The sequence below is a fragment of the Chanodichthys erythropterus genome, chromosome 24 (assembly GCF_024489055.1).
Source record: "Chanodichthys erythropterus isolate Z2021 chromosome 24, ASM2448905v1, whole genome shotgun sequence".
NCBI lineage: Eukaryota > Metazoa > Chordata > Actinopteri > Cypriniformes > Xenocyprididae > Chanodichthys > Chanodichthys erythropterus.
The window spans coordinates 12928727-13072905 of NC_090244.1; the positions used below are offsets into that span (position 1 = coordinate 12928727).

General features: G+C 36.7%; 8 protein-coding genes across 15 annotated transcripts in view; 3 read left to right on the forward strand and 5 right to left on the reverse strand.

Moving 5' to 3' along the window:
- The window catches only part of cecr2 (CECR2 histone acetyl-lysine reader), a 34851-nt gene extending 17191 nt beyond the window's left edge, over positions 1–17660 (forward strand). For 2 of the 3 annotated variants that reach the window (XM_067380685.1, XM_067380686.1), the window contains exons 2-18: positions 3032–3126; positions 6538–6721; positions 6848–6975; positions 7054–7134; positions 7247–7314; positions 7738–7898; positions 9319–9402; positions 9493–9637; positions 10224–10353; positions 10501–10538; positions 10647–10738; positions 10820–10946; positions 11361–11719; positions 11854–12003; positions 12101–12830; positions 12953–14735; positions 14887–17660. In XM_067380685.1, the coding sequence (XP_067236786.1) occupies positions 3032–3126; positions 6538–6721; positions 6848–6975; positions 7054–7134; positions 7247–7314; positions 7738–7898; positions 9319–9402; positions 9493–9637; positions 10224–10353; positions 10501–10538; positions 10647–10738; positions 10820–10946; positions 11361–11719; positions 11854–12003; positions 12101–12830; positions 12953–14735; positions 14887–14944 (4413 nt within the window). In that variant the 3' untranslated portion in view covers positions 14945–17660. The remainder of the gene's footprint in view (positions 1–3031; positions 3127–6537; positions 6722–6847; positions 6976–7053; positions 7135–7246; positions 7315–7737; positions 7899–9318; positions 9403–9492; positions 9638–10223; positions 10354–10500; positions 10539–10646; positions 10739–10819; positions 10947–11360; positions 11720–11853; positions 12004–12100; positions 12831–12952; positions 14736–14886) is intronic. The other variant, XM_067380687.1, reaches the window with a different exon arrangement.
- Positions 17661–19028: 1368 nt separating this feature from the next.
- On the forward strand, positions 19029–30234 carry ada2a (adenosine deaminase 2a). The gene is made up of 10 exons (XM_067379559.1): positions 19029–19338; positions 23880–24213; positions 24411–24630; positions 24710–24920; positions 26382–26509; positions 26596–26686; positions 26769–26877; positions 27014–27171; positions 29335–29537; positions 29644–30234. The coding sequence occupies exons 2-10, from the start codon at positions 23913–23915 to the stop codon at positions 29732–29734; spliced, it is 1512 nt and encodes a 503-aa protein (XP_067235660.1). The 5' UTR covers positions 19029–19338; positions 23880–23912; the 3' UTR covers positions 29735–30234.
- Positions 30235–30255: 21 nt separating this feature from the next.
- ribc2 (RIB43A domain with coiled-coils 2) lies at positions 30256–37141 on the reverse strand. The gene is made up of 7 exons (XM_067379560.1): positions 36976–37141; positions 36812–36893; positions 35314–35625; positions 33928–34046; positions 33261–33488; positions 32991–33157; positions 30256–30468 (listed from the first exon to the last, which is right to left on the reverse strand). The coding sequence occupies exons 1-7, from the start codon at positions 37090–37092 to the stop codon at positions 30390–30392; spliced, it is 1104 nt and encodes a 367-aa protein (XP_067235661.1). The 5' UTR covers positions 37093–37141; the 3' UTR covers positions 30256–30389.
- Positions 37142–39027: 1886 nt separating this feature from the next.
- LOC137015036 (probable polypeptide N-acetylgalactosaminyltransferase 8) lies at positions 39028–48903 on the reverse strand. Its single transcript, XM_067379684.1, has 11 exons — positions 48735–48903; positions 48410–48650; positions 45126–45292; positions 44750–44933; positions 44471–44668; positions 41019–41133; positions 40737–40922; positions 40475–40612; positions 40256–40351; positions 40011–40178; positions 39028–39162 (listed from the first exon to the last, which is right to left on the reverse strand). The coding sequence occupies exons 1-11, from the start codon at positions 48901–48903 to the stop codon at positions 39028–39030; spliced, it is 1797 nt and encodes a 598-aa protein (XP_067235785.1).
- Positions 48904–62007: 13104 nt separating this feature from the next.
- On the reverse strand, positions 62008–72036 carry LOC137014773 (probable polypeptide N-acetylgalactosaminyltransferase 8). The gene is made up of 11 exons (XM_067379293.1): positions 71815–72036; positions 71490–71730; positions 66632–66798; positions 66254–66437; positions 65975–66172; positions 64902–65016; positions 64616–64801; positions 64352–64489; positions 64131–64223; positions 63886–64053; positions 62008–62833 (listed from the first exon to the last, which is right to left on the reverse strand). Exons 1-11 carry the CDS (start codon positions 71987–71989, stop codon positions 62699–62701), a joined length of 1800 nt encoding a protein of 599 aa, XP_067235394.1. The 5' UTR covers positions 71990–72036; the 3' UTR covers positions 62008–62698.
- Positions 72037–75998: 3962 nt separating this feature from the next.
- ndufa9a (NADH:ubiquinone oxidoreductase subunit A9a) lies at positions 75999–85720 on the reverse strand. The gene is made up of 11 exons (XM_067379405.1): positions 85629–85720; positions 83552–83722; positions 83348–83445; positions 83162–83253; positions 81208–81349; positions 77863–77965; positions 77376–77446; positions 76798–76874; positions 76593–76688; positions 76368–76434; positions 75999–76286 (listed from the first exon to the last, which is right to left on the reverse strand). The coding sequence occupies exons 1-11, from the start codon at positions 85681–85683 to the stop codon at positions 76116–76118; spliced, it is 1143 nt and encodes a 380-aa protein (XP_067235506.1). The 5' UTR covers positions 85684–85720; the 3' UTR covers positions 75999–76115.
- Positions 85721–86329: 609 nt separating this feature from the next.
- dyrk4 (dual-specificity tyrosine-(Y)-phosphorylation regulated kinase 4) lies at positions 86330–114870 on the reverse strand. 3 transcript variants are annotated; one of them, XM_067379651.1, is made up of 14 exons: positions 103180–103633; positions 99951–100034; positions 98123–98266; positions 97002–97143; positions 96670–96833; positions 95590–95726; positions 94452–94592; positions 93140–93278; positions 91089–91170; positions 90588–90760; positions 90201–90261; positions 89701–89830; positions 89449–89609; positions 86330–87938 (listed from the first exon to the last, which is right to left on the reverse strand). In XM_067379651.1, exons 1-14 carry the CDS (start codon positions 103249–103251, stop codon positions 87670–87672), a joined length of 1899 nt encoding a protein of 632 aa, XP_067235752.1. In that variant the 5' UTR covers positions 103252–103633; the 3' UTR covers positions 86330–87669. The 3 variants fall into 3 exon arrangements, with proteins under 3 accessions (XP_067235752.1, XP_067235754.1, XP_067235753.1); XM_067379653.1 differs by lacking the exons at positions 99951–100034; positions 103180–103633 and adding an exon at positions 114680–114870; XM_067379652.1 differs by lacking the exon at positions 99951–100034.
- A 14748-nt stretch (positions 114871–129618) lies between these two features.
- The window catches only part of ferry3 (FERRY endosomal RAB5 effector complex subunit 3), a 44238-nt gene continuing 29677 nt past the window's right edge, over positions 129619–144179 (forward strand). For 2 of the 4 annotated variants that reach the window (XR_010893913.1, XM_067379538.1), the window contains exons 1-11: positions 129619–129755; positions 130676–130859; positions 130951–131096; positions 134614–134795; positions 135770–135869; positions 135968–136089; positions 137949–138055; positions 139261–139458; positions 139567–139695; positions 142067–142138; positions 142209–142411. Coding sequence is in view for 3 of the 4 variants with exons in the window: in XM_067379538.1 (XP_067235639.1) it covers positions 129750–129755; positions 130676–130859; positions 130951–131096; positions 134614–134795; positions 135770–135869; positions 135968–136089; positions 137949–138055; positions 139261–139458; positions 139567–139695; positions 142067–142138; positions 142209–142411 (1449 nt within the window). In the remaining variant the exon portion in view is untranslated. Of the gene's footprint in view, positions 129756–130203; positions 130228–130254; positions 130356–130675; positions 130860–130950; positions 131097–134613; positions 134796–135769; positions 135870–135967; positions 136090–137948; positions 138056–139260; positions 139459–139566; positions 139696–142066; positions 142139–142208; positions 142412–144179 lie in introns of those variants that run through there. The other 2 variants (XM_067379539.1, XM_067379540.1) reach the window with 2 other exon arrangements.

The following is a 144179-nucleotide window of genomic DNA, read 5'->3' on the forward strand; positions in this document are numbered from 1 at the left end:
GGCCAGAGTGGCCCATCACTTGAAGATGATCCTGGATGTTCCTGGCAGCCCCAAACACTCAAGAGTGTGAGTGAGTTGTGAAGACATGGATATAAATAGATGAAGACATGAAGAGTTACGAAATTATTATTACAGGCTATAATGCTTTTTGTTACGGTGGATCCATTTCATCTCTGGACTTCCTGCCCAAACAGACTGTCTCCTTCAATAAGGAGTCTCACAGACACTTTAGACTCTTTATTGAGTACCTGGAGGGGATAATCAATAGCTTTTAAATTGCTTCAACAATCAACCCAAAAACACCTAATGGATTCAGCATGTTAAGCAACACCACCTCAATTTTTTTTTTTTCCAAGAGAACAATCTAAGGACAGTGCATCCCCCCCCCCACCCCCCCGCACACACACACCTTAAGCACAAGCGTGTCTCATCCTGTTTTTCAAGCTCTCATTCTGTTTTTCCTCCTGCTGACACTGGGCTCCTGGTTTCCTCTCCACAGCCAGGAGGTGTGTGAGCTGACCCTCCATGACCCCGTTCTCTCCACCATTTCTCTAGAGAGAAACGGCAATCTGCAGCTTGAGTGAATCTCACAATGAATGGATGGGCTGCCTCTCTTGCCCTTGAGTTAATTTTGTAGTGTCACTCCGCTCTGAAAGGGTAAAGGGGGAGGATGTTTTATATGGGAGCTGAAAAGTGCTCCCTGTTGCCTGAGGGACTGAGTGGCTCGCTGTGTCCTCGTGAAAGAAAGCAACTGCAGTCGCTAAGCTCCTTGAGATGGACCGGTGATGGAGCATTGGCCATTTACATTTTTCAAGCTCCCCTTCCCTCTTTCTTAGAGTGACATTGGGCATCCTAAGGAGAGAGCAGTGCATGCTGGGTTGGGTTGTGCTGGGTCAACCTTGCCCTAGCCCTAGCTGTGGCTGTGGGCTCATGCTGTCGCTTAGCTTCTCTTCTGTTCCTTTCAGTAGGCTGGAGTTTGCAGTCCCACTTACTGCCGCTTCATAAACTCTCAATAGCTGCAACACAATGGAAAAAGACAGGGGTCAAGGTTAAACCTCAGTTCCATCTTGTTCATAGAAGCTTTATCGAGAAACTGGAGAATGTTTGGCACATTTTCAGTGCAGTCTAAGGATTTTACCGTATATCCAACTTCTCTGGTTTTTAAAGTCAGGTGGTTTCCTACCATGTTTTGTAGTACTTCTCAACTGTTAATTCATCTTGACAGTGACTTATTGCTTCCCGTATTGGTTTTACCTAATGTTTTCATAGCCTGTTCAGATGTCTAATTTGCTTTGAATTGTCAGTAAGCTGACACTTTCATCCAGATCAACTTGCACCTATAGGGAAAATGCTTCCAGAGCAACACACGGTGAAGTGTCTTGCCCAGGTCATGATGTTAATAGCTCATGGATCGCCCCTTGAAGGGATTAAGTCTACAATGGTGTCCAGATCTTTCATGACTAGGCTACTCCTTCAGGTGTTATGATGTAATGCATCAGTTTGCTTCAAAAATGTTGACAAAGCAATTCAAATAGGCTTTAGGGGCAGTTGTGGCCTAATGGTTAGCGAGTCAAACTTACCCGAAGGTCTTGGGTTTGATTCTCAATACCAGCAGGAAATGACTGAAGTGCCCTTGAGCAAGGCACTTAACCTCCAATCGGCAGTTTGCCTCAATGGCTGCCCACTGCTCCTAATGTGTGTGCACTAACTTGGATGGGTTAAATGCAGAGTCCAAATTCTGAGAATGAGTTTCCAAACTTGGCTTTTATATCACTTCACTTCAAATTGTGACATTCTTAGTACTCAACCTTCAGCATGCAAACCTCTCTGCATTATTGCGAGTCACATCATGAAGTACATTTTCTTGGACTTAAAAAGTTTGACTTCTTGGATTTAAAAAGTTTGTCTTAAAACTTAAAACGTGACTACTGCAATGTCATTTAACTTGTGTAATTTGAATAGGGAAGGCGTAGGACGTAGCGTAAGTATTTTGAACTGCAAGAGGTTTACACTTTCTTCACTTTCTTACTGTCTGGTGAATATTTTACTTTACAACTTGTTAAATATATTATGTTTATGATGGATGGAGGCGCTTTCTTCAGCTTCATACTTGTTGGTCCCATTCACTGCCATTATAAAGCTTGGATGAGTCAGGATAATTATTAATATAACTCTGATTGTGTTCATCAGAAAGAAGAAAGTCATATACACCTCGGATGGCTTGAGGTTGAATAATATATATATTTTATATATATAATATATATTAAAACCTTCTATAGCTTGATTTATGCACATGGAAATGTACTTAAACATACTTACTGTGACATGCCACTAATCTACATGTTGATTAACCAATCACAATTAACTTTAGGCTAAATGTCATTAACATACAGGTGAGAAAGAAAAGAGATATAAGGGTATGAAGATTTTATACAGGATTGGGAATGTTTATCCAAGTCAAAATGTGTTGGTGCTTTGTAGCTGTAGAATCTTAAAGTGTAAAAGATCAAATTAATGAGACAACACATTCACCCGACATTCAGTACACATTGGGTGTTTTTAAAATGTGGCTCTTGCAAACAGAGGAAGTTTGTCAGGTTGGTTCCTGAACTGGCTATGGTTGAGTGACATTGCTCTACAGGCAGTTCCTTATAACAACAATTTGTCTTACTCTGGTTTCAGTCGTAATGCCTAATGACAACCTTAGGTAGTCAAACATGATCTGTTATTGCATCCCCTTACTTTTAACTTTAGTACCCCTAAAGAGTTTTGTTACAGGAGGTTACACTGTTTTGCTGAAAATATCAAACTAACATATAAAATTCATAAATCTATGTTACTACTGTGAGCACCCCACGTTATGTGGCGTTAGTTAACCACACCATTTTCTCATCAGTGAAAGAATGGTATAAAAATGTCAAGCTAGGCAGTTTAGGCCAATATCATTTAATAAGTTCATAAAAGTAGCCGCTAGTTAAACCCAACCCTGCTGTAATGGCTAACCTCCCCTCCCCGCTGTTCTTTTTGATAGGAACTTGAGCAAGCACTACTGAAACAAGACCAAGACTTCCTCTTAGACCTCCTTTGCTCCCTGCTGAAAGGATGTTATCAACGCAGCGACATCACGTAAGTGCATCACCATCAGCATTTCCTGTTCCTGTACCTTCAAGTCATGATGTAACTGAAGTAGTGACAGATGGTTTCTTCCATATTGTGACGTACATCAGAGTAAGCGGGTTAACAAAAAAGAAGAAAATGTAGTATAGAATTATTTTTTAATTGAAAATTGAGGTAAAATTTTTTTTTAAATTAAATGCCCTGCCTGAATTAGTTGTTCAAAGTGAGATTAATAACATACATTTAGAAAATAGATGGCATGAAAAAGGGAATTTAAAAGAATATGCTGGATTTGGCACAAGTTAAAGGGTTAGTTCACCCAAAAATGAAAATTTTGTCATTTATTACTTGCCCTCATGCCGTTCCACACCTGTAAGACCTTCGTTAATCTTCAGAACACAAATTGAGATATTTTAGTTGAAATCCGATGGCTCAGTGAGGCCTTCATAGGGAGCAATGACATTTCCTCTCTCAAGATCCATAAAGGTACTTAAAACATATTTAAATCAGTTCATGTGAGTACAGTGACAATATTAATATTATAAAGCGACGAGAATATTTTTGGTGCACCAAAAAAAACAAAATAACAAATTATTTAGTAATGGCCGATTTCAAAACACTGCTTCAGGAAGCATCGGAGCACAAATGAATCAGTGTATCGAATCATGATTCAGATCACGTGTCAAACTGCCAACGGCTGAAATCACGTGACTTTGGTGCTCCGAACAGCAGATTTGATACACTGATTCATTGTGCTCTGAAGCTTCCTGAAGCAGTGTTTTGAAATCAGCCATCACTATATAAATACGTTATTTTGTTTTTTTTGGTGCACCAAAAATATTCTCGTCGCTTTATAATATTATTATTGTCACTGTACTCACATGAACTGATTTAAATATGATTTTTGTACCTTTATGGATCTTGACAGAGGAAGTGTCATTGCTCCCTATGAAGGCCTCACTGAGCCATCGGATTTCAACTAAAATATCTTAATTTGTGTTCTGAAGATTAACGAAGGTCTTACAGGTGTGGAACGGCATGACGGTAAGTAATAAATGACAAAATTTTCATTTTTGGGTGAACTAACCCTTTAAGCTCAATCAAAAATACTTGTGGTATAATGTTGATTACCATAAAATTAACTTCCACTTGCCCATCTTTTTCTTTAAAGAAAAAAGTAAACATCTGGGTACAGTGATACTGGCACTTACAGTGAAATGAATGGGGCCAATCTGTAAATGTTAATAATACTCACTGTTTCAGTAGTATAGCCATATGTAAACAATGAGTGTTAACATGGTATTAATATGATAAAATTACTTACTATCCTTTTCCGTAAAGAATGTTCAATTTTTCAACTTTGTTGCCCTGACAACATAATAAAGAAAATGAAGGATGAGTCTATTTTTTTAGTAATCAACATTATGCAACAAATTTTGTTGATTGAGCTCAACATGTATTGAACCCGGAAATACTCTTTTGATTTTACTCTAATGTTTTTGGTGTTTTGCAACCCTCCTCTGTGCTCTTGAAGGATCTTAAGCATGGTATTGCCCAACCCACATCCTGTGTCTGACTCAGACTCCCATCTCCAGTCTGCATGCGACCAGTTGACTGTAGTAGCGCTGTATTCATGGAGCTAGGTTACCTGCAGCAGTAGTAGGTCAAGGGGCCGTGGGCCCCATCCCAGTAAAGAGTGTGAGTTATTGTGTGAGTCAGTGCTGTGATGAATGACTAGCCCCTAAAGGGAGCTCCCTTCCATAGCGGTGCCTCATCAGCAGCAAAAAGGAGTCCGGTCGATGACTGGGCAGGCAAGAATGATCCCTTTCGCATACTCAGGCAGGCCGTTAACAGGACGCGGGGTTTTATTGGATTCGACAGCAACTGGCATCCAGGGGGAGGCTGCGGGGCACTGGCCTTTCACAGAAGTGCCCTTTTCTTTCTACATGTGCTAAACGCTCCAGCAGAATGGGGGAGGGAGTGTTACGGATGAGAGAGAGAGAGAGAGGCGGAGAAAGATGGAATGGCAGGGGGCCTGCAGCTGTGAGAAAGATCATTCTGCTTTCTCAAGATAAGCCTATTCTTTCTATGCTTTTTTTGCTCTCTACCTTCTCTCTTGTTGTCCTAAGGCTCACCCTTGCCCTACGCATTAGTACCAGGAGCTGGGTTTTGGGTTGATCGAATTGACTTCACTTGGAACTATATTTATAGCCTGTATCATCATAAAGATATAGTAGTAGAACTTGAATAATATAAATATTTTATAAAGTGAATTATCCTAACTTAAAATCAAGGTGGAAGACCCTACCTGCCGCAAACAAGATTGTTTGTGTTTTCTTTGCTTTTATTTGAGTTGCTTAATGGTACTTGACCCCTTAGTGGACAAGTGTAAGATTTTGTGCATTAGTTTTCCTGTCTTCACAGATCAGTTGATTTATAAGTGAATATCCATCTGTATTTATTTGTGCAAATTTCGTGATGTGAAATGCTAGATGGAAATGCCAAGATGTGAATAAAATGTTTAAAAAACGTGATGATCCAGGTGGAAGTAATGTACGTAAATCACGATGGAAAAACATTTTTTGAATAAGTACCTAGTTGTGCATCAAAAGTCATGTGACTTTGCCTCAAGTGCCTCAATTGACCCCTTTAGTTACTTTTGCTATGTCCGACAAGCCAAGCCATTCTCTCACTGCACATCATGTTCTCACGCAGTGAAAAAGGTACATGCAGAGCAAGGAGGACACTGACAATGTGTTGACAGACAAGACAGATAAGGTTACTTTCGATATGACACAAATTTTTAAAGAAATCTAAACAATTAATACCGTTTTGTGGCTCTTTAATGTGTTGTGACAGATTGCTGTAGCTCCTCAGTTCAAGCGGCTTGTGAACAGATCATCTCTTCCTACTAATTTATAGCATCAAATAAACATCAGAAAGAATGTTGTTTCAACTACGGAAAGACATTAATACATAACATTTCCAGGTTCAAGTCCACGGATGTTATCTACTAACTCCCCTGACTGCTTTGTCGGACATAATGGTGGATTTGGCGTTAAGATTGGTCGCCTGTCAATCAAACTCCCTGCGAAGATTCAATTCAGATGATTGACTACGAATACTTTCCAGAAATATCTTGACACACTGTCTCTTCCAGACATCAGGCTGGCAGACGTCTTGTCTATTGTTAACAAACTTAAAAGCATTTTGCCTGCACACTTGTAAACCCCAAGAAGTTCTCTTTTGGAACTGATGATTTTGTTCTCATAAGCACATGCTTTACTTGCAAATTGTTGTGAAATTCAGATTTTTTTGCACACAATTCACAACTTGGTTGGGAACATTTTATGTTTGTGTTGATTCTAGAAATAAAGATGCATTTTAACCACAAATATATATATATATATATATTTTTAGGATTCAGTCCTTTAGCAGTTATCTGGAAGACATTATCAGTTACCGCTGGGAACTAGAAGAAGGGAAGCCCAATCCACTGAAGGAGCACCCGTTTGAGGAGCTACCACCCCGCACACAGGTGGAGCTTTTGCACAGACTCTGTGACTATCGTCTTGATGCTGCTGATGTCTTCGACAGGCTCAAGGTAGCAACCTTGTTTACATGTGTCATAGCACACTTTTTGCTCCCTTAAAAAAACAGATACAGGTTTTTGCATTAGTTTAACACTCACCATAAAAGAAGCGTCTAAAAGAGATCCTGGGTTTTGCAGGGCCTGGATGCAGACAGTTTGCGTGTTGAGCCTTTGGGCCAGGATGGGAACGGGGCCCTCTATTGGTACTTTTACGGTACAAGGCTGTACAAAGAGGAGCCAGTTGAAGCGATGTCTCCACAGTACAGGTATGATGATTTTGCATTACATACATGAATCATAATATGCTAAAAGTTGTGAAAAACGTATACGTACCATTTTCACAGTGACTCTTATGACAAAATGTCTGAGAAAAAGAGAAGAGGGAGGCCACCAAAGAAGAAGTCTGAGGATATTGATGTATCAATGTAAGGACTTCTTTAAACATCTGTTAAATGCATTGTATGACAGACATACTAGTCTTACTAGTCATAGTTTGAATTATTTAGAAAGATAAGGGTATAATCTTGTTTGTTTCAGGGACGAGGAAGGGGAGGACTCTGTGAAGGAAGAGGATGAAAGTGTCGAGGAGTCTAAACCCGGAATAGGTGAGAAACTGGTTTAGCTGGTTTTAGGTCAAAGATGTAGAGTTACTGCAGAACCATTTCTCCTTCATTTTTATTCTGCAATGTAAGTAGGTTACAGTGCCCATGGCAGCTGTAATGCATGTCTGCTGCAATGTGCATGAAATGTTCTTTCAGCAAATCATGAAATGTGGAGCTTTCATGACACAAGTTGAAATGAAATGCTAGCAACCTTGCCAGCAGTTGTAGCTTGCCTTCACAGAGATTTCTAAGAGATCAAAGCTCAAATTACTGGTTGGTAGCTAGATAGATTTGACAAAATATTGTGATGCATTGATTTATTATAAAACAAGTTTTTAACTGATCTCCCAACATGAATTGTCCTTGATTATTGTTTCTTTTTTCTATATCTGTTAATGAGGTGCTGTTTGTGTAATGTGTTGTCAGAGCGCGAGCGTGGGGTCTGGTCTCTGGTGTGTGACACCGAGGAGCAGTGGGTCAATCTGGCCGAAAGTATTAAGGACAGAATCTCTCCTCAGGACCGTCACCTGCACCGCATCATCACTCAGAACTTCCTGCCCGAGATCAGTAACATGATTGAACACAAGGTGAGACTTTCACTCTGTCTTACTGCACCTCATGTGATGTGATGTAATGATGAGTCTTGTTATGAGTCAAACTGGGATATAGGTTATTATTTCAGTAGAGACTGCCATCTCTAGAAAAAAACAATGGTGACATATTTTAGTTAAGCAATATCAGTAGGATGTTTAAATGACTCGAGTTGTTTGAGAATGAGAATTCCCTCCTACAATGTAGAAAACATTCTTACAAATAAAATTCTTCTCAACTAATATTCTCTTAATTTCTAAGTTAATATGGTTAGTTTAAAAGACATCTTAGTGTTATTTTTTGTAATGATTATTCGAGTTAGGTGAGTTTACACTGGTTGTACAGGCAGCCTCAAGAGTAGGCAAGTATATAATCAGAATAAGATAAAAAAAATTCAAGATTTTCACACAAATTTAGAAGGTATTTATTATTATAATAATGATAATAAAAATAATAATAATAATAATAAAGGGCTGCCCTTGACTAAAGATTTTTCTAGTCAACTAGTAGTTCATCATTTAAGGCATTAGTCGACTAATCGCGTTTTACTGTTATTATGAGTTTACAGAAATAAAAGTAGACCCTTTTACAGTTTGCATAACTCTTAACTGTATGACCAAAATGACGGGGTACTTTAAGTGAAATTCAAGAGGAACTAGATACTAATCTCTTTCTTACCAGTGAGAAAACTGCCTATATCAGATGCATGTTGGTATGCATATTTTGCAGTGGTGTTGACATGTAATTTCCGTGGCTAATCAAGACCTATTAGAGTGTCTCGTTGCCATAGCTACCCCACTTCCAGCAATCACCATTACATACCCTCACTGTGAAATGTACATCTTGCTTCAGTGCTTCCAACGTTATACAGCTTCATATTTCTTACACCTGTACGTGATTCTGCAAAGAACTGGATACTTTCTTTTGCAAACTTGATGCAACGGGTTTTAACTTGGACAACTGCCTCTTCAAATCAAACCCCTACACCCACTCTCTCTCTCACACAAGCACAGTCTCACAGCCCTGTCAGAGCCAATCCATCTAGCCGTCGCCATGTGGCAGGCTCTCACCTTGAGGTGAGCTGGAGCATGGTGATTGACGGCATGCAGCGCTGCAGGATTTTTGACCTCTTAAGTGGTGATACCACAGACACTCCATCTTCTAGCATGGGATTAAGTGTTGTAGGGTAATACACAAAGCGGAAGATCCTGAATATACTGAGATACGGGGGAAGGGGGCTGATTTTGACGGGCTTTTGTCGCCATAGGCTGTTTGGTTCTGCAATAACACTCTTTAGCCTCCTGCTTTGGTTAAACAAAGGGCATATTTGGGAGGGGCCAATATCCCCCCCAAGTGACCTACCTGACACCCACATATGTGTGTAACCACAACTGACAAGTTTTTTTTCTTCCCCAGGAGAAAGAGATGAAGCAGAAGCTACTGAATCCGCCTGAGGAACACAACAGCCACACTGAACAACATGGCACTAAAGAGAATGGGGTGGGATTTTTTTTAAATCGGTGTCAGTACTTTATTGTTTGTATATGTGATGTAAGTTGTAGTTTTAATTCATGCATTTGTGTGAAGCAGACACGAGCCACAATTGAGGTGGAGAAACAGAGGGAAGAAGACCTGGAAAGGCAAGTCCTACTCGCTGAGCAACGGAAAGAAGAAGAGAGACTGCTTCAGGAAGAACGGGACAGAGAAGAACAGGAGCGAGTCAAAGCTGTCGAGGGTGAGTCATACTTTAGGTAACCAACAACCAAAGTTTCCCCAGAAGCATGATCAAACACACACTGACGCTAGAGCACATTCTGTGGTCTTGTCTCAACATGGCGGTTTTGAAATCCGCATGCTTTTAACCCAAGGCTGCTTTAATCGTACAAAGAGCTGAGCTAGGGGAAATGATCAACCTCACTCTTCATGAGAATCAACCAGCTCTGATATCCTCTGTCAGCGGGTTAATTAACTCTTGATTGTTCTGCTGCTGATGGGCCTATCCACATTAATGTATTATGGATGAAGAACGAGTCTGCAGTTCTCTCCAGTGGCTTCTTCCTCAAGCTCTTTTAATCCTCCCAGCAGGGTGTGTCAGTCAGGGCCTTTAATGTCAGCACATAAAGCACTTCTCCCCTTTATATTGCCTGTGCCCTTTGATCAAATGTGCCTACTAAAGCTGCCTGATGATTTGCTCTTATTGCTACTTGATTTTTGTTTGCCAACTTTTCATCACCTTGGCCTAGGCACAAGTGGGCAGGTAATAAGTGTAAAACTTGGCTTTATTATTCTGTCATTCACTGATATGTTTTTGTGTTGTTCAGAGCGTGCACGTAGAAGGAAGCAGCGAGAGGAGAAGGCCTGGTTGCTTTCCCAAGGGAAAGAACTTCCCCCTGAGTTGCTAAATCTGGAGACCCACTCACCTATTCGTCGAGCACGTCGCACCAAAGAGTTGTAAGAACTCTCAAACTTGCTAATAGTCTCCAAACACACATTTGATGTTAATTATTGCTAATTAATATGTATAAGCTTTTATGTGTAATTTTTTTTTATGGTGGTGGTTGTTGCTATTCGTTACTCACTTCTGTTTCTGTATTGTAGTTATGACATGGATGACGATTACACTGCTCTCTACAAAGGTACGTTTGGACAATGGTGATTGTGATGTGGTCAAACCACAGTGTTCGTTTCCTCATTCAATACTTGCAGCAGTTCCACTGAATTAATGTAAAACTTTTTCTCTTCAGTGTTGGAGGCCCTCAAAGCTCACAAAGACGCCTGGCCCTTCATGGAGCCTGTTGATGAGTCATATGCCCCCAACTATCATGAAATAATACAGGTGGGCATACAAGCCGTTATAAAGAAATTTATTTGGCCTTGTTAAGTATAAATCAATAAGATGTTATAAATGTTTCATCAGACTCCAATGGACCTGTCCACCATTGAGAGAAAGCTGAATGATGGGGAGTACGTTGCCAAGGATGAGTTTGTGGCTGATGTAAAGCTTATGTTTGAGAACTGTCTGGAATACAACGGAGAAGAGAGTGGTAAATATGATCAAGATAAACCGTTTTGTTTGCCAGATTTGTGGCATCTAAGCAGAAGTGAAATTGTTTAACAGTTATCTACTCAACAAAATGTAGGGATGTGTAGCACTGTTAAAAAATTAATAAGCAAAGCAAGTCATGCTAGTAGTGGAAGTATGTAGAGAGGCTCTGACATTGATTAATAGAGAGTGATTGAGCTGTCCTCTAGTGCGCCAGGTCCTGCAGTGCCACAGAGACATTCCAGCCCCACAGCTCCCCTTCCTGGAGCCATCCATCCATCAGAATGCATTCCCCTGGGGGTGGTGGGGTCAGAGGTCAACTGTGGTTCTGTGACCTAGATGGTGTGCTTGCTCTGCATGGGGAGATGAGATCAAATGTGTGTGTGCTAATGCTTACCTGTCTGTATTTCCTCAGAATACACAATAATGGCCGAGTCCTTGGAACGCTGCTTTAGCCGAGCCCTACTGAAGCACTTCCCCTCTGAGGATGGTGACACAGACGAGGAGTTTCACGTGAGCAGTGAGGACCGTGACCGCAAGGATAAGAAAAAGGGCAAAAGTCACAAACAGTCAGGTCCTGAGAGCTTGATCAGAGCCACTGAGCAGGTTCAAAAACGCAAAACGTCCAATAGTGGCAAGGGAAACAATCAGCAACAAGACAAACTCAAATGCGCTTTACAACCCCCTCCTCCACACTACAGCAATGGTCCCCCATATCCTCATAACTTCTACCCAGGACAGCAACAGGCTGGCATGTTACATCCTGCTCAACAGGTTAGACCACACTCTCGGTTTCTAAATTGGTTTGTTTACAGCTGAAACAACAGCTTTGACTATTATACTGAAGTTCTCCCTGTACACTTGTTATTGTCAGTACTTCATAAGAGATATGCTCTTTTTGCATACAGTTTCAACGACCTGCAGATCCTTCAGGACCAGGGATGTATGCTCAACGTATGATGATTGATCCCCAATATCCATATCCTGGACAGAGACCCCTCATGTCCAGGCCACCAGGGGACCATGGAACTCAGCATATACCTCACTACAACATGCAGGCATGTTTTATTCAATCAGCAGTATTAGTTTTGATCATTTAAAATTTGTAAACTCAACTCTTGACGGTTTTTTATAATGTTTATCTTTTTTAAACAGGGTTCCCACATAAATGGTCCACATCTTGGTCCCAGATACCCAGTTGGACCTGATGGCCGGCCGCTTCAAGGTCCACATCAGCAACATTCCTATCCTGGTCCCACTCATGGTCCTTCTCTTGGCCCAAGGCCAATGGCCCTTCAGCCTGGAGCCCTCTGTGCCCCTCCACCTGAAGGCAAGATGTACCCTTCACGCCAACATCCAGAAGGGCAGTCCATGCAGCCTGTGGGGAACCGGTACTCTAGCCCAGGTGTGCCAATGCATAGTTCCTACCCTCCTTATGGCCCCCATGGCATAAACATGCCCAGGATGTGGCCACCAATGAACCATCAGGGGCAGCCGACACCTGGTGGACCCATGATGCAAGAACAGAGTGCGACTAGCCAACATCCCTACAATCACAACATGGTCCGTCCTCCACACAATACCGGTTATGCAATGACAAATGGTCAATATAGAATGCCCTCTGTTAACTCCCAAGGTCCTACTGGCCAAAGACCTCCAGGGGCCCCTCAGGTCTCAAGGCCACATTTGGCATCCATGCTTGATAGTCCCGAGATGATCGCCCTCCAGCAGCTCTCGACCTCATCAACTCATCATGTTGGGAACTTTCAGTCCACCCCACAAAGTGGTGGTAATGCTTTAGTTTCTGCTACACTGTCTTCTCCTGAAAACCATCTCCTCAGGCCTTCTAGAGATTGTGTTGCAGACACTCCAGTATCCCCCAAAGGTAAGAGTGGTATTCCTGGCCATATTTTTGGCATTACACTATTGCATTTGATGAAAATTATTTTAGTTTAATGGCACCTCCATGATTTAACCACATTTTAACACCATTGTATATTCTGACAGGTTCAAGTCCAAAATCTGGTGAAAAAGAGTCAACCAAGACTGCTCTGACTGCTGACAGCCATTCTCTTCCCAATCCAACAGAAACATCTGAGCATCCTTCACTAGAAACAGCTTCAGCATCTGTGTCCACTCAAAGTGCGGAAGGTCCCAATCATAATGAAGAAAGACGTAGATTGTCAAATCCAGAGGAAATCCACAAAGGTGACCACCCAAATTCTCAAACCCAACCAGGTTCCCTAAAGCAAAAATTTGTGGAAGATTCTTCATTTCCCCAAAATGGTCCTCAGCCAATGCCCCATAAAACCCCAGATGAAACTCCCCAGCACCCCTCTCTACAAATCCATAAACGTGTTCCATCACAGTTTCTTCAGAATGGTTCTCAACGTCAGTCTCAGAATGTTCCACCACATATTCTACAGAATCTTCCTCAACAGATGCCACAAAATGCATCTAATCAGTACTTTCAGAACGGTTCACAGCAAATACCACACACTGGATCTGTCAGAGGCCCACAGGCAGGACCTCTTCATGGAATGCCACAGATTCCACCTCAGGGGGGTCAGCCAGGTGTTCATCAGCCTGCAACTCTCAGCTCTCTACCTCCTAGCCACCCTGTATCCCATCCACTTGCTCAGCCCTCTCCGGCTGATCAGGGAGACCAAAGGCCTTGTGAGCCTACCAGCAGGAAAGTATCAGGTGAGAATACAGCTCCCCAAGACAGCAGCAATGCTAACACGAGGACTGATGTTACCAGTGGGCTTTATAAACCCTTCAGTCCAAAGTCACAAACCCAGCTGGGAAGGCAGGAGCCAGCACCCCTTCACAATCAGGCTCCTCCAGCACACTCTCAGGGTCCAGACAGCAACAATGTGGCCCAATATGGTGTAAGTGAGCCAGCACACCAACACTTTGGCCCACAGATGGGTAGACCATTACAACTGTCAAATCACCAGCCTTACCCAAACCAGGGACCTCCATCACAGGGTAATAACCCTCATCAAAATCCTACACACTATCCTGGTTATCACCAGCAAGGTGTTCCATACCAGTATCGCATGGCTACACAACATCCTCAGGGCCACCCCAGCATGCATCCTCAGTTCCAGCAGCATCAGCAGTTCTATCAGCACCACCGACATGGCAGACCTGGATTTTCACCTGAGGAGTGGCCTAGACCTCCATACCAGCCTCAACACCCAATGATGCCCAATTCTTTCCCATCACCATCCATTGGAAGTTTTAATGGACGACACAAGGACACCAGCATGTCTCCACATGGCTCAGATGGATCTGGTGGGAGCTTAATGTCACCCAGTCCTTTACCTGATGGGTCTCATAGCAGTGCATTGGAGAATAGAGAGGATGGCAGCCCTGCCAAGCAAGCAAGAACTGAAGAGCCTTCTGAACGCTCAGAGAGCCCAAAAGAGATCTTGGACCTGGACAGCCACAATGCTACAGCTCGACATCGTACTTCAGCTCAGCTGCACCCCAGTTTCCCATATGGGCCTCGTGGCATGCATCCCAGCATGCAGCAAAGTGGTGCTCATCCACCCCATATGATGGCAAGTGGGCCGTATTCTGGCCAGCAGTTTCCCAGTGCACATTTTGCTCCACAGCATCCTCATCCACATTTGATGGAAGCTTTACAGAGGCCCCAGCACCTGCCTTTCTCTCCAGGTCAAACTCGAATGACTATGTACAGGCATCCAAATGTTGCAGGGCACTTCCAGGGAATGATGGTTCCTCAAAGAGCAGTGGTTGCAGAACAGTTACTTCGCACTGGGTAAGAAATCTCATTTACTTTTGAAATCTTATGACATAATTTATCTGGATCCAGAAGAATGATCTACTTACACATTCATCAACATTTGTCTATATAATGCTTTCACATCAAATTTCCCTTAACTGTAGTAACACTTTTTCTTGTCTGATAGGCACCAAATGTTGGGTACGCCATCTCCCAATGGCCCAGGCAATAAACAAGGAGTATAAGGGGAAAAAGGAAAAAAAATAGATTTCTTTGGCAACCCGAGGAAAATGAACACCTTCTACAACACTGCTATGTCCTGGAATATACAAGGAAATGGAGACCACAAGACAAATTAGGGAGATTGATTGTGAATATTTGCTGGAAAAAGGCAAGTTATTGTACCAATCGGAGCCCTGGTCCTACCCACTTAGGAAAGAGGTTTGCTCAATGACCATTGACCAGTGAAGAGCAGTGAATCTTCAGTCCTGTTAATACTGTTTATACTCCAATATACCGGTCTCTTCTCAGCCTGGAATGTCTTTGGACTCATTCTCTACAAAGGAACAACATCTCCAAGCTCCTTTACATGGGCTGTTTCTTAGGAAGTAAAGAAACTGAATTTCCTGCCAATGAGAAGAGCAAGATGCCATTTACCAGTTGGTGTCCCATTCAAATTAAACTCAGGTGTAGTAAAGAACGTACCGAGACTACTTTAGCTTTTTCCAAGCTCTATGGACAAACTATGTTGACTTGTTGAATGTTCTGTGAATGATTTTAGATGTAGTAATTCAACTCAAGGAATAAAAGATGGATCTTCTGCTCCACTGGGAAACACCACACCTGGAGTGTATTAACGATGTGGTGTTCATCTCAACTAAAGCATTGTATCCACTTTATTTCTGGTGATGTGCATTCTTTTTAATGCCACTTCAGTTTGAAGATTGTCTTTGATTTTCTTAGACTGGCAGAGAATTTGGCTGCTCTATTTGTTATGCACTAGGAATAGTCTTTCATACTGGAATGAGTGGCCTTGGACTTAAATTAGATGTGTGCTTCTTAGTATGGGACTAAATTCTAACTTTTCACTTAAGTTGTCTCTATCTCTGATGTGTTGTCTTGTTCCTTTATGGATGTGTCCTGCTAGATTATGTGTGCACAGAATGAATCAGATTTCAGATACAGACACAGCTTTTGGGATTCCTTGAAGGCTGCTTTATTGTTTGTCACCTGATACCATTCATCGTTGATCATCAATCTTATTGTTTTTCACATATTGGAATGTAAGTTGAATTTGTCACAAGAAATAACCAGTCACAATACTAACAATGCATTTGGATGAGAGAGTATATATCAGCCTTTACACTGACTTGTAAAAGTAACCTTGTAGCTCCTTTTATCAAATTGGAGAAATGTCGATGTGCTCATATTTACATGAATGCTTCCTCTTTTAATTCAATTTACTGAATATGTCCTCAGGGTGTAGTGGTTTTAATACGGGTATTGTCAAATTAATATTCAGTGAAAAAAATTACAATGAAATGTCACTGGAACTGTGATTAACTTCAATTCATCTGTGATCTTTGGTACAGACACAGGAACCAAACAGGCAGTACTTGTGGTTAATGTCATTTGTCACACTGTTCTTTGGATTAGTCTAATATTTGTTTTAAATGCTTTTTTTTTTTTTTTTTTTAAATGGGGGAGGAAGGGCTGAATGGAAAACAGAGTAGAATAGTTTTATTTTCATTGCTCCTATTGTCCTGCACTAACTGAATTACTCTGAATATCTGCTTGTTTTTTTTATGTGTCCTTGTGATCTGTCTGAATTACTATTTTATTCAGCTCATCAACAAAACATCAAATAGTAATGGCAATTTGGGAGAATATGGCAGCAAGAATATCTACCTCATAATGCCAGAATGTGGCACATTCTCTATTCCCGTCATAAATGCATGTAAAGATCTTTTTTTGTCACTTGTTTGTACTCTGAAATACACTTTTTCATGATTGACGGCTTGATCCTTAAATCAACACTATAGCCTTAATATATCCACTCGCAAAACCGAATGGTCATTATTAATTTATCAGTGCCAAGTTTGAACATGATTAAAACATCTGCATTCCACTTTTTGAATGTTGGTGTTTACAACCATAAGTGAAATGAAGGCACGGTTCAAATTTTTGCCCTCATTTTATTTTATGGAATCCACACTTTAAAGTGGATAAGTGGTTGTGCACCTTGTACGAGGGATTTGACAGTGATTTTTGTGGTACACTGAGATCTTCTGTCCCAGAAACCTGTGATGGTGCATAATGTAGGGCGAGTATTTTTGTGGACATGTGAACTGTTTATCCCTAGTTCATAAAATACATATATATATATATATTACTAGCAGCTGTGAGTTGACATGGACGTTGTCCATTATTTTGTACCTGTCTTAGCTCATAAGTGAAGTTGTATCACTTTAGCAGTCTGTCAGAGGACTGTCCTCCTCCACTGTTAATATGTAAAGGGATGATTTAGTTGTAATGAACTACAAGAATGTGTGAATTTTGCTGTGTACATATGTTTTTTTGTTTTGTTTTTTTTTTCCATTCACTTATTGGTGGGTATTGGGTAACAGATCTGTATCTCTTGAAATCCACCCTTCAACATCTCTGCTGCCATCTATTCTGTCTGTACTAGTTAAGTAACTAGCTGGTTAAATGTGAATCATATTTATTTGCTCTTATGTTTTGTAAAATTTTGTCTTTTTAATATAAGTGTTTTCTTTTCATGTTTGTTTTGAAACGGTTCACTTTACCTCATTAGCGAAGATGGAATCCAAAACGACACCTGTAACTTTCATTATGTGAAGTTTACAAGTTCTTACCTGAATAACAAATTATTTTGGAAATGGACCGAAGTATTTTCTATACTGTACATTTCTTAGAATAAATTACGTTTCATTAGATTTTGCTCTTGTTTTCAAGTTGTCAATTTTCTGCATTTCCCCTTATGAAAACGTGCATGGCACTAAAAGTATGTGGCATTATCTGAACCATGGTACAGTGACATTTTACTTCATGAAAGAATACCATGGTATTGTAAATGTCAGAAAAACCATGGTACCTTTTTTGATAGTGGTAACTTAACATGCATGGTTTCACAGACCAGGCTTAAACCTAGTCCCATACTAAAATGCATGTTTGAGCTGTCTTAACTGAAAGCAACTTGCACTGACAGTAATGGGTTTAAGGCATGTTTATAAAAGCTACTTAAATATCCAACTATGGCCTACTCCTAGTTTAATCTAAGCCTTGTCTATGACACCTGGCCATAATGTAATAATGACTTGGTTATAAGCTTGATTACAATTTTTAATTACTTGTTAAAGGGTTAGTTCACCCAAAAATGAAAATAATGCCATTAATTACCCTCATGTCGTTCTACACCCCCAAGACCTTTGTTCATCTTCGGAACACAAAGTAAGATATATTTGATGAAATCCAATGGCTCAGCAAGGCCTGCATAGACAGCAATGGTACTTCCTCTCTCAAGATCCATAAAGGTACTAAAAACATATTTAAATCAGTTCGTGTGAGTACAGTGACTTTTTAACAATATCTAGTGATGGCCGATTACATAACACTGCTTCTTGAAGCTTCTGAGCTTTATGAATCAAATCAGTGGATTGGAGCGCCAAAGTCACATGATTTCAGCAGTTTGGTGTTTGATACGCGATTCGAATCACTGATTCGACTCAAAAGATAACGCTCTGAAGCAGTGTTTTGAAATCGGCCATTACTAGATATTGTTAAAAAGTCGTTTTTTATTTATTTTTTATTTTTTTGGCGCACAAAAAATATTCTCATCGTTTTATAATATTAAGGTAGAACCACTGAACTGACATGAACTGATTCAAATATGTTTTTAGTATATTTATGGATCTTGAAAGAGGAAGTACCATTGCTGTTTATGCAGGCCTTGCTGAGGCATCGGATTTCATCAAAAATATCTTAATTTATGTTCCGAAGATGAACGAAGGTCTTAGGGGTGTAGAACGACATGAGGGTGAGTAATAAATGTCATTATTTTCATTTTTGGGTGAACTAACCCTTTAACTGATAATGTTATCAAGATAGTGTTTTAGCCTACCTTGTATGTGTGTATACATAGGCATATATATATATATATATATATATATATATATATATATATTATACACACACACACACACACACACACAAGGAATATTATATATATATGGACAGACATTATTCGTGTGCTAGTGAACTCACAGGAAGTCTCAAATATTTCAGTCAGGGTTCAAAACGTCTGAGAAAACTCACTGGAGATGATAATAGTGAAAGATATCACGTTCATATTCATCACCCTTCTCTTTATGGACTTTAAACTTTGGAAAACAAGACCGAAATTCAGTTAAATATATTAGCCATATTTTGAATACGCTGACAAATCTTTGTCCTCTCGGGTCTTTCCTCCACGCGCAGTGGCACACGGCAGAGCCAATGATCTTCAAGCAAAAACACCACGTCACTTTCTGTTGTGGAAGCCTGCTGAAGTCGACCAAGATCGGTTTAAAACAATAACTTGCCGGCGTCCTTTTAGAGATACATTATATTCAATCGCCAGGTAAGACATTTTTTAATGCGCTGTGATTCGGAACGCATTTATTTTTCTGTAAGTTTATTTGGGAATAACCGTTACTGGTGCAGTTTTAGTGTTTTGGTGAAAACCTCTTTACATGATAATTAACGTTAAAAGCTGAAATTCCACAGACGTTTATAAACTAGCTATATCAGCATTGAATTATGAAGAAAACGGCTATACAACTTAATCATGACTGATAATAGGTAAAGTGCTGCTCCACAGACTGTTGTGTGTCATGTGGGTTGTTTGGGTCTGTAACAGATGGTCACGTTGTTTTAGAAGGATTGATAGATTTAATTTATATCATATGTCATTATATTTTGCTTATAGAAGTAAACTGTTGCAAACAGCTGACAGCTGATTTTCCACCGGTTTAAGGGAACAGCTGTGGTTGATGGTGGAAACTGGTCTCAAAATAACAGAAAAAAAGAAGTGAAGCTGTGGGCATCTGGCTAGTCACATGACTAGCCAGATACTAATCACTTCATTTTTATCATAAATTAATACATTTTACTCTTATAAAATATTAATCATGGGTGAGACAAATGCATGTTTCTACTCACTTTTTTTTTTCATTATAATTTAATAAAAATGTAATGTCAATTGCGTCATACCCGCGTTAACCCTCGGTTTCCGGTTTTATTATGTAGAAACCATGGAAACACCAAAGACGCTTTAATATTTACATGTTTTAATAGACAAGGGAACAACTGTTTTGATATATTTATAGACAGAAAACTAATTGTTGTTATATAGCTCAACATGTTTATTCTTATTGTTTAAATCTAATTTTCTTGATTTTTTTTTTTTGGCGAGTACCATGCTTTACCATGTATGGAAGTAAATTAATGCCAAATGTTTTTGAAATAAAAAGCTTGTTGAATTGCTCTAAATGAAAAAAAAAAATGCATTACATTAGCTGTACTTGCATTTAGATGCACTGTATTTTTAAGGCTTGCATTTTTATGGGATGAAATTCAACACAGTCGTATATTTAAGCTGTGAATATTTCAATTAAAAATATTTCACACACATTTTCATTATTAAAAATTAAATAATTCATATTCACATTTCAAATTTCACTTCCAAGATATTTATTCTGTTTAAAAATACAACCTATAAAATTCGACTAGAAATTTTCAGTCCATTTTATTTCACTTTACAAATTCGCTTCCACAAATTCAGTGGCTCAAATTCGGCAGAAAATTCAACATTTCACATCCGGGAACTGCAGGAAGAGCAGTAGAGTGCCGATGCATCATCTCTATCTGCTGTTAGTCTTCTTCACCAGCAGGTGTCGCTAGCGGCTGTTTAGGAAGACCAAAGCAACGCTAGTAAGTCATCATTCATTCATAAAAACGGATTTACAGAAATGGAGCAAGTGGTAAGTGAATGTGTGATGATTATCAGGGCCAGTATAAATGCAGAAAAGCTGATAAAGACACAAAAGCTGCATTTATGTTTAATTCAGTGTATTTACGCTTACTTTCCCTGTGTAGCTACAGCTTTCTCTCCAGTGAACAAGATAACGTTATTGCCCGATGCTGGTGTACAGATCAAACGTTAAATCTGAGATATACATATATTTCTCTCTGTTGATAAGTTTCCTTAACTTTATATCGCAGCGCGGTGTTGTAATACTAGGGCTTCCCTCATCCGTCATAGGATTCCCCTGCCATCAGGACATATAAAACTCTTAACACAGCTTAATGGACTCGTACAGTGATATAAAAGACCAAACTCGCACCTCATTTGTGATGTAGGTTAGACTTTATAGGCTCCAAGAAAGCAGATACTGGCATTAAGTTGATTTGACGCTGAACGTTTGATTATGATATTCGCAAATTTAGGGACCGTCTCTAAAGTTACGACATTCTGTATTCACGTTTCTACCTTCTACCAAAATCTTGTAGACACACATGCACATATACATATTCAAACACACCTCACTCAAAGCACATGCATATATACTATTTCTTTTTTTTTTTTTTTTTTTTTTTTACATGTTCATCACACAATTTTTTTTACTTTGTTCATTTTTTATTTTACCTGATCATAGATTATCCTGCTTATACAAATTTTAAATAAAATTTAGAAATAAAATTAACTAAGTAGAACTAATTGTGTGATGAATGTGTAAAAAAAAGAAAAAGTATATGTGCATGTACTTTGAGTTGAGTGTGTTTGAATGTGTGTGTGTGTGTGTGTATGTGTGTGTGTGTGTGTGTGAGAGAGAGAGAGAGAGAGAGAGAAGGGTGCATCACTCTTCGACCTGGCACCTATAGATGAACACTTCACAGGTAGTTTTGGTGATTGTAAATCATTCTCATCAAATGTTATTGAGCTTCTAATTATCCAATACAGTAGTGAAATACATAGCAATCTTTACATATTACTTGACAGTTTATTTGGAAACACTTTACAGTAAGGTTCATAATGTATTAACTAATGTGAACTATCCATGAGCAACACATTTGTTGTTGTATTTGTTCATCTTTGTTAACGTTAATAAAAATACAGCAGTTCATTGTTCATGTTACTTCACTATGCATTAACTAAAGTTGACAAATACAACTCTTGATTTTAATAATGTATTAGTAAATGCTGGAATTAACATTAACAAAGATTAGTAAGTGCTGTAGAAGTGCAGTTCATTGTTCGTTCATATCAACTATTTAATATAAAGTGTTACCTTTTATTTTAATAAACATCAATAATCTAAAAGGTTTGCATTATACCTGACACCTAGATAAACACTTTAGAGTTGGTTTTGTGACTAAGTCATTCTCTTTAAATGCTATTGAAGGTAGAAACGTGAATACAGAATGTCGTAACTTTAGAGACGGTCCCTAAATTTGCGAATATTATAATCAAACGTTCAGCGTCAAATCAACTTAATGCCAGTATCTGCTTTCTTGGAGCCTATATAGTCTAACCTACATCACAAATGAGGTGCGAGTTTGGTCTTTTATATCACTGTACGAGTCCATTAAGCTGTGTTAAGAGTTTTATATGTCCTGATGGCAGGGGAATCCTATGACGGATGAGGGAAACCCTATTATTACAACACCGCGCTGCGATATAAAGTTAAGGAAACTTATCAACAGAGAGAAATATATGTATATCTCAGATTTAACGTTTGATCTGTACACCAGCATCGGGCAATAACGTTATCTTGTTCACTGGAGAGAAAGCTGTAGCTACACAGGGAAAGTAAGCGTAAATACACTGAATTAAACATAAATGCAGCTTTTGTGTCTTTATCAGCTTTTCTGCATTTATACTGGCCCTGATAATCATCACACATTCACTTACCACTTGCTCCATTTCTGTAAATCCGTTTTTATGAATGAATGATGACTTACTAGCGTTGCTTTGGTCTTCCTAAACAGCCGCTAGCGACACCTGCTGGTGAAGAAGACTAACAGCAGATAGAGATGATGCATCGGCACTCGACTGCTCTTCCTGCAGTTCCCGGATGTGAAATGTTGAATTTTCTGCCGAATTTGAGCCACTGAATTTGTGGAAGCGAATTTGTAAAGCGAAATAAAATGGACTGAAAATTGCTAGTCGAATTTTATAGGTTGTATTTTTAAACAGAATGAATATTTTGGAAGTGAAATCTAAAAGGTGAATATGAATTATTGAATTTTTAATAATGAAAATGTGTGTGAAATATTTTTAATTGAAATATTCACAGCCTAAATATTCGACCATGTTGAATTTCAGCCCATAAAAATGCAAGCCTTAAAAATACAGTGCATCTAAATGCAAGTACAGCTAATGTAATGCATATTTTTTTTCAAATAGTGCAATTCAACAAGCTTTTTATTTCAAAAACATTTGGCATTATTTTACTTCCATAACCATGCCTCAGAGAAAAACACTATTTTGTGAAGTAGCTAACATAGCATAATCAGATGCAGTTTTATTTTTAGTAACAGTAATACAACATTGTCTCCATCATACAATTCGTTTTAAAATTAATTGCCATTTATCAACACAAGTCATCCAGCATTTAATGATATTCTAATATCGATCTATCTTACTGCGGTGTGCAACAGTATCTCACAGCAGCCGCCGAGCGAACGCACAGAATAGCGTTATAACATCATTTTCAACACACTTAAATGTATCTAATATGATAAACAGAGCTGCGTTACCTCATACTCATGACCGGAAAAGCAGAAGCTGCGCCGGCGACTGTGTCATAATAAAAGTTCCTCTGCTCGTGAGGCATGTGTTGCTCAATCGCTCCACGTTCAGCTCCAAAAACACTCGGTCCTGCTCTGCTTCATACTACAGTAACGCTAATAATCGCATCCATGAACATGATTTCTTCCTGCGTCCTATCCCTATTCTTTTGCACCGTCCGTTGAGGTGAAGACCACATGTTTCAAGATTCCGCGCTCAAACCTGGCGTCATCAAGCTACGCCTTTGTTTTGAATAGGCCTCTAGCAGACAGAATTCTTACATACTGCACCTTTAAGTAATTAACAATCCACTTCCTTTTCACCATTAGCACAGAGATCAGTGGTTGAATAACATCACAGCCATGCACACACTGACACTGAGGGACCTGATGTGGATATGGATGCTGTGTCTGTGGTGTGCATCATGTAACTGTGGACCAGATCCCAGGAAGCGGGAGGCTCTGATAAGGCTGGAGGCATCTAGACGGACTGGAGGCAACATAACATTGGACGAGAGAGAGAAACTGCTTGACTCAAAACTTCAGAAAATGAAGCAGCATGATATGGAAACAGGACCGTTCCCACCGTCTATGCATTTCTTCAAGGCGAAACGCTTCATCGATCAAAGTCCTGTTTTTAATTTGATTCAAAGGATGCCCAAAGGTGCAGTAATCTAATGATGCATATTGTGTAGTTTGTGATTTGAATGTATAATAATCTGATAAACAAATTGCAGCCTTTTGGCTTCTTTTAAAAACATTAAGAACTTTTGAATGGTAGTAAATGTATATAATGGTATATAAATATAGGCTCCACATAGACTTAAGTATGTTGATTTATCCAATTTATCATTTGTCCAGGTGCAGCCCTTCATGTTCATGACTTTGCTATGGTAGATGTGGATTGGCTAGTGAAGAACGTGACCTACAGGGAGAACTGCTACGTGTGCTTCACAGATGTGCAAACCGTGCAGTTTATCTTCTCGTCTGGAAAGCCTGCATCTCGTCCACACTGCTCCTCATGGACCCTGCTCAGATCCCTCAGGGAGAAGATTAAAAACAGCACCGATTTGGACAACAGGTAGAGCCTGAGAAAACTGCAGTAAATCTGAGGCAGTAGCTGAGGGATGTTTGTCTCAAATTTTCATTTGTCTCCACAGTTTCATTCGAAATCTCACACTCTTCACTGAGGACCCAGACCGAGACTATCCTAGCCAAGATATCGTGTGGAAGAGATTTGAGCAGGCGTTCTTGGTGGCCTACGGTCTGGTCACCTATGCACCTGTGTTCAAAGACTACCTCTATGAAGGTCTCAGACAGTTTTATGAGGACAACATCATGTTTGTGGAAATCAGGGCACTACTGCCAGCGGTATGAATAAATTTACCCTTAAAAACAATACAAAATCCATTTAAAATGATGGAAGCTTGTTTCCGCCACAGAATAAAACAAACATAATTGTGACATTTTATCTCACAATTTTGAATTTTTCTTTCAATTGCAAGATTATATCTCAAAAATGTGATTTTTTTCCTCAAAATTGCATGTTTATATCTCACAATTGCAACCTCCTAAATGCGAGTTTACATCTCGCACTTCTAACTTTTTTATGGAAGCTTGTTTCCACCAGCGAATTAAAAAGGATTATTGCAACTTTTTTTCTCACAGTTGTTTATATGTCACAATTCTGACTTTTTTCTCAGAATTGCATAATATAAAGTCGCATTTGCAAGTTATAGTCAGAATGGTGAGATATAAAGTCGCAATTGTGTGATTTAAAGTCTGAAAAGAAAAAATACTTTTTTTCTCAGAATTGCAGGTTTATATCTCGCAATTCTGACTTTATAACGTAATTTTGACTTCATAACACGCAATTCTGACTTTATATCTCGCAATTCTGACTTTATAACGTAATTTTGACTTCATAACACGCAATTCTGACTTTATATTTCGCAATTCTGACTTTATATCTCGCAATTCTGACTTTATATCACGCAATTCTGACTTTATAACTCGCAATTCTGACTTTATAACTCGCAATTGCATGTTATAAAGTCAGAATTGCCATATAACCCACAATTCTGAGAAAAAAGTCAGAATTGTGAGTTATAAACTTGCAATTGCTGGAAAAAAAGTCACAATTGTGAGATAAAATGTCGCAATTACCTTTTTTATTCAGTGGCAGAAACAAGCCGCCATACTTTTTTACTCAGAATTGCGAGTTTATATCTCACAGTTATGACTTTTTTTCTCAAATTGTGAGATATAAACTCAAACTTTAAAGCAGAACTAAGTAACTTTTTACCTTCATAAATAGTTCTTAAAAAAGACTTTTTCATAAAAAGTCCTTACGATGGTTAATTGACTTGTAGTGGTGTGTTTGAGGTGAGCACTAACCCCCTCTGGCACGTCTACACCAGAAAACAGCACTTGCAAATTGAGCTGCGCCGACCCGACACAATCTCGCCTCATGTTCACGTTCACACGAGAGTGACAAAACGCTTTACGGTAATTCAAAAACAATGTATATATTATGACTTTATAAGACAATTTCGAAAATTATCCACCTCCATCGAGAATTCTTGTACTGTATTTGCAAAACTACTGTGCTGGTGAACGTTGTAGTCGTTGTAGTCCAGAGCTGCGCTTGGAGTATTTACGACAGTGTGATTCACTGAAGGAAACTGTAGGGGGAGATTCGCAAATCTTACTGAGTTCCGCTTTAAACTTTTTTTCTTTTTTTATTCCATGGTGGAAATAAGCTTCCATATTAAATAGAATGTACAATAAATAAAAATTAATATGTGCTCATGTTTATTTGAAAATATCAAGACATATGAACTTGATGGCAGACTGAATGATAAGGACTGGAGTATGCGGGCCTGCCAGGAAGTTGTGAGAAGATTTACAGCACACTATCCAGACTTCTTAGGGGCTCGGGTTGTTTTTACCGTCCACAGGTAAGATAAACATTGAACTAGTTCAAATATTTGTCTTATTCAAGAAGGTTTGAATTGAACAGAAATCATTTCCCTGTTGCTCTTAGGGGAATAAATGCAACTGAGGCAGTGAAGGCAGTAGAGGAAGCAATGACACTACAAAGGAACTTTCCAGATATCATGGCAGGTTTTGACTTTGTGAGTATTTGATGGTTCGGTGATGAGCATGTTGCTGAAATACACAATACGTGAATAAACTTTAGAATTTTTATAACTCCAGGTAGGACAAGAAGACCTTGGAAGACCTTTGTGGTACTTCAAGGACGCTTTGAGTCTACCTGAAGACAGGGGTGTTAACCTGCCCTACTTTTTCCACGCAGGAGAGACAGGTTTCCTTTGACATCTTTGTTCTTTCATCTGGTACAAAGCAGTGTAACTCAAAGTCGTCCTTTAGGCTCAAAAAGATTGAGTGCTTGTTCTTTTTTCTTGGTTGCTATAGTAACTTTATTCGCTTTTCCCACACAGATTCACAGGGAACAGATGTTGATCAGAACCTCATGGATGCTCTTCTATTCAACACCACACGTATCGGTCATGGCTTTGCCTTGGCACGTCACCCTGTAGTTAAAGAGCTGTCTAAAAAGATGGGCGTACCAATTGAAATCTGCCCCATCTCAAATCAGGTACATCATCATCACTCATTATGCCTTTAAAGTCAAAACTGATCCAATGTACTTCCCTAATGCATGTTCCTGGTTTTATTGTTTAAGTGTTAATCAGTAGCCAAAGAGCTATTTAGGTAGCTACAGTCAAACCAAAAATTTTTCAGACATTTTTGATATATTTTTACTAGTGGGTGCAGGACACTATAGTTCATTTATGTAAGTGAGGATAGCAAAATAAAATAAACTGGCATATTATACTCAAAAATTATTCATATAGTGGACTAGCAGTAAAATTGTCTGAATAATTTTTGGTTCCAAATTTTTATCAATTTTACTGCTAGTCCACTATATGAATAATTTTTGAGTATAATATGCCAGTTTATTTTATTTTATTTTATTATTACCATGTTTTCTTAAGTGTTACCTTACATAATTAAGATAAATATTTCTGACACAGTTTAACTCTGAGATCTTGTCATATTTCATTACCATTGTTTTAAACTATAGTGAATAAACTGTAATAATGAATTAAATGTTCAAGGTGTCTGAATAAATTTTGGTTTGACTGTATATTCCTATTTAGGTAAAATCACAATTCTGATGAATATCCATGTCTGTTTGTGATAATTATAAACATGCTACAATCACAACATGTTAAACAGTTAATAAATGAGAGAAATGGTGAAGAAAATATCAATATAATAAATGTCATAATAATAATAATATAGAAAATATTATAAATGTATGTATTATGTAATATTAACATATAAATTCTACTAATTTATTTTTCAAGGTTATGTTTTTATGAAATGTACTATTTGAAATTGATATACACTATTGTTCAAAAGTTTCAAGTCAGAAAGATTTTTAAAATATTTTTGAAATAAGTCTCTTACGTTCACCAAGGCTTCATTTATTTGATAAAAGTACAGTAAAAACAGTAATATTGTGAAATATTACAATTTAAAAAAAAATGTATTACTGTTGTGATCCCTTAGAAATCATTCTGATAGGCCGATCTGATGCTCAAGTAACATTTCTTATTATTATATCAATGTTGAAAACAGTTGTGCTGCTTATTATTTTTGTGGAAACTGATGCATTTTTCCCCAGGACGCTTGATGAATAGAAAGTTCAAAAGAACAGCATTTATTTGAAATGGAAAACTTTTATAACATCATAAATGTCTTTACCGTCACTCTTCATCGATTTAAAGGGATAGTTCACCCAAAAATGAAAATTTGATGTTTATCTGCTTACCCCCAGTACATCCAAGATGTAGGTGAATTTTTTTCTTCAGTCGAACGCAAATGATGATTTTTAACTGCAACCGCTGCCGTCTGTCAGTCAAATAATAGCAGTAGATGGGAACTTCAATTATAACAGTAAATAAAACTTGCTTAGACAAATCAAAATTAAAACCTGCGGCTCGTGACGACACATTAATGTCCTAAGAGACGAAACGATCGGTTTGTGCGAGAAACCGAACATTATTTATATAATTTTTACCTCTAATACACCACTATGTCCAACTTCATTCAGCTTCCTGCTAGTGAGGTCAAAAAACGCGTTCTGAAGACAGAAGTGATGTTCTTCCCATATACTTCAATGAGCGCGAGACATCACTTCCGTTGTCAGAGCGCGATCCGACCTCACTAGCCGGAAGCTGAACGAATTTGGACATAGTGGTGTATTAGAGGTAAAAAAATATATAAATACTGTTCGGTTTCTCGCACAAACCGATCGTTTCGTGTCTTAGGACATCAATGTGTCGTCACGAGCCGCAGGTTTTAATTTTGATTTGTCTATGGAAGTTTTTCGACTCTTATTGTTCAAGTTCCCAATCACTGCTATTATTTGACTGACAGACGGCAGCGGTTGCAGTTAAAAATCATAATTTGCGTTCGACTGAAGAAAAAAAATAATCTACATCTTGGATGCCCTGGGGGTAAGCAGATAAACATCAAATTTTCATTTGATTTAATGTGTCCTGCTGAGAAAATGTATTCATTTCTTTCAAAAACAAAAATAAAAAAAATCTTACTGTTTCCAATCTGTAGGTTATCTTGCTGTTTTGGTACATATTTTCATCTTTCAGTCTTTGCTATATTTATGTTTCATTGCAGCTGTCTGAACAGCCACTTATTTGAAAATACTAATAATGCTGTGACTCTTTGTCAGGTGTTGAAACTGGTCTCAGACTTGCGGGACCACCCGGCGACAGTGCTAATGGCTGAGGGTCATCCTGTAGTGATCAGCTCAGATGATCCAGCTCTTTTTGGTGCTACTGGCCTTTCACACGATTTCTATGAAGCCTTCATGGGCTTTGGAGGAATGAGCTTTAATTTAGGCACATTGAAAGAGCTGGTCATAAACTCCCTCAGGTAACACGTAACTACAAGTGCCATATTTTAGGATTTTTAGGATGAGTTTTTGAGTTTATATGCCATTTATTTGTAACTAATTTGACCTCTCGCTCTTCATTTCTAGGTACAGCTCTTTGCCAAGTCAAAGAAAGAAAAAGGCTATTGAGGTTTTGCTGGTAAAATGGGACAAGTTTGTCTTGGAAAGTTTACTTTGACAGGTGGTCTCTAAACCAGGACAATTGTAAAGGCATTGTTTACAGGATGTTTTCCCCTTTTGTTTATCATATTGGTGAACTTACACTGTTACTTCATGTGAAGAACTTAATGTAACATCTTGAACTGACCTGTGCTGCCATCTGGTGCAGAACCTGTGTACTGATCGTCTGTACTTCCACTGAAACAAAATGGAGGACTCTTTTGTAAATACTAATTGTGATTTAAACTTTACATGACAGCAGCATATAGGTGTTTACAGTGTAGAACACTTCAGGACACCTGATAAACCATCAAACTTGTGATTTATAATGTCAGTTCTTTTTAATGGAAAAAAAAGGTAAATATTAAAGTTTTGAAGAGTATATTTTTACTTTTAATGACCTCGGTAGGTTGTTTTAAGTTACCTTATTTCAGTTGTTTAAGAATATGTAACTTGTTTTGTTTATAACATGAATGTTTAAATAAAAAAACTACTGTGACAACTCCATATAATCTTTGCCTCCATATACTTTGTGACCTATTAAAAATTGTGCAGCTTCCACTGGAGTCCCCCGTCTATTTAAAGCCAAGGTGTTGACCGTAAAATGATACGGTGTATTGTCCTCGATCGCTGAGCCCTGATGGTGTTCATCTTTCAGGTTCCCGCTGTAACGTTTATCTACTGCTGGTGTTGAACTGGGAAAAGTAGCGCTCGTCTGGAATGTTGGTGGACAGATCCTCAAATTGTTTCTTCCTGTGAATGGAAACAGTGCTTGCATTTGTTACAAAATAAACCACTCAAGTAACAGAATAATTTTTTTATACTAATATAGTATTTGTTAATATTCTTAGAATTCATTAATTTTATTTTCAGTTTTCATTTTAATTCAAGCTTTAGTAATTTTACTGTTTTTGTCATTTGTATTAGTTTTTTTATATTTCTATTTAGCTTTATTTTTATTTCAGATTTAGTCTTTTAGTCATTTTAGTACTTTAATTTAGTTACCAATGACACATTTCTAATTTTCCTTTAAAGATGCCCTAGAATTAAAAATTGAATTTACCTTGGCATAGTTGAATAACAAGAGTTCAGTACATAGAAATGACACAGTGAGTCTGTTTCCTCCTTATATAAATTTCATTTGTTTAAAAGACCCCAGACGAACAGGTGAATCTCAACATAACACCGACTGTTACGTTAATATGTACGCCCCCAATATTTGCATATGCCAGCTCATGTTCAAGGCATTAGACAAGCCAGTATTAACGTCTGGATCTGTGCACAGCTGAATCATCAGACTAGGTAAGCAAGCAAGAACAATAGTGAAAAATGGCAGATTGAGCAATAATAACTAACATGATCCATGATATCATGATATTTTTAGTGATATTTGTAAATTGTCTTTCTAAATGTTTCGTTAGCATGTTGCTAATGTACTGTTAAATGTGGTTAAAGTCACCATCGTTTCTTACTGTATTCACAGAGACAAGAGAGTCGTCGCTATTTTCATTTTTAAACACTTGCAGTCTGTATAATTCATAAACACAACTTCATTCTTTATAAATCTCTCCAACAGTGTAGCATTAGCCGTTAGCCACAGAGCATAGCCTCAAACTCATTCAGAATCAAATGTAAACATCCAAATAAACACTGTACTTACGTGATTAGACATGCTGCATGACGAACACTTTGTAAAGATTCATTTTGAGGGTTATATTAGCTGTGTGAACTTTGTTTATGCTGGTTAAAGGCAAGTGCGAGCTCCGTGGGCGGGGAGCGTGAGGAATTAAAGGGGCCGCAGCCTAAATCGGCTCATATTTAATGATGCCCCAAAATAGGCAGTTAAAAAATTAATTAAAAAAAATCTATGGGGTATTTTGAGCTGAAACTTCACAGACACATTCAGGGGACACCTTAGACTTATATTACATCTTTTAAAAAGATGTTCTACAGCACCTTTAAGTTTTTAATGTAAAATAGTTTACTGGCTAACTTTAAATGGTAAAATAATAAAAATTAAATATCAGAGTGGAGTTTGTTAAAGTATGTGATACCTGGAAATGGCAAAAATTGCAGAGAAAATTAAAAATGGCTGACTTCCTGTTGGGTTTAGGCTATGGCTCTAAGAGAGGTATAAGCTTTATGTCGAACGTCACATGAAAAAACAGGAAAACAGGTCTCATCGCATCCTCTTGTGTTAAGTGTTAGCAGTATGAACTGACGGTGATATCAATCAGCTAGTTATTTTTACTGTTGCCATTTTATTCAATTTTAATTCCCAAATGTTAGTTAGAAAAAAAATACTTTTAGCTATCAATCTCCATATGCGATGGACATTGGTTATGCTCATATTTGGTAGCTCCTTTGAAGGCATCTTGAGTACAACAGCTCTATATTTAATGAAGCACATACAAAAGGAAGCAATGCAACCTGTTTTACAGAATACAGAAGTTTGTTGGCATGTTAGCAGAACCTGATTTCAAAAAGTGCAACATGTTCATGGATCAACAGTCCAATCAACCAATCAGATTTGAGGGACAAGTTTACAGTTTATGTCAAATTAAAGGGATAGTTCACCCAAAAATGAAATTTTTGTCATCATTTACTCCCCCTCAAGTTGTTCCAAACCTGTATAAATTTCTTTGTTCTGCTGTACACAAAGGAAGATATTTGGAAGAAAAATAAATAAATAAATAAAATATATATATATATATATATCATGGTAGTCACTAGGGGGCGAGATCTGCTTGGTTAAAAACATATCTTCCTTTGTGTTCAGCAGAACAAGAAATGTATACAGGTTTGGAATAACTTGAGGGGGAGTAAACAGTGACAGAATTTTAATTTTTGGGTGAACTAACCCTTTAAGGCTTACAATCAGGGTTATGTGCTTCTACATCAGTGTAATTCACATATCATTTCCCTCTGAAATGATAGGGTTAGGGATAGGGTTGGCCTACATTTTCGGATAGGAATATTGTTCCAGGATCAACAAAACTTGGCAAAATCAGATTTTGCCTCACTGACTTCAGAAACCCTTATCAGATACCCTTACCACTTCTGATGTGTGTGCAAAGTCTCATGAGTTTTTGAACATGTTTACGACCTTGAATTGATTAATTTCAGAGAAGACGACAAAGAAGAAGAATAATAAATGGAGGAATTCCAATAGGGTCCTTGCACCATCAGTGCTCGGGCCCTAAAATTATTGTAAAATTATTAATTCAGTCGTGTGTGCTAATCAAATATAGTCAATCAAACCCATTGTAACTCACTGAGCATCATGGGCCTGGGCCAGCTGTGCATTGGTGTTGTCCAAAGCCCTGCGCAGCTCCTTATTAAAGCGCGCTTGCTGTCTTTCTAGCAGCAGTGCAGCACGGGCTGATGCCATGTGCTCGTGATGCTCCTGAAGCTCCTTCTCCCGTTGCTTCATGACAGCACTCTGCACATATTTGTTCAGTTTTTAACAAATACTTCTATTTTGATCTTTTGCAACATTTCATTATGTTACCTATAGATAAATAAAAGTCATTTTTGGGCTTTACCTTCCTATCTTCTGCTTGCTGCAGCTGGTACTGTGTGTACTGCTGGAGCTCTTTAGGACTCATTCCCTTGTAATAGTCCCTGCGCATACGAGACAGACCCAGCACACTAACATTCTGTTCAGGGTTTTCCATCAGCAGGTCCCCATTTAGCTGGTTCAGGATGTCCGTCTGGTTGTTCTCCTCTTCCTCATGATGCTCTTGTAGACGTCGATGTGTGATTTCTGCAGCCTGTGGTCAAGCAGTAGCAAGGAACAATGGGAAAATTATAGTTCTTTGTGAATTTTAAACCTTATTTTCTTCTTTTTGTCTCTACTTTGTGGACTTTAAAGGGATAGTTCACCGTAAAATGAAAATTTTTTCATCATTTGCTCAACCTCATGTTGTTCCAAACCTGTTTGAGTTTATTTCTTCTGCTGAACACAAAAGAAGAATTTTAAAGAATGTTGGTAACCAAACAGTTGATGGACCCCATTGACTTCCATAGTATTTTTTTCCTACTATGGAAGTCAATGGGGTCCATCAACTGTCTGGTTACCAACATTCTTCAAAAATATCTTCTATTTTGTTCAAAAGAAGAAATACGATTTGAAATCACTTGAGGATGAGTAAGTAATGACAAAGTTTTCATTTTTGGGTGAACTATCCCTTTAAGTCATCAGTGACTCACCAGTGCCAGGTTAAAGTTTTTGGTGGCGATGGCTGTAGCTCTTTTGCATTGTTCCTCCATTTTCTGCAATTCAAGAGCTCGGTTGTCCAGAAACAGTCTGCTCTGATCATACTGATGCACTATACAGTTTGTAAAAAGAGAAAACATTGATACTAGGGCTGGGAAAACATAATTTATGGTAGTAGGCAAACTAGGTAGTAAGCACACTAGGTAGTAAGCACACTAGTAAGCACACTAGGTAGTACGCACACTAGTAAGCACACTAGGTAGTAGGCAAACTAGGTAGTAAGCACACTAGGTGTAAGCAAACTAGGTAGTAAGCACACTAGGTAGTACGCACACTAGTAAGCACACTAGGTAGTACGCACACTAGTACGCAAACTAGGTAGTAAGCACACTAGGTAGTACGCACACTAGTAAGCACACTAGGTAGTAAGCAAACAAGGTAGTAAGCACACTTGCACACTAGGTAGTAAGCAAACTAGGTAGTAAGCACACTAGGTAGTAAGCACAGTAGGTGTAAGCAAACTAGGTAGTAAGCACACTTGCACACTAGGTAGTAAGCACACTAGTAAGCACACTAGGTGTAAGCACACTAGGTAGTAAGCACACTAGGTAGTAAGCACACTAGGTGTAAGCAAACTAGGTAGTAAGCACACTAGGTAGTAAGCACACTAGGTGTAAGCAAACTAGGTAGTAAGCACACTAGGTAGTAAGCACACTTGTAAGCATACTAGGTAGTAAGCACACTAGTTGTAAGCAAACTAGGTAGTAAGCACACTAGCACACTAGGTAGTAAGCACACTTGTAAGCACACTAGGTAGTAAGCACACTAGTAATCACACCAGGTAGTAAGAACACTAGTAATCACACTAGGTGTAAGCAAACTAGGTAGTAAGCATACTAGGTAGTAAGCACACTAGTAATCACACCAGGTAGTAAGAACACTAGTAATCACACTAGGTGTAAGCAAACTAGGTAGTACGCATACTAGGTAGTAAGCACACTAGTAATCACACTAGGTAGTAAGAACACTAGTAATCACACTAGGTAGTAAGCAAACTAGGTAGTAAGCACACTTGCACACTAGGTAGTAAGCACACTGGTAAGTAGGCAAACTAGGTAGTAAGCACACTAGGTAGTAAGCACACTAGTAAGCACACTAGGTGTAAGCAAACTAGGTAGGCAAACTAGGTAGTAAGCACACTTGCACACTAGGTAGTAGGTAAACTAGGTAGTAAGCACACTAGGTAGTAAGCATACTAGGTAGTAAGCAAACTAGGTAGTAAGCACACTTGCACACTAGGTAGTAGGCACACTAGGTAGTAAGCACACTAGGTAGTAAGCACACTTGTAAGCACTAGTAGTTTACTAGGTAGTTACTACCTTTTTCTTGTAGCTGTTGTTTTGCTCGCTCCAGTTCTTCTTGCTGTTGTAGGCTCCATGCTCTGAGCTGCTCCTGCTGCTTCCTCAGCCGGTCCTTCTGGGCCAGATCTTCTCCAGTCAGTCCCGGAAGTATCCGCACCCCCTCCTGCTTCTTCAGCAGCTCTGGATCGTTCAGATCAAACTCGCGTCTACTGGTAGTTTGTTGAAATTGTTGCCTAAATTGCCCGATGGCTTCATTCAGCAGACGCTCATCTTTCTTCTGCCGCTGCTCCAGGACACAGGCTACACGATCACTGCACAGCAGGTCATCAGCTGAAAACACAAAAGAGAAGAAGGTCAGCCTCAATGTAGATTTTATGACTTATGCTATTCAAGTTAGGGATGAACATTATATCAGCCACCATATCGGTATCGGTCGATATATGTCCTTTTTTAATGTTATCGGTCTGATAAGAAAATTTGGCCGTTTTTTATTGTTTGAAATATGATTGGAATCACTTTGAAAAGGAAACTGTTCAAGGGATAGTTCATCCAAAAATGAAAATGATCCCATGATTTACTCACCCATAAGCCATCCTATGTGTATATGACTATCTTTCAGATCGGAGATACATTTAAAAATATCCTGGCTTTTCCAAGATTTATAGTGGCAGTGAATGGGGTTCTGTTTTGAAGCCAAAAATAAATACATCCATCCATCATAAAAATAATCCATTAAAAATATCAATTTTTAAAACTTTCTAAATTAAAATAACTAGCTTCCGCCAGACGACCGTACGCATACTGTGCAAGTCGACTACAAGAGTAACACCTGATGCGACGTATGGCGCAGGATGTAGGAGTATCATAAGCTTAGACGCCTCTCGCAGTTCAAACAAATAGGGCTGTGCAACAAACTCTTCTCTTATATCAAAATCCTTCGATATTTCTCTTTAAAATTTGTCATTTTAGACTTCTAATTCATGACCTTTGCACATCCTCATTTGTCATTGCGTTATGCGTCAGGTCAGAGTTCACTCTTCCGCCGCAAAACGAGCATACGTCCGGAAGCTAGTTGTTTTACTTTATAAAATTTTAAATATGGATATTTTTCTTACAAAATCCCATCGCTTCATTTTAGAAGGCCTTTATTAACCCCTGTAGCTGTATGGATTATTTTTATGATGGATGGATGCATTGATTTTGGGCTTCAAAACAGGCCCCCCATTCACTGCCATTATAAATCTTTGGAGAGCCAGGATATTTTTAAACATATCTCTGATTGTGTTCACCTGAAAGAAGATAGTAGAATGACTTGAGGGTGAGTAAATTTTTGGGTGAACTAACGTTATCCCTTTAAGTGCAACATGTGCAGCGCAAATCTAACACAAAATGCACAAAAACCTTGTAACTGTTACTTGTCAATGTATGAATAAATAAATATTTTGTGATAATAGATACAGAATAAACAAAAATACTTTAAAAATCAGTATTACATTTACACTGGTCACACACTCACCATAGACTTTCAGTTCATTTGCTTCGCGTTGGTCTTTCTCTCTTCGTTCTTTAACTTGATGGTCGAGAGCGTCCTTGTCAAGCTGTCCAAGACAGAAATCAACAAAACGAATTTGTAAATGCTGTTTACAACTGTATAAAGATGTCTCCAGCAAACAGACTTACTCCAATCGTGCGGACTTTGTCATTAAAGATCCTCTCTCGTCGTTGCAGCTCCCTGTTTCTCTTTCTGTCAAGTTGTACAGCTGTTATTCGGTCTGACAGAAGCTCAACTTGATCCATTGTATGTCAACACTATAAATCGATATAGCGAGCAATACAATAATGAATGTTTCAATCGACCAACTGGATGTCACGAAACGAGAAACCCACAAACAAACACGTTGCTAAGAGACTGAATATACATGTTTGAAAATGGCGCCCTCTCTCTGTTATTTGTCATGATGCAGCTGCCGGTTGCATAAAATTACGCTTAAAGCTGCAATATGTAACATTTTTGCAGTAAAATATCCAAACCCACTAGACTAGTGTTATATATTTTGTTCACTTGAGTACTTACAATATCCCAAATGTTTCCAACTATTTGTAAATTGTGAGAAAATTGCAATTTTAACCAAGGCTCCGGGACGTGTGAGGAGTCGCCTGTCAATGGCGTCATACCCGCGTTACCCTCGGTTTCCGGTTTTATTATGTAGAAACCATGGAAACACCAAAGATGCTTTAATATTTACATGTTTTAATAGGCAAGGCAACAACTGTTTTGATATATTTATATACAGAAAACTAATTGTTGTTATATATCTCAACACGTCTAGTCTTATTGTTTAAATCAATTTTCTTGATTTTTTGCGAGTACCATGCTTTACCATGAGAAAAACACTATTTTGTTAAGTAGCTAACATAGCATAATAGAGATGCAGCTTTATTTTTAGTAACAGTAATACAGAATTTTATCCATCATACAATATGTTTTAAAATTAATTACATGTCATTTATCAACACAAGCCATCCAATATTTAATATGATATTCTAATACTGATCTATCTTACTGCAGTTGGTAACAGTGTCTCACAGCAGCCGCCGAGCGAACGCTCAGAGTAACGTTATAACATAATTTTCAACGCACTCAAATGTATCTAATATGATAAACAGAGCTGTGTTACCTCAAACTCATGACCGGAAAAGCGGAAGCGGCGCCGGCAACTGTGTCATAATAAAACTTCAGCTGCTCGTGAGGCATGTGTTGCTCAATCGCTCCATCAGCCTCGTTCGACTCCCACAACACTCGGTCCTGCTCTGCTTCATACTACAGTAACGCTAATAATCACATCCATGAACATGATTTCTTCCCGACTCCTATCCCGATTGTTTGCACCAGCTGTGATATGGAGACCACGTCCTAAGATTCTGCACTCAAACCTGGCGTCATCAAGCTACGCCTTTGTTTTGAATAGGCCTCTAGCGGACAGAAATCTTACATACTGCACCTTTAAAAGTTAGTCATCTAATTTTTTTTTCTTCAAGGCTGGTCCTAATATTTTTAATTAGACCAATCATTGGTCTAATTAGAACTGAAAATCTTTGAACTGACAAATTGATCACCCACCCCTTAGTTTACTGCTAACTGGTCAAACTAGTGGTCAAACTAGTTCACATAGTGGCTAGGTTTATTTTTAGATTAGTGGCTAGGTTACTGCAACTGTTGTTAAACGGAATAGCTAAAATTATTTACACCGTACACACACAAATACATTTTTATTATAGATTTGAACAGTAGATACACATTTCAAAACCTCTGCTTTGACCCTTTTACCTTCTTTTTTATTACTGCAAGTCCATGAACCTTTGCTCACTGTAAATTCCACTGATAAGGGAATCCAGTGTGCTTTTTTTGATGCTGCAACCTTCAAACATTGGCTTTTTGTGCTTTTTTTTTTTTTGACATACTGTAATCTTATTTTATTGTAAGTCTTTTAATGAAATTTTTTTTTATTGATGACAAAATATAAAAAATATATCATTTATTGTTAAAAAAAGACCTTGCAATAACAGTATAACATTCAACATTAGGTTTTAATGTTTCAAAGTAATAAAACCTGTCACATATCAGGTTAAACTGGCAGTTGATGTAAACTTGTAACACACACACACTTTTGTTTTGAAGATTATTCTACATTTATTTCTTTTGTAATGTTTTCACTTCTGTTAAAGTTCCTTTTAAAAGTCTTTGATGACATGTTGTATTGTCCATTTTTGTCCTGTGCATGTCTGCAAAATGAGATGATAGTAGGAATCCTGTCCTTGGCCGATCTCAAGACATCGGTTTGTTTTCCTATTTCTTATTTCATTTCCCTAAATTTAAAATGAAAACCATGAAATTACGTTTTAATGATTATATCAATTATATATATACATACAGAACAAAGAATAACCACACACTTAACAATGTTACTTTTTTTTTTTTTTAACAATCGCTACATTTCTTAGTACTTGGGTCACTTTTTCAAAACTCTCCACACACTCATATATCATTGCTTTTGCACAAAATTCATTCAATGTCGGCATCTTTCAATTTACAAGAATTCTTTTTTCACATACACACAAACACCTACCAAAAATGTATGCTATACAGGCCAATTGCATATTTATATACTCTTTTCAAAACTGTTAAACTTAAATTCACAGCCAAGTACAATACGAAAATGAATAAGACAAAAATTTGCACCATTTCTAAAGTAACACCATATTAAGATATATTCTGAATCTAAAAAATCAAATACTATCAAAGGAATTAGATGTAACACCTACAGAAGTGTTAGTCTTTCAATTTTATTAACATCCATTCAAAAGAGGAAAACTTGGGAAAAATGTTGTATTGTAATGCAAACATAAACTGCAGTGAATTATAAGCAGTATAAGTGTTTTTTTGTAAAGAAATTTTACAAAAGTAAACATTGTATAATGCTTCCTGATGTTAGTGTTTTATGATTTACAAAGTGTGTTTGTTGGGTAAAAACCTTTGCTAGTGTTATGGAAGAAAAACTTGAAGTATTTTGGTAATTTTAGTGCATTTTGAATGAGAAATTAACTGCTGTGCCAAGTTTAAAGATGGTTAGGAGAACTGTTTGAAGAGTTTTGAAGAAGAAAAAAAAAATATATATATATATATATATATATAAAAATGCACATCAGGACCATACCTGAGTGAAGTCCCAGTATATACTCAATCCTTTCTCCTTGGCTTTTTTACAGTCATGTAACCCTGCTGTGCTTCCACTACCGGGATCCGTTAGACAACGGTTGGAGTTATACGTGTGAGATTTGAGTCCTCCAATGTAGATGTCTCCATTACGATTGTAGTAACAATGCTGTGAGAGATGTTGAAATGAAGAGTGTGTTTTGGATGTAGATATTCACAGCAAAGGTTTGCACTTACATACAGTACCTGAGAGTCATAGTAATGACACTCATAGAGAATAGGTACACTTCCAGGAACAGGTCCTTGATCAATACAGTATCTTTCTTGAAGATCATTCTTCAACTGTCATGAGAAACAAACCGCAGAGGTTTGGGGATTACTTGTTTAGATGGACCAACAATAAACTTTATTTATTTATTTCTTGGGAGGGAAATTGTGTATATCAGAAGACTCTGAGCAACTTACCGCACCATAACCCATTATATCTTCCCAGCTGTCCAGCCGGGGATAAACATTTTCCAGATACCATTTGAAGGGCTTACATTTGAGTTTCTCTCGTAACTGTTTTCTTTCAGTCACATCACCAATATCAATCCCATGATCCTAGAGGAAGAACAGTAATTTTATTAACCTGGTTCAGGCTGATGATATGAAGATCATTGAAATAGTTATAAACAAGACTGTTAATGTTCAACTGACCTTGAAACAATGTTTACTATTACTATACCTTCAGAGGAAGATTCCAGGCAATATTTACATTAGATTTATATTCATCCAGCCAGATTTCAGCCACTCTCAGAGCATTTCGAATCATGACTTTGCTGAGATCTGGTGAATAAGGCTTATGTGCTCTTTCAATGTGAGCGATCTTTGAACATGGCACCACTTCAATACTCCCACCACAGAGCCAGACCTGATTTAATATTAAACATCAGATATTGATCAAATTCAAGCACTTTTTACATGTTATATGCATTTTTTGGTGCCACAACATGCAGTAATAACTTACACGTATTGCTAGTTCAACATTTTCACCCCCATAAATTGTCATTCCTTCATCCAAAACACCAATTTCTCCCAGGAATTGACGATCAGCGACAAGGATACCCATGACTGAGGGACTCCTAACAATGCAGAAAAAGAAACTGAATATAGTCAACTCCAGAATTATTGACACTCTTGCCCAACTGTTTCCGTTTAGTTCCCTCATTTACTCTGTGTATATATTCTCACTGTTCAGTTCAGTCCCTTGTTGGTTATTGTTTGTTTTATGTCGCATGCTGTCTCACAAGTTGGATATCTATTGTCATTACGCATGTATGTGTGTCAAATGTATGGGTTTTGCAGAGCAGGGTGTGTGAGTGTCACGTGACAGGTGGAAGAGTCCTTTTGGGAAGAGAACAGAGTTTTCAGCCTTGAAGGCCGAGGTATAAGAGAGTGTGAGAGACTGTAATCTTGGTCTCGCACTCTGCAGTGCTTTTGTGCTTCTGTATGACTGTCTGACCTTTCTTGCAAGAAATAAAACCTTTGAAAAACAATTGGATGAGTTTGTCTCTTATGCAAAAAAGTCCTGTTGATTTTTGCCACAACATTACTAATAAACCCTGTGTCATCTTAAAGGTGCCCTCGAATGAAAAATTGAATTTATCTTGGCATAGTTAAATAACAAGAGTTCAGTACATGGAAATGACATACAGTGAGTCTCAAACTCCATTGTTTCCTCCTCCTTATATAAATCTCATTTGTTTAAAAGACTTCCGAAGAACAGGCGAATCTCAACACAACACCGACTGTTACGTAACAGTCGGGGTGTACGCCCCCAATATTTGCATATGCCAGCCCATTTTCCCAACATTATGAAAGGCATTAGACAAGGGCAGAACGTCTGGATGTGCACAGCTGAATCATCAGACTAGGTAAGCAAGCAAGAACAACAGCGAAAAATGGCAGATGGAGCAATAATAACTGACATGATCCATGATATCATGATATTTTTAGTGGTGTTTGTAAACTGTCTTTCTAAAAGTTTCGTTAGCATGTTGCTAATGTACTGTTAAATGTGGTTAAAGTTACCATCGTTTCTTACTGTATTCACGGAGACAAGAGCCGTCGCTATTTTCATTTTTAAACACTTGCAGTCTGTATAATTCATAAACACAACTTCATTCTTTATAAATCTCTCCAACAGTGTAGCATTAGCCGTTAGCCACGGAGCACAGCCTCAAACCCATTCAGAATCAATGTAAACAATATAACAGTATACAATACTCACACTTTGTAAAGATCCATTTGAGGGTTATATTAGCTGTGTAAACTTTGTTTATGCACTGTTTAAGGCAAGCGCGAGCTCCGTGGGCGGAGAGCACGAGAATTAAAGGGGCAGCGCTGCATAAATCGGCTCATATTTAAAGGTGCTCTAGATTGTTTTTTTACAAGATGTAATATAAGTGTAAGGTGTCCCCTGAATGTGTCTGTTAAGTTTCAGCTCAAAATACCCCATAGATTTTTCTAATAAATTTTTTTAACTGCCTATTTTGGGGCATCATTAACTATGCACTGATTTTTTCAGCACGGCCCTTTTAAGAGATGCGCCCCCTCTGCCCCACGAGCTCTCGACTATATATACAGTGCATAAACAAAGTTCACACAGCTAATATAACCCTCAAATGGATCTTTACAAGATGTTCGTCATGCATGCTGCATGCATGCTTCGAATTATGTGAGTAAAGTATTTATTTTGATGTTTACGTTTGATTCTGTGTGAGTTTGAGGCTATGCTGCGTGGCTAAAGCTAACATTACACACTGTTGGAGAGATTTATAAAGAATGAAGTTGTGTTTATGAATTAAACAGACTGCAAGTGTTTAAAAATGAAAATAGCGATGGCTCTTGTCTCCGTGAATACAGTAAGAAACGATGGTACCTTTAACCACATTTAACAGTACATTAGCAACATGCTAACGAAACATTTAGAAATACAATTTACAAATATCACAAAAAATATCATGATATCATGGATCATGTCAGTTATTATTGCTCCATCTGCCATTTTTCGCTGTTGTTCTTGCTTGCTTACCTTGTCTGTGCACAGATCCAGACGTTAATACTGCTTTTCCTTGTCTAATGCGTCGAATGGGCTGGCATTATGCAAATATTGGGGTCATACATATTAATGATCTCGACTGTTACGTAACTGTCGGTGTTATGTTGAGATCCGAGTGTTTTTCGGAAGTCTTTTAAACAAATGAGATTTACATAAGAAGGAGGAAACAATGGGGTTTGAAACTCACTGTATTTTCAACTATGCCGAGGTAAATTGAGGTAAATTCAAATTCTGATTCTAGGGCACATTTAATGATGCCCCAAAATAGGCAGTTAAAAAAATTAATTAAAAAATATATATGGGGTATTTTGAGCTGAAACTTCACAGACACATTCAGAGGACACCTTAGATTTATATTACATCTTGTAAAAAAATGTTCAAGGGCACCTTTAATCTTCGTCTTCCTTGAACCTTGAACATTACAGTGAGTTTCCTTCCCCTTTCAATTGTTTTACTTCAATGAAAGGTTACAATTTAGTGAATTTTTTAAATAAAAAAGATCAGAATGATAAATTATGCAATTTATTTTCACAGCCACCTTATTTACCAAGGGTGCCAATAATTCTGAAGTTGATTGTATATGTTCTACTTTAATCAATCATAAACTGCGAACTGTAGCCTGTTTATCAAATCAATTATGTCCTGTCTTATATGGCCTCCAGCTGTGCGCCCTGCCCTATTTGTTTGGAATGTGTTTCCACCCCACCTTGTACTGAGTCTTCTGTTAATAAATATCACTCCCCTGCTCATTCTGCATCTAGGTCCCACCTCTTTGAATTCAGTTGGACATTTGTCTAACATTTCTTAAATGTTACTAATTGTTGTTCAGATAGCCCTGAAAAGTAACATTAATGTTTGAAGAATTATAAAATAGAATGTTCCCCTAACATTTGCATAACCAAGAAAAACTTTTTTAAACATTTAAAAAAAAAAAAACACTGGACGTTTTGAGCATTCAGAAACCCGGTTTTCATAACTTAATGAGAACGTTAGCAAAACATTCTTAGAATATATTTTTGTTAGTTGGGATATAAACAGCCATCTATATAAATGTTTCATTGTTCACCCAACCGATCTGATAAAAACACAGATTAGTTTACAAAGGAAATAAGCATGAATGTTGCATCATTCACTTAACCGATTCATTCAAAATGACTGAATCATTTATCAATGCCATTGTGTTGCCTGGAGATGCGTTAGGTTGATTATGTTTTGATTTGTTTGGAATTATTATTTTTTTGTCTGAGCAAAAAACGCAGTTTACTTTTAAAAATGTATCTGTCACATTGCAGGGCCGTTTAAAATGGACTATAGAAAGTCAAATTGTTTAAAATGGTAAAAAAAATTCCATCACTTACTTCCCTGGTTCTGATGGGTCGTTAAGTTTGTACCATTCTGGCCGGAAAGACTCGTACATGCACCAAAGGTTCCAGTCAAACGCATGAGCAGAGGGACCATACTTAACAACCTCCAGCGTGTCAAAACACACTTTGTCAAACACTGGCGACACCACTATTGTTCTGTCTGTTTTGATTCTTGCAAGCAGTGGCTCTGCCCTGGAACAATAAGACAGTCAAAATGTTTAGTTGGCAAAGATAGTAAGTCCCTCATGTTATCGTATTCAGACTAGTATTTACCATTCCTTGTGAACCTCAATGTGGGCATCCAGAATGGCCACCACCTGACCTGTGGCCGCTTCCCAGCCTGATATTCTTGCCTTGGCAAGGCCCATCTGCCTTTTGTGTCTCACTTTCTTGATTAAGCCAGGTTTGTCTTTATTAATTAGACCAATATATTCATCTAGAGGCAACTGCAGATCCTCTGTTAAGAAATTTTAAATATATATTAGCATAAATTGTTATATTTAATTATTAATATTATCATACTAAATATTAGAATATTTGATAAAATAATTTATAAATTAATTCACTCACACTTTTTTTTACTAACCTCACATTCATGCTTAACATGAAAAAACTGTTCAGATTTAATATCAAATAAACAAAAACGAACCATTCAAGCTGTAGTCGTCCACCAGGATGATTTCTGTTAGCAGATGAGCAGGTGTTTTGTCAATGATGCTGCGGATTGCCCTTTTAATGATTGACAGAGCCTCGTTTAAATAAATCAGAATCACACTAATAGACGGCAGGTCCTTAGGGTAGATCTTCACAGCACATCTGCACGCACACAAACACACACACGCATTTGATTCACTGTTAGTGAGGACATTGTATAGACTGTTATTGATTTTATATCAGGTTAATGATATTTTCTACACTGAAAAAAAGTTTTATGTAATTGAATTACATTCATATTTTCCATCCATTTGAATTTCATAGTTTTTACATAAACAAACTATTAAACTTAATGCGATCCATATTTGTAAGTCATATGCAAATGAAATACAGTAGTCAACATTTGAAGTGGATCAAAACCTTTCATCAAAGCTGTCCTAAAACCTTCTTCTTACACTCTAAAAAATGTTTGGTTAAAAACAACCCAAGTTGGGTTGAAAATGGACAAACCCAGCAATTGGGTTGTTTTAACCCAGCGGTAGGGTTAAATGTTTGCCCAACCTGCTGGGTAGTTTTATTTAACTCAACTATTGTTTAAAAATTACTGTATTGCATAATTAAAATTAACCCAATGTTGGAAATGAACATTTATTAATGTTCAATAAATAATTATTAAACAATAAATTGCTTATTAATAAATTTATATTAATAAACTATTAAACTTTTAAATTTATATTAATAAAATATTAAAGCTTATTAATAAACATTCACTTTTGTCTATTATTGTTGTCTCTAATTGCATCTGGTTTTTAATTCCCCAACTATTTTGGGTTCATTTTAAGCCATATAGCAATTTTTAAATAATAGTCGGTTTAAATAAAACTACCCAGCAGGTTGGGCAAACATTTAACCCAACCGCTGGGTTAAAACATCCCAATTGCTGGGTTTGTCCATTTTCAACCCAACTTGGGTTGTTTTTAACCCAGCATTTTTTAGAGTGTTGGACAAATTAGTTCTTAGGACAAATTTTATTAACCTTTTTGATCCACTTCAAATGTTGACTACTATAGGTAAGATTTATGTAATAGTATGCAGAAAGGTTATATAACACTGCTTAGTGTTCACTATTGAGTTAAAGTACCATTCACTCTAAAAACTGCTGGGTTAAATATGGACAAAACCAGGGATTGGGTTGTTTTCATCCAGCCATTTTTTTCAACCAATTTTGGATGTATTTTTTTAGCCAACAATATAATAATACAGTAAAAGGCATGTTTTTGCTCACCCCCAAATAGAGGCAAATTTGTGGGGTATTTTAAGCTGAAACTTGACCAGACCAGAGACTTATATTACATCTTGTGAAAGAAGGCATAATAGGTGCCTTTTAACCCAACCTGCTGGGTTTGTCAATGAGAATTAAGTGATGATTGAACATTAATGATGAACACCTGCTGTTAACAAGAAGAATCACTTAAGAAAAGAGAAACAACTGATTTCAGTCACAGCCTTCAATGAAATCAACTGAAGATAAAAGACGTTTTATCTCTCAGGATCTGATTAAACAACTCTACAAACTCTACAACACATTACCAGCTTCACTCATTACTAACTAGAGTGACTTTATTTCTGTCATACGTCTAAGTTCTTATGAGTATTAACAGAGGTTTAGATGTTGATGATTTATTGAGATTCATGCATGCTGGGAGCCATGCATGAAGTTTGTACTAAGTTGGTACCCAGCATGCATTGCAGCATGAAGCGTTTTTTTTTTTAACTGTTACTGTTGCTGTGATTCATACATTGATTCTTGATGTCTGTATGAGTTGGAATAATGCAGTAGACCAAAACTTTTTTGTGCACAAACTGGTTTTAAAATTCTTCATATTATCTGCTTGTCACAACACTGAAATTAATAATACAACACCAATTTCATTAGAGACCAAACTCTGAATAAGATCAATAAATCGGATCACTAAATGACAACTTTCACAATCAGCACCTGATCACATGTTCTCTTGACATTTATGCCATAATAAATGTGTTTAATAAACACCCAGTTACAGCAGCTTAAGAGCAACTGATGCAATAAAATCAAGAGCCCAATTAAAGTCAACACTGACCTCAAAGATGGTAACTTCAAATGAATCTCAAAAAATCATCAACATCTAAACCTTTGTTAATTCTCATAAGAACTTATGTAGACGTATGACAGAAATAAAGTCAGTCTAGTTAATAATGAGTGAAGCTGGTAATATTTGTAGAGATTATGTATATTGTTTAATCAGATTGTGAAAGATTTAATGTCTTTTATCTTCATTTGGTTTCATTGAAGGTTGTGAATGAAGTCAGCTGTTTCTCTTCCTTCAGCGATTCTGTTAACTCTGTTAATTCTGTTCTGATTCTTGTTAACAGCAGGTGTTCATCATTAATGTTCAATCATCACTTAATTATCTCATTAACTCTGACACTGCTTCAATCAGTGTTGGAGTTAATGAGATAATTAGGTGATAATGAGCAGAATCACTGTAGGACAGAGGAACAACATGAAGTACAACTTCAACCACAGCCTGTGAAATAATCTGAAATCAACTGAAGATAAAATCTCTCAAGATCTGATTAAACAACTCCACAAACAGCATTACCAGCTTCACTTATTACTAACCAGATTGACTTAATTTCTGACATACATCCACAAAAGTTGTTATTGAGAATTACCAGAGATTTAGATGTTGATGATTTATTGAAAATAATAGTTTGGTTTTGTCACAATCACCATTACCGAGGTCAGTGTTTGCTTTAGTTAGGCAGTTTTACTCTTGACTTTTTTAGTGTTGGCTTTTCTCTTGTTGCTGTAGCTATTTGTTATGGCATTAAAGACAAGAGAAAATATGATCAGCTGCCGACAGCCGCTTGATGATAAGAAAATAATCATCATGTAATGGCTTAATTCACTGATCTAATGACTGAGTTTTATATGAACCAAATGTTGTTAACTTTGTGTTGGATCCCTTCAAGAAATACAACAATAAAACTGTTTTAATCAGAAAAGCTGAATATAAATCACATTGTACACATTAAAACTTCGGCAAAACTTCCTCACACAAATACACAACTATAAGAATTATTTCTGAAGGATCATGTGACACGGAAGACTGAAAAATCCAGCTTTGCCATTACATTAATAAATTATACCATTTTATATTATACTATTTATTACTTTTATACTAATTATACTATTTTAAATTAAACTAAACTAGAAAACTGTTATAAAGCTGTTACCTGTGGTCTCGAGTATCAGGGATTGTTCTGTTCACTGGTAATCTGTTACTGAGGAACACATTGTATCCGTAGTCCTGAAACTGTCTCTCTGCTTCCATCTGTTCCTCTTCTGTGAGTTCAGCTCCCCATGAACGGAATAGAGGCGACTTTGGATACAACTTCTTAACCTCAATTTTCTTTGTCATTTTCTGCTCCACAACAGGCTCTTTGACTTGCTGATTTTTGACATCTATGAATTTAGCTGAAAATGAACGTATATAACAGTTGGCATATTTTAATCACTGATAATGTTAAATTAAAATGTATATAATGAGAACAAATTCACCTATTTTATGAACTTGATCTTCTATTCTCTTCAGTCTTTTAAGAACCTCCAGATCTTCTGGCCTTTGTAACCTTTTGTCATTAACTTTTTCTTGTCTAAGTGACATGTAGACTAGACTGTAAACTATAACACCAATAACTAACACACCAACTCTTGTAGCAGTCCTCATTTTCATGATGTCCTTGTGGCCGTGAAAAATGCTTCGGGAGTTTATGAATGCCTGTGCATACATAACTTTTCACTTTGATTAATGCAAAACATGTCTAATATGAAAAATGGGAGTGGTTAAAATAATAGCTGGTTTTGTCAGTAGCATAAAGTCAATAGAAATAATTTGCAACAATGTCTGTCACCTTTGATCAATTTAATGTGTTCTTGTTTCTTCAAAAATCTGACTGAAATAAACTATTATTTTTATATATATTATTAAGAATTGTCAGGATGTATAGCAAAAACAAGAATAATAAAAAAAAAAATAAAAACGTATGTCTCATGTATGTATATGTGTGTATTTTGTTTGTTTTACTCCTCTATGTACAATATGTTTTGATACTTCATGTCCGTCCGTTATGTGGAACTATAAATGAGGGTTTAGATTATTTGTTAAGTTCTTGATAATAAACTAAATAAACTATGTTGTAATCCCTGCTAGAAATTTTACGTTCTCAGAACGTCCCCACTGATAAGGACGTTGCCTATAACATTCCCAGAATGTTCAGAGACTGTCACGATTTGGAGTTTTTTTAAGGGTTGGGGGACTTCTGGGACGTTTCAGGACGTTCTGGGAATGTTTAGGGAACTACTATAGGACGTTCTGATAACTTTCCAAATGTCCTCTTTATAACGTTCTCGCGAGACCATAAAATAACCAAAATAGAACGTCCCCCTAAAGTTATACCAGGAAAGTTATAAAATGACAAAGAGAGGACCATGTGGGAGTGTTCATATTTAAAAAAAACTTATTTATTTTATGTTTTCTCAACTAATTTATGTATGTGAAATGAACATGATTTTTATTTTATTATTTATTTATGCTTTTTGTCACATGACTTCATGTAAATTTAACATGACTTTTGTCTATATGAAAACAATGCTGGGAGCCATGATTGAAGCTTGTACTAAGTTAGTACCCAGCATGCATTGCAGCATTAAGCCTTAAAATAAAGGAACTGTCACCATTGTTGTGATTCATACATTGATTCTTTATGTCTGTATGAGTCAGCATGATGCAGACCAATTCATATTACCTGACTATAATAACACTACTGGATCTCATGTTGTTCTCACAGTTCTGCTATAACAAACAGCACAAAGCATCAATCTCTTTATCAGATGTTAAACTCTGAATAAGGTCAATGAATCAAGTCTTTTAAAGGATGTCTAACAGCACTCAATGATACATTCTCTTGACTTTTGTGTCATGACAAATGTTTCATAAACAGTCATGAATAAAGTCAAGAGCCCAATTAAAGCCAACACTGACCTCAAAGACGGTAACCTCAAATGAATCTCATTAAATCATCAACATCTAAACCTCTGTTAATTCTCATAAGAACTTCTGTAGATGACTTATGACAGAAATAAAGTCAGTCTGGTTAGTAAAGAGTGAGGCTGGTAATGTGTTGTAGAGTTTGTGGAGTTGTTTAATCAGATCCTGAGAGATTAAATGTCTTTCATCGAAGGCTGTAGGCTTGTTCCAGATGATCCCGTCTACAGCGACAGACAAAATGGCGATTTGTGGCAGTTGGGCTTTCCCTCGCAAAGCACGTATTCCAAGGGGGCGGAGTTTCCAGAGAAAACATAACTACTTTATTTATCTTCAACATGACTAATTTTAAATAATTGAACATCCTTAAACAATAAATAAATTGTACAAGATTCAATTATGTTTAGATGAGAAACTTAACTTAATAATACAAAATGCATATTTAAAAATTCAACAACCTCCCCATTGCCATTTTTTTCAGTAGGTGTATATGACTTTCTTCTTATTTTAATAAATATCCCGACGCATCCAAGCTTTATAATGGCAGTGAACAGGGTGAAGAAAGTGCATCCATCCACAGCCATCCATCATAAACACGGCTCCGGGGGTTAAATAAAGGACTTCTGAAGCAAAGCGATGCATTTGTGTTAAAAAAAAAAATCCATATTTAACAAGTTATGAAGTAAAATATCTAGTTTCCGCCAGACTCCCTTCTGTATTCAACGTACGAAGAAAACTCTTGCCGTTCAAAAAGCTTACACTATGTCCTACACCTTCCCTATTCAACTTACGGAAAAAACTTAAAGGGGTCATGACTTGAGAAATCAAATTTTCCTTTTGACATATAAGAGGTCATCATACAGCGAAAAACCTGACAGCCTGAACAAAAAAGCTTGTTCATTACAGCACAGCGAAACCGATTTTTCAGGGCAGCATCACCATTCAATTATGAAGGTTATAGTCAGTATCTCACCAGAAGGACATACAATTTTTTGTGCAATTCAAACAAATCTTCAGGATACAAGCCCTGCAAACATGCTCCTGGCTTTTTGTGGGCACAGTGGGCCAGCCAAACTTAAACAGGCCCAGTGCGGGCTTGCCCAGGCGAGGCCCACAGCTTTGGGCTCACTGCGGGCTCTTTGTGAGCAGCCCACACTAGCAGAGGTGGAAAGTCCAGGGGTCAGAGAGTAAAAGTCCTGCCATATTTTTATTCCACCCACTGAAGCATTAATGACGTAAAATAAGTGTTTAATTGACTGATGATTGACCCTTATTGAAGACACCTGATGATAACAAGCAGAATCACCAAAGGAGAAAATCACAATTTGACCTGAATCACCAAATTCATTTAGAGCCCAATCTATGAGTTAGATTTACACCATTGATTATAGCAGCACTCAATACAAATTTTTTTTTTGAAAATTATCCTTACCACACAAAAAAAAAAAAAACATTTTAGGCACACACAGACATCAAGAATCAGCGTATGAATCTCAACAACGGTGACAATCAACATATTCTGATCAACAGATCAACTCTGAACATTAGAAAACAAGCTACTAAAAAGTCACAGAAAAACAGCAAAATTTAAATAGTGAGAATAAAGAAAATTACTAAGACAATTCAGCCCATAATTTATTCATGGAGCATTGCATGATGGGAGCCATGGATGAATTTTGATTGGTGGCACCCAGAATGCATTGCAACATGCTTTATTTCTCTCACCACTGTTGAGATTCACAGACTGATTCTTGATGTCTCTGTGTTTAAATGAAACTTACTACCTTTAAAAAATATATATATTTTTGTATTGTAAAAGTTGATTTTCTGTTGTAGAATCACAGTGCTGCTGTAATCAATAATGTAAATCTAAGATTGGGCTCTAAATGAGTTCAGTGATTCAGATCAAATAATGATTTTGAGAAAACCTAACCAACACCACCTGATCAGCTTTTCTCTTTGCTTGTCTGGTTGGTTTTAATGTAGTTCAAACTGCCCAAACAAAATCTAACATTAAAAAGTCAAGGGTCAAGAGTTCAACCAAATCAAACCCTGACCTCGATGATGGTAACTTAAAAATAGTGATTTTCTCCTTTGGTGATTCTGCTTGTTATCATCAGGTGTCTTCAATAAGGGTCAATCATCACTCAATTAAACACTTATTTTATGTCATTAATGCTTCAGTGGGTGGAATAAAAATATGGCAGGACTTTTACTCTCTGACCCCCGGACTTCCCACCTCTGTTCACAAATACTTCGTAAACGTCAGAAGAGATAGTGAAATGTGTGTGTGTTAATGAATTCCAATCAGTCGTAAATGGGACGCGCGTGCACGCTCATTCTCAATTACCATAAGTCCCGCCCATTAAATCCGACTGACAACTATATATGGGCATCATATTATGACACCAAACGAAGGATTTTGGCCATTTTATAGGAAACAATAGGCTTGTTTGAGATGCGCCTAGCCTCGCCTGAAGTTCAGCCGAGAGTAGGCGGCTGCAGTAAGGGGAGGAGTGAAAAAAGTGCAGGCAAGACGGACAGTTCTCTGTTCTCGTAGTGGATCAAGAGGATCACACACCTACGAGATCAAAGGCGGATATCGCGGGATTCACACTCGCGCTTTTTTGCTGATAAACTTCATGTAATTTAAGTTCTGTTTCTTTTTATATATAAACATAATGATCAATACACCCAAAGTACTTGTTATTTATTTCCATTCGAAAGATGTGTGGATCAATCATTTTTATTTTAATTACAGACATGTTTTTATATATTTTTATAAATCTGATAACTATCACATAATACCCACAGAGTGATCGCACTGTCAGAGACTTTAGGACTGTTCACACATAAGTTATACACATAAAAACATGATATTATTGTTTTAAAATCAAACATTTTAAAACAGATCAATACAGGCTTGTTTGAGATGAGCAAATTCTGCGCAGAACCGATCACCGGTGATCACCGCGAGATGCATGCCGGTTAGAAATGTGTCCGAGGGTGGTCCGCCTTGCTCTGATGTCATGCTGACGTGTGTCAAAAACCTCTCGCGAGGGCGAGGCGGACGTGTCGGATTCTGCAGTCGAGCGCAGTTGCTCTCCACCGACTGCGCTGACCAAAAGCACGATGGGAAACGACTTGATGACGACACAGCTTAAAGCTTATTGGTTTAAACAACCGTGATGTATTGATCTCTTTTAAAATGTTTGATTTTGAAACACTAATACCATGATTTTATGCGTATACATTATGTGTGAATATGCCAAAAGTCTCTGACAGTGCGATCTCTCTGGGGGTTATGTGATTGTTATCATATTTATAAAAATATATAAAAACATGTCTGTAATTAAAATAAAAATGATTGATACACATCCTTCGAATGGAAATAAATATCAAGTACTTTGGATGTATTGTTCATTATGTTTATTTTCATATAAAAGCAACAGAATGTAAATTACATCCAGTTTATCAGCAACACAGCGCACAAGTGTGAATCCCGCGATATCCGCCTTAATCTCGCAGGTGTCTGATGCACTACGAGAACGGAGAATTGTCCGTCTTGCCTGCACTTTTTTCACTCCTCCCCTCACTGCAGCCGCCTACTCTCGGCTGAACTTCAGGCGAGGCCAGGCACATCTCAAACAAGCCTTACATCACGGTTGTTTAAACCAATAAGCTTTAAGCTGTGTCGTCATCAAGTCGTTTCCCATCGTGCTTTTGGTCAGCGCAGTCGGTGGAGAGCAACTGCGCTCCACTGCAGAATCCGACACGTCCGCCTCGCCCTCGCGAGAGGTTTTTGACACACGTCAGCATGACATCAGAGCACGGCGGCCCACCCTCGGACACATTTCTAACCGGCATGCATCTCGCGGTGATCACCGGTGATCGGTTCTGCGCAGAATTTGCTCATCTCAAACAAGCCTAATTTCCATAACAATTAAGGGGCCATTAGTTTGCCCAGCCCTATTGAAATCAATTAATTATTCGATTAAAGTGCTCCGTTTGCAGATACTCTCGCGGTTCAGATTGCACTGGCTCTCACAATAAAAGTAAAAAGAAAAAACGTATGTAATTACTATCATATTTTTTCAAAATGCTGTCTAAAGGCCAATTCACACCGCACCGACAAACACCAACAAACGCCAACGAACAAGTTGGCCGTTGGATTTAGAGTTCTATGAGAAAAAACTGTCATGTTCACACCGCCCCAACAAACACCGACCAACGAGTGACGTCTTACTGGGAAAATTCCACAACTACATATATAACCATGTTAACAATATTGTCAGGCAAGTTTATTATATTAATAATATAGTATCATATATATTTTCATTGTTAAAGTATTGAGGCAAAACAAAAAAATACCTGAAATCCGAAGTGCTAGCCACCGGTTTTTAAACTTTTTTTTTTTTTTCTATTTATTAACGAGACCCATAAGCGAATTCTTAAAAACGAAACTGAAGGTAAACCTGCGTTGCTCTCATAATGGTTAACATTACCTCTCTCTTCCGGTGAAGAGGAGCAGCTGCTCTTGCTGAATGGCACGGATTGCACTATGGACTATTGTACCTTTTATATATTTTTATTTTTTTTAACTGTATTCTATTTTTTATAAGGAACAAGCTGCGATGTCACGTTTCCAGTACTTTGTGTGTGAGGCGCGGGCGCGATCAAACAGCCGTCTTTGCAGGGGACTTGCCTCATCGTCATGGCAACGGTTCGTAGCCAGGTCAGATTACGTCAGAGTTTGTTGCCGTTTGTTGGAAACCTGTTCACACCGCGCAGACATTCCACGACCCGACAAACGCCGATTAAACATGTTCAGTCGGGTGAAAACCGACTCCGACCAACGCCAACAAACACCAACAGACGCCAACAGGGGTTTCACACCGATCCAACAGACGAGTTTGTTGGCGTTTGTTGGCTGTTGTCGGTGTATGGAATTAGATTTGATCCAAAAAATAATGAACGTAACTTTTCAAAAAAACTAATAAAAATATAAATTGAAACTGAATAAAATGTCTTTGAAACTTAAAAAAATAAATCGCAGGCAAAATGTTTGACTTTGTTTTTAATACACTGCATGTTTTGCTAACAGTTTATTTTCTTTCTTTCACTGATCTTTACTTACAAAAGCATTTCCAGAGTTTTAATTTATGCTTCTGAAGTTTTCGTTTACGATCCCAGAGTTTTCGTTCGTCTTTCTGGCACAAATCTCTCGCGGGGGCGGGGCCAGCAGTGGTGTGTTCTCATTGGCTACTGAGTTTTTGATTGACAGCTTCTACTTGACCTGGAAGTGAAGACGTCAGCGTTGTGTTTACAATTACATGTGTGGAGGTGAGCGTCTGTAAGCGGCTTCTTATTTCATTTAAAGATATGAGTTTTGTTTTTGAATTTTATCTGTATTTATCTGCGGCTTCTACTTTGTCGACATAAACTTTTAGGAGCGTGAGAGATCAAACGCGAGAGAAAATGAATGTCTCGAGGTTTAATTGTACATTAAAGGTTATAATACTGAAGATATTGCATAATGTCCAATGTTTTTGGAGAATATTTGATTATTTATGATGATTCTTCTTATTGTTGGGTCTGATTAGGTTGTGCTGTTACAATTTAAAGAGAATACTAGTATCATATACATGTATATATTCAGCCGTCAAGAAAGTCTCACTCCAACCAGGTAATCAAGGTTGGCAACCATGGCCATCACTCTACCCATTGTTAGCATATGCACATACACCATCACAATTAATGATCACCCAATCCTGAAGGATTTAAACAATATGAAAATAACAGTCGTGGCTTGCTGTAAGACGGTATAGACCTCAAAGGGCATTTCAGTACTCCACACAAAGAATGATCTTGTTGCCATTTTTTATCATTCTAATAATTTTATTTAGTTAACATTATCTAACATATAAAAGTAGTTTTTTTTTTTTTTTTTTTTTTTTAACAATCATCAACTGTTTCAATTGTGACTTACATAAAAAAAAAATCAGTTGAATACATGTATATGAAAATACGAATCAATTCAAATAAATTTAAATTCTTTATTGTCACTACAGCATACACACAGGTATCAAAGTGAAAGTGTTGGATGCAATTATGTTGTGAAAGGAACGACCAGAATCCACAAAACACTAACTGCATATTCATGTAATGCAGTATTCTCATGATATACAGTACATTACTATAAAAATGCACAAGCACCTATTATAGAATACATGTGTAAAATTCATAAAATTAATTTTATTACCATTTTTTTTTTTTTAAATATAGTGAATAAACTGTATTAATGAATGGAATGAAATGTTCATGTTGTCTGAATACATTTTGGTTTGACTGTATGACTTTCATTCACGGAAGCACAAATATCTTTAAGAAAATAGTCCATCTCTGTGTCCATCTCATAAGTGGACTGTAACCCATACATGTATGATGGTTGGTGGGAAACGATTGTTAATAATTAAAACAGTTTAAATTATTAGTATTTTTCTCATCTATTGTTTCACTTCAGAAGACATTGATTCATCCACTGGGGTCGCATGGATTACTGTGTCTTTAGGACTTGAAGACATGTATTATTTTCCTAAAAATCCTAATTCATGTTTATCTGTAGAAAGAAAGTAATATGCATCATGGACGGCATGAGGGTGAGTAAAATATATGAGAATTTTTTTGGGGTTAACTATCACTTTAACATTCATATGTTGTTGGTATGCTAATCCAAGATCAGTATGAACTAATAGGAATAAAGTACAACCTCTTGTGTGTTTGTGAACTGTCTTGTTTTAATCTAGAGCTCCAAAAAAATTAAAATATTTGCATAATATCAGGTGTCTGAAGATCAAGATCCCAGTCAGTCAAAGGTGATGTGTCTGAACAAAATAAGATTCTTGTCTGATGGGGACAGTGGATCTCTGGGGCTACCACTCCCTCCTCTGGGTCAGCATCAGAATTTTGTTAATGGAAAAGTTGCTCCACTCCCTGGAAAATAAGAAATCAGATGTATTATAATCTAACAATACAAACTGCTTTGAATTCCCACATAACAAATTATGCAGCCTTAAAATATTTATTTCAAACAAATTATATATAATTTCAGCCATAATTACTTTCATGTATTAGGTTTTGCATTTGGCCATACAGTACTGTGCAAAAGTCTTAGCTTTGTTGTTTTAGCAATGTTTTAATGACCACCCATGTTTATTTTTTTGGTCTTTATTACAATGCAAACAGAAAATACAGGAAATATGCACACAAAAAAATCAGAACAAAATGGATTCTATAAGCAAAAATCAGTATTTAACGTGACCTCCTAGACTTCCAGTTTTTTCAAAGGAGAAACTTCTGATTAGATTTTTAAAGTTTTCTTGGCCTTCCAGTCATTTTCCATTCCATTTAGGTTTGAGAGAGCCAGGTTCTCACTATTGCTCAAGTGTAAGGAGAGGTCACTAAATACTTGCCACTTTAGCCTGTAGAAGTCTTTTTTTTTTCTGTTTTTTAATAATGCTTACAAATTTAAAATTTATCCTGGTCATATTCTAATAAGAAGTCTGAAAAAAAAAAATGATATGGTCACTATACCATTGCTAAAATAACATCTAATGGTGTCCTAAGACTTTTGCACAGTACTTTATATGTATTATTATTAAAGACTACCTTTTCCCCTTTAAATATGATCTAATCCAAGGCTGTATGTACAGTACATAACCAGATCCTGTAATAATTGGGTTAAATCAAGACAACACTGCTGTATAAAGTGGGCTCTAAATGAGCTCTAAAATACCTCTCCATCTGAAAAAGCAAAAGCAAGTAATGTTACTATATTGATTTTGTAAACGTAAAAAATACTGACTTACCGCGAGTATCCAGATAACGACGATGATTGATGATAATGATGATTATATCATTCGTCTGTGCTAGGCCTAAGAAATCATCCCACCATAGTAGCAGCAGATACAGATAAAATAATAAAAACGCCTATCTTTACATCACTAAAATGAAATAAGAAGCCGCTTACAGACGCTCACCTCCACACATGTAATTGTAAACACAACGCTGACGTCTACACTTCCAGGTCAAGTAGAAGCTGTCAATCAAAAACTCAGTAGCCAATGAGAACACACCACTGCTGGCCCCGCCCCCGCGAGAGATTTGTGCCAGAAAGACGAACGAAAACTCTGGGATTGTAAACGAAAACTTCAAAAGCATAAATGAAAACTCTGGAAATGCTTTTGTAAGTAAAGATCAGTGAAAGAAAGAAAATAAACTGTTAGCAAAACATGCAGTGTATTAAAAACAAAGTCAAACATTTTGCCTGCGATTTATTTTTTTATGTTTCAAAGACATTTTATTCAGTTTCAATTTATATTTTTATTAGTTTTTTTGAAAAGTTACGTTCATTATTTTTGGATCAAATGTAATTCCATATCGGTGCGGTGTGAATTGGCCTTAATGTACCTTATTAAGGTGAATTAAAATGCAGCCTTATTAATGAGCAAAACGTTCGGATGTTAAACGCACTATTTACGCATGGCTGGGAGCAGGTGAAGATTTCTTTCGTACCAACTAACATTTGGAAAATACGAACATTTTAATGAATCCGAAAATTTACGCCAGAACCACTTTACACACGATTTACACAAAAATTCGTTCTGCTCGTGTTTCATAAATGAGACCCTTTGTGTTTAAGTCTTCCACTTTTTTCACAAAACCTTTTCTCTCTAGAAACCCAGTCAGTTTGGGTTAAAATTCTTTGAAATTCAGCTATTACTTACTCAATGACAACATATGAAACTAAATTAAGAATGTGTATCAGAAAAATTGAGAATGTTGGAAAACAAACTACTTGATTTCGCATTGTTGTCTAATGTCCATTAAATCTCTTGTATTTAACCAGAAAGAACACACATGAACAAATGACTATAATTATATGTTACTGCCTCTGAAATAAAGCAACATGCAGCATAACATTGATGTTCTCTGGCTCATCCTGGACTGAAGCACAGGCTCTACTCTCCAGCACAATGGTGACCCACAAAACACATGATAGAAACCCTCTAAATCCCAAAAGAACAATAAACACTAACAGATCTCTCAAGATCTCAGCATCTTCACTTATTACAATCCACACTTTATTTCACATTAAAGTTATTATTGAGAATTAACAGAGGTTTAGATGTTGATGTTCTATTGAATAAAATAATAAAGTTTGAAGTTACCGTTCTGGTGGTCAGTACTTGCTTTAGTTGAGCTTTTGTCCCTTGACACTTTACCATTAGTATTTCTCAGATTGTTTTAACTGTGTTCCTAATGTATGTTTGTTATAGCAAAAAAAAAAAAAAAAAAAAAAAAAACCTCAGATGTTAATTATCATAAAGTGGTCTGACTCATTGATAGTAGAGTCTGGTCTCTATCTAAAGTGTTTAATATCACTTATAATTTAAAGTACCAAAACTGTAGTACTATAAACAATTTCTTTTTTTCTGTGAAGGTCATGCAGACTCACACAGACATCAAGAATCAGCATATGAATCTCAACAAAAAATTCATTTCAACTCACAATGTCACAAAACAAGCTACTAAAGTCACAAAAAAAGCTTTGTTGATGATTGACCTTTTTTTATGCTTTTTAAAGTGAAGGTATTTGATCGTAATAATTCAGGAAATACCTGTAAAATAACAGCATTTTTCGGTTTATTTAAATTAGGATATTTTACTTTAATTCTACAGGTTTTTTTTGGCTGCCATTCATTTGATCTTTTTACCATTTAACTGTTTTGTTACTGTTTAATTATTTTTGGAATTTTACATTTGTTTGTAATTTAAGAAAACAAAAAATACTGTATAAAAAATACAGTAAATTTTCTGTAAAAAATATGTGAATTAATGTCATTTTTCATTAATGTCATAACACATAAAATAACAGCCGAGTTGTTAATTTACATACATTGTATTTTTACAGAGTGTATAATTTAAAATAAAAGAAAATGACCGTAAAAAAAATCACAGTTATTTTCCATAAAATTAGGATTTTTTTTTAATTTTTTTTTACAGTGTAGGAGCCATACAATTTACTGATGACTTAATTTAAAAAACTGTTCTATTGCGCATCTGATTTGGCAGTGAAATTGTGAAGATGTGAAGGATTCTATTGGTCCAGTTAGTATTTTCACCCCATAATGGCGGCCGCGCTACCGGAGCGCCATCTAGTGGTTGTTACCCAAAAAGTGTCGCCTCTTGTGTAATGCGCGAATCGGTGGGCGGGGCTAAACAGGCAGGAATGAAGTAGGCGTTGATCTTCTTCTGCAGAGGCGGTGCTTGCTGCCCGTTGACGTCATAGATCCCCACTTTGTAAATCCTGTCGTTTTCTGGGTCTGGTGCCAATTAAAGCTTTTATTGGACTAACAAGGAAGTTTTCAGCTCTAAAACTTACAGGATATTCTTAAAGTATGATGACAAATGATATGTCAAAAGCTCAAGGAGAATTTGATTTCTCAGTTCATGACCCCTTTAATCTAGATTTGTTCATAAAAAAATATTTTTTTATTTTATAAATAAAAATATGACATTAGGTCTTAATAAATGTAATTATTAATAGTTTTTTTTTTTATCTGATTTTATGCCTTCTATGTTGTGCACTCATTCACATTAGTTCACTGATATAGTCCACTTGACAAAAAGTTTGCATGCTGGATGCCAGCATAGTACGAAACTCCCAGCATGCACTGCAGAATGAATAAATTATGCAGCTTTGTTGCCACCATTGTTGAGATTGATGTGCTGATTTTTGTTATCTGTGTGTGTCTTAATAATTTTTTAGTGTATGGCATTTAAAATGAACTATTAGCTGATTGTTGTTGGAACTCCTGCTGTAGTTTCACAGTGGCAATAATGGAAAAAAAATAGTCTCTTAATAATGTAACAATAGATAAAACAGTATGAATTCAGTGCATCAAGAGACTATGTGATGGTTATGTCTTCACCAACACATAACTATCAGCATTCAACAATTTTTTTCTGCCATAAATATATGAATAGTTTAAGCAGCCAGAGGGAAAAAAAAAATGTATTAAAATGTCATGGGTAAAGAGCTCAACTAAAGCAAACGCTGATCTCCTCAATGGTAACATCAAACCAAACATTTTCACCAAAATATCAACATCTAAACTTCTGTTAATTCTCAATAAGATCTTCTGTAGAAGTAAAGTTAAACTGGTCAGTAATAAGTGTAATAATGTGTAATGGCTGGAAGACAGTTGTAGTTCTGCTCGTAGTTTCTGCTCGTATTTATTCCATTCTTGTTCCTCTTTTCAGTGATTCTGCTTGTTAACAGCAGGTGTTCATCATTAATAATCAATCATCACTTAAATATAAACTTAATTATCTCACTGCAACACAGCATCAATGTTACTTTTACTCTGTAGTGTGGACACTAGAGGATGTTCCTGTGGGGTTGAAAGGGTTAAAGGTGTAAGACACACCCACAAAATGTATTTTAACAGTTACAAACTGTTAGTTAAAAACAGTTATGTAGTTTACTGTAAAATTGAGTTTTATTTAACAGATGGTGACTGTGTAGTTGCTGGTGCAGTGAAAATCTTTTTGTTTAAAATGTTTGTATTGAACTCTAAAGAAATAAGTTCATAGTAATGATATGAAAAAATATATAAATTGATGATATAAAAAATGATATAAAAAAATTCGTTTGTAAATTTAAATGGTACTCCGACAGTGTTGCCAGTATTTTACTGTAAAAAAGCCCGGCAAGGTCTAACAGTGTGATCTTAAAATGTCATCTAATTGTCATCAGCGAATGTGAAATGAGTCCATACACAGCCACACACACAACCCAGCAAGTACACACAAACATACACACACATATTCCCATCCATTCACACTGCAAACAAAAATAATAAAACAAGTTTTTTGAGAATTCATCTTATCATCTTACATTTTCTCTACATTCTTATTGCTCTTTTGTTACAGCATGTGTTATTTTCAAAATCTTCAATGCTATAGTTCACATATTGTGTTTGAAATCTAGTTCACAAGTATGGTTAAAACATGAAATTTTTGTTGTTGCTTCAGCCCTGATGTCCATTGTAGTGGACATGAAAAAAATGTAATAAAAATAGTTTGCACAAATCTTTTTTTTTTTTTAGACTCATTTATACATTAAAGAAGAGCAAATATCAAGTGGATAAAAATGTTTGCTCAGTGGAACATAATTCAGGTCAGAAGGGGTTAAACGGAATGGCTGAAATAAAACAAACCACACACACCATTTCTATTATAGATTTGAACATATACAGGTGATGAAACACAGTTCAAAACTTCTGCTTTAACCCTGTGACCTTTTTTATTACTGCAAGTCCATAAACCTTTGCTCACTAGTCGCTATAAATTCCTTTATAGGTCTATCATGTTTGGTTTTATCACACTGTAATATATATTACAGTGTTCCTTTTTAAAAGTCTTTGACGACATGTTGTATTGTCCAATTTTGTCCTGTGCACGTTTGCAAAATGAGATGATAGTAGGAATCCTGTCCTTGGCCGATCTCAAGACATCGGTTTGTTTTCCTATTTCTTATTGCATTTCCCTAAATGTAAAACAAAAACCATGAAATTAATTTTCACTGATTATATCAATGCTCAAATTATAATTATGATCATATACAGTGGGTACTGAAAGTATTCAGACCTCCTTCAATTTTTCACTCTTTGTTATATTGCAGCCATTTGCTAAAATCATTTAAGTTCATTGTTTTCCTCATTAATGTACACACAGCACCCCATATTGGCAGAAAAACACAGAATTGTTGACATTTTTGCAGATTTATTAAAAAAGAAAAACTGAAATATCACATGGTCTTAAGTATTCAGACCCTTTGCTGTGACACTCATATATTTAACTCAGGTTCTGTCCATTTCTTCTGATCATCGATGAGATGGTTCTACACCTTCATTTGAGTCCAGCTGTGTTTGATTATACAGATTGGACTTGATTAGGAAAGCCACATACCTGTCTATATAAAACCTTACAGCTCACAGTGCATGTCAGAGCAAATGAGAATCATGAGGTCAAAGGAACTGAGCTCAGAGACAGAATTGTGGCAAGGAATTTTTTTGTAACTTTGGCCAGATCTGTGCTTTGCCACAATTCTGTCTCTGAGCTCTTCAGGCAGTTCCTTTGACCTCATGATTCTCATTTGCTCTGACATGCACTGTGAGCTGTAAGGTCTTATATAGACAGGTGTGTGGCTTTCCTAATCAAGTCCAATCAGTATAATCAAACACAGCTGGACTCAAATGAAGGTGTAGAACCATCTCAAGGATGATCAGAAGAAATGGACAGAACCTGAGTTAAATATATGAGAGTCACAGCAAAGGGTCTGAATACTTAGGACCATGTGATATTTCAGTTTTCTTGTTTTTCTGTCAATATGGGGTGATGTGTGTACATTAATGAGGAAAAAAAATTAACTTAAATGATTTTAGCAAATGGCTGCAATATAACAAAGAGTGAATAATTTAAGGTGGTCTGAATACTTTCCGTACCCACTGTATGTATAGACAATAGCCACACACTTTTAAATGTTAAGCAATGTGGTGTAAAATAATAAAACAAATAAAATAAACATCAGGACCATACCTGAGTGAAGTCCCAGTATATACTCAGTCCTTTCTCCTTGGCTTTTTTACAGTCATGTAACCCTGGTGTGCTTCCACTACCGGGATCCGTTAGACAACGGTTGGAGTTATACTTGTGAGATTTGAGTCCTCCAATGTAGATCTCTCCATTACGATTGTAGTAACAGTACTGTGAGAGATGTGGAAACGAAGAGTGTGTTTTGGATGTAGATATTCACAGCAAAGGTTTGCACTTACATACAGTACCTGAGGCTTATAGTAATGACACCCATACAGAATAGGTACACTTCCAGGAACAGGTCCTTGATCAATACAGTAATCTTGAAAATCATTCTTCAACTGTCAAGAGAAACAAACAGCAGAAGTTTTATGGATGACTGGTTTAGATGGACCAACTATTTACTAAACTTTGTTTATGTCTTCTTGGGAGGGAAATTGTGTATATCAGAAGACTCTGAGCAACTTACCGCACCATAACCCATTATATCTTCCCAGCTGTCCAGCCGAGGATAAACATTTTCCAGATACCATTTGAAGGGCTTACATTTGAGTTTCTCTCGTAACTGTTTTCTTTCAGTCACATCACCAATATCAATCCCATGATCCTAGAGGAAGAACAGTAATTTTATTAACCTGGTTCAGGCTGATGATATGAAGATCAATGAAATGAAGTTATAAACAAGACTGTTAATGTTCAACTGACCTTGAAACAATGTTTACTATTACTATACCTTCAGAGGAAGATTCCAGGCAATATTTACATTAGATTTATATTCATCCAGCCAGATTTCAGCCACTCTCAGAGCATTTCGAATCATGACTTTGCTGAGATCTGGTGAATAAGGCTTATGTGCTCTTTCAATGTGAGCGATCTTTGAACATGGCACCACTTCAATACTCCCACCACAGAGCCAGACCTGATTTAATATTAAACATCAGATATTGATTAAATTCAAGCACTTTTAACACATCTATTATATGCATTTTTTGGTGCCACAATGTACAAGAATAACTTACACGTATTCCTAGTTCAACATTTTCACCCCCATAAATTGTCATTCCTTCATCCAAAATGCCAATTTCTCCTAAGAACTGACGATCAGCGACAAAGATACCCATGACTGAGGGACTCCTAACAATGCAGAAAAAATTATGTGAGGTTAATCTCAACTGATTTATTCAAAAACACTGATTCATTTAGGAACTAAATAAGCAATTATCTTCATAAATGTACTGTTCACTCAACCGATTCGATAAAAAAATACAGATTCATTTAGGAAGGAACCCAGCTTACAGGGAACATTCTCAGAACTCTGCCTAACATTCTGGCAGAAGGTTCTCTCAAAGTTATGAACAAATGTTCTTTAAGTAACATTAATAGAATGTTGTTTCAAAGTTATCTGGTGTTTAGTAATGTTCTCAAAATGTTAGCAGAAAAATGTAGAATTTATTGTTCATAGAAAGTTTTTTTTTGGCAAAGTTTCAGTTGGACATTCTTCTAATGTTTCTTAAATGTTACTACTTGTTGTTCAGAGAACACTGAAAAGTAACATTAATGTCTGAAGAATGATAAAATAGAATGTTCCCTAAACATTCGAATAACCGAATAAGGAAAACTTTTTAAAAAACTGGATGTTTTGAACATTCAAGATAACATTCAGAAATAAGGTTTTCATAACTTAATGAGAACGTTAGCAAAACATTCTTAGAATATATTTGTTAGTTGGAATATAAACAGCCATCTGTAGAAATGTTTCAATGTTCGCTCAACCGATTTATTAAAACACAGATTCGTTTACAAAGGAAATAAGCATGAATGTTGCATCGTTTGCTCAACCGATTCATCTTGAACACTGATTCTTTTAGGAATTAAAAAAAAAGCCTTTATACACTAAATGATGCAACTGATTGATTAATTAATTAATGCCATTGTGTTGCCCCAAAACGCGTTAGGTTGATTATGTTTTGATTCGTTTGGAATTATTTTTTTTTTTGGCTGTGAAAAATGTATCTGCCACATTGCAGGGCCGCTTAAAATGAACTATAGAAAGTCAGATTGTTTAAAATGGTGAAAAAGTTACACCACTTACTTCCCTGGTTCTGATGGGTCTTTAAGTTTGTACCATTCTGGCCGGAAAGACTCGTACATGCACCAAAGGTTCCAGTCAAACGCATGAGCAGCAGGAATATACTTAACAACCTCCAGCGTGTCAAAACACACTTTGTCAAACACTGGCGACACCACTATTGTTCTGTCTGCTTTGATTCTTGCAAGCAGTGGCTCTGCCCTGAAACAATAAGGCAGTCAAAATGTTTAGTTGGCAAAGATAGTAAGTCCCTCATGTTATCGTATTCAGACTAGTATTTACCATTCCTTGTGAACCTCAATGTGGGCATCCAGAATGGCCACCACCTGACCTGTGGCCGCTTCCCAGCCTGATATTCTTGCCTTGGCAAGGCCCATCTGCCTTTTGTGTCTCACTTTCTTGATTAAGCCAGGTTTGTCTTTATTAATTAGACCAATATATTCATCTAGAGGCAACTGCAGATCCTCTGTTAAGAAATTTTAAATATTTATTAGCATAAATTGTTATTTTCAATCAGTAATATTATTATACTAAATATTAGAATATTTAATAAAATAATTTATAAGTTAATTCATGTACACTTTTCTTTATTAAGAAAAATAAAAATGCAGTTCAAAATATATTATCTGAATGTCTAACATCAAATAAACAAAAACGAACCATTCAAGCTGTAGTCGTCCACCAGGATGATTTCTGTTAGCAGATGAGCAGGTGTTTTGTCAATGATGCTGCGGATTGCCCTTTTAATGATCGACAGAGCCTCGTTTAAATAAATCAGAATCACACTAATAGACGGCAGGTCCTTAGGGTAGATCTTCACAGCACATCTGCACGCACACAAACACACACACATTTGTTAGTGAGAACATTGTACAGACTTCCATTGATTTTATATCAGTTTAATGATATTTCTATCACATAACCCATTCCCTACCCCTTAAGCTACCCATCACAGAAACATTTGCAAAACACTAGATTTAAATAAAATCCTGTTTTGAACGATTTATAAGCCTTTTTAACTAGCGAGGACCAGTAAAGTGTCCTCGCTGGTCAATTATATTAATAATTCACTACATAAGCAGAGGTGGAAAGTCCAGGGGTCAGAGAGTAAAAGTCCTGCCATATTTTTATTCCACCCACTGAAGCATTAATGACATAAAATAAGTGTTTAATTGAGTGATGATTGACCCTTATTGAAGACACCTGATGATAACAAGCAGAATCACCAAAGGAGAAAATCACAATTTTTAAGTTACCATCATCGAGGTCAGGGTTTGTTTTAGTTGAGCTCTTGACCCTTGTCTTTTTAATATTAGATTTTGTGTGTGCTGTTTTAACTGCATTAAAACCAACCAGACAAGCAAAGAAAAAGATGATCAGGTGGTGTTGGTTATGTTTTCACATAACCATTATTTGACCTGAATCACCAAATTCATTTAGAGCCCAATCTTAGATTTACACTATTGATTACAGCAGCACTGTGATTCTACAGCAGAAGATCAACTTTATCAATACAAAATTTTTTTTTGAAAGTTATCCTTACCACACACACAAAAAAAACATTTTAGGCACGCACAGACATCAAGTATCAGCGTATGAATCTCAACAACGGTGACAAGCAACATATTCTGATCAACAGATCAACTCTGAACATTAGAAAACAAGCTACTAAAAAGTCACAGAAAAACAGCAAAATTTAAATAGTGAGAATAAAGAAAATTACTAAGACAATTCAGCTCATAATTTATTCATGCAGCAATGCATGATGGGAAGCATGGATGAATTTTGATTGGTGGCACCCAGAATGCATTGCAACATGCTTTATTTCTCTCACCACTGTTGAGATTCACAGACTGATTCTTGATGTCTCTGTGTTTAAATGAAACTTACTACCTTTATAAAATATATATTTTTTGTATTGTAAAAGTTGATCTTCTGCTGTAGAATCACAGTGCTGCTGTAATCAATAATGTAAATCTAAGATTAGGCTCTAAATGAGTTCAGTGATTCAGATCAAATAATGATTTTGAGAAAACCTAACCAACACCACCTGATCAGCTTTTCTCTTTGCTTGTCTGGTTGGTTTTAATGTAGTTCAAACTGCCCAAACAAAATCTAACATTAAAAAGTCAAGGGTCAAGAGTTCAACTAAAACAAACCCTGACCTCGATGATGGTAACTTAAAAATAGTGATTTTCTCCTTTGGTGATTCTGCTTGTTATCATCAGGTGTCTTCAATAAGGGTCAATCATCACTCAATTAAACACTTATTTATCTCATTAATGCTTCAGTGGGTGGAATAAAAATATGGCAGGACTTTTACTCTCTGACCCCTGGACTGAGGACATTTGGCCCTCACAAGTATAGCCAAACTAATATATATACACACATTGTTGGGTTTCCATGTTTTATGCAGACATTTCATAAACAACAGTTTTTATACTATACAAACTGTATATTCTATCCCCTTACATTAACCCTACCCATCACAGAAAACTTTCTGCATTTTTACATTTACAAAAAAAAAAAAAAAACTCATTCTGCATGATTTATAAGCCTCAAATTAAGGCCCCTACAGTGACACGTGTTCTTTCAGGTTGAAGTCCCCACGGGGGTAGAAAAACATGTACACACAGACATATTAGTTCATGTGTCCAAAAGTGACTGTAATTTTTGTTACAAAACCTATATTTATGAAATAAATGCTATTAAAAATACATTTCAAATAAAAAACAATTCCCAAACTGTTTTCAACATTGATAATAATATGTTTCTTGAGCAGCAAATCAGCATATTAGAATGAGTTCTGAAGGATCATGTGACATGGAAGAATTCATTCAATTGCATGCGAATGCGTCAGACCGGAAACGCAAGTTCATGCGAAAAGTTTCACATTTTTTCGCTGCGTTCCAAAGTCCTTGTTTTTGTTTTTTGTTTTATTTTATTAAATGCTTGAAAAGATAAAAGAAACAGTAACAGTAATTGTCATCATTATCATATAACAATAAAACTTTCAGTCCAGATTAAGTGCCAAGTCCTTAAACACAGCCAGGCACGTGCACACATAGACAAAAAAGGGGCTTGAGCACCTGCCCTTTTTCTTCCTCGAGAGAAAGTGCCCTTTTTTCTGGGGTGGTTTTTTTTTAAATAAATGAATATATATTCCTGTTTATGTACAGCTTCCCTGTCAAACAAATATGTTTACTGAATAAAGCAAATAAAAAAATACTATATATCAGGTCGGCTTTGTCGAGTTCAGATGCCCTCCCTCCTCGACACAGCATTCATTCCCGCACGCGCGCGCGCCCCGCCCCACCTCATGTTTGCTGCTGGCTGAAAACTTGTGACAACTATTCCCGGGAAAATACAACTGCTGTCTGGTGATGAGAAGCGAAAAAGAAAAAAGCCCTAGATGGATCCATCCCGTGCATTTCTTTCAGGTAGGCTAGCCTATTTTCACAAACCTGAACGTTTTGGCTATTTAAGGGTTATTTATACACGCTGCATTAACGCTGCATTAATAGTTTGACCACCATAAACACATCTGCCTGATTTGATACTAACGAAATTTATGTCATATTATAATTTCAATTATTTTAATGTGCTATGCATTGCGTTTTGAACCATGGTAAAGATACCTGTAGGGCTGTCAATACCAGAAGAGGAGCATCCATGAACAGCATTATTAGACAGTTTTCTAAGGATGCACGATTTATTAAAGCTATTTAAAAACCATAATACAGCATTACATAATGCTATTCTTAAATCTATGCTTACACAGGATAATACATCAATAAAAGTTTAAACCCTTGCTCTGTCTTTGCATGTTTGATGACCATATATTCTTGTTGAAGAAATTACAGTGGCTGTAGCATTTCTATCAAAAAAATATTATTAATATAATGGCCGAATATTATAATTTAAATAACAATATATTTTTAATTATGGTGGTTGGCTTTAATCATGGATTTGATCGTGCTGTGCTGTGCAGTGTAACAACAAAAATCAGCACGCTTTTGGCGCCCTCTGCAGGCATTTGTTATAATATATAATGTATTTATAACATTTCAGGGGAAAAAAACTCTTGATGTGTTTAAATATGCAGATTAGCTTATTTTGGTTAATTTAGAATAAATCTACAGATGCAAACAGACGGATGATAGTAGGCTTAAAACAAACACCATCTAAATGGGTTAGGGTTAAGTTCTTCCCATTAGAGTAAAAGAAGACATTAAAGCAAAAATAGACCAAAATCTTAAAATTGTCCACTACATGAAAGAAGTATTCAAATAACCAAAAGAATTAAAACAATTTATTGATTCGTGCAAAATAAACAGTACATAATAGTGAAACTATGTCCCTCTCCTCAGTTCAGTCATTTATTCTAAATATATAGCTACTTCAAAATAGTTGCTGTTTTCTGCTCTTGAGATAAACTCTCGTGAATACTAAAGACGGTCTTTGTGTGAAATGATTATTTTGTAGAAATCTGTGGAGAGTGTAAGGGAAGTCAAAGTTGTCAATATATTTAAGGGTTCCTTATTTTGTAAATAAATAATTATGAGAAGTGCCCTTTTTTCCACTTGAGCCCCTGCCCCCCAAAATGTCTGTGCACGTCCCTGAACACAGCCACTGTTCTCATAGCTTTCAGGTTTTTAGAAATCTCGTAACACCGGTCAATTTAATGGCCCAATGAAAAACAATGAAAACCAGGACATTTTCATCACTTTATAAAAAACAACCGGGACGGCCAGGACAGTACGTGAAAACAGGACATGCCCTGGGAAAACAGGACGTTTGGTCACCCTAGTCTAGTGTAACAGGTATTGTGCCGTAAAAAGCACCCTCGTCGCGAGAACGCCATTTGAAGATAGCCGCCTTAAATCGAATAACAACCATCTCATTCTATATCACATTTTGTCCAGATACTATGTAAGCTCCGCCACTAAATATAGATATAAGATGTAATTAGAAGTTAATAATTAATTATTTTTTAGAGTAACTTACACAATACTTGTTATGACAAGCTTTTACATTAATGTCGTCATTGTTGCAACTGTCCCTACACTGACAGCCATGATAAAACTTGCTGTGCTAGCTTGGCACAACAGTTTTGACACATGATAGCTATACCTTTTAGAAGCTAAGAAAACACTGATTAAAATGATATAACTTTATAATTCTTCACGCAAACAGCTTAGACAGTAGGCCTATGACAACAATTCTGAGCATGAAAAAAATTACTTTTTTACTAAAAGTATTTTTTTTGTAGAAGGAATGGTCACATGTGACTGATTTTTTCCAGAAAGGAGGAGAGGGTTAACTGAGCTCATTCCTGATTGAAGGTAGGCTATATGCCATGTTGCAACCGTCCCCACTCTCCCCTACTTTATAGACCGCATTAAAAGTTAAAACAGGTCTTGGGGGAAAAGTTCCTGGGACAATTTTTTCCAGGTAATTTCAGTGGAAGCACAGCTTTAAATTAAACTAAACTAGAAAACTGTTATAAAGCTGTTACCTGTGGTCTCGAGTATCAGGGATTGTTCTGTTTACTGGTAATCTGTTACTGAGGAACACATTGTATCCGTAGTCCTGAAACTGTCTCTCTGCTTCCATCTGTTCCTCTTCTGTGAGTTCAGCTCCCCATGAACTGAATAGAGGCGACTTTGGATACAACTTCTTAACCTCAATTTTCTTTGTCATTTTCTGCTCCACGACAGGCTCTTTGACTTGCTGATTTTTGACATCTATGAATTTAGCTGAAAATGAACGTATATAACAGTTGGCATCTTTTAATCACTGATAATGTTAAATTAATATGTATATAATGAGAACAAATTCACCTATTTTATGAACTTGATCTTCTATTCTCTTCAGTCTTTTAAGAACCTCCAGATCTTCTGGCCTTTGTAACCTTTTGTCATGAACTTTTTCTTGTCTAAGTGACATGTAGACTAGACTGTAAACTATAACACCAATAACTAACACACCAACTCTTGTAGCAGTCCTCATTTTCATGATGTCCTTGTGGCCGTGAAAAATGCTTCGGGAGTTTATGAATGCCTGTGCATAATGTTTCCTGTAATCAAAGGTGTAGTTCACTTTGATTTATGCAATACACCTCTTATATGAAATATGGGAGTGGTTAAAATAATAGCTGGATTTGTCAGTTGCATAAAGTCAAAGTTCTATTATTATTCTACACTAACTTTCAGAAGTTTGGGGTCAGTAAGATTATTTAATGATTTTGAAAAAAAAGTCTTATGCTCACCATGGCTGCATTTATTAGATAAAAAATACAGTAAAAAACATATAATATTGTGGAATATTATTACAATTTAAATTCTATTTGGATACATTTTCAATGTAATTTATTCTTATAATAGCAAAGCTGAATTTTCAGCATCATTACTCCAGTCTTCAGTGTCACATGATCCTTCAGAAATCATTCGAATATGATTTGCTGCTCAAGAAACATTTATTATCAATGTTGAAAACAGTTGTGCTGCATATCGTTTTTAGTGGAAAACAAATATGTGATGACATTTTTCAGGAGTCTTTTATGAACAGAATATTCAAAGAATATTGCAACAATGTGAGTCTTTACTGTCACTTTTGATCAACTTAATGTGTTCACATACACATACATATACAGTGGGTACTGAAAGTATTCAGACCCCCTTAAATTTTTCACTCTTTGTCATATTGCAGCCATTTGCTAAAATCATTTAAGTTAATTTTTTTTCCTCATTAATGTACACACATCACCCCATATTGACAGAAAAACACAGAATTGTTGACATTTTTGCAGATTTATTAAAAAAGAAAAACTGAAATATCACATGGTCCTAAGTATTCAGACCCTTTGCTCAGTATTTAGTAGAAGCACCCTTTTGATCTAATACAGACACAAGTCTTTTTGGGAAAGATGCAACAAGTTTTTCACACCTGGATTTGGGGATCCTCTGCCATTTCTCCTTGCAGATCCTCTCCAGTTCTGTCAGGTTGGATGGTAAACATTGGTGGACAGACATTTTTAGGTCTCTCCAGAGATGCTCAATTGGGTTTAAGTCAGAGCTCTGGCTGGGCCATTCAAGAACAGTCACGAGGTTGTTGTGAAGCCACTCCTTCGTTATTTTAGCTGTGTGCTTAGGGTCATTGTCTTGTTGGAAGGTAAACCTTCGGCCCAGTCTGAGGTCCTGAGCACTCTGGAGAAGGTTTTCATCCAGAATATCCCTGTACTTGGCCGCATTCATCTTTCCCTCGATTGCAACCAGTCGTCCTGCCCCTGCAGCTGAAAAACACCCCCACAGTATGATGCTGCCACCACCATGCTTCACTGTTGGGACTGTATTGGACAGGTGATGAGCAGTGCCTGGTTTTCTCCACACATACCGCTTAGAATTAAGGCCAAAAAGTTCTATCTTGGTCTCATCAGACCAGAGAATCTTATTTCTCACCATCTTGGAGTCCTTCAGGTGTTTTTTTAGCAAACTCCATGCGGGCTTTCATGTGTCTTACACTGAGGAGAGGCTTCCGTCGGGCCACTCTGCCATAAAGCCCCGACTGGTGGAGGGCTGCAGTGATGGTTGTCTTTCTACAACTTTCTCCCATCTCCCGACTGCATCTCTGGAGCTCAGCCACAGTGATCTTTGGGTTCTTCTTTACCTCTCTCACCAAGGCTCTTCTCCCCCGATAGCTCAGTTTGGCCGGACGGCCAGCTCTAGGAAGGGTTCTGGTCGTCCCAAACGTCTTCCATTTAAGGATTATGGAGGCCACTGTGCTCTTAGGAACCTTAAGTGCAGCAGAATTTTTTTGTAACCTTGGCCAGATCTGTGCCTTGCCACTGTAGGGAAAACACCCTAGGAAGTAAAATTAGCTCAAATGAAATATTTAGGGAATTATAAAGAGTTGTTTAGATTACGACCGAGCAACTGATTCGTCCAGCGTTCATTTGCTCGAGCCGTAATAAGCTCTTGTAACGGATATAAATATCCAACAATCGTGAAAACACTGATTAGAGCACGGTAACTTGATCACAGTTTAAGACATTAAATCATAAAGCACATAATACAAGACACTTTCCTTTTAAAATCTACAAGAGATTTTATTTATTCTAACACAAACTAATCTAACACAAAGGCACGCACATACACACACACACATTCATACGCGTTGCAGTAAGAAGGAAATGAGAGAGAAAGAGTTTTGAAAGAGAGAGAGAGAGAGAGAGAGAGAGAGTGATCTGATTAACCGAATTCCTATCAATGCATTTCAAGGACCAGAACGAACCATGAATCATTCATTTATGCACCAGTTCAGTTTTGGTCTGGAGGTACTTGCTTGCGTTGACTTAAAGGTGAATTTCCCTCGTCGTGCAGAGAGGGGTTTCCCAAGTCGATGATTGGTCCAGATCAGGTCCGTGTGGAACAATGAAGGAAGTCTCTTTGTCGCTGGAGTTGAAGCGGCAAAAGTCGTTGGTTGAACTTTGCGGCGAAACGTAGGACACGAGACTTTCAGCGGTAAAGGAAAATTAAGTAAAGAAAAGAAAAGTGAGTGAAGGTTGGATGGCTTGAATGAGCGGCTGGTCTGTTCTTCTTGTTACTCCATTGTTCTTGGTACTCTGGTCATGGTTTCTCTTACCAGAACTAACCAACTCCAGTTCGTTTACTAACCAACTTCTCCCCTTTCACTATCTTGCAATATGATCATTTAAACTTAGTTGTTTGTCACACCTCTGAGGAGTCTTGGCCAATCAGACATTGTCCTGTTTCAAGAGGGCCTTCCTCTGCCCCCAATAAAACATAAGTGTCACATCCTGGTCTGTCTCTGCTTTAGCAGAGTGCCATTTTAACATAATTGCTGTTAAATGGGATACAATACATTTTAAACAGATTTCATTCAAGTCAGGATATAGGAAAGGGGGAAAGAATCAAATTAAGTCCAAATAAGGCATACTTTCAGTCATTCAGTCAAGAGTTAACACATTTACATGAATTGTGAGTGTTTCTAAAGCCTAACTGTTTACAGGTAGTACTTGTGGACACATAATGCAAAATGTATGTAGTTAAAAGATGTTTGAAAAGTCCGTTAAAATTGTTGGAACAATTTTGAAGCAGATTTATTTGTTCAACAGTCTCTTTGGCTCTCCTGTGAAGTAAGGAAACAAAAGGGTCTGGATTGTCTCTCTGTCTTCTTGGGTGACCCTTTGGTATGTCGCTTCTGCTATCAGGAAGCATGTGTCGTAAAAGTAATCAGCCTGGCTTTATCTGCAGACGGACCGGAGCCGGAACCTCAATTCTGATTTAGAATTATGTTTTTAAAGAATCATCTGAATGATTCATTTGTCTGGTTCGTCCACAGTTCCTACACCAATTCTGTCTCTGAGCTCTTCAGGCAGTTCCTTTGACCTCATGATTCTCATTTGCTCTGACATGCACTGTGAGCTGTAAGGTCTTATATAGACAGGTGTGTGGCTTTCCTAATCAAGTCCGAATCAGTATAATCAAACACAGCTGGACTCAAATGAAGGTGTAGAACCATCTCAAGGATGATCAGAAGAAATGGACAGAACCTGAGTTAAATATATGAGTGTCACAGCAAAGGGTCTGAATACTTAAGACCATATGATATTTCATTTTTAATAAATCTGCAAAAATTTCAACAATTCTGTGTTTTTCTGTCAATATGGAGTGCTGTGTGTACATTAATGAGGAAAAATAAATAACTTAAATGATTTTAGCAAATGGCTACAATAATGACAAGGAATGAAAAATTTAAGGGGGTCTGAATACTTTCCGTACCCACTGTATACACACACATATATACATACATATTTTTTATATATAATATATATGAGAAAACTATGACCTTCTAAGAATGACATGAGCTAACAACAAAGTCAAGTGATCAATACTAATTTATATTGAAATAGTCTAAAATAGTCTGTAATGTGTTCTATGTCAGGAAAATGAAAGAAAATGCACCACACTCCCTCCCAAGAAAAAAAAAGAAGAAGAAGAAAAAAAAACAAGTGCCAAAGCTATAGGTTGAATATCTTTATTTATGTACAGAAAGAAGTAAAACTCGAGAAGACGTGAAGACCAGCAGAGAGCTGACTGGACACAAGAGCAACCACCGGATGCTAATAGCTGACTGTTTTGGCAGGTTTAGTCTCTCCAAGCTCAGCCTCCAGATAACGGTAACGCCGATGGCGACGCAAGGTTTCAATGGCCTTCTGCTCGAGGGAGGAAGGTGTGATGCCTAAGTCCTCCAGTCCTGGGAGGTCAGGGTACTTAATGTCCGTTGTGTGGAACTATAAATGAGGGTTTAGATTACTTGTTAAGTTCTTGATAATAAACTAAAAACATATGTTGTAATGCTCTGACACACATACCCGGTCGACTTTATCACGGGTTGTCCAGGGCTCGAAAGGGTTCATCTCAAAAAAGCTTGCGATGAGGCTAAAACCAGAGAACACAAAGTGAATATATGAGGCTGCCAAGGCCAAAGTGAACTTTTTTTTTTAAAGTTTAAAGGAATAGTTCACTCATAATTGTTAAAACAGCACTCAAATTTAGTAAACATACACAGTATATAACATTTTTTAGGACATGCTTACTGATAGATAGGGCGAGGCATGGGATAAGCCAAAAAGGGCCTGTGTGCCAGTGCGTACACATACTCTACCAAGTCATGCAGTAGATACCGGTTGGGCCTGTAGAGTAAGAGATTCATTTTTTCGGACACAAGAAATTATAGAATGGAAATGCATAATTTTTTGAAAAATTAGAAGGCAGTGAAGGAGAAATGGGGCCGGTTCTTACCCAACTAATGCATATGTTTTCCCATTAGCTTCGAGGTCTTTGATGGCATTGACAATGGCTCTGGCCACATCCACCACCTTTAAAAATTAAAGGAGGGTAAAATATTTAATCTGAAATAATAAGAGAACACTATGGTGCCCCTATCTGAGAGCCTTCTCTGCTCTGATTGGTCAGAAGGCCCAGTGTGTTGTGATTAGAAAACAGCGTCTTCTCAACCTATCAACAACACAAACCACTCTTCCAAGCCTCAGCTACAACTATAGTGTTTGAGGCAGAGTCAAAATAGATGTTGTTTGCTGGCAGCCAATGAAGATCAAAGACGGCATTATGCAAATGTGTTACAAACCTGCGTAAGATTTGTGCAGGAAGTAAGGCTGGAATTAGGCTCGTTTCAGGCAGTTTGGAATCAGTTCTTTCTTTTGGGAGACAATAACTGTTTATCGTGCACTTTGAACTGCAGACCTTTCACATTCACGAACAGCTATATTACACATTACATGAAAAGTAATATCTGAAAAGGCATAATAGGTGCACTTTAAATGAGATGTGTTCTTGTGTTCAAGCTGATTGATACTCACATGAACAGGCTGCTTGACTGTCTTCTTGCCCATTCCAATTAGAGGTACAGCTTTGCCAAACCAACGCATGTCTAAACAGACAGCAAATATTATGGATTCAACAAAGCAATGTACTGAGGTCAAACATGCAAAACCTTGGGTTAGGTATCAACTGCACAAATTAATAATTTGTGTGTTGATGCGAAAGATGCAGAATTTGCAATATACATAAAAATATGCATGGAAACGGCTCAATGGATGCCGTTACACAATTATCAGTAAAAGGTCAATTGGATGGAAATAGACCGGAGATGGCAAATTACACAAACTTTTTTAAAATGCATATTTAGTTTATTGATGTGAAGTGGATAGAATCTACTGACGACAGAACTTTCATTTTTGGGTGAACTGTCTCTTATAGACAGACCAAATTCTACCACATAAAATGAAGGAAAATATTACATTTTCACACTCAGTAACTGTTTTCAGGATGCAGTCAGATACCTACTAGCAAAGTGGTTCAAGAATCTATCTTCTCTTCCAAAGCACTCCGAGGGTTTCATAATGATGGCATCAGGGAACTCTTCCCGCACCGCTGCCTCGCCTACAGCCTGAAAGAGTTGAACTCATTAGAAGCAGTTATGACACAAGAGCAGTGCAATCGTCATACTTTATCATACAATCATAGCTTCAATTTGTAGAATGCATTACTATTGACTTCAGAAAATTTTACTTACATTGGCAGCCTAAATAGCTACTTGGTTATTGGTTAACAATTTTCTGCATAGGTTATGTCAGTGGAGAAACTGAAAGTCATTTCAGAAGTCAAAATGTTTTGGTAATATTTCCTTTGGAGGAATATAATGTAATCATAAATTGAGCACGATAACAATCAGGAATGTGCATAATAAAAGTAAATGGGGTCTTTTGGTGCGTTCAAGTCATGTCGGAAAGATCGTATTTACGAGCAGAACTGACATGAATGCCACCACAATGTCGTAAATACCAGTGGGAAGCTCGTAATTTTCTTTAAGCTCCGATCTGTACGAGTTGGGGGCGTGTCAGTCAGAAACATGGCGAAATACCACAATATTACAGGTATTTAGCATTGAATTGTCAGGCTTTTCTATTTACAACAAAGTAAGCTGATTCCCAGCAAAAAATACAATAGCATCACAATATAAAAATGTAATATGCAACAATAAAGTTTACAACAGCTTCATACATTAATTAAAAAACATAAAAAAGCAACATACAACTAATGTACATTATTTGCTCTACATTTTCTAGAAGCAGAAGTGTTGTTATTTTGTGTAATTAATTTAGAGAAGGCACACCGCCATCATACTCCGACGAAAGTGACTTGAACGCACCTACCGTCGTACACACGATTTCCCACCTCGTAAATACGAACTTCTCAGGAAGACTTGAACGCACCATATTTTAATTTTATGTTGATTTTAAAGGTGCCCAAGAATGCTTTTTCACAAGATGTAATATAAGTCTAAGATATCCCCTGAATGTGTCTGAAGTTTCAGCTCAAAATACCGCATAGATTTTTTTAAATTAATTTTTTTAACTGCCTATTTTGGGGCATCATTAACTATACACTGATTTTGGCAGCGCGCCACCCCTTTAATTCGCCTGCTCCCTTCCACACGAGCTCTCGACTATATTACAGTGCATTTACAAAGTTCACACAGCTAATATAACAGTAAGAAACGATAGTAACTTTAACCAGATTTAACAGTACATTAGCAACATGCTAACGAAACATTTAGAAAGACAATTTACAAATATCACTAAAAATATCATGCTATCATGGATCATGTCAGTTATTATTGCTCCATCTGCCATTTTTCGCTGTTGTTCTTGCTGGCTTACCTTGTCTGTGCACAGATCCAGACGTTAATACTGCCTTTCCTTGTGTAATGCCTTGAACATGGGCTGGCATATGCAAATATTGGGGGCGTACATATTAATGATCCCGACTGCTACATAACAGTCGGTGTTATGTTGAGATCTGCGTGTTTTCCGGAAGTCTTTTAAACAAATGAGATTTATATAAGAAGGAGGAAGCAATGGGGTTTGAAACTCAATGTATGACTTTTCCATGTACTGAACTCTTGTTATTTAACTATGCCGAGGTAAATTCAAATGTTGATTCTAGGGCACCTTTATTTCACCACTGGAAAAATGGGCTTTCAATAAAATGTGAAAACTTGAGAAAACAGAAAAAAGGCTGTTGTCTCCCTTTTGCCAAATAGGTAGAAAAACATCAACACCCATAATGCACTAGCCCTGGGCATGTTGTCGTCCAAGACCACTCCCACCAGTCTGCTATGGATACACTTGACCGGAGTCAAATGCTGCCTTGGTTTAGTAGGAAATACTTCTTAGCAAACTTTTAGTCATAATTGGTGTCGACTTGTATTGTTCCCAGGTGCAAGAATTCAAAGAGTAAACATTTAGGGGGAGCGAGTTAGTTTCGGTTTCCAGAGAGGGATCCAGGGCAGCGTCTAAAGGCTGCAAAGAATTAAAGGGATAGTTCACCCAAAAATTAAAATTTGATGTTTATCTGCTTACCCCCAGGGCATCCAAGATGTAGGTGACTTTTTTTCTTCAGTCGAACGCAAATTATGATTTTTAACTGCAACCGCTGCCGTCTGTCAGTCAAATAATAGCAGTGATTGGGAACTTGAACAATAAGAGTCGAAAAAACTTCCATAGACAAATCCAAATTAAAACCTGCGGCTCGTGACGGCACATTGATGTCCTAAGACACGAAACGATCGGTTTGTGCGAGAAACCAAACAGTATTTATATAATTTTACACCTCTAATACACCACTATGTCCAACTTCGTTCAGCTTCCGGCTAGTGAGGTCTGATCGCGCTCTGACAACGGAAGTGATGTCTCGCGCTCATTGAAGTATATGGGCGAGACATCACTTCCATCTTCAGAACGCGTTTTTTGACCTCACTAACAGGAAGCTGAACGAAGTTGGACATAGTGGTGTATTAGAGGTAAAAAATTATATAAATACTGTTTGGTTTCTCGCACAAACCGATCGTTTCGTGTCTTAGGACGAGCCGCAGGGTTTAATTTGGATTTGTCTATGGAAGTTTTTTCGACTCTTATTGTTCAAGTTCCCAATCACTGCTATTATTTGACTGACAGACGGCAGCGGTTGCAGTTAAAAATCATAATTTGCGTTCGACTGAAGAAAAAAAGTCCTCTACATCTTGGATGCCCTGGGGGTAAGCAGATAAACATCAAATTTTCATTTTTGGGTGAACTATCCCTTTAAAAAAAAAAAAAGAAAAAGAAAAAAAAGGGAAAGAACACCACAACTGTGTGTTTGTAGACTCCATTTCAAACAGGATGACAACGAACAAACTGTTTTAAGTCAAACGGAGGGGAAAAACTTAAGAAACTGCCGTTCCGTCAGTTCCGCCCGAAGCAAAATGCTGTGGTGCATGGGTAAGAAAGCTGTTACATAGCGTTCCAGTTTTACCATAATGCTGTTTAAAGAGTAGACAAAGAATGTTTTTTCGGTGATAAACCTGCTCGTACAATAACTGTTCTGTTAATAACCCTCTGTCGATCCGACTGTCCGAGGGCGGGGATAAAAAAAATGCACAAGTATAATCTGTAGTTTTCTAATATGTAGCTGTCAAAAGTCTTTTGGTGACAAATAAATGGGAATTTCTTGGTCCAGGTAACATGGAGAATGAGTAAACTTTGTTCATTTACATATACTATTGACACTGTAACAATGCAAAGCAGGTTGAAAATCCTTGAAGCTACACTTGAACTATGCACACACACGGTTTTTGAGTAAGGATGTTACCTTATTCCTTAGATACTTGGAGGGGCTGCGGATATCTGCATTAAGGTGGGACATATGGATGAATTTTTTAATTCCGGCTTCACGAGCTGCCCTCGCAATCTGCTGGGGGATGGAGACGAAGACATCTTCAAACTTGTAGTTCCTTTAAAAGAGAGATAAAAATGTGTATAAAATGAGATGCAAAAAAATTAATTAAATATATATCTGCAGACCACGTCGAGATATCAAAGTTAGAATTTTGTTTAGCATAGGCAGAATTTAGTTTAATAACCATTTAATTTGGAGATATAGTAAAGCTCTGATGTTATGACTTTAGAGATGCAAAAGAGAAGCTTTAGTGGCTCCCTGCCATTTTTCATCAAAATAAAAGTTTTATGGTTTAACATTTGAAAATGAAGAACATTTGAAGACATCCATAAATATTAGTGCTGTATAATTTTACAGTTTCGATTTTTCATTTTACAGTGAAATATTAAAGGTGCTAAAGAGGATGTTTTGTTTTATACATTTTTGCAATATTACTTGAAACTGTCTTTACTAACTGATAAAAGACAATTTATTAGGTGCACTGAAAGGAATAATATTAATATACATCATCTGTGCACGAGGTAGGGCCTTAAAAACATCAGCTGATGATCGCGTAAACGATTGGCCCTCTGGCTTGTCAGTCACTGCCATGACGTTCCTTGTGAGAGACGAGCGCGGCTGCGCTCCAGTAACTTTCCACACTCCACAGGCGCTGCATGCAATGTTTTTGTCAGGAGACAGGAGTAAGGGCCGTTTCATAGTCAACGCATACGCGTCCCCGAGGCTATGCATCGTTACGCTTCGGCCGCCATTATGCGTCGGTGCGTAGCCAAATGTGTCGTCCTAGTTTTTGATACGCGACGCGCTGATGCACGCAATACTATGCGTTGTCGGTGGGGGCGACATTGCAAGTATTGTACATTAATTCAAGTATATTGTGTTTACAGAAGAAGAAGGTTTGAATACAATGGCGGGCGAAGAGGAAAAATTATGCGAACTTGTATTCATCCTAAAATACTGGAAATGTCTCTCCTCGTCCAGGCTTCGCATGGGAAGCACCAGAGACAAACTCCCCATCCTGATCTCTTTTTTGATTTAAAGGGCGAACATCGCTATCTCTGCGTTGCCTTTGTTGCCGCCGATGTAAAATCAGCAACAGAATACACTCCTCTTCAGTTGCCATTTTGATCTGAATATCACCCGACTCTACTACCCTGTTGCGTGAGCGGTGTATTGCATACACGCATCGCCCGTGACGCTTGCGTCCACTGTTTAGACTATGAAAGGGAGCGCGTCGCTCTCGTTGCTTGCTCGCGTTGACCATGTAACGGCCCTAACAACTGCAGATTATGAGTTACCTGTGGTGAGTCCGACATAATGAATCCACTAACACGACACAGCGAATGCCGGTGGTAAACACTCGTGTTCCAATACGAGTGTTTACGAGTTTTGGGAGGCGTTCCTTCGAAGGAGGGGGGGTAGTTCTTACGCATGCGTTCATTTCAAAAACTCAGTAACAGTCTCTGGTTTCTCAGTCGACGAAAAGATCCTCTTTAGCACCTTTAAGTCATATTGCTATGTTTATGTTAAATAATTTTATATTAAGTTTTATATTTGTAGTTTTAAGTGTTTTAGTAATATTTTATTTTGATTATTATACAGCCATATTGATATTTATTTATTTTATTAGTTTATTTAACAGGGACAATGCAGTATAATATTGCTACAATTTCAAGCAGCCGATGCTTCACATACAGGCTCATTTGCAGTATAATCAGTTTTTGTCAAATTGTTCAGTTCTGCAAACTTGGAATTTTTAAGCCACAATCAAAATTTTTTAATCAGAGGAATAAATAAATACAAAAATACAAATAAATTGCAATTAAGATTTTTTCCCCCCAAATCGTACAGCCCTAGTTTCCAGTACCTGGTCTCCCACTCTCTTCCCACAAGGTTGATCACCACGTTGGAGTGAGCAATCGCTCTTTTGATCGATTCCTTATCTCTTGCATCCCATTCCTGTAAAAGTGTCAATTTGATCAGTTTAGCCCACTTTCATTAGAAAGAAAACTCTCCCTCTGGAAATATCACACATGGTTATGGGCGTGCTCACCATAAAGATGATCTGGCCGAGATCGCCCATAGGTCTGAGGTACATAAGATCGTACTGATCACATCGGTGAGGAATCACGATCTGGGAGCCCATACGTCCTAAAACAAACCCGAACAACATTTCAAATGAATGAAACGGCAATGGAAGGCTTGTAAGTGAATGAGGCTCATTCTGGCTTTTACGATGAACAGCATGTGGACTCACCGAGTCGGTTGACGACATATCTCCCAAGGAATCCAGTGGCTCCAAACACTGTTGCAGCTACTCCACTGGAGGACGAGCGGCCTCCTTTTCCTTGCGGCACCACGGCATGATGGATCTTCCTGTGCTGAACAGTCACAGGACCAGCCGCCAGCAACACTGGAGAACAGGTGCCTGATGAACAGAGGAAATAAATCATGTCAAAACAAATATGTCTAATAAAATAATATAGACAAATATGTTTATTGGAATAATTCAAATACACTGAAGAAACCCTATAAGGTCTACTGTATAATATATACATTTCTAGGGCTGCTACATTAACATCATGATCAAAACTTTGCTGGAAAATCTGTTGTACACAATCTACTACATGCATTCTGTCATCTGATTGACAGTTTTTACTTTTATAGCAAGAAAAAAGCCTTTTAGTAGAATTCTAAACATGTCCAACTTCAGGTGACTTTTTACTGTGAAATCATTACTAATTTTTCTAAAGCAAGTTACATAAGAATAGCTTTTATAAACTAGAGTTTTGATAAAACTAAGCACTTAAAAATCATCTTACTAAGACACATAATTGTGAGATACAGAGTGACAATTGATATTTATATGCCTTTTATGTAAGTAGTCTGCTCTACTATAGAATTTACATTATTCACATTACAAGCTATCAGAATTAATCTTACATTTTGTCTGTATAAATATATCAGACGCCATGTTTTTGCTCAGTTTGGGCAAAAATGATGGTCCATATTCTTCAATATCATAGTATATGGGCAAAAAAAGGCGTGACATATCAAATATGATATAAAACAAAACAAAACACACATGGAAACTTTTTTATATTTTATATAATATATATATAAAGCACATTATATATACTGCCCTCCAAAAGTTTGGAAACACCCCTGGCAAAGTGTGGTTTTGGACGATATCAGCATAAATCCTTATTTTTTGGTGCAAATACTTTACAGTAACTTGACATTATCATTGAAGACCAGCAATAATAATTTTCATTTTAATTACATAATAATGGCAATATATACATGTCAAAGTCAGACATGCCCCCCATGTGATGCCTGGTTATGGTTTAAACTTGGCCCAGGTTTGTAAAAGATTTTCGGGTCAGCACACCTTAATAGCTTAATTGATTGCCAATTAAGTTTAGAATACAATGAACCAATCAGAACCCAGTTTAGGTCAGATAGCTGCTAATAATGAATATTTTGAGGAATTGAAAATGTAAGTTTTTTTCTATGTATAAACTGTTTATGTAATAAAATATGTTTGCGTAGTTTGTGTTGTCCCTTATCAGTGCAAAATTATCACAAATTAAAAATGATTCATGCCAATATTGTCCAAAACCCCACTTTTCTAGGGCATTTCCATATGGAAAAAATTAAGAGACCACTTAACATTGATTTCTGAACTTGGAGTGGTTTCTTAATTTTTTCCATAGCTGTATATATATATATATATATATATATATATATATATATATATATATATATATATATATATATGTTTTATGTATTTATGAATTATATTTCATATGTCAGACTTTACAGGGTAAATGTGGTAAAGAGTAGTACGACATGCTTCAGAATAACAATATTTGCATAAAATATTACATGTTAAATGTTGCAGAACGTATAAAGTTATAGGAAATAATAAAAGCAGCATTTTGGGCATCAAATGTGCGCCTGTGATGCCAATAAATACTATCTAGGTAGGGAGCTCACTATGTTTTGAGACATACTCTCCGATTATCATACACTACACACTGCATACAACTACTGCATTTAGTAGAAAATGATAAAATTAAAGTCCTGCAATAAAACAACTCGTTTTTATAGTTTTAAATGACACACTCGCATTTTTCTGAGTATCCTGTATCTGTTCTAGGGCACAAATGAGGCCTGATGTCTTTAGCCGGGGTCACAAAACACAAGACACCGATTTCCTTATAACATCATATAATAGCTATATTATTCGTCCCGTTTACAGCCTCAGCCATAACAGTGTTTATATACAGTCACACTGTCTCTATGGTGAAGTAATCTAACGGTGAACTCACCTGAAAGCTTGGGAAGGACACTCGCAGGACGGCAAACCAGAGTGACAGCCGCCATGATTCTGGCCGTCACCAGAGCGGAGAACGGAAGCTGAGGAGGGTCAAACGCAAAACTAAAACTCGAATTATAGGGATTACTACGGTAAGAACATGTAGAAAGGATTTTATTTATATATTTATTTTATCATTTTAAGTACGCCAAAGAAGCAAAAACTACGCTATAAATATATTATAAAAGGAAAATAGAAAGCTTCGGACGATAATATTTAGGATTCTTCATACATTTGTAGTATTAACATTACACGTGTATCATAGTTATTTTTTTGTACTTATTTTATTGTTTAATTGCCTTGTCTAAATAATTGCGGTGAAATCTCCACATGTGAACTAGTTTCTAAACTAAACTACATTGCAGTGATAAACATTAACACAAAAACATAAGTAATGCGCCTTCTTATAGGTTATTTGTCAGTTAGGGTAAATTTTCAGTCCCATAGGATGCTTTTACATTCTTAAAAAAAATAGTTCTACCTTTAAATAAAATATAATAACTTTTAAAGTGTATAAATCTTACATTTACCAGAATTTTAATGAGTACCCTTGATAAACATATGAAATGCCATTTTTGACTAAAATTAAACTGAATGAATAAATACCAGACCATGTTTTGCATTTAAAAATTTCACATTCAGTACGGTATTACATCTTTATTGTCAAAGATATGACAGTATATTACAGACATTTTTCAGGAGACAACTTAGATTATTTCATTCTAATACTGAAAGGCACTACCTAACACCCTTGATTCAAGACTTTCTTCTAAAATCACAAACAAAATTGTCAAGAAACAACAAGGGAGAGAGATAGCATATGGTAGTAAAAATCTCTTTTTCATTTATAACAGATAAACAATACAAGAACAAGTAAAACCTTGTCTAATGTTTACATGACTTGATGCCATCCACATAGGGTGGATGGTATTTACATTAAGAACTCTATATACAGGAAAATAAACTATTACAATACATAAAATGTAGTATTTTAATTCTGTATGAACATACAATGATGCACTAATTTTACTTTAAACAGCAACTTTAAAAACATCATTCTTGACCTTGAATCTAAATCATAATAATCATAACCATCTTCATCAACAACAATATTGCCATCAGTCATCATCAATATAATCACGCAAATATTGTGCACATTTTGATGATCTAGTGTGCTTTCCATCAGATTTAGTCTGAGGATGCGTTTCTCTACAACAAAAATGTATACAAAAAAATCTCTTTGGCTCAGTAATTATTGCACTGACAGCTAACTAACTCATAGAAACAATAATAATAATAATAATAATAATAATAATAAAAAACCTGGCAAATGACAACAAAACATTCAAACACTGTTAATTCATGCAGTAATATTGCATAATAAAGCAACTTTGGTACTCAAGGTTAGCTTGAGCTCTATTTTTGACATTGCTAATAGCTTTGATGCTTTTAAAAGAAAAATGAAAAAGCACACTAGACCCAATAAACATGCACATAGCATGATGCTCTGCAAAATATGCCAGTGTTTCACACAATAACATAGTAATAATCCTTTCAAAATACAACACAAGCACCAAAATGATACCAAATTATTCACTTTACTTAGAAATCAACAAAACATTTTAATAAACTATCGTTCTTTCACTACTTATCTAATTCTTCTAGACTGGAAAGTGAAGGTGAGGTTTCACTATAGAGGATCTATTTTATTTTATAATTTGTGATTTTTTTTCATTATTAAAAACAGAAGCCTTACAGCATCACATCTTCTTGCCAACGTTTATCGCAAAATAATTTCGCACGCTCAAACTCTAGTGTGACCGCACCTTTACAGACCACAAGAAACGGCTAAAAAATAAATTATTTGTTTGACTTTTTGTACTTTTTTTTGCCATACAACAAAATCGAAATCTGTCTAAGCCGCACAATAGGTAAGTCCAGACCAAGCGGCTGAAGTAGAAATCACACGCTATAAAGACGTTACTTTAGGGGTGTTAGACAATAGGTGGGAGAAACTGAGGCTCCTGTCCTTCTGAAGAATCAGTGCTTGATCCTTGTTCAGATTTGATGATGATCTGAACGGACCGCTCTCCACTTGAGTCCGACTTGCTGTCTTTGCTCACACTTTTGCCTGAATCTTCACTGTTTTCTTCCTCGGCTGATGCTCCTATAGGACGCAGACGCTCTTCTGTTACCGTCTTGCCTCCTTTGCTTGAAGTGTCACTGACCCTCTTAGGTTTGTCGTCAGATACAGATTTATCAGCTATGGAAAGAGTAAAGATATAAATTATATTTTGCATAATGGGATAAATGTAACAAAAAATGATAATAAAAAAATGAAAATTTATAAATATATTTAATTATAATATTAGACTAATAATTTTATTTCATATAATTATAAGTAAATAAATAATTATTAATATATAATAAATAATTCACATTATAATTATATTTTATGGAGCCCCTAAAGGCACATGGTGAAGGAAAAAATATGAGATGGGAGGAAAAATTATATGTCAATGCTTTTGAGTTCACTCACAAATGTTTTCCGTTCCCCCAGGAAACTTTGCGTTCACTCAAAGAACTTTTGCGTTCCCCAGAGAAACTGTGTTTGCTCACAAATCCTTTGCATTCCCCAGAGAAACTTTGCGTTCACTTGCAAATCCTTTGCGTTCCCTCAAAAAACTTTTGCCTTCGCCAGATAAACTTTGCATTTGCTCGCAATTCCTTTGCGTTCCCTCAAAAAACTGTTGTGTTCCCCAGAGAAACTTTGCGTTCACTCGCAAATCCTTTGCCTTCACTCGCAAATCCTTTGCCTTCACTCGCAAATCCTTTGCGTTCCCTAAAAAAACGTTTGCGTTCCCCAGAGAAACTTTGCATTTGCTCGCAAATCCTTTGCGTTCCCTCAAAAAACTGTTGCGTTCCCCAGAGAAACTTTGCGTTCACTTGCAAATCCTTTTCGTTCACTCGCAAATCCTTTGCGTTCCCTCAAAAAACGTTAGCGTTCCCCAGAGAAACTTTGCATTAATTCGCAAATCCTTTGCGTTCCCTCAAAAAACGTTTGCGTTCCCCAGAGAAACTTTGCGTTCACTCGCAAATCCTTTGGGTTCCCTCAAAAAACTTTTGCGTTCCCCAGATAAACTTTGCGTTCATTCGCAAAACCTTTGCGTTCCCTCAAAAAACGTTTATGTTCCCCAGAGAAACTTTGCGTTCGCTCGCAAAACCTTTGCGTTCCCTCAAAAAACGTTTATGTTCCCCAGAGAAACTTTGCGTTCGCTTGCAAAACCTTTGCGTTCCCTCAAAAAACGTTTATGTTCCCCAGAGAAACTTTGCGTTCACTCGCAAATCCTTTGCGTTCCCTCAAAAAACGTTTGCCTTCCCCAGAGTAACATTGCTTTCACTCGCAAATCCTTTGCCTTTCCTCAAAAAACGTTTGCCTTCCCCTGAGAAACTTTGCTCGCAAAGAGCACAAAAGTTTTTTGCAGTCAAACACATAGTTTCTCGGGGGAAGGCAAAAATTTTTGTGAGGGAATTCAAAGTTTCTCAGGGCAATGCAAAACTTTTGTGAGTGAACACAAAAGGATTGAATGAAATATATTTTTCCCTCCCATCTCATATTTTTCCATCACCATGATATAGTATGATATAACATTTTATTTCATATTCTAACTAATAATTAATGACATGATTAAGTGTTGAAATATTTTTGAGATCACTGTATATCATTATCAAATAATGATCAATCATCTACAAGCACATATATTGACACTTGCCTGTCCTGTTTAAAGTCCCTTTACGGTAAGTGAAGTCATAATTGTTGTCAATGTCTTTCCGGATAGGCCGAGGTTTAGGATGGAGCTTGTTGAGACGGCCCTCTGTGATCCATTCATGCTGCATCCCTTCATCAGGAGTCATCCGTTTTGTGGGATCCCACCTACAAGGACGCAACGGTACAGGTTGAGTAAGCCTATTTAAGTAATAAGTAATATATAATAAATATGAAGTCATTTCATTACTTTACATACACAAGGCAACGACGAATGAAGTCAAGAAATAGAGGATCGTTGGTCTTCAGCACACTGGCAAGATCTTTTGAGTTGGGTCGACGTTTTTTCCCTTTGCTGTTGGTGATATTCCTCGGGTTTCCTTTGGAATCTGATTGAAAAATTATAGTTGTAAGTTATCAATCAAAATGAAATCCCAATGTTCATTATTAGCATGAACAAAATTCATTTGAAATAAAATGTTATTTCGGTTACACTTTACAATATGGTCCCATTAGTTAATGCATAACTAAAATGAATGAACAATGTGCAATTAATTTGTTACAGTATTTATTAATCTTTGCTAACTGTTCATGTTAGCTCAGGTCCATTAAATAATACTGACAGATACAACTTTTGATTTTAATAATGTATTAGTCAATACTGAATTACTGAACTAAGATTAATAAATGCTTTAGCATTACTAGATTACAAACCTTATTATAAAATATTACACGTATTCATGTATTTAGTCATCTTACCAAAAAATAACCTTCGTCTTGATGCAGGTTGAACAAAGTCATTTGGAGGAAGTCCCATGATCTACAAAATCAAAATGATTCTTTTCAGCAAACAATGCATTTCAAATAACGTTGGAGGAGTCATTAAAGAACATGAAAACTTCCTTTCTTCCAAGAACACAAAAGAGAAAATTTAAAGACTTTTTTCTTTTTTTTTTTTTTTTATTCAATAACAATGAACTATGAATGAAGTTTTTATGACACTTTTATCCTGTTTTATGTCCATTTTTGAAGCTTTAAAGCTCTGTTCCCCATTAATTGTAAGTGCATTGAAAAGAAAGACAGCCGTGTGTTTCACAGAAGAAAGAAAATCTAACTACTTCTTAATGTACTAATACAGTCTCTCACCTCCATGATACAGGCGATCTGCTCCACTTCACTCTCTCCTGGAAAGAGGGGATAGCCAGTGTACAGCTCTGCCAAAATGCAGCCCAGACTCCACATGTCTATTGCCATGCTATACGGGTGGCCCAGAATCACCTCCGGTGAGCGGTAGAAGCGACTCTGAATGTAAGTGTACACTGTAGATGGGAATACAAGTGGTCTATTAGAGCTACATGGATTTAACAATGTCAATTCAACAGTATGAATAAATCACTGTGTCTTAATTGATTGGTCACAGGTCTGTTTTAATGGAAGGAAAACAATGCTAAATGCAAGTGATAAAATGCAGCTATAATTGTGCATAATTAGGACAGCAAAATAAATAGCCATTATTATTATTATATTTTAAAAGGAAGTCAAATTCTGTCAAAGGCGTCTAATCAAACAACTGCAGATTTTGGTACACTATGTATTGCTTGATACAAAGTAAATGACACAATCAGGATAAATCTGTTTGGTAATCACCTCTTTGTTGCTCATAGCAGCTTGATCCAAAGTCGACGACCTTGATGTTTCCTTGTCCCCTCTGGGACAGGAGTATGTTCTCCTATTAGGAGGAAAATAATAATGCTTTGTCATGATGGTCATTTCACTGGAGAATATATATATATGCATACAGTGTCCTCCACAAATATTGGCACCCTTAGTAAATATGAGCAAAGGCGGCTGTGAAAATAAATCTGCATTGTTTATCTTTTTGATCTTTCATTCAAAAAATTCACAAAATTCTAACCTTTGAAGGAAAAGAATTGAAAATGGGTGGAAAAGCTCATTATGAAATAAATGTTTTTCTCTAGTTCATGTTGGCCACAATTATTGGCACCCAATTATTGCAATGTCCTTTTGCCAAGATAACAGCTCTGAGTCTTTTCCTATAATAGTTTGGAGAACACCTGAGGAGAGATCAGAGATCATTCCTTCATGCTGAATCTCTCCAGATCCGTCATATTCCTAGCTCTATGTTGGTGCTTCTTCTCTTTAGTTCACCTCACTCATTTTCTTTAGGTTTCAGGTCAGGGAACTGGGAAGACCATGGCAGAAGCTTCATTTTGTGCTCAGTGACACATTTTTGTGTTGGTTTTGATGTTTGTTTTGGATCATTGTCCTGATGGAAGATCCAACCATGGCCCATTATTGGATTCCTAGCGGAAGTGGTCAGGTTTTGATTTTTTTATCTGTTAGTATTTGATAGAATCCATGATTCAATGTATCTGAACAAGATGTCCAGGACATCCAGCAGAAAAACAGGCTCACAGCATTAAAGATCCAGCAGTAAATTTAACCGTGGGCATGGGGTACTTTTTTATCCATGTGTGCACCAAACCCATCTGGTGGGTTTGCTGCCAAAAAGTTATTTTTTTTAGCTTCATCTGACCATAGAAGTCCCGTTTGAAGTTCCAGTCGTGTCTGACAACTGAAAATGCTGGATATTGTTTCTGGATGAGAGCAGAGAAACCTTTTCTTGAAACCCTCCCGAACAACTTGTGGGGATGTAGGTGCTGTTTGATCATTTTCTGAGACTCAAGACTCAACTTATGTCTGCAATTCTCCAGCTGTGATCCTTGAAGAGTCTTTGGCCTCTCAAACTTTCCTCCTCACCACGCATTAGGGCGACTTAGACACACGTCCTCTTCCAGGCAGATTTGTAACATCTTTAGTTGATTGAAACTTCTCAATTATTTCCCTGATGGTGGAAATGGGGATTTTCAATGCGTTAGCTTTTTTCTTATACCCATTTTCTATTTTGTGAAGCTCAACGATCTTTTGCTGCACATCAGAACTATATTATTTGTTTTTTCTCATAGTGATGAATGATTAAGGGGATTTGGCCTTTGTGTTTCCTCATGTTTATTCTCCTGTGGAACAGGAAGTCATGGCTACACAATTTCATGTTCCTAGTCACCCTGGTGTGCTAAAAATGTAAATGTGAATGGGAATATACTTCGGAAATATTTTACTCAGAAGAATTTCTAGGGATGCCAATAATTTTGTTCAACATGTATTGGAGAAAAACATTTATTTCATAATGAGCTTTTTCCCCCATTTTCAATTATTTTCCTTCAATGAAAGGTTAGACTTTTGTGATTTTTTTTAATTAAAGATCAAAAAGATAAACAATGCAGATTTGTTTTCACAGCCACCTTTGCTCATATTTACAAAACAGCTAAAGAAGTTATCTAGCTGAATGACCAAGCTGCATAATAACAACTAATTTTCTCTCATATTAAATAATTAATGAATTAATTATTTCATAATAATTAGAATCCCTTTATTTATTTATAGGGAAATCAGTACACCAATATTAATATGATTTATTAATGAATAGAAAGTTCAAATGAACAGCATTTATTTGAAGTAGAAATCTTTTGTAAATCTTTTGCATCAATTATTTTAGCAGTGAAATCTGCTGAACTGTCATTATAGGAATGCTGTAGTGATGAGTCCTATTAAAAAACTTTATTTGCTTTTCATTTCCGGGTGATTCACATTTGACAAACTCCCGTGTTGAGGTTTACCGGTTTAAGGTCACAGTGGATAATCTTCTCTTTGTGCAGCATCTGGAGGCACTTGAGCAGTGAGTGAGCAAAACGCCGAATCAACCCCAGACTGAAGCCCTGGAAGTTGTTCTTCTTAATAAGCTCATAGAGGTTTGCTCTGTATGGAGACAAGATATAGGCAACAATTAACATATCTGTGACGATGTTACAGGGTGATGTTCATGGCTAATACCTTATGAACTACTAGAATTTGAGTATGGGAAGTAGGTATAAAAAACAGTATGCCACATATAAAAATGCCACTAGAGGGCAGCACAATAATTTTGGCACTACCTCGTGCTGAACTTTCCACAAACGCATTCATTGTCACTCAACAACCTCCTGTCTTTAAGCATGACCATAAAAACAAAATCTCGCTATTAGTCTGTGTTAACAGCTAAGCATTATGCTAAAGAGCCCTCTGAGAGGGAACCCATGAAAGTCATTATCTTTGGCAGTAAGGATGCCTAAAACAGCAGCTGTGAACAGCCTAATGTAATCGGAGACTTCACACCATGAGTGGGCAAGGAAAGAGATAGGGGCCTAATCAAGGCATTAACTAAAGGATTCTGTGACGGTAACCAAAGACGGGGACGACGCATCTGATGTCCTCTAAAGGTCATTCTGCCAGAGATGAAGCTGCTTTTCCTGCAAAGCGACTTAATTGATCACTTTACCCAGAGCCCAAAAGGTCTTGAGTGGGAAACTCTCACTTCACACCTAAATATGGCCACCACCCCAGGTGATATATCAGAACTAATTTGACATCTAATTAATGAATCATAAATAATATAATGATCTGCACTGGTTAAGTTTTTTCTTGCAACAAAAACCTGTTTTTACCTTGACTATCTGGTCTACTTGAAAACTTAAAGTCAACATGAAATCAAAATAGACAAATAAATAATTAAAAATAATTAATTAAAATTAATAAATAAATGAATTAATACATAATAAAATGAATTATTTTTCATGAATTAAAATTATATATATATATATATATATATATATATATATATATATATATATATATATATATATATAAAATTGAATATAATAAATAATAAAAATTATATATATATATATCCTGTTTCACTTATAAATATAAAAGCAAAATTGGTTCATAATTACTTTAAATAGGTGTCTATAATAAGCTGTAGTTACAGGGAAGTATTCTATTTAAGCTCAGTCCGTGACTCCCATGTTTAACGTGAGTTACTATACAGGCTTAACAGTATAAACTGAAACTGCTTATGTGTCCATCTAAATGATTCCAGTATTTTCCACCCACCCCAGCAGCTCGAAGGAGATGCACAGGTGGTTGCGGAAGTAGAAGTACTCCTTCATGTGAATGACGTTGTGGCAATTATCTCGGTCTCTTCTCCGCACGGCATCCAGTATCTTTAGCTCTACAAGAGCCTGGTGATGGAACCTGAAGGTCAAAAGAAAAATAACTTATCAAACTTTATCAATATGCAGCTAATTTTTATTATTTTTCTGACAGTGATACATCATACTAATCTTTCAAATTATATTGCAAACTTAATTTCTACAGTTTTATGTTACTTTAGTCTACGACCATCATTTTAAAGGCTAAAATGCATGGACTTTCCAGCTTTTATTGTATGCAAATATTGTATATTATTATTATTATTATTATTATTTTCAAAAATATATATTTATTTTTTTATAATTGTGCAAATATATTGCAATAATAATTATAATAATAATAATAATAATAAATCTTCCTGTAGTTCAATCAGCAGAGCATGGCTCTAGCAACGGCAAGGTCATGGGTTCGATTCCCTGGTAAAGCAAAAACTGATAAAATAAATATATGTAATATTTATAAAATGTTTAATATAATTACAAATAAAAATCCTGAAAGCAAATCCCTTCTCTTCTATAGCTGAACTCAAAGAATCAGAGCAGCTTTACAGTATTCAGCTCTGAGCTTTGCATTTTGAGAGGGTTTTAAGTTAAAGCATCAGTCAAAGTAGGTGTGACGGCAGTGGAAGGGCATGAGATCAGCCCAGACACGTAATGTGATACACAACAGACACCTTTTAACACCCTTCAGTGTATCAGGTCCAGCGGATTGAGCGCTGATTAAAGACCTTTTGATGGCCTTATGAAGAGATAAATGTGAAAAGGGCTCCAATCTGTACATTTTCATTGCTATTTTTCATTTTAATGGGGTAAATGAAACGTTTAGCCTAAGTTTAACTTGTGCTTTTAACTTTAATGTATTTAGTGTATTTTTATTAATATTATTTTAATATTTAATATTTCTTATCATATACATTTTTTTTTTTAAATTAGCTTGAACAATAATTGACAGACCCCTTGCAGTATCACCACGGACCCCCTAGGGGTCGCTGACTCTGATTGTACTAAAGATGAACACATGGACTGGAGGTTCGTTTTACCTCTTCTTATTTCGAATGATCTTGATGGCCACCATCTCATTTGTCTTGTGATCCAAACATTTCAAGACTTGGCCAAACGATCCTTTCCCAATAACCTCCAGGACTTCATAGCGATAACCTATATGGTCATGCAGGACCTGCACAGAGTATTTAGAGGACAGAGTCAGCTGATGAACAGGTCAGCATAATTATTTCTATCGCCATTGCAGTGGCAGACTTCCTATTACTTAGAGAAACACTGCAATGGTAATATTGAGATTCATAAATGCTTCTCATTTGTTTATTTCCTAACTAACATTCAGGCACATATTTGGACTGTCAGACATGTGACATTGTTTACATGTTTTGACTGCAAATTTCAGCTGTATGACTCTTTAAACCATCAAGCCCGAAGGCATTCAGTCTAATGTCCCGTAATCCTGAGGAACGTCTTTCTGAAAAGGCGCATTCAAGGAAGATGGGTTGGGACAGGGGACATTAGGCTCTGGCAGCCTGCAGCTGAATTAGCCAGCCTCGTGCTGTAATGCAATTTCATCATTTATCGAGAAGTTGAAAATGAGGTCAGTATGTCACCCAGTAAGCTGTTTGACAAGCTGTTTCTGTAAATGTATGTATATATTTTTTATTTATTCATATATGCAATGAATAAATAAATGAACAGATTTTATATATACTATAAAATTAACTAAAACTAAAATCTTAAGAAAAATGTGTTACTTGAAATAAGATAAATGTTAACTGAAATTAAATAAAACATTTTAACAAATGTTTTAACTTATTTAGTTGCCAAGGAATAATTTTCATTTAGTTTAACTTGAACTAAATTCATATATAATAATATATAATAAATGAATAAAAACTATAAAAACAACAACAAAAACTAATAAAAAATGGCAAAACAACCAAAAAATTACTAAAACTTTAAAAACAAACACACTGTGAACACACGCCCAGAACAGTGAATAAAAGCCAATTCAAAATTTTAATAAAAACTAAAATAGAATTTCAGTGATACTAAAATTACACTGCCAGGCAAAAGTAATGTAATCACAGAAAGACATATGATACGTCATATCGAACCTTTATGTAGCTGCCATGCTCATCGTCATAGCCTGAATTCTGTGGGGATCCCTGGGAGCCCTCAATCTTCTTGGTGTCCAAGCCCAGATACCAGATCTCAGAGTAGTCCATGATCTCCTCCCTCTCATATTCTGTTAGCTGGTTCTGGAAGTGCTTCAGTGCCGCTGTTTTGCAGATGAAGGAAGAAACATAAATAGTGAGCATATATAATCCACTTAACAAGGGAATGCTATTTTTGGTTATTATTTCTGATTCATAATATTTCAGTGACTGAAACCTTTATGCATTTCTAAATATATGAACCACAAACAAAAATCCAGAGCACTTCATACTTGTTGGAGACATAGGCAGCCTCTGTCCCTCGTATGTCCTGATCTTCTCAAACTTATTGATGATGCTTCTGGTTAAGGATTCTGAGAGGTTTTCCACCGATGAACCAAAGCGATTGGGAAACTGTGGCCTCGGCCTCTCCTCCTGAGTTACAAGAAATGGAAATACGTTTTTATGTGAACATTATATGAATTGTTCACTTAAAAAATGACTTTATGTACTCACCCTCATTTCATTCCAAAACCATATACGGTTGTTTTGTTGAACTTGAAATACTTGATTAAGCTAATTCATACATTTAACTTAAAATTATCATGTAATCTTAACTTAAATATTTTTAGTAGTAGAAACTTGTCTGCTTTAACTATTATTCAGTAATTCAAGTGTAAAAAGTAATACGCTCTATCTACTCAATAAAATTGTAGCAACAGATAACAAGCAATTATTAATTAAATTCAACATATAAAAATTGAGTTAGAATTAATAAAATGAATTCCCTTAAAAGTCAACCATTTAAAATGTGTAAATTTAGCAAACACCATTACAAAAACCCACAAACTGACATAAAATGCAAAGAGTCAATCATTTTATAAATTAGCATAGCAAAACATACCAAAACTCGCACTTAACATTAACCTTGCACCAACAAAAACATAAAAAAAAAAAACAAAAAAAAAAAAACATTATATAACACTATTAGCATGTACTCTCCCTTCCAAGTGTCATGGCAAAGCATGTTGGGAAATAGCCCAGTTTCAGGCAAATTTAGGTTTGTCTAAATTAAAAGAAACAAGTTCATAGAACTCAAAACAATGAAACAATTCAAATGACTTAAAAAGTGTCAGTTTTGTGAACTCAAATTAAAAAGTTCTAAATAAAAGTGAATTTGATTGAACTAATTTGTTTAATTTAAGTTTACCCTACTCAAACCAATTAATTATTTTGAGCATTAGGGTTTATAGTGTATTTTATGGTACTTCTGATGGTCTATTTGTGCTTTTTGGAGATTGACAGACATTATTGCTGTTGATATATGAAAAAAGCTGCATCAAAAAGTCATTTGGGATTGGATAGACATGAGGGTGAGCAAACAATAACCGTATTTTCATTTTTGTTATCCCACCTGATTCCCTTGAGTGCTTTGCACCAACTGTTTGACAATACTGGGTAAGGTTCCATTCGAATGCAGAAGTTTGCCATTGGTCACCAAAACTTGCTTGACTGGAGCCTCTAGCTGGGGTAAAGTACCAACTCCCGTCCCACACTTCTAGAAAACAAAAGACACAATACTTTGAGTACCGTTCAACATGAAAACTCTACAAATCAGTAACAAGGGCCAAACGGGGGGAAAGATACGTGAGCTTCACACAAGCTGAGTGGCCAATGGCCCCAGTGAACCAGACCCCCTGCATAGAGGATGGAATTTCAGTGGCGGTTGAGACCGAGGTGGGGACAAAAGCGGCGATAGGGCAGTCTTTCGCAACCCATCAGAGCGATGAACATGTACTCTAAATCTCACATTTGGGGTGTAATAACAGTGAATGATACAGATTTTTTCTAACATGGTTCCTAGTGAATATCTTCTCTTGGAGGGAATAAAATGAAATGTTCCCTTGCTATGAAAAAAATGTAGGGCACTGCACAAGGGAGGGGCTTGTTCGTAGCTTGCAGGTTTTCCCCCATCTCACGGTTCAAAGCCAGTGCTTCACAAACTTCTGGGCTGAAAAAAGAGCAAGTGTGTCTATAGATAGATGCGATATTCAATCTCATATGTTCTGGGGATACTGCGGCATCTGCCAACTTGATCATGACGCATAGAAACAGTAGCTAAATATAGCGTATAGGGACACCTGAAGAGACCTAGGAGAATACAGTAGGCTGTGCGTAAACAACGCCAACCGTTCAGAGTCTAGGGATTTTGACATTAAAAGGCACTATGCCAACGCTTTATTATAAGTGGATGGTATCACCAGTGAAGAGACTGCTATTAGTTAATGACAACTGTTAGGGGGTCATCTCACAATCAACATTAAAAATTTAACACAAATGCTTTCCATAGGTGCTAGAGGGATCATCTATAGATAGCGGACACACAATGGAAGTGCCTATTCACACTAAAGCATCAGCTGATTAAAAGTTTGTATATTTAAACCAAAAAAAGTTAAATAATAGTGTTGGGGAGTGCAATTAATTTAATTTGCAATTAATTAACGCTAATGGCACAGAATGAAATCACAAAAAAAGTCACCGTTTGGATTTAAATAGGCAAATGCTTAAAGGAACACTCCACTTTTTTTGAAAATAGGCTCATTTTCCAACTCCCCTAGAGTTAAACAGTTGAGTTGATATGACTGGATTATTATTGCAGTGATTATATGTTTTGTTATACGTTTGGCAACCCCTAACCCTAACTGATGGAGTGTGTAGCTTTTCATTTTTTAAGCAACCATGTAGGAAGACACATCATGGCCATATTCCAGGATGACAATGTCAAGATTCATCAGGCTCAAACTGTGGTTCAGAGAGTAAGAATCATTTTCACACATGAATTGGCTCCTCTAAGTCCAGACCTTAAATTCATTGAAAGTCTTTGGGATGTGCTGGAGAAGACTTCACAGAGTGCTCACCTCTTGCATCGTCAATCCGAGATCTTGACCAAAAATTGATGCACCCCTTGATGGATATAACATCAAAATATTTATTTCTGTCAAGAGGTACATTAGACACTGAATTCACAGATTCTTCCAGCCAATGAAATTGCTTTGCATCCTAGGCGTTGAATTCCATTCAACGGGTGGACTGAATGGTTCAAATCACCCTGCACCCATCTCACAGTTCTCCTCCCAGACAGAGTCACTCTTACAGTAGAGTGATTCACACACCCTTTGCGAATCAATTCGAATGAATCATCACTGTTAAGTAACTGGTTTTCTCTATGAATAAAGGCTCACCTGTGAGTAGGTGCAGTTGGGTCCTATTTTTGTGTTCTCGGCCTGAGACCTGTGGGGGTGAGGGAAAGCCTCGGGTCTGGCTGACTGTGAAAGAGAGCGGAGGAAAGACGTCATGAGCGAGAGGAGTGGGCACACTCTTGCAACCAACATCCACAGCCGTATGTGTGGGATTCTGCGTATATAACTCCAGGAATCATCTCTGCTCGCTCTGTGTTATTCATCACAGCTGATGACTCATGTTCGATACACCAAGGTTGCTTGTTTTTTAATTCAAAAGCACATTAATAGCTATGACGCCCACCATGTCAGATGATGCAGTTTGACCTCATAGTAGAGGACAGTCGTGATGTTCAGACTCCTTCACTGGTGCTTCACACTCCTAGCAATCATCTCCTAACTAATGTTCCCCTTGAGCACGAATGCTGAGTGTTCAAGGATATCATTCATGATTGCGGACATATGGGGAAACAGGCCCACATCCATCTTAATCAGGTGGAACGTGCGTCAATAGTGGTGACAGACAGCATAAGGACGGATGAAAAGCTCCAGCTAAACTTAGAGCCTCTCGGGTGGGGGCGAGATACAAATAGAGGATTTTGGCGGGCAAACACGTGCCGGCAGCAGAAGTCAAACGGATTGGCCAAGAAACATACAGACAATTGAATGATCTGACCCATTTGCACACCTTGGAGACTTGTGTGCCTCTCACAGCCTTAATCCACTGGCTGATTATTTGCAGAGTCTAAATCATATGGCTGTTTTTGGCCAAGCGTATCTTCCCATCGGGGGGTTTAGCCATGCGGATGTGTTGGGTCTTAACTGCATTCATTCACAGTGCGGTGAAGTATATACGGGCTTATAGAGGGATCAGAGAGTATATGGACCTCAACGTGGCAGCAACAAAGAGATGCATTTAGAAAACAGGCAGTAAAAATTTGTTACACTTAGACTGCGGGCGGCCAGCTGTGCAATGTGAGCCCGGGGCTTTAAAAGACTCATTCAAATATTAACACCTTTGAGTTTCTATGTTCAGGACTAAGGGCTTTGTGTTACAATGTGGGTCAGTGTGCAATGCAAGATTGAGAGATACTTTCTTAAAGTCACCATGAAATCAAAATTGACAATTCTTGTTTTGTTTTTTTTATGGAATGGCAGTATTTATTATAAATGATTTATCCGTGCACATAATTAAGATTTTATTAAAATTCATGTGCCCTCGTAATCTTTAATCATGTTTAAGATGTGTTTTTCGGCGTGAGGATGGGACAACTTGTCATTTACATGGGATCGCAACAATAGGAAATGACAATGATCCAATAAATTCCCATTGGACAACACATCCCGCCCTACATTTTCTTATTCGAGAAGCTGTTTCACTTGGATATAAATCATAATAGGGAAGAAAAGCTTTTGTTTCATTCCGACTTTAAGCCAACCAATAAGTCAGATTCAATCTGCAATAAAATGCTTGAAAAACAATTGCATTTATTCCTTTAACTTAAGTGAGGATTTGACATTTTTCTGATCTATATTGGGATGCACAATATATTGATACCATATAGGTTATCAGATGATATTGAGATTTTTAAATTAATCTGTATTGGTTGATATTGCATCATTTTTATATTTAGATTACTTTTGCCGTCTTCGGACACTCACTTAATCTTTAAACACTAATAATTTAAAATGAATATCCATACTTACTTTATAATGTCGTGATGCCTAAATCCACTTGTAGAATTTAAAACAATTGATTTTAGTTTTTTAATTATAATTTATTTAAACATAATGTATTTTGTAATATCGTGAATATATTGTGAAAATAATTATTGGCCGGAATCTCTAATATAAGGCCCTATTGTGACAACTCTGTGCTAAACCATTGGCTTTCACTCTAGAATTTACCCAAATATTATATCCAATGTGCTATTTTACCAAATATTCATACATCGGCCCTACACCAATGGTTTTTACACATTTTAGTATCACATACGGGAGGATTTGGAGTCACCTCAATTAAATAATGGGCAAAACCCAAACCACGCCCAGAAAGGATCAAAAATACATCATATGTCATTCTTAATGATCAGGACTATGAATGCATTTCAAAGTAATTTGGAGCTCAGTTCTGAAACATTTGCTGACAAGCACCTTAAAGGATGGTTCATACTTAGACACTGGCTTGAGGTTTTTTAAGCAACCTAACCATCACATGTTCAGGCCAAATATACTCACACACAGTTATAGGGTTCAAGGGGTGCTTTTCACATCAGTCTTTGACAATGCATCTGTCAAAATGCAATTCTTTTCATTATACACAGCAGTGGGTAAAGTCTTACTGATGGAGTGATAGGATGGACAAAGGATTGGGACTTACATAACGTATCGCAACCTGGCTTGCACTAAACATTATCACCTATAAAACCGAAAATACACAGAACGGAATGCAATCAAATCTCTCGTGTTACTGCGAGTTACGATTCTTAGAAGGCAAAGTGCAATGAAACCTGAGCAAATAACCACATAAAACAACGCGAGGAAGTTCTTTATAGTCCCTTACAATAATTATCATGGTAACCAGTTTCTACCTTTGAAAAAGCTATATTTGTGCATATATATGTGTGCATATATAGCTATATATACACACATATATTATAAAACATATAGGTCTACCATATAGGCTGTATACACATTTTCTTTTGATAACAATGAAAGCTAATATGTTATCATCTATTATAATTGTGGGCAAGCATAGTTTCCACCAAAATAAAATTGTTTATAAAAAAAATAATGAAAAATATTAGTAGCCTAATAGATAGTTTCTGTGTAAGAACTTTATTTCAGCATTTTCTTATTAAGAACAGTGGAGGCTGATACCCAGTTACTAGTTAAACTGTATGGTATTATATTAAAAAAATTGTATAGGTCAGTATGATATTATATATACTGCTTATGGTATGCTACATTTTGAACAATATTTTTAAGTAAAGGCAAAATATTGAACTAATGAACAAAGAAAACCATTATATTGGACGTTTTAAGTATAATAAAACATGCACATGTGTAAATCATTTTATATATAAAATAATATTTAAAACCTTAATAATAATAATAGTAAAATTCAGTGCAGCCATTAGAATTATCTAAATATGCTTTAAAAAAATATTATAAAGTTTTTAACAAGAGTACATGCAAAGGAAGACATAAATCGCCAATCTTCATACATTACCTTGTTATTAATTTCAGGAAACATGTCGCTTTTTGACACGTGGATATTCAACACATCCAAGTCATAAGGCATAAGTAGTGAGAAAAAAAGAACGCATTCGCTATTAAATCCAGCTGGAAACTTGCATGCGCATCTTAAGAATCCTGTAAGACACCAGAACCGTTTTAGTCAGCACTGGAAAATAGCTGCAAGAACTTCGCGAAATGAAGTGTTTCCCGATGAGGAGGAGAGGAGTTGAAAAGCTTTCGTCAGCAGGAGATTAACGGAAAGAGGCAAGCTGTCCGTCTGCTCCACTTGACGTGTATGTCCCGAGATATGCCACCTGTTCAGGTTTTCCAGCCTGACTGCACTCTATATAGATGTGTTTACGTGCGCTTACCTATCACTGAACCCATATTCCTTCCATCCTGCACAGTGCATTTGTTTGCCAAGTCATGGCGCTCCTAAAGTGGTAATCCAGGACAGTTATGACACAATGTCCGAATGTGCAGCTGCACAAATCAGCCTTTAATAACACAAGCGGCTCGACGGCATGAGTTTTTAGTGTTTAGTCGCCGCGCGAGTGCCTCCGTTCACTATTTCCTCGATTTGACACGAGCTTTGAGTATGCAACGGCACCGCCTTCGGTACTATCTGTTTACTGCCCTCTCTTTAAGTTTCCATCTGTCAACGAACGATGGGACCCCAATAAATAACGCCTATCACCAGTACATCGTCATTCGCAAAGCCTTGTGTATTTCAAAATGTCAGAAGAGAGGTGGGCGAGCCAAGGGCTCATAAACTACCTTATTAACTCCGTGATTAAGTGGGCTTTGATTTGAATAGGAAATTGTGTAGGTGCATAAGTGGAAAAAAATTAACCTTTTACACCCAAAAATGAATAGGACTGCTGACAAATGTGTTTAGATTTAAAAAAAAATAGACGTATATGTAAATAAAGCAGTTTTATTCACACAAAAGTGGTCCATCTTGTAGGGGCGGCCATGTTAAAGTCCCCCTGAAATCAAAATTTAAGTTTTTTAGCTTTTAGTATGAATATGTTAGCCTTAAGGTTATGAACAAGCTGGTGTGTTCCAAAACAATGACAAAATTCACATTTAGGAGATATAAGCATTCAAAACTTACAGTCTCCCACTTCCGCTAAAATGGATTACGGATTTTCATGACATCACATCACACTTCAGTTTCTCATCAAATCTTCTGTCCAATCAAATGCTCTCTAGAATCTGTAGTCCCGCCCGTCCTACACTCTGAAGCTGCAGCTGGAATCAGTCATTTGCTCACACATTTACTAGTTTCAATTTTTTTTCTGAATGGCACATATAGTGCACTATATAGAGAATAGGGAACGATTCAGACAGTGTAAATATGATTTCCTTTGACGCAAATGAAATCCGTTTTCCTGTTAGTGTCACATGAACTGCTGCAACGCGAGCAGCACATTCTGCTTCGGTCCAGAGACATGAGAGCACAGAGCGGATCATATGCGCAAGTCGGCACAGACCAGAAAACGTATCGGACCCATTTGAATTCTGCACAGAATGCTGTATAAGCAATATAAAAGTCATTAGGAGGAGAAACGGTTAGACATTAGAAGGAAACTGAGGTTTTACAGAGTCTTACGGCTCTGGTGAGCTGTAACATAAACAAAATGCTATTGGCTATTTAAAAAAAAGGGCGGGGCTGTTTGATATATCGCCCTTCCTGTTTCAGTTGAAATTACGTCAATACAATGAATAATGCTGCACGTTCCAACACTCTTCAGTGGGCCTTTAAGATTATTAGCCCCCCTACTATCAGGCATATTTGCTTGCGAAATAAATTATTTATGGGTGATAAATACGTCTGCGAATAGGGTATAATATTATTGGTTCATACAACTTAATTGGGATTAATTACACAAAATAATCACTTTAACAACAGAAAAACGAAACACAATTATAGTAAGATTTAATAAATTATAATAATAAAAAATATATATATATATGTTTTTATATGGCAGAAACATTAGCAAATTATCAGTCTGCATGTTTACATAGACCAATGATTAAAAAATCTCCCACAGGGAAAGTGAGAATGTGTGAAGACGAGCCCTTAATTTTCCTTTGGATCTTGATTGCAAAATTGATTTCTGTGAGCTAAACTAATGATAGATTTAAGTATAATGATTAAAAAAACAATATACTGACATCTAAAGACACTTTTTGTTATTATCAAATGACCAAAAGCCCAACATAAATCCCTTTTACTGGACTAAGTTTCACTTATTCCAGCTATACAAAACACTTCAAGCCTTCATAAATAGCAAATATAGAAGGTAGCAAGTTGACACTTTTTTTCACACCTATTCCCTATAGACTGCACTGCTCACATGTAACAAGCATGGCAGAGGCAGAAGCTGTGCACAGTGTCTGATACAACGTGACTCACCATGAAGGCTTATTATTGAACCACCATTCTCAAATGTCAGATTCAGACATGTCTATACTAATTTAAGACAAATAGATCTGAAAATGAGTGATAAGATGAGGTAAAAAGTGGAGGGCATTTATAATAAATAAATAGATCCATATAGTTAATCCCCTCCAAAAAAAAGACCAAAAAATACTATAAAAGCATTACATGCGAAACAGAACATGGGTTTAGAAAGACACAAGATTGAGTAAATAATGACAGAATGTTCATTTTTCATTCTCCCTTGAGAGAGCGAACTAGACTGTCAACTAGAGATAGATACTGTAGATAGATGGGAGGAGGGAAAAGAGGCTTGATTATGATTAGTGTTTATATTACATAACACAGAAGCACTTTAGTAATCGTGGTGAGCTATGGGGATGAACTGTTCCTGATGGAGTGCTCATTCAGCACAATGGAGCTCAGAGAGGGCACACACATGACAGCCCAATCCCCATCAGCCTGTCAGAATCTCTGGTCCATCCCATTCAAGGCTACTTTATTAAGAAAATAACAGCTCTGCATGAATGAAACTAGTCATGAAAACGTGTGAGGTAAATACTACCACACATTCACTGCTGTGGATGTAGTACTGATTAAAAGGCGATAGACAGCTTATTTGCATTTTATAATCAGCCATTTGACATAGAATTTACTCACTTTGGTAAATTATTTAATTACTATAAGTATTTAATATATGACAATGAAGGCCTTGGCTAGCACAGGGAAATGCTACAGAGAACTTGATCAGGTTTTTTAAACAGAGCTGAGTGAGGAACCACTTTGATCATATCAACACTTTGATCCAAAATGTTTGTCTTTGAGAGATTCACCCCAAAAATGAAAACTTTGTCATCATCCACTCCCCTTAATGTTGCTCAAAACATGGTACATGGTACAAAACAAGTATTATAAGGCTGTTCCTTATTAAAAGGGTATAGATGACTGCAGCTGTCAAGACTGCTCATATATTTCAAGTCTTCTGAAGACATACTATAACTTTGTGAGAAACAAATTGAAATTGAATCTGTTATTGTACTTTTCTGGAGCTTGACATAAACATAAAAATGTGGAAAAAAATACAGTGCAACAGCTTGTCACTGGAGCAGTACCCTCAAAGGAACATACTTAAACCTTATTTACCCCTAGAATGTTCATAAAAAATACTTTAAAGGTATGTATTACTACTCTGAGGTACTAACATGCACCTTTTAGGAGTTCCTTTAAGGGTACTGTCCTTTGACAGTACTGCCCCAGTGTACCTGTAAGGGATCAATTGTTGCACACTTTTGCTCACAGTGCAGCAAACAGCCACCTTATGCAAAAGAGCTTCACAGACATTTTGCTAGGTAATACCTCTTGTGCCTTGTGAAGACAAACTGTTTTTTGAGAGCATTTTTGGGTGAACTATCCCTTTAAGCAACAGGAAATTAAACAGTTCACAAAGGGCAGCAAGGCATTGTAGAGGTTCCCAAAATGTATGTAACTCTTCCTTACTGGACAAGTGTTGAAGCTTGTTTCCGCCACGGAATAAAAAGGATAATTGCGACTTTTAATCTCACAATTCTGACCTTTTTTTTTCTCACAATTGTGAGTTTACATCTCGCAATTCTGACATTACTCACAATTGTGACTTTATATCTCAAAATTCTGACTTTATAACTCGCAATTGCAACTTTATAACTCACAATTCTGACTTTATAACTCACAATTCTGACTTTATAAATCACAATTCTGACTTTATAACTCGCAATTGCAACTTTATAACTCAGAATTCTGACTTTTTAACTCGCAATTGCAACTTTATAACTCACAATTCTGACTTTATAACTCACAATTCTGACTTTATAACTTGCAATTGCGACTTCATTCTGACTTTATAAATCACAATTCTGACTTTATAACTCGCAATTGCAACTTTATAACTCACAATTCTGACTTTATAACTCACAATTCTGACTTTATAACTCGCAATTGCAACTTTATAACTCACAATTCTGACTTTATAACTTGCAATTGCGACTTTATTCTGACTTTATAACTCACAATTCTGACTTTATAAATCACAATTCTGACTTTATAACTCGCAATTGCAACTTTATAACTCAGAATTCTGACTTTTTAACTCGCAATTGCAACTTTATAACTCACAATTCTGACTTTATAACTCACAATTCTGACTTTATAACTTGCAATTGCGACTTCATTCTGACTTTATAAATCACAATTCTGACTTTATAACTCGCAATTGCAACTTTATAACTCACAATTCTGACTTTATAACTCACAATTCTGACTTTATAACTCGCAATTGCAACTTTATAACTCACAATTCTGACTTTATAACTTGCAATTGCGACTTTATTCTGACTTTATAACTCACAATTCTGACTTTATAAATCACAATTCTGACTTTATAACTCGCAATTGCAACTTTATAACTCAGAATTCTGACTTTTTAACTCGCAATTGCAACTTTATAACTCACAATTCTGACTTTATAACTCACAATTCTGACTTTATAACTTGCAATTGCGACTTCATTCTGACTTTATAAATCACAATTCTGACTTTATAACTCGCAATTGCAACTTTATAACTCACAATTCTGACTTTATAACTCACAATTCTGACTTTATAACTCGCAATTGCAACTTTATAACTCACAATTCTGACTTTATAACTTGCAATTGCGACTTTATTCTGACTTTATAACTCACAATTCTGACTTTATAACTCACAATTGCGACTATCACTCAATTCTGAGAAAAAAGCTTCTATAGACAAGTCATCAATTTACATTTAAGATATATATATAGTCTCAGTTGTACTGAAGTAAATCATAACACAGAATTAAAAGAACTCGATTAAAAACCTTGAATGTGAAAAAAAAAAAACATTTTCCAAAACATCTACTGTTATATTTACATTATATATATGTCATATTGTTATAAATGCACTAAACTTCCTGAATTGCAATCTAGCTGATCTAGAGTTGCAAGTACACTTATCCATGATTCATGAACAGGGGGTGGATGTTTTAGGAGACGGCAAGTTCTGCTGGCAGAACTCCATAAATCTTTACCTCAGGTTGAACTCTCCTGTTCCTGTGACTCTGTCGGGTGCCCCAGCAGTTCTGGAGGATCTCAAAGCCACAGCAAGGTGGTGTGGTCTCTTTTCCACCCATGATGGGGTCTCCCCATACTGCAGTAACCACAGGCCTTAGTCCTACCACATCATGTCCAACTGTCCGTAAGGAAACTCCGAAGTTAACCAAAACAACTTTGGTCTTTGATGATCTAGAGCTCCATGGTCCAGACTTAGCAACCCCTGAGGGATCCTTTCCTTTCAGACTTCTTCAGACATCTAGGATTGAGGAGGATGTTGTCGCATTCACTTCTCTGCAGTGGATCTAAGAGTCCATTTCACATGCCATCTCACATCTCTGCTTGAAGATATGTGTGTTGTAGGCAGGGATAAATGGGTGGTAACGTGGAGTGCACAGGGAGAGCTTGGTGACGTGTGGATGAGACTCCACAAGGGAGCCATCCTGAGCCGGAGGCTGAGCAGTGGGGGCTCTCAGTGGCATCTTCCTCTTCCTCTATGGGAAGCATCAGGGGAGTGATCCCTGACAGTGGAGCTCCACTCAGGGGCAGCAGAAGTGGCTTCTGTTGGGACTTCTGGTAACCCCTCCCTCCCAGAGGCCGTCTCCTGGAGACAGAGTCGGAGATATTTCCTCCCCTCCGCTGCTCACATTCCCCCAGGACGCTGACAAACAGCAGTGAAGTGCAGAGAGGAAATCTTATCTCCCGGCATGCACAAATAGGCTTTGGTTTCTCCTGCTACAGCACGGAGAGAGTGGGAAAGTTAGCCCTCTCCTTCATAGTGATACCTCCACCAATTGCCTCCATGGGTAATATTTCTGACCGTTTCATCCATGGGGGCTTGGGGTCTAATATGTATATCCACATCTCTCAGCGCCACTTAGGAGAGAACAAATTGGATCTTTTGCACCTGCCATCAACTGAGAATGGGAATGTGTTTACCAACTTTGTGTTTACATTGTAACTGACATTTGGAAGACCTTAAACATATCACTTCAATCATGTCACTTAATGGTTATGTAACAGATGTTTCTTCTGTAATCACATGGCCGCTGGGGTCTTCAATGTCAGGTGGATGTGTTACAATCTACTATGACATTACAGGCCTTCTGGCAATAAAATAGTTTTAAAATAGAACACGCTGGAATTGCCATTAAGTAAATGTACCACTTGTCTTCTTCTATCAAATTTCTCCAAAGGTAACAAAGATATGTTTGGATTAGGATCAGCTTTTGTAAAATTTTAAACCAGTGTACCGGGATGTTCAGTCCTGCTCCTGGAGGACCACCTCCCTGTAAAGTTTAGCTCTAATGCACCTGGCTGAAAGTTTTGATTAACCCTGAAGACCTTGATTAGCTAATTTATGTGTGTTTAATTATGGCTAGAGCTAAACTCTGCTGGAACGTGGTTCTCAGGATCAGAATTGGACACCCCTGCAATACCCACATTCACAGTGCATTTATATCATGGGTCACCAATCTTGGTCCTTGGACCTTCATGCAGAGATTAGCTCCAACTTGGTCCAGCACACTGCATTGAAGTTTCTATTAATCCTGTTGACCTTGATTAGCTGGTTCAGGTGTGATTAATTAAGGTTGGAGCTAAACTCTGTAGGGAGGTGGCCCTCCAGGAAGAAGATTGGGCATTCCTAGTTGTAAACAGTTGAGAAATAAGTTAAAATTTCAAAGTTAATAAAATATTCACCCAGACTCTTTAGTATTCAATTTCAACTTCTTATTCTAGAGGAATGTTATGGCAGTAAAAGAACTGAAGAACAGAAACAATTCCTGAGAAAAATGTGAAGAAAGACTAAGTATGGGATTTTGGCTATAAGCAAAAGGGTGATTTTGACTTACTGTGACCCTAAAAAGTACATCTAAGACAGTGGCTACAATAAATGATGCTAGACATTATGGGCCCTATCATACACTTGGTGCAATACGATGCCAGGCGTGACGCAAGTGTTTTTTGCTAGTTTCAGCCTGACACAGTTATAATTTTCGTGTCCAGCGGCCATGTTGCTTAAATAGCAAATGCACTCATGCCCATTTGTTCTCCCATGGGTGTGCTGATCTCAAAATGAGGTGTGTTCAGGCACATTGTTGGCATGTTGCTATTTTGAGGCAACTGAAAATGACTAACACATTTTTTTTGTTATTTAAAGGATTACAATTTTTAAACATTATTATTGACATAAAGATAAAAATGCCTACATGTCATAATGGATAGTCATTGCATGTATCAGAATATGACGAATTAAATTGGCTAATTATTTGACCAATTGTAGCAATACACACATGTATTTAAACTGACTCGTCAGGTTGAGGGTGTCTGTATTCCGCCATGTAAATAGCAATCTGCCATGGTGCAAGTGCACCAGACTTTTAAAGGAAATGGGAGATGAGACTTTGATTGGTTTATTGCACGTGCTCATTAAGAGACTAGGTACAACACTTTTGGACCATTCGCCTGGCGTGCCGACTATTTTTTCCGTCGTTAAACTAGCAAAAGTGGATTCGGCCATGCGCTTCAGACCATGAGCTTGGATCATTAAAATAGGGCCCTATAACTTTTCTAGCCTTGCTATTTCTGGTTCAACTAATGCTATTTATATCGATGGTGCAAACTGGGTGTGGTTACTAAGTCAAAGCAACAATGTAAATTCATGAATGCAACAGACTGATGGCTAATGACCTAGCTGGCCAATGTGCAATTTAAGCATATGTAGTGTTCAAGAAGTGGATATAAGTCATTCAGGTGAGAAAAGGGCCATCCAATAACAGGTGTTGCAGAGATTAACCACATGTGACACGTTTAGGAAGCCAAAAGATAAAGTAGAGGTAAAGTCTTCACCTTTGCTAAGACGTTATTTTTGCACATGACCATATATATGTGCGCCTTATTGAAACTACAGATGGCAGTCTATTTTAACAGGTTAAGTATGTTGATGACCAATTCAAGCCTCCGCTTGCCCTAATATAATTAAACAGTATAAGCAGTTATGTAGCTGACATATAGTTAGGTCACCTAGTGTAGCAGTGTCATTTTTAATAATATAACGTACAAAAAGCTAAATATTTAGGGCAGATCTTAAGGAAGCTATGTATATATTTAATAAGGGTGGCTTCAAGTGTTATGAGTCTTTAAAAGACTATTTTTAACTTGACATACCGTACTAAAAAGCGCAACACTCAGCGAGATGATCAAAAAACAGCACAAGCCTTGGCACAAAATCCAAAGATGTCAGCCTGAATATGTATAGCCGCAACAGCACTGCTTTAAGGATGCATTTAAACACAACTTTTTGCCACCGATTTACCATCCAAACTAAAGTTAACAAGTGTGATAACTATAACGATACAGATATAGTTTTAAAAAATCATTTTAAATTTAAAAGAATAGCAGAGACCACACCACAACTATAACGGCACAGGGGAACAATATTGTTGGAATCACTTCTCTCAAGTCTCTCTTAGTCTTACATCTCTCCTTAAGTGTAAGTCTATGGGACTTTTCAGTCATTTTATCATTTATCAGGCAAAAATTATCCATTTACCTATAAAAGTTATAACACAGTTTTTGAAGTATTATTCATTTCACATCCGTTGCACTAACACCCAGGACAAATTGCATGCCCAAACCTAGTCTTAAACCTATAGTTTAAGTTAATAAGCACCATTAATGAAAATATATGAATGAATAAGAACAGCACTCCAATCTCTCATGAAATACAGTTGGTATTTACTGATGCGAGATATACAGGTGTCCAACAGTAGAGCAGTTGAGTGTGTGGGCAGAGAGACAGACAATGCCCCACTCACTTATGCCAGCATGAGCAGTGTGAGTAACATTATCTATCAAGGTCAGCTGTCTGGGCCAGGCCTCACATGGGCTAATCCTTATCACTCACACAAATACACAAACCCATATGCATATACACAAACCGGATGGGACAGGATGGCAATGATAACATTCAACATCTATTCATGTTTAAATTACAATTTCAGCTGACATCTAATTACTCTGAGAAGCTTTGCTTTTGTTGCCAGGGATTTCATTTTGGCTTTGACCTAGACTTTAAACATGTTGAATCTGAGCACAGATGCCCCATGGACTGTCTAGGCCAAGGATTGAACCAAAATGACCCCACTTTTTTTTTTTTAACAGTGCCAGGGAAGCTACTTTTAAATTGTAACTACAAGCTACAAATAATTTTCAAGTACGTAATTTACAGGGTACTAAGTTACAGTACATTGAAGGTATTAGAAGTATATAGGTAATACAAGAATATAATGTGTGTGTGTGTATATATATATATATATATATATATATATATATATATATATATATACACACACACACACATGCTCTCATGGATTTATTCAGGGAGTTAATCCAGTAAAAGTTTCAAGAGTCTGATTCAAACTGGGAGCTGAGTTCTTACGTTTTTTTTGAACGATTGTTTAAAATAACTGATTTGAAAGAGTCATTTGCTCATTAATCAGACTACACTAGTCACAATACAATGTTTTTGCATGCAGTCTACACGGACAAAAAACTCAAGACGTGTTCTTGCTATTTTGAGCTACAGTGCCTTTGAAAAACACATCATATTTAATATTTAGACTGCAAGCTAATCAGGTAAAAAATATAATTGAGCTACCCATGACCTGTAGAGGATAAAGCGGTTCTGAGAATGAATGGATGGATGGAAAGAGGTGTTTTACTTAAAAGCAATTCTCAAATAATTGCGAGACAATCAATCATCTCATTCAGTTCCTACCGCTACGGTCATCAAAACACCGCTTGACGCTTGGGTACAAATTCACCGCCTTCACCAATACATTTGAAGATAATCACCTTTTGTGAGGAAAAGCAAAATCCACCGGTGAGGGGTTGTGGAAAAATTAAAGGACATGTCATCATGTTTTAGCTGATTCTTTATGGTGGTTGCAGACTGCTGGATGGCATTAACTAGATGTTAATGTTACAATGTTTGCAATGCAACAAGGTTTGAATTCAGAGCCCCGCAAGTCCAAAACCTCAGATTATAGCGCATTATTCTGTGTCCGAGATGCACATAAACAACGACATTTCATAAACGAGCATCTGTTTACGTGAGGTTTTGATAGTTTTCAGCAATTAAAAGTTATATAGTTGTTTACTGAATTTGTTTTATATGTATATTATATAGTTATTGAAGGGGTGCACTGAGCGTTGAGTGTACTAGTTTTCTGTGCTCTGTTTGAACCTAATGCAACTAATCCATTTTTTTCAGCTGTCAGTCAGAGGCTATCTTGAACTTGAGCATTAAATCAAGGATATAAATATTGAGATCCATTTCAAGGCTATGACACAACCTTAAAGACATTTCCCATTACCATAAAAAGCAGGAACTTAACCAATGAAGATCTTATATCAACATTTAAAGGAACAACACTCTCACATTTGACCGTAATTTGTACAGTCTCCAGGAAAATATGTTTATCTTACAAGATTATGGGCATCAGTTAACTAAGCTCAAGAGACTAGTTACTGCAGTGTTCTTTGGTTGCCTGGGTGAAGGGAGAAACCTCATACCCTAGAAACACCAAGCAAGGGACTGTCTTGTTATTGCAAAAAGAATATCCCCCATGGCTTACCTATGTAGATTATCTTAAACTGAGTTAAAAATGCATGAAATCTAAACCCCACTCAGTTTGGTGTGGCATAAGTATCAAATACTGTGGAGTGCTTAGAGCTAAAGTGTACAACCCATGAGATAGACACACACTTTGCATAACACTCTTTTTTTTGTCCTTTAATGAATGACATATTCTATCACAAGTTGGAAATTCACAGTCCTGAGGGAATTACAATCATCTGACACTACAGCATCACATACCTGCTCATTATATATAGTGTTCTTCCATAATCTTTTATCATCCTGTTCAATATCTTACCTTCTCTCCTCTGTTGTCTCCTTCCCCTCTTTCTGATTCTGCCCTTGGGCCCATTTCTACTTCAGGCAAGGTATGAGAAGAGTGTTCGGATGAATCCAGGGAACAAATTAAATAAATCCAGTTCTAGTATGGACGGCAGCTAGAGCGTGGGCTGCGATGAAGCTGTTTGGGTGCTGTGGAGCTCCAGCCAGTGAGCCTGCTGTCTGGTGCTGACATGTTTGGCCCAGACAGGGAAAGAACCTGATGATAAGGCATTGAGTGATGGAAGCAGGTGCAGTCAGGCCAGCACACGCTCATCTTATGCCATCCGCCAGGTTCGCTATTATTGCACTCACATTCTTGTGCTCTTCAGAAACGCATTGCATAATGTCAGTGTCACGTTCAGGTAAACATGGAGGTTATTTTTATTGTAGAAATTACTTTATTGGCATGTACATGTACAATAGGTGTGTTGTAATATGCTGCATGAATTAAGTTTTTTTTTAAAAGTATAATTTTATATATACACCAATCAGGCATAACATTATGAGCACTGACAGATGAAATGAATAACACTGATTATCTCTTGATCACAGCACCTGTTGGTGGGTGGGATATATTAGGCAGCAAGTGAACATTTTATCCTCATAGTTGATGTGTTAGAAGAAGGAAAAATGGGCAAGCGTAAGGATTTACCGAGTTTGACAAGAGCCAAATTGTGATGGCTAGAAAACTGCAGCTCTTGTGAGCTGTTCCCGGTCTGCAGTGGTCAGCATCTATCAAAAATGGTCCAAGGAAGGAACAGTGGTGAACCGGCGACAGAGTCATGGATGGCCAAAACTCATTGATGCATGTGCTGACCCGTCCACCGCCGAAAGCGGCAAAAGTGGGCACGTGAGCATCAGAACTGGAGCAATGGAAGAAGGTGGCCTGGTCTGATGAATCACATTTTCTTTACATCACGTGGATGGCCGGGTGTGTGTGCGTCACTTACCTGGGGAACACATGGCACCAGGATGCACTATGGGAAGAAGACAAGCTGGCGGAGGCAGTGTGATGCTTTGGGCAATGTTCTGATGGGAAACCTTGGGTCCTGCCATTCATGTGGATGTTACTTTGACATGTACCACCTACCTAAGCATTGTTGCAGACCATGTACACCCTTTCATGAATGGTATTGGTGGCTGTGGCCTCTTTCAGCAGGATAAAGCGCCCTGCCACAAAGCAAAAATGGTTCAGGAATGGTTTGAGGAGCACAACGAGTTTAAGGTGTTGACTTGGCCTCCAAATTCCCCAGATCTCAATCCAATCGAGCATCTGTGGGATTTGCTGAACAAACAAGTCCGATCCATGGAGGCTCCACCTCGCAACTTACAGGACTTAAAGGATCTGCTGCTAACATCTTGGTGCCAGATACCACAGCACACCTTCAGGGGTCTAGTGGAGCCCATGCCTCGACGGGTCAGGGCTGTTTTGGCAGCAAAACAGGGACCAACACAATATTAGGAAGGTGGTCATAATATTATGCCCGATCGGTGTACACATTTTATTTGGCAATAAGATTAATTAATGAAATGATTTTTGAAAACTGTGTTATTAAAAAACTATAGAGAGTTGTCCATTGTGGGTATTTCAAGAACTAATTGTTTACTAACCACTGTCTTTGGCACTATAGACCGTTGGCAACCAAAGGAGTTTTCTGTCACACAGGTAAACTGAGAATTGTTATGTCACTGTCTGTGCATCCTTAACACAACCATACAGTACACACTCAGACACACACGTGACAACATCAGTCAGAAGGCAAGGTGATCTTCCTTTGTAAAAGACAAAACACAGAACCTGTGCCTGACCACATAGTGAAAGCATTTTAGTCCAGTCGGTTCATCTGTACGGTTTGCTTCAAAGAACCAATTAGCAGAGACAAATCCAGTCAAGTGATCTCTGACATCTAACTGGCATATTACATTCCAAAACATTCATATGTAGGCACATTTTTTTTAAAAGATTAAATTTTTTTAGTAATTCCATTTTTCCCCATTTCAGATCATATCAATTTGTAACTATTTTATGTTTTGGCAAATTGGTGGTGAATGTGTGGTGGTGAATGTGTATGACTTCAATCGAACATTGTTGTACAATCTACTTAAGCAACACTGAGGTTTAGGTTTGTACATTCATTAATTTCTTGTGAGATTGGGTTGGGCATTTTTAATCAAAAACCAGTTTGTTTTACAAACAAATCATGTCTTATAAACCATTTCCACCAATAACTAAAAATATTTGACTCAAAAGAAGGATTTGTTAAGGTTAAGTTAAGTTGTGAATTTCGCAAAAAAACTAGAGGTTCTTTAGCACCGTAAACCTAAATCTGGTGCTGTTTGGAACCATTTTTAAGAGATCTGTGTTAATAATACACAATTCAACATAAGGTCACCATTTAGTTGATGACATAACTAATCCAACCTTTTACTATTTCAGCACAGTATCTCATCAAATTAAGCGAGCTCCCATTTGTAACACTTTTCAGTTCTGCAATATCCCAGTGGTACATCACATGGAATCACACACCTCTGGGACAAGACACACCTCTATGATGGCTTATCATAGTGACACATCTCAAGACTTAATCAACACATGATTAATCAGCACTGTTTGCGTGACAGCGGCTGTCACCAGTAGAACAGTTGATCCCATTATGTCATAATCACCATATGATGATGTAACTCCAATATTTGTTTATAAACAAGCATCTTTGATAATCAGAAAAGAGATGAATTAGTTGAGGCATCTCCAGGAATAAAGAACTGGTAACAGCCTATTATGTAACAACATTCCTTGTTTTCTATATTGTCAGACAGCTCAATTGAATTTGTTGCGTTCTTCTATAATTTGATAGTCTGAGTGCGTCAACACTAGTGAAGTTTACACTAACAAACATACAGCCTCATTAAGAGACTCTTGAGTCTCTAAATCCCCTACAAATCCAATTATGCTTTGTTAGGGTGAAGGGGCAGTTCAAGGGGGCGGGGCTTGTGTTAGCCCACTGAAACAAAGGAATATATAAAAGAGACACTGGTCACAGACAGGGCAACCTACATTGTAGAAACAAACCTATAGGAATCTACTCAATAAAATAACACTCAATTTGCTTCATGAGATTTCATCCCATGTGTTGAACAGTGATGTTCTAATAATTCTTTTAAAGTTATAGTTCACCCAAAAATGAAAATTACCCCATAATTTATTCACCTCAAGCCATCCTAGGTGTATATGACTTTCTTCTTTCAGCCAAACACAATCAGAGTTATATTAAAAAATATCCTAACTAATAACTAATCAAACATTAGATTAGGGTTGATGACGCAAGTTGCACATCTGAAATAGTTACACTCTTTGTGCAACACCTATTGAGTCAATAAGCATGTCCAGATGTGTCAAACCAATAAACATGTCCAAAAAATAAATGAATCAAACCTACAGGCAGAGTTGAAAGTTAGCTTTTCGGTCATGTTTGACTCAAAAAGAACAGAATAAGCATGTTCTAACTGTTGGCTCATTCGTTTGTTTGTTTTTTTGAGTCAAACTTCTTTGGTTCAAAAATCCATCTGGTTCATTCGGTGCTGCACTGGGAGTGCGCATGCTACTTCCTGTGTTGCCAAATCTGTGATTTTCCTGTAGAATTGGGCTATTTTTAAGTTGCTGCAGGTAATTTTTTTTTCCACAGGTTGATTTCGACACCCGTACATATGATTTCGGCGCTCCACTCCCAAAACACCCCCCAGACGAACAAATTCAGTAGAGAATTCAGCCACTCAGTGGAGAAAATCGTAAAAAATTGGGCTACTATTGACTGGCCATTGGGCTACTTTTGTTGCACAGACCTGGCAACCCTGGCTACTTCGGATGTGTGACTCTCCTGAGCCAGCCCTATGCAAAGCATTCTGTTAGCTAAAAGTCCACTTCCCAGTTTAGTTAATGATACAAAAATAATTTGGGGTGTCAAACTAATTTAAGTAGTCCCAACTCAAAAGAAATTAAGTAAACTTCACTTCTTACACATATTTAAGTACATTAAACACAATTAAATTAAGAAGAAACAAAATATTTAGCAAATTTGTTGCTTTAACTCATTTTAATTAAATAAACTTAACAAGCATCAAAAATCATTTTTACGGTGTAAGCTGCAAGCTGTACTGTTAGAACCCTTCATTTGCAAAAACATCACTGCAGACAGGTGGACAAAAGAAAAGATAGGCTGTTGGCATGCTGTCCGCATGGTTAGGGATGTTCCAGAGGGCATCGGTTGATGCCAAAGAAAACATTCATTCATAAACTGCCAGTCAATAATTCAGAGAGGCCGATACTAATGCAGTATGTTGGCTTGGAAAGAGAGAGGAAGCATAATTAAAAAATGTTGCCCTATTTTGTATTTATGCTGACTGTTATAGACAAATATGGTGCTTACACACTTGCTAGCTTGATTTACATGGCTGGTCTTGTCATGTAAATCAGGTGTGTAGGGTGAAACTCTCTGAAACACTGTGGTGAATTGCTGGGTTTAATCTGGAGTATCCAATATCATCAGTAGCTCTGCAAGCTCCCATAAGAAACATTATCGGGTGAGGAGTTCATCTCGATAATGGCTATATCATCAACGCACACTCGGTTGGAGGTCTAGGGCCTGCCAACACTTAGTTTATCAGACACCAAATCCAAATCAGTCAACATATTCCATATGAGACTGATATCTCAACAACAAGACTGTTTTGAACTTGCTGCTTATTAGCATAAAATGTTAGCATAGTATATTGAAGATGAAGTCTGAATAGAAGATGAAGATGAATAGAATTGCAATCCGTCTGTTTATACTGAACTGTTTTCTGAAGATATAAATAACTTTAAATTACTTTAGGGCTGGTAGTTAGAAGTTTGCTGGTTTGAAGGTCATAACCTATTACCTTTGTGCCCTTAAGCAAGGCACTTCCCCCTAAAGTGCTCCAGAGGTATTGTAAGGAGGTCAAGGTTAGGCTGGTTAGCATGATTCAGTTAGCCCTGGTAGACGCAGATAGTAAACTTTATATGGCGATTACACAGAACGTGTTTTTTGCATTCCAGTGCACTGCTTTTCTGTTGTTTTTCTATATGTAAACATGCACTAGATGGACATGTTTGACCACTGTGCTCAAGTCTCGTATATTTTGCAGTGTCTCACGCATGACACTTAAGTTCTAAAAATGTGGTGCTCAAATTCAAAGTAGTTCAACTTAAAAAAAAAAAAAAACACATTTCTAGACCTTGCTTCTTTTATTTCACAGTCCTGGGTCTTGTGTTTCTTTCATTCCACTGCACCTATTTTCCATCTTTTTCTATGTAAATATCCAATACACAGACGTGTTTGACTTTTGCACCTGCATTTTTCATCTTTTGTAACGTCTCACGCATGACAACTCAATAAAAGCATTTCAGCTTTTAAAAATTATATCTCTGGACCTTGCTTTTTTCATCCCACTGCCCTTCAACTTAAGTTTTACATTCCATGCACTAATTTTCCATGGTGTTTTTAAACAATGCGCTAGGCAGACACATTTTCATTTCACTGCCACAGTGCAAAAATGTATTCTGTGTGAATAGCCCCTAAAAGCATCTTTCTCCAATGAAGGCCACTTAAAATTAACCCTGCATTTGACTAAATAATGTTTTGCAAGCAACATATACATCATATTATAGCAGATGTTTTAGCAGTTTTTGGATGCCTTAATCTTGGATAGTCAAAATCTTGGATGGTTCAGACAATATGTATTTGTACTTACAACACTGCTGTAGTGTTTAAAGGTGCCCTAGAACGCTTTTTCACAAGATGTAATATAATTCTAAGGTGTCCCCTGAATGTGTTTGTAAAGTTTCAGCTTAAAATACCCCATAGATTTTTTTTTAATTCAGTTCTTTAACTGCCTATTTTGGGGCATCATTATAAATGTGCCAATTCAGTGCGCGTCTCCGTTAAATGCTCATGTTCCTGCCCCCAAGCTCGCAACTCTATAATACATCACATAAACAAAGTTCACACAGATAATATAACCCTCAAAATGGATCTTTCGTCATGCATGCTTCGGATCATGTGAGTATAGTATTTATTTGGATGTTTACATTTGATTCTGAATGAGTTTGATAGTGCTCCGTGGCTAAAGCTAACATTACACACTGTTGGAGAGATTTATAAAGAATGAAGTTGTGTTTATGAATTATACAGACTGCAAGTGTTTAATAATGAAAATAACGACGGCTCTTGTCTCCGTGAATACAGTAATAAACGATGGTAACTTTAATCACATTTAACAGTACATTAGCAACATGTTAACGAAACATTTAAAAAGACAGTTTACAAATATCACTAAAAATTCAATTTTCAATGCTAGGGCACCTTTAAAAATACATATAAGTGCAAAAAAAAGTGCTTTTCACGCAGTCTTTTATTAATAGTTTGACATAAATCTTCCTAAGCTTAAATTAGAAAATATTTAGCAGTAAGCACATATGGACGGTATGTTCCAAGCACAATCTGAAGCTAATGATAGCACAGCGCCATGTTCAGATGTGCCACATTCAGTGAATCTCTCCTGCAGTCAAAGGAATGGTGGGAACACAACACCTAAAAGAATTGAAACCAGCACCAGTCCACAGTTCCAAAGCGGCAGCTGTTTCCATGGCAGCGTGACTTGTTGGGCAGAAGTGGGCTCTCTCTCAGAGACTGGCCCCAAGGTCTTTACTGCCTCTCACTCTGACTGAAACGAGCTTCTTCAGAAAACAAATGTTCCAGTTTTTCTGCCAGCTGACGTATTAAAGGGAGAATCTTGTTCAGATTGAAAGCAAAGACGCACATCACATTGTAATACCGCTTTACAGACAGATTGAACAAAAAAAAATCAGTCAAACACTAAATCCGTGACTAATCTTAAGCAATTCCTCACACAGTGCAAAGAAAGCAACAGCCATTTAAGATAAGAAAATCTTCAAAAAGTCATAGTTCAGGCAGGATCCTGGGCTCAGTTCTGATTTCTGCAGTCAATAGTGCATTTTACATTAAAGGAGTAGTTCAATCAATCAATCAACCAACATTTATACACCTTCATGTCATTCCAAACCTGTTTAACTCTGATTTTCCATGAAAGGAGATAATGTTCTGTCTTCCTTGGAACACAAAAGATGTTTAGCAGGATGTTTTGGATATAATTAAAGTGAATGGTGACAAGGGGCTGTGAAGCTCCAAAAAAGAAAAACCTCAATTAAAGTTATATAATAACCTAGGGTTTTTTGGCATTGAAAAGAGCAGCATGAACATTAGGGCTTCATTTTAGCATCAAAATTGTGATGGTGTCTGATCCGAATGTGCGATGTCAAGTTAATCTGTATGGATCAGACACCATGGTTCAAAAAGCATGCGATTCTCGAATTAATTGCAAAGTTTGACCATCATACAATTAAAGTTTATCATATATGTACGTGTTTTAGGTCCTGTCATTCAAGTGATTTTAAACCATTTTAGCGCAAGAAGATGCAAAAGAGAACTCAATTCTGAATGTGCGGCTGTTTTGCTGATGAGAGATTTATTTACTCAAAACTGTTCTAACGGCAGAAAGGAAAAGGATTGGTTTACAGATGTTTTACCCCAGTTAGCCCATTAGCAGCTTTGGTGCAGTGGATTGACGCTAGCAGTCGAATCAAAATGCATACGATTTAGGCGAAGATTATTAGTTCTGTGCATTTTCAATGTTCCCCAATTATCTTAGTAAACTGTTTATTGCTGAATTTTAACAAAATATATGACAAATTCACTTACCTTGCAATACATGCGATCTCCCACGAACAGTCGATAATGTATCTGTCTGTAGATTGCCTCCAAATTTCCAAACGTTTTGAACCCACCTCTGCTTCAATTTCATTGGTTTAATCTCTAAACCAATCATTTTCCTTTCTGCCCTTAGAACAATTTTGAGTAATGCTGCGTTCACGCCACCTCGTATTTACATGAATATAACACGTGACGTTATATTCGGAGCTGTTCACGTCCTTTTGGTCCTTGGACTGGGAATTATGCGTTTCTATGGCACCACTATTACAAATCTACAGCGGTCAGGTGGTACAGTGGCCATGTGGTATATCTGTGAGTTTTCAGAAAACTCTATTAGGCAAGTTGGTTTTCTGATCATATTTTTTTTCCAAGCACATTTTACCAATTCCAATCCACATCAATCTTAATAACTACTATTAATATTGTTTTTAATCATTTATAAGGGATATATAATTGTTCATGAAGGCTGAAAATGAAAAATGCCTTATATTCAGGTGTGCAGAATTATTAGGCAGGTTTTCTTTTATCTGGCAGAATCTGGCAGTAAGGTGTGGGAGTTCACTTTTAATCCTGAAATGTCCGTCTTGCAGAGATGGACTAAAAATGATCGTCCAAAACTTACTGCCAGATTCTGGAAGATACATTTTTCAAACAGTGGTACAAGAGGATGGTCCTTCAAGAGTCACTCTCAACCTGTCTGTCTATAAGGCCTATAAAAACCCAGTCTTCATGTATTTTAGAACAGCTTGTGATTCTTATTAAGAGCGGGTCATTTTTTAGGATTCTTTAGATAATCTAAGTCTCTGAGATCCTGACATCTTGCACTTCTGGAGACTCCAGGTAGGTTGCAGTTCTGGAAAATGGTGGCGCTGGAGACTAAAGGGTTCCTGATGGTTTCACACTTAATTCTTCACCTTAATTCTTAATTATTTTGCAGTTAACATGTGTCTTTTCTTCTCCACCTGTTTTTGTATGACCCTGCTGACCCAATAAGCATTTTGCTGTCCAGTGGTCATGCTTTAACTTTGCAATTTCTAGTATTGCATTAGTATTGCGTCCTTCTCATGAGTATTTAATAATTTTTGTCTTTTCAGTCTGAGTTAAATCTCTTTTTTGGCTCATTTTGCCTGTAAAAGAAAACCTGCCTAATAATTCTGCACACCTGAATATAAGGAATTTTTCATTTCCAGCCTTCATGAACAATTATATATCACTTATAAATGATTAAAAACAATATTAATAGTAGTTATTAAGATTGCTGTGGATTGGAATTGGTAAAATGTGCTTGGAAAAAAATATGACCAGAAAATCAACTTGCCTAATAATTCTGCACACAGTGTAGAATCTCGTTACTACAGGAATTACGAGGCCGCGTGAACGCACCTTAAGACTCCCATCAACAGCTGTTTTCACGAGATGCACGTGAACATCGAATGCCATTCTCTTCTGCATATATTTGTGCCTGAACGGACATGAAAAAAAAAATAAAATAAAAATAAAAGTCAAACACAGTTGCTTATTGCTAAGGTGAACTAAATAACTGAGAAAGAAAACGGGATGTGTAACAGTATAGAGTAACTCAGAGATGACGTGTTTTCGTATGCGAGTTAGCATTTTAGGTTCCATCGCCCTAAAGTCTATGGGTTTTTTGAATGGGTTTTTGCTAAATCGCCTGAAATAAGGTCTTTGGTTTACAAAGCCTCTACATTTTTTCACGTTTTGATCTATGACATAAAACACCAGTTATAACCTGCTTGTGATTTTTTTAAACCTTTATTGTGTCTTAAAAACGGCGGTTGCTAACAAATTGCTTAAAGGGACTACTTCCTTTGATGGGGACTTTAGACGTCATCATGACAAACAGGACATTTGGACAGCATTTCTCATGAAAAAAAGTGGATAAGTATTCATACACAGTGCAGATCATAATCAGCAAGCATGTTTTTAAATAGAGTTGTTTTCTAAATAAAGTTTGAGGACGCTTGGTGGTGACGACGTTGATCCGCGACCATGGTGTGCTGTAGTCCATTTATAGCCTACTGTTAGCCTTTTATATCTGACGACTTTATTTAGGCTTCAAAATGTATAAATGTTGTGTTAACTTATAAAGATTATCTTGATAGACAAAACGTGTAAGTGTCATAACCCTTTGTTAAACACAGAGCTTATTTTTTGCGATTTTTTTTCAAAAGTCTATGGAAAAATGCATAGGCTTTCAATCGAGGGAACCCGTGCGCCGCTAACTTCTGGGTTGGCCTACAAAAACACGTCATCCCTGAGGTACTCTATTTTGGATCCACGCATTTGGTCTTAAAGTGACAGCAACCTATTATAATATTACCGCTTTCTGTCATGAACGTTAAGAAAACAACAAAAGACAAATCACTTTTGTAGTTTTAACACAGATTAATTATATTTAATTTATACAGTGAAAACTATGCAGTGTTATTTTACATTTGATTATTCAATTTCTGTACCCCAATACTGTTAGATGTACCTGAAAAATATAAAGCACAATTTATTTCATTCATATCTTTGTTATATTTATGTATGTTTGTTCATTATTTTCTATGTGTATTCACTGCCCTACAAAATCACCTCAATCATCATAGAATGATTAATTCTTTCCAAATAGAGCTATTCAAGTCATCTTTTGAATTTTTCAAATCGCTATATATATTGCATAAAAACAAAATATCGCCATGTCAGTTTTTTCCAATATCGTGCAGCTATCCTCATAAACATCTTTTGTAGTCCATGGAAGACAGAAAATCATACAGGTTTGGAATGACACTTGCATCAGTTTTTTTATTTTAATTTTTATAAAATACCACTTTAAAAACACTCAGTGCTGAGCAGGCAGGTCACTGAATCTGGAAACAGGAGGACATTATTCTCTCTATAGCAGAACAGGTCAGCCCTTAAGCAAAATGCCACCAGTGATTCTGTTTTACATTGCAATGACCTGAGGACAAATGTCACCAACCTGTCATCCATAAAAAAACGATGGTCAGTATTTTCAAAATAGATGCACAGAACGTGTAGTTGCAGTATGTCAGCAGAAACAGATGCCCACAGTTTTATAACATCACGTTGTAATTGCTTTTTGGGTTTACCATTGCATCATAGTTGTGGTATCTGACAAGCCCTCACTGGACTGGTAAGAGAGTCAACACTCCCCCATCTGCCATTGGTCCAACAAACAGATAATTCTGCCCCAAACTCATGCTTTGGATGAGTCTATGGTGCTTACAAATAGATGTCTGTGCATATAAACTGGGGTAGGAGACCTCATTTTAACACTGAAAAAGTTTCAGCTTTAAAGGAACACTCCACTTTTTTTGAAAATAGGCTCTTTTTCCAACTCTCTTAGAGTTAAACAGTTGAGTTTTACCGTTTTTGAATCCATTCAGCCAATCTCTGGGTCTGGCAGTACCACTTTTAGCATAGCTTAGCATAGTTCATTGAATCTGATTAGACCGTTAGCATCTCGCTCAAAAATGACCAAAGAGTTTTGATATTTTTCCTATTTAAAACTTGACTCTTCTGTAGTTACATCGTGTACTAAGTGATATTACGCAGCGTCTCTCACAAATGTCTCCCCGTGCAAGCAGGGGGTCCCAAGCGCTGCATAATATCATTTCGCCTGCTGCACCCATGGTACGACAGCAAAGTTCCTTGATTATTATGCTGGAGTGAGAGTATAGTTCCTAGCCATTTCGGCCTAGAAAATCGCAACTTTTCATTTTCTGTCAGTCTTAGTACACGATTCAACTACAGAAGAGTCAGGTTTTAAATGGGAAAAATATCAAAACTCTTTGGTCATTTTTGAGTGAGATGCTAACGGTCTAATCAGATTCAATGAACTATGCTAAGCTATGCTAAAAGTGTTACTGCCAGACCCAGAGATCGGCTGAATGGATTCAAAGACGGTAAAATTCAACTGCTTAACTCTAGGGGAGTTGGGAAATGAGCCTATTTTCAAAAAAAGTGGAGTGTTCTTTTAATTTTTTCCCCCTGAACATTCTAATAGAGGTTTGATATATGTGCATATGCTGCATGACATTGCGAGTCATCCTTTTGGACAATGCATTAAATTCACCTACCTTTTTCACCAAAGGAAGGCTAATGTTCTTCTCCTTTATGAGTGTTTCTAGTTTCTTCCTCACTTTTCTGTTCAAAGAGAAAAAATATCTAAGCTTTAGGAAATCCTATAACTACAATACTAAAAAAAAAAGTGCAGGATTTACTTTGAAACATTTTTTTTTCACTCAGAAATTATGAGCATATTTCACAAATAATTACCAAGAAACAGCAATTAACACATTGAATTAAATGTGTAATGTTTAAGTAGAAAGTATTTTCTTTTTCTTTTCTTCAAATGTCTTTTATTTTTACAGTGTACATGGAATAGAAAAACTCTAGAAAATAGAAAAAAATATTCATATTCCTCCTATAGGATATAGAATTATATGCAGCTTAATATTAATATGCACTCATGTAAATACTGGCTGAACGACACACTAGATATTTGAATGAAGCTATAGCATACTGCAAGCTATAGTGACCCCAGCTGGTTAAAAACATATTTGTATCTAAGAACTGCTGGGTTGTTTCAACCCATGTTTGGGTCAAATATGGACAAACCCAACTGTTGGTGAATTTTTTTTTTAATTAAATTTTTAAACCCAACGGTTGGGTTTGTCCATATTTGACCCAAACTCGGTTTAAAACAACCCAGCATGTTTATTTTATCTACAGATTTGTTCTCTATTCACTCTGTATAGCATCATAAGCCTTAACATATTTTTGCAGATGTCATAAATCTTTTCAGACAATAACTTGCACAACTTCATGCAACTGAAACGAAAATTTGAAAAATGCTTACAACACGCTATAAACAAACGACTTGTCTATTGTCCTACTTACTTTTTGTCCATAGTCAGATGCACTCATTTAATATGTTCTATGAAAATTCATACACTTCTGTCCATCTTCAGATCCAGTCTATTTGAGGGATGATTAGTGTGTACTCTAGCGAACGGGAGCGCGCAGAGTGAAACTGATGAGGGCGGCAGGCAGGGGGCGCGCCTCCCACGCGCGTGTTCCCTCTTGTTGTAGTGGTCGCCGTAACCATGGTGACAACGTTACAATGCAGAGATTATGCAACGTGAAATACGTTTCTGGAATTAGAAAAACTGATTATCTTTCCGTTTTCTTGTAATTAAAGACACAGTTGGATGTTGCTTCAACTTTGGCCACTTTAGGTGTGATTTTTATTATTAAAACTAAATCGAAAAAGACCTTTTTTAAAAATCTCTTATGATTTGTATGATTTTACCCTACGAATATTAATTAAAATAATAAATAATTATATGTAAATATGAATTAGTATATGTTTATTATCAAAAAAAAAAAAAAAATGAGTGCAGTAAACCATTTCATGTATCAAGTGAAAATGATTTATTATAGGCTATCATTTTTTTAATGTCTGTCCCTTTCATTTCACTAAAAAAAGTTCTCGAAAGTTGTTTATAATAAGATAACAATGAAAAAATATTTTACTGCATGCACATCATTTCCTGTCAAGCTGTAATTTTGTCAAATTACGCAAAAAGTGATACATAAAGTCAGCCATTTTGCTCCAAAAATATTTAAAATGTAATTTCCATCACAGATGCCATTAAACATAAGGACATAAAATAAGATGTGTTGCCAATGTTCAGAAATGATTTTCAGAAAAATATTCTTCTGATACCTGTACCAGTAAAATATTGATTATAATATCAAGAACAATCAAAGCAATTACATTACATTAGATATCAATTTTCTTTGACATTTAATCAAGTAGGCTTTTTTTTAAACTCAGGCCACAGGATATTGTGATGATGTCCTCATATTTTCCTCGTGAGGATTTGAAAAGAGACAGTGTTGTGCGTGATTTAGGCTTCAAGAGACAAAGAGCTCAACAAATGTGTCACTCTACCTGTAACTGATACAGCATGCATCTTTAATAGAGGTCTTGTCTATGTAACAGAGAACAAATCCTGTATTCACACCTCATGCTTCTGTTCAGTGACAACAGTATCCCATCCTAAATGATACAGTGACACAAATACTAAACTATTAATATTAAACTATTGCAGCACAAAAGGAATTGATAGTATTCAGTGGACCATATAGGTCCTCGAGTGGCACTGGGCCAATATAAACCTAGATTTATTACTTCTTAAACAACCAAACATGCAACATTTTATTTCTTCTTCTTCTTTTTTTCCTTGGTGAATTGCAGTTCATACACAACTTGTGGAACCTATCGATTGATTGGTCCTTTGTGGGGAAATAAGGTTTAGAAATAAAAATGTCAGCATGTGAGAATTGTTTAAAAAATGACAACTAAAGCTAGGACTACTCAGTTAATTATTACATTAATAGACTAGTATTTTATCTGATAAACACGTTAAATATTTTACATGCAGTAGACACAGAAAATGTGCTGTGCTTGCTTATCTTGAAAGTAAACATTTTCATATAGCCTAGTACAAGAATAATCAGATTTCAAAGGGTTAGTTCACCCAAACATGAAAATAATGTCATTAATCACTCACCGTCATGTCGTTCTACACCCGTGAGACCTTTGTTTATCTTCGGAACACACATTAATATGTTTTTGATTAAATCCGATGGCTCAACGAGGCCTGCATAGACAGCAATGGTAATTTCCTCTCTCAAGATCCATAAAGGTACTAAAAACATATTTAAATCAGTTCATGTGAGTTCAGTGGTTCAATCTTAATATTATAAAGCGAGGAGAATATTTTTGTGCGCCAAAAAAAACCCCCCTAAAAACGACTTTTTAACAATATTATCTAGTGATGGACGATTTCAAAACACTGCTTCAGATCGTTATGAATCTTTTGAGTCGAATCAGGGATTCACATCGCGTATCAAACCGCCAAACTGCTGAAATCACGTGACTTTGGCGCTCCGATTCACTGATTCGATTCGTAAATCTTCATGAAGCATAGTTTTGAAATCCGCCATAGATGTTGTTAAAAAGTTATTTTGTTTTTGTTTTTGGCGCACAAAATATTTTCATCGCTTTATAATATTAAGGTAGAATTAATGTTTACTTTATGGATCTTGAGATTGCATGCCTCGCTGAGCCATCGCATTTCATCAAAAATATCTTAATTTGTGTTCCGAAGATGATCGAAGGTCTTACAGGTGTGGAACGACATGAGGGTGAGAAATTAATAATTTTCATTTTTGGGTGAACTAACGATTAGCCTAATAATCGTTTTTTTGCTTGTAAAGTCTTATGACTGTGTAGGAGAGGACTCGAATGTTTTGTTTTGACTGGACTACATCAGATCCAAAAGAACATTAAGAGTTTATATTGAGATATTTACACTAAGCACCACAGAGATAATGCTACTGTACAACGCTCGTGATACGGCTCTTAAGTAGTTTGTGTTAAACAAAACACTTTCAACAAATAACGTTACTGTTTTGCTAACTTTTTTATGTTGGTGTGAAATATTAAATAACAATTATTGACAAAGTAATAATAATTACAAATAATAATAATTTTTTAAAAATATTACGGACAGTCTACGTCTATGACAAACCACGACCCTCCTTTCGAGTAGAATCTGCTGTTACTAATCGCACACTAGCTGATCAGCTGACAGCTAGCGGAGTAAAACAAGCGGAGGTAAGCCGGAAGTGTCTTGCAATCAAATTGAACAGTTTACCAGAAAATGCACGAATATTAGCCGCGTATTTCAACCACGCTTAATTTTCAAACATATTTGCGTTAGTATCTGGCTGTTTAGTCTTCTGGTACGAGCTCGTTTCTAAACACTGAATTCATTCATATAATGTGAGCTGTTGTTGAACAGCATTTGTTATTTATTAAAACGATGTGCTTATCAGATATTTACATCCATATTTCTGCATTTGTCTAACGAGAATTTCTGTTTAACTTGCATCACGATGAGTTATTTGACTGCTTGTATATTCCAGTCTATCTCTGCAGAATCTATGGATGTGTCTCAACACCTAGGGAGCTGCCTACCTAGACAGCATTCATAATAATTATGCATAATTATGTCTGTATCTGTCGTAAATCCATTATTTGTATGTCTGTCTTCTGATCACAGGCTAAGATGAGGAAAAACAAAGGGAAAACCAATACAATTGAAAAGGAGTTTGTGTTTGAGTTTAAGGCAGGAAAACATCACTGTGTCCTCAAAGTCCCACTTCAGTTCCCCCTCAAAGAAAATGTCAGTGATCTTCATGGGCGGATCATGCTGCTTCATAAAATCCCCTGTTTTGTAGAAAATGGTAATGTATTAACATTTATTTGAGCATGCATCCGATTGTCAACACATTGAATTACTGTATACACCCTCTAACATTTCTGTATTGATTTTAGACTTGAAAAACCGACTCGTTAGTTTCATAAAGAGGGAAACGTTAGCGGATTATGACCGAGAGGCAGAAGCAGCCCTGCAGAGACTCACTACTGGAGAGGTTGATGTCAACAAACTTACAAATTTATGGGCCAAGGTCTATTCTGAGGTAAGGCGCAGACTCAGTCGAATAATTAAGTTATTTCAGTTTCATTGCATTCCTTCTACATCTACACGAGCACCTTTTTTTCCATTGGCTTGACCTTTCATTGGCATTTTTTCATTTTTCATTCTGTCAATTTTGAATCAAATTAAGATGTTAAACAGCTCTACAAAAGTTAATAGTGTCATTATATTTCAGCTCAATTTAGCATGATGTTTCAGTTTTAAGTCATTGTTTCAATGTCGCAAAGTTCATCAAATATTAATCAATGTCAATTCAGCTATAAGCATCTCTACAGAAGTTAATTATTGATTCAGTTAAATTTAATAACAGTGTGTATGTTGCAACGAAATTCTGGGCCGAAACTGAAAATTCAGGATGCTTTTTGCTGAAAACTGAATATAAATGAATGCTCAATTAATTAATCAAATGCATTTAATAATCAACACTCAAATAGCAAAAACTGAGTTGTACAAACATTTGAATTGCACATAAGGCATGTTTTATAGCAACTTTTTAATAACAGTTTTTGTTTCTACTCCAGTTTGTTGGTGAAATATAAACATTTAAACGACAATAAACTGTAATAACTTGTTTTCATGACAGATTTATTCAGACATACAATAAATAGGCAAAAATAAAGACTTAACTAATAGGTTAAAGGTGCCATCGAGTGTTTTTTCACAAGATTTAATATAAGTCTAAGGTGTCCCCTGAATGTGTCTGTGAAGTTTCAGCTCAAAATACCCCATAGATTTTTTTTAAATAAATTTTTTAACTGCCTATTTTGGGGCATAATTAGAAATGCGCCGATTCACGTTGCGGCCCCTTTAAATCGCGCGCTCTCCGCCCCTGGAGCTCGCGCTTGCCTTAAACAGTGCATAAACAAAGTTTACGCAGCTAATATGACCCTCAAAATGAATCTTTACAAAGTGTTCGTCATTCATACTGCATGTATGCGTCAGATTATGTGAGTATTGTATACTGTTATATTGTTTACATTTGATTCTGAATAAATTTGAGGCTGTGATCCGTGGCTAACGGCTAATGCTACACTGTTGGAGAGATTTATAAAGAATGAAGTTGTGTTTATGAATTATACAGACTGCAAGTGTTTAAAAATGAAAATAGCGACGGCTCTTGTCTCCGTGAATACAGTAAGAAACGATGGTAACTTTAATCACATTTAACAGTACATTAGCAACATGCTAACGAAACATTTAGAAAGACAATTTACAGATATCACTAAAAATATCATGATATCATGGATCATGTCAGTTATTATTGCTCAATCTGCCATTTTTCGCTATTGTTCTTGCTTGCTTACCTAGTCTGATGATTCAGCTGTGCAGATCCAGACGTTCTGCCCTTGTCTAATGCCTTGAACATGGGCTGGTATATGCAAATATTGGGGGCGTACATGTTAATGATCCCGAATGTTACGTAACAGTCGGTGTTATGTTGAGATTCGCCTGTTCTTCGGAGGTCTTTTAAACAAATGAGATTTATATAAGAAGGAGGAAACAATGGAGTTTGAGACTCACTGTATGTCATTTCCATGTACTGAACTCTTGTTATTTAACTATGCCAAGATAAATTACATTTTTAATTCTAGGGCACCTTTAAGTAAATTTTACGAATGAATAATACAGTGCATACATTTAGCAAAATGCTCGTCGTTAGAATAATTTTTTCTTGCTAACTAATGTGTTTAATGGACATTTCTTGAAGTAAATGTAATGTTAAGTGATTGTTTAGCCTACAAGCTGACCTCTTTCCCTGATTAAAACACTGATTTAGTGATTACATGAGACAGGATTCATTTCGGTAGGTTTTGATGTATCTTTCAACATACCTTCTGATGTTTAAATTAAATGTCTGTTTTGTCACTGATTTCAGCCCTCCAAAACCATTTCGGCCTGAAACTGAAAATAGCTGTTTTGGACGAAATTTTTCAGTAGCCAAAATTTCGGTGCATCCCTTAGTCATGTTAGATGCCATATTGAATTTAACACGGATGAAAACGAGGCTGTGAGGGATAAACTTACAGTCAATTGTACACATTGTATAAAGGTCCTTTACAACTTAACTGTTTTATAGAGTTTTTGTCTACTTAAAGTATTTTTTTCCGAAAAGACATTTTGTCAGCTGAACAATTATGATGTTGTTAAACAATCCATTGAACACACTGTATTCTATCCCTCATAGCCTCATTTCATTTTTATTCCTGTCAAAAATTTAATTAGGGCTGTCAAACGATTAATCACGATTAATCGCATACAAAATAAGAGTTTGCCTAATATATGTGGGTGTACTGTGTGTAATTATTATGTATATATAAATACTAACACATCCATGTATATATTTGAGAAATATTTACAAGTATATGTATTTATTTATATTTTTATATAATTTATATTATATATAAATACATTTTTTGTACATAAATAACATATTTCTCTTAAATATATACATTAATTTGTGAGTATTTATATATACATATTATTTACACATATTACACATATATTATGCAAACTCAAACTTTTATTTTGTATGCGATTAATCGCGATTAATCGTTTGACAGCCCTAAATTTAATATGGCACTACCCTGGTTAAGATCTATTATCCAGCTCAATTCAGTTAAATTTTTTCCATACGATAGCATCAGTGCAGTTAAATCAACTGAATACTGAATATTAATTGTATTTTAATTAGCTAATTTGCTATATAATAAACCAATAAATCACTCTGCCTACACAAGAAGTTCCTTTGAAACAGAATATCTGTCCTATTTCCACGTTTAAGAAGGTCATCCTAACCATTTGCATTAGCACTTCAAAGTATTGCAGTTTAAATTCTGCTTCCACTTGCTCCAGCACACTTATAAAAAGAAAGAAGAATCCACCCCCTCCCTTTTCTATGAAGCACTGGATAACCATTAACATTTTACAGCAGCCGTACACAAATACACATGGATGCTCTCCAGTCTATTTCAAGCCCATCAAATGGCTGTTTAACGACCACCTGGTTGTTTGCGTAAAAAGATTCGAATGGTTTTATTTATAGTGGTTAATTAATTTTCCGCATATAAAAAGTTTGTAGGAAAAAGTTAATCTAAAAGTATAAAAAAGCTATGATTTTATTTCGAAACAATTATGAAAGATTCATGGGCATTGTTTAGCTTTGACCGAGTGGATCAGGTAGTCCAAGCTGGTGTGGGACTATTTACATGTTTATGGAACTTCATATACTAACTGAAGCAAGGGTGCAGAGTTACATTCAAGCTATTGTAAGGTATGAAAAAAAATTGCAGGAAAATTTTTTTAAGTGGGTCATTTTGATGAGTTTTAAGGGATAAAATTATTGACTGCAGGGGATTTTAAAACAACCAAAAAAACAAAAGCATTAAGTTAAATCAATAAATGTTTTATCTAGTAACTGTCTAGTTATATGTACTAAATAAGTCGATTACTTTTGTGCCACCCTGGTAAGTGTGTCTGTTCTGTATCACTTCTGTGTGTAGACTACACTGGAACATGCCCGTCCCGAAGAAGCCAGCTGGGACGAGGATTTTGCGAGTGTCTATCATGAACTGATCCACTCTCCAGCCTCAGAGACCCTTCTCAACCTGGAACACAGTTACTTTGTCAGTGTCTCTGAGCTCATCAGCGAGAGAGACATGGAGCTCAAGAAACTTCAGGAGAGGTTTGTGTGGGAGGTTACAACGAGAATAATTCTGTTTTATGAGGAAAAATGCCAGCTTGGATAATGAGCTCTGAACATAATTGCAGAATCTTTCCATATTCAGTAATAAGTATAAAGGTATGAATGCAAAATTTGCAGATATTTTATAATACTTTTTTTGCATTTTTTTTTTAAAAGATAATGATAATATTAACTGTTTGAACAGAAAACATAAGACTGAAATACAAGTCAACATTTGGATACACTTTTATTCTTTATTAGGACTATTTTTTCATGTTACAGTAATACAAAAGTATTGTTATTTTTTTTTATATATATGCACTACTATTTAAATTATTTTATGGTTGGATAGATTTTCTTTACTTTTTTTTTTTTTTTTAAGAAATCTCTTATGCTCACCATGGCTGTATTTATTTGATTAACAACAAAGTAAAAACAATAATAGTGTGAAATATGACTACAATTTAAATGTAATGACTTAAATGAATTTTAAAATGTAATTTATTCCTGTGATGCAAAGCTGAATTGTCAGCATCATTACTCCAGTCTTCAGTGTCACATGATCCTTCAGAAATCATTCTAATATGCTGCTCAAGAAACATTTTTAATTATTATCAATGTCGAAAACAGTTTTGCAGCTTAATATTTTAGTGGAAACTGATGCATTTTTTTTCAGTATTTTTTGATAAACAGAAGAAAAGAAAAAGTAATTGTTATATAAATATGTGTATATATACACAGAAGTAATGAGTTAATTAATTGAACAACAGGTGATTAACCAAGCGAACAAACTGACACACACTAGGATGACAACGTCAAATGACAGGGCACACAGGCAAACAGGAACAGGGAAAATAGAACTAAAATATAATGAACAAAACATAATCCTGACACTTATATTTGAGCTTTTTCATAAGAAACATGTCCAAAAATCCAAAGATCCTACTATGAAATATTACAATTTGTCCTTACAGACAGGCTGTTGAGATGAATAAAGTCATGCAGGAGCTGGGAAAGACCTTGTGTGATCAGGATGTGAATACCGTGGCTGCCCAACATTTTGACGCACAGCAAGTAAGACCAATCTGACAGTCAGATTGAAACAAACTATAATAATTCAGAACATATTAATGATTCCAGACTCTTCTGTTTGGTCTTTTTGTGATGGGAAGGTGCTAGAGAACAAGTGGGCCAGTGAACTGAAGCAAGTCACAGGTATCCAGAAACAAGAGTATCAGGAATGGGTGATGAAGCTTCACCGGGACCTACAGAACCCTAACAACAGCACAATAAAGTGAGTAAAAGAGAAAGTTGTAAAGATACTAATAGCATTTAGTTTATGAATCCTTGCTGAGGTGATCAAAGATTGTGATAGGTTGTGAAGTGAATAGGGCTGGAAAATCGATTAATCGCATCTAACATAAAAGTTTGTGTTTACATGATATATATGTGACCCGTCACGGAAACCAGGGACACAAGTCGGCAGCACAACTCTCGAGCAAAATGAGAAAGAAGCATTTTTTTTTTTCAAAATTGGTGATTTTCGTTTTTTTGCAGAATCTGTTAGTTGAGATCATGAAGAAGCCTTTCCGTGTTTGAGATAGCAGTATTGGTATATTTAAAAGCATACATTTTGAGGTTGAAATCGGCTTGTTTTTCAGAGATTCTAGCACGCAGTAGGGGCGTGTCATGTCTGTGTGTATTTCCATACTGGGAAGCGTGGCTCTAGCTGATATCAAAATTCAATTAAGAACCGTGGCCGTTACACCGAAAATGTTTTGAAGTACTTCTTCGACAAGCCGGATGCTTATGAACAAGCACTCACTGATTCTGAAGACGATCTGAGCGACGATGAAAGCGGCATAATAAGACATTATCTCTCTGGAGTCGGGTAACGCGCCGGCGCATTTTGCAGGATTTTTTTCACATTGCAGCAAAATACTCCGTCATTTTTTGTCATAGAGACATAAGTAATATATCAATTGAAACTATAGAATGTTTTCTTTTATTTGTGTACACGCAGAGTAAAAACAAAATGTTGTGCTTTTTGAAAAATAAAGAAAACTAAAATGATGCGTGATTTCTCCTCTCCCTCTGAACGAAGTCCAATCTGAAAATTTACTGTAACTTAGTGAATACTAATCACAAAAAAATTATACTTATGTCTGAAAAAATGTTGAAATGTCAAGTTTTAAATCGTGTAAGTTTAATCGAAAACAAACATTCTGTGTTTATGTAATTTGTATGAAAAGAGAGCCATGTCAGACGCCCGTGATTCAGCTCATTATCCGCTAATGCGGCCACGCCCACGGAGCCAGCGCTATTCAGATTCAAATTCAGTCAATACATGCATTCATCATCTCAATCGTGTATTTATTGTCTTGAAAAGTGTTTTGAATAGCCATAGTTAGCGATCTCTGGCCTCTGTTAGTTCAGTTAGTATCCTTTATTATTAATAGTATGCGGTCCATGCAGCTTTACAGGGGGTATGGTTTATCTAAATGAGATGTAAAGGAACCCTATTGTCACTCCCAGCAGGTGAGAACAGACAAGAACTGCAACTTTAGAGGCGTTTTTCTCCCTATAGAGCTTTCTTGAGTGCCTACCTTCAAATGGCCACAACTTCTCCAAATATTATCAGATTTTCATGTGTTACACATCGTTGGAAAGCTTGGAGACTACACTTTCAGAATCTGTGAATAACTCAAAATGCCCCAGAACCGACTTGTGTCCCTACTTTCCGTGACTGGTCACATATGTGTGTGTGTGTTTGTGTGTGTGTGTGTGTGTGTGTGTGTGTGTGTGTGTGTGTGTGTGTGTGTGTGTGTGTGTGTGTGTGTATATATATATATATATATATATAGTATGTAAACAAACTTTTATGTTAGATTGTTTTTACAGCCCTGAGCTGCCCATGTAGGTGTAACATCCTCAAAGAGATTCTTCTGGTTCTGACTGAGGAAATTCTGCCTTAGCGATTTCATTCAGTTTCAGTTCTAACTGCATTTGCATCCCCGCTTTGACACATTGACACCGTCTAGCACATGAGTGAATAGTGTTACACTTGAGCCAATGGCAAAACAACTGTTTTTATCATTGTGATTGATGGATGGCGGGGAACTTCAGAAGTTGAGCCTGTTATTTGTGTTTCAGCGAGGAGATCAAGGTGCAGCCCGGTCAGCTGGGGGAGGCAGGGGAAGCGGGGGCCCGGCTCTTCGAGGAGCAGCGACAGCTGGAGGAGAGCTTCACCATCCACTTAGGTATGGCGTTTCCTTGGAAACATTGGGCGCTACAAAACGGCACATAAAAATACCCACATACAACAAACCGGCGCAGTGATTTACGCCCACTTCCAATGTGTTTTCAGTCTGCCTCTCAGGCTCATTATAAACATTTTGTTCACATGTGGACATGTTCCACTAATGTTTGACAACCAGAAACTGTTCAAATACATTTTCCCTTTTTTTAAAAACTTGAATTTTTGCTTGAATTTTTTTTTTTTTTCACTATATTTGATAATTTACTATCTAGTACAATGGCATTCATGCATTTTTAGTTGTGGCCTAAGTGTCCAAATATTTTTCAGGCCACTCTACATAGAAAAACAGTTAGCTCAAAATTCTGACATTTTCTCGAAATTGTGAATTTCATACTTTATAACTCACAATTTCCAGAAGGAAAATCAGAATTTGTGAGATAAGTACCTTTTTGTATTTTTTATTTCATGGCGGAAACAAGCTTCCACAGAATTTAGGTGTCACAACATTATAAAGTATGAAAAACTGACATAAATTTTGAGATTTGCAAAAGATTGTTTAACTGTGTTATTAAACTGTTAGTGTTCATAAATATTAACTAAATGGTTAACTAAGTGAGCATTAGATTACAGCAAATAAAGGAAACAAAGGAAATTAGCAAAATTAAGAAAATGAGCATGCACAATTAAATATCTGATATCGACCAGTATACACTACTGTTCAAAAGTTTGGATTGAGTCATTTTTTTAGAGATAGTAACCATTTTATTCAGCAAGAATGCATTAAATTGATCAAAAGTGACATTTACGATAAAAAATATGTTTATTTCTAATAAATGCTGTTCTTTTGAACTTTATTCATTAAAGAATCCTGAAAAAATGTGCCATGGTTTCCCCAAAAATATTAAGCAGCAATGTAATGATGCTGAAAATTCATCTTTATCATCACCACAGGAATAAATTACATTTTAAAACACAGTCGAATAGAAAGCAGTTATTTTCAATTATAATAATTTTTCACGGTATTATGTTTATTTTACTGTATTTTTGATTTAATAAATGCAGCCTTGATGAGCCTTCATACTGACCCAAAACTTTTAAACGCTAGAGTATATCCAATATTAACCATACATTTAAAAAATTATTTTTAAATAAGCAAAATGTAATGGATGCAAACAGCTACCGATGTGACATATTTATGTTTTTCAGGGGCTCAGCTGAAGACCATGCACAATCTCCGTCTGCTGCGATCTGATGTTCTGGACTTTTGTAAGCATCGTCGTCACAGCAGCAGTGGGGTGAAATTACGGCGACTACAGACTGCCCTCTCGCTCTACTCCACATCGCTTTGCGGCCTGGTGCTGCTGGTCGACAACAGAGTCAACTCGTACAGCGGCATCAAGAGAGGTATTATATCTAATTTCTAGCATTTTGTTGTAAAGATCAGCAAATGTCAAAATAAAACACAGCTAACATAAACAACAATAACATCTTCAATTGTTCCTTTGGCATCAGACTTTGCAACAGTGTCTAAGGAGTGCACAGACTTCCACTTCCCCAGAGTGGACGAGCAGCTGGACATCATCCAGCAGGTGGTGCTGTACGCACGAGCTCAGCGCAGCAGCAAGCAGAGAGAGCAGCCCGGTGAGTGACACAACAACTGTGTGTGTTTGTGTCCGTCCAAAACCAGCACCTCTGCATTGCACCATCACGTATCCGACTTCAGTCCCACCACGAGGAAGTGTTCAGTTTCATTTGACAGGAACTTGCTACAATGAAACTTGATACACATTTTTTTCAAGATGCACAAATGTTTTGGCAGAAGGTGGAATCCACTGGTACAGTTTAGCATTTTGCTGACTGTTTGTAATAACTATTGTAAATTTAATTACCACAGTGACATAACTTTGATTGAAAGAGAACTCTTAGTAGAATTTGAGTAATTTGCAGTAAAATTAAACCATTGATATTAAAATTTACTAAATTGAACTGAACTAAATGCAAACATCTTTTATGTAAAATATCATGCTCGGATGTATATACATACATGCCACTTTGTATATACATACAGGGGTTGGACAATGAAACTGAAACACTGGCCAATGTAGTGGTTTCACTCCTATATGCATCTTTCAATAGGATTGCAAAGTGCTTTGGTTGTACAGTAGTACATATGAAAGTGCTATATAAATGCCTCATTCATTCAAAAAATATCCCACCTTTGATAGCATATGTATATGTACAGTACAAACCTTGTCAGTGAACTATGAGGGCTTAAAAACAAAATTTGAATTGTATCCAAAAATACATGCATGGAGGATAGTTTGGGCTGCAATATCATGGCATTCCCTACTGTGCTTGATGGGTCCGTCACTGCCAAGGACTACCGAACCATTCTGGAGGACCATGGTCACCTAATGGTTCAAACATTGGGGGTGCCGTGTATCAGCATGATAATGCACCAGTACACACGGCAAGACTTGTGACAAAATGGTACCAACATGAAAATGAAGTTGAACATCTCCCATGGCCTGCACAGTGACCAGATCTGAATATTTTTGAGCCACTTTGGGGTGTTTTAGAGGAGCAAGTCAGAAAACGTTTTCCTCCACCAGCATCACATAGTGACTTGGACACTGTTCTGGAAGAGGAATGTCTCAGACCACTGTGAAGGACTTGTATCTGTCATTCCCAAGACGATTTTATGCTGTATGGGCCACAAAAAGAGGCCCTACACCATACTAATAAATTATTATGGTTTAAAACCAGGTGTTTCAGTTTTTATTGTCCAACCCCTGTATATGTTCAAGTCACATTTCACTACTAAATCAAACATGAAATACTTATTGCATGATAAATTAAGCACATCCTCCCACCCCAATCCACAACCTGCTTTTCTTATTACTAAAATAAATATTTTAACATTTTATTGCCTTTATTTTTTTGTATGTGACAATTAAGCACAATTTGTCCCCATTTAATTACTTTAAAGGTGCCCTAGATTCAAAAATTGAATTTTCCTCGGCATAGTTAAATAACAAGAGTTCAGTACATGGAAATGACAACAGTGAGTCTCAAACACCATTGTTTCCTCCTTCTTATATAAATCTCATTTGTTTAAAAGACCTCCGAAGAACAGGCGAATCTCAACATAACACCGACTGCTACGTAACAGTCGGGATCATTAATATGTATGACCCCAATATTTGCATATGCCAGCCCATGTTCAAGGCATTAGACAAGCCAGTATTAACGTCTGGATCTGTGCACAGCTGAATCATCAGACTAGGTAAGCAAGCAAGAACAATAATTGGCAAGAAAAATGGCAGATGGAGCAATAATAACTGACAGAATCCATGATAACATGATATTTTTAGTGATATTTGTAAATTGTCTATCTAAATGTTTCGTTAGCATGTTGCTAATGTACTGTTAAATGTGGTTAAAGTTACCATCGTTTCTTACTGTATTCACGGAGACAAGAGCCGTCACTATTTTCATTTTTAAACACTTGCAGTCTGTATAATTCATAAACACAACTTCATTCTTTATAAATCTCTCCAACAGTGTAGCATTAGCCGTTAACCACAGAGCACAGCCTCAAACTCATTCAGAATCAATGTAAACATCAAAATAAACACTGTACTTATGCGATTAGACATGCTGCATGACGAACAGTTAAAAAAATGAATTTAAAAAAATCTGTGGGGTATTTTGAGCTGAAACTTCAGACACATTCAGGGGACACCTTAGACTTATATTACATCTTTTAAAAAAAGTTCTAGGGCACCTTTAATGCAAATAAAAATGATATATTTAATTTTTAACTTGTATTTATGCATTATTTTTGTTTATTTGTTGTATTGACTTTAATGTGTGATGATTTGATTGGAAAAAATAATTGTGTCCAATAAATCTAATGACAATCACTGTGGATGATAATTACAAACTCAAAAGTGAATTACAACATATTTGGATGCATTACACTAATAAACATATTGAATTTGTTTTGTAGAGATGCCAAGAAATGGGGGAAGTGAAGACAAAAATAAGATCATAGATAGAAATTCCTCCAATATCGTCCCAGGTAATTCAAACATTGCTGTATGTATTTAACAGTCTGTTTGCTAGTCCTAACATGCTGCATTTTTCATCAGGTGAATTCTACATCACTCGCCATTCCAATCTGTCTGAGGTTCATATTGTCTTCCACCTCTGTGTGGATGATAACGTGCGTTCGGGGAACATCACAGCCCGGGACCCGGCCATCATGGGCCTGAGGAACATCCTGAAGGTCTGCTGCACCCATGACATCACCACTATTACCATCCCACTGCTGCTGGTGCATGACATGTCTGAGGTAAGAGTAGATGGATGACATTTCATTAAAGAAACACAATTTTGTATTGCTGAACTATTTTGTAAACATTTACAAGCAATGACTTAGGTTTACCTTGTTATTATCATGGGATTGTCTCAATGTCTGAATTCCCGAAAGTCTGAACTTTTGAGCCGCTACACACAATTTTGATTGGAACGTCTGTAAAAATGGTAGTTGAGGATGTTGCCAATATCGTAGGGTTCAAAAACCCAACTGAGCCTCAACTTTTCTATTACAAGAATCTATAACAATCTATATTCTAAGGGTGTTCCAGAGCATTCCGCTGCCAACTTCCATCATTTAGATGTTTTTGTGGGAATGTTAGAGGCTTTGGCACTTTATATTGGCATCTAGTTCTAGAACATGCAAACAAGCAGCCAAACAAAACAAAACATTCCAGTTCCAGTTTTACCGCCTGCGTTACGCTACATGTATCTGATATATTTGCCCTCAAGAAGCAAAAAGCATTTTTGTTCACTTGTGACCTATTATTCAGCATGCATTTCTGTTTTCCTTGAAAATGATGCTTCTTTGTGCACACTTAATTACTGTAATTTATTAACAAGCCAAAGCATGTGATCTGGCTTGCATTGATGTGTGGAAAATGAAAAGGATCATGTCCTATTATGCGAATCTCTTAGAAACAGTTTTACTCTACTTAAAATATAAATAATTAAATCATCATTTTGAAATTTGAATTTTAGAGTGAATTTAGGTAGTGATGGGAATTGCTTTGCAAAATTTTCGAAACAGTTTCGAAGTGCTCAAAATGCCACATGCTGGCTCATCCAAAACATGCATAAAAACACCCTTTACAAACCAAGCAGATATCATCAATGTGGGGCGAGATATGAAGTGTCTATAATATGTGTTATTTTAATAAATTGTAGGGCTTGTGTTATGGAGAGCTTGGTTAATCAGTCCAACGAGTCTATAAACTACAACTCTTCCTTTTTATTATACAAATATGTCATTAAAAATGTCTACAAATTTATAAAACTTAAACTATATAGACACTATTTCATGTGTTCACAGAAATTCGAAATGTTTTGAAACCATAATGACCAAAGAAGCCTCTTTTACTGAAATCACGGGACTTGGAAAGTTTGAAACGTGTTCTGAAACACTGGTTCAAAAAATTGATTTGCAAGGCTTTTGAAGCTTCACGAAGCGACAATCGCAAAATTTTTGCAATGGATATTCATTTTGAAATGTAACTTATTATTTTTTTGTTGTTGTTGTTGTTTTTAAAGATTTATTTTAGGTTTTTTTGCCTTTATTATGATAGTAGGACAGTAAGTGAAGAGAGAGAGAAAGAGGACGGGATTAGGAAAGGTCCACGAGCCGGAACTCGAACTCGATGCGCAGCTGCGCTATATGTCGTTGCGCTGCCCACGAGGCTATCGTCGCTGACTATTATTAGTGTTTTTAAAGATTAACTTTAAGTAAGCATAAGATGACAGCAAAGTTAATTGACTGAATGTAAAAACAGAGTATTATACAACTAAATAATAACCAATGTTGACATATAAATTAAAAAATGAATGATAACCAATATGGTACCGAAATTTTGTCCTGATTAAATTGAACTCTTTAACTTAAGGTTCAAACCATTTTTTTTTTTTTTTTTTTTTTTTTTTTTTTACTTGGATGCCCAACCTCAAAACTCTGTCATCTAATTTAGAAATGGTCTGTTTTGGATCAGGCTGTCTGGACTGACCAGTGTAGTTCTGGGTAAATGAAAGCC

Excerpts from the sequence above, each read along its gene's own strand:
- LOC137014773 (XM_067379293.1), bottom strand. The coding sequence starts at position 71,989 with ATGAAAATGAGGACTGCTACAAGAGTTGGTGTGTTAGTTATTGGTGTT. Across the intron at positions 71,731-71,814 it reads AGATCAAGTTCATAAAATAG|CTAAATTCATAGATGTCAAA; the intron begins GTGAATTTGTTC and ends GTTCATTTTCAG. Across the intron at positions 64,054-64,130 it reads GTCATTACTATAAGCCTCAG|TACTGTTACTACAATCGTAA; the intron begins GTACTGTATGTA and ends CATCTCTCACAG.
- ada2a (XM_067379559.1), top strand. The coding sequence starts at position 23,913 with ATGCACACACTGACACTGAGGGACCTGATGTGGATATGGATGCTGTGT. Across the intron at positions 24,631-24,709 it reads AGCACCGATTTGGACAACAG|TTTCATTCGAAATCTCACAC; the intron begins GTAGAGCCTGAG and ends TTGTCTCCACAG. Across the intron at positions 27,172-29,334 it reads TCTGCCCCATCTCAAATCAG|GTGTTGAAACTGGTCTCAGA; the intron begins GTACATCATCAT and ends ACTCTTTGTCAG.
- LOC137015036 (XM_067379684.1), bottom strand. The coding sequence starts at position 48,903 with ATGAGGACTGCTACAAGAGTTGGTGTGTTAGTTATTGGTGTTATAGTT. Across the intron at positions 44,934-45,125 it reads GGACGACTACAGCTTGAATG|AGGATCTGCAGTTGCCTCTA; the intron begins GTTCGTTTTTGT and ends ATTTCTTAACAG. Across the intron at positions 44,669-44,749 it reads ATTGAGGTTCACAAGGAATG|GGCAGAGCCACTGCTTGCAA; the intron begins GTAAATACTAGT and ends TTATTGTTCCAG.
- ndufa9a (XM_067379405.1), bottom strand. The coding sequence starts at position 85,683 with ATGGCGGCTGTCACTCTGGTTTGCCGTCCTGCGAGTGTCCTTCCCAAG. Across the intron at positions 83,723-85,628 it reads TGTCCTTCCCAAGCTTTCAG|GCACCTGTTCTCCAGTGTTG; the intron begins GTGAGTTCACCG and ends TCTGTTCATCAG. Across the intron at positions 76,287-76,367 it reads CCCGTGATAAAGTCGACCGG|TTCCACACAACGGACATTAA; the intron begins GTATGTGTGTCA and ends CCTCATTTATAG.
- dyrk4 (XM_067379651.1), bottom strand. The coding sequence starts at position 103,251 with ATGCCTTATGACTTGGATGTGTTGAATATCCACGTGTCAAAAAGCGAC. Across the intron at positions 95,727-96,669 it reads AGCATGGCAGCTACATAAAG|GTCCTGCATGACCATATAGG; the intron begins GTTCGATATGAC and ends TACTCTGTGCAG. Across the intron at positions 91,171-93,139 it reads TCCACTGTGACCTTAAACCG|GAGAACATACTCCTGTCCCA; the intron begins GTAAACCTCAAC and ends TCCTCCTAATAG.
- ribc2 (XM_067379560.1), bottom strand. The coding sequence starts at position 37,092 with ATGGATCAAGTTGAGCTTCTGTCAGACCGAATAACAGCTGTACAACTT. Across the intron at positions 34,047-35,313 it reads ACAACAGCTACAAGAAAAAG|TGCATCAGTATGATCAGAGC; the intron begins GTAGTAACTACC and ends CAAACTGTATAG. Across the intron at positions 33,158-33,260 it reads AGCAAGCAGAAGATAGGAAG|AGTGCTGTCATGAAGCAACG; the intron begins GTAAAGCCCAAA and ends AAATATGTGCAG.